The 129,436-nt window shown below is 41.8% G+C and overlaps 10 protein-coding genes across 15 annotated transcripts; 6 read left to right on the plus strand and 4 right to left on the minus strand.

Annotated features, from left to right (window-relative positions):
- Window positions 1-4,117: 4,117 nt before the first annotated feature.
- Window positions 4,118-16,032, minus strand: LOC308136835 (zinc finger homeobox protein 3-like; the record flags this gene model as incomplete). The annotated part of the gene is made up of 10 exons (XM_080505365.1): window positions 4,118-4,234; window positions 4,544-5,209; window positions 5,297-10,020; window positions 10,183-10,342; window positions 11,992-12,102; window positions 12,328-12,464; window positions 12,617-12,724; window positions 13,378-13,591; window positions 13,733-14,271; window positions 14,361-16,032. The coding sequence occupies 10 exons, from the start codon at window positions 16,030-16,032 to the stop codon at window positions 4,118-4,120; spliced, it is 8,448 nt and encodes a 2,815-aa protein (XP_080361491.1).
- An 8,487-nt stretch (window positions 16,033-24,519) lies between these two features.
- gtf3c6 (general transcription factor IIIC, polypeptide 6, alpha) lies at window positions 24,520-26,790 on the plus strand. Of its 2 annotated transcripts, none has more exons than XM_080505233.1 (6): window positions 24,520-24,656; window positions 24,914-24,994; window positions 25,106-25,169; window positions 25,391-25,435; window positions 25,525-25,632; window positions 26,018-26,790. In XM_080505233.1, exons 1-6 carry the CDS (start codon window positions 24,633-24,635, stop codon window positions 26,143-26,145), a joined length of 450 nt encoding a protein of 149 aa, XP_080361359.1. In that variant the 5' UTR covers window positions 24,520-24,632; the 3' UTR covers window positions 26,146-26,790. The 2 variants fall into 2 exon arrangements, with proteins under 2 accessions (XP_080361359.1, XP_080361358.1); XM_080505232.1 differs by having other exon boundaries at window positions 26,025-26,790.
- A 394-nt stretch (window positions 26,791-27,184) lies between these two features.
- Window positions 27,185-31,462, plus strand: calub (calumenin b). Its single transcript, XM_080504389.1, has 7 exons — window positions 27,185-27,244; window positions 28,414-28,656; window positions 28,863-29,056; window positions 29,161-29,327; window positions 29,414-29,474; window positions 29,692-29,891; window positions 30,140-31,462. The coding sequence occupies exons 2-7, from the start codon at window positions 28,436-28,438 to the stop codon at window positions 30,242-30,244; spliced, it is 948 nt and encodes a 315-aa protein (XP_080360515.1). The 5' UTR covers window positions 27,185-27,244; window positions 28,414-28,435; the 3' UTR covers window positions 30,245-31,462.
- Window positions 31,463-32,484: 1,022 nt separating this feature from the next.
- Window positions 32,485-38,302, minus strand: LOC308136384 (uncharacterized protein; the record flags this gene model as incomplete). The annotated part of the gene is made up of 15 exons (XM_080504722.1): window positions 32,485-33,486; window positions 33,921-33,941; window positions 34,036-34,226; window positions 34,318-34,396; window positions 34,990-35,121; window positions 35,235-35,435; window positions 35,510-35,616; window positions 35,698-35,788; window positions 35,975-36,145; window positions 36,347-36,457; window positions 36,542-36,628; window positions 36,735-36,827; window positions 36,928-36,984; window positions 37,918-38,132; window positions 38,227-38,302. 15 exons carry the CDS (start codon window positions 38,300-38,302, stop codon window positions 32,485-32,487), a joined length of 2,634 nt encoding a protein of 877 aa, XP_080360848.1.
- A 3,753-nt stretch (window positions 38,303-42,055) lies between these two features.
- kcp (kielin cysteine rich BMP regulator) lies at window positions 42,056-63,759 on the plus strand (the record flags this gene model as incomplete). The annotated part of the gene is made up of 41 exons (XM_080504723.1): window positions 42,056-42,164; window positions 42,791-43,314; window positions 43,819-43,891; window positions 44,438-44,730; window positions 44,826-45,000; window positions 51,171-51,241; window positions 51,354-51,516; window positions 52,090-52,172; window positions 52,257-52,350; window positions 52,433-52,512; window positions 52,587-52,672; window positions 52,815-52,905; window positions 53,103-53,202; window positions 53,296-53,381; window positions 53,926-54,019; window positions 54,393-54,475; window positions 54,569-54,662; window positions 54,882-55,064; window positions 55,499-55,669; window positions 55,776-55,949; window positions 56,054-56,136; window positions 56,280-56,370; window positions 56,446-56,528; window positions 56,606-56,779; window positions 56,907-57,171; window positions 58,305-58,387; window positions 58,466-58,559; window positions 59,145-59,318; window positions 59,425-59,507; window positions 59,835-59,955; window positions 60,047-60,129; window positions 60,291-60,390; window positions 60,478-60,566; window positions 60,764-60,866; window positions 61,126-61,268; window positions 61,576-61,748; window positions 61,875-61,986; window positions 62,065-62,166; window positions 62,251-62,415; window positions 62,500-62,800; window positions 63,340-63,759. The coding sequence occupies 41 exons, from the start codon at window positions 42,056-42,058 to the stop codon at window positions 63,555-63,557; spliced, it is 5,667 nt and encodes a 1,888-aa protein (XP_080360849.1). The 3' UTR covers window positions 63,558-63,759.
- Window positions 63,760-71,810: 8,051 nt separating this feature from the next.
- On the minus strand, window positions 71,811-78,081 carry dnaja2b (DnaJ heat shock protein family (Hsp40) member A2b). The gene is made up of 9 exons (XM_080504378.1): window positions 77,953-78,081; window positions 76,129-76,188; window positions 75,527-75,753; window positions 75,363-75,443; window positions 74,810-74,943; window positions 74,520-74,716; window positions 74,230-74,374; window positions 73,628-73,755; window positions 71,811-73,527 (listed from the first exon to the last, which is right to left on the minus strand). Exons 1-9 carry the CDS (start codon window positions 78,028-78,030, stop codon window positions 73,339-73,341), a joined length of 1,239 nt encoding a protein of 412 aa, XP_080360504.1. The 5' UTR covers window positions 78,031-78,081; the 3' UTR covers window positions 71,811-73,338.
- A 2,246-nt stretch (window positions 78,082-80,327) lies between these two features.
- On the plus strand, window positions 80,328-95,079 carry ppp6r2b (protein phosphatase 6, regulatory subunit 2b). 4 transcript variants are annotated; one of them, XM_080504503.1, is made up of 26 exons: window positions 80,328-80,471; window positions 81,918-82,054; window positions 82,194-82,349; window positions 82,470-82,568; window positions 82,884-83,070; window positions 83,672-83,809; window positions 83,904-83,969; window positions 84,082-84,194; window positions 84,280-84,393; window positions 84,663-84,783; window positions 85,044-85,205; window positions 85,286-85,501; window positions 85,598-85,662; window positions 85,749-85,864; window positions 85,968-86,053; window positions 86,145-86,222; window positions 86,301-86,398; window positions 86,484-86,541; window positions 86,972-87,096; window positions 87,228-87,400; window positions 87,484-87,640; window positions 88,045-88,124; window positions 88,592-88,802; window positions 89,002-89,025; window positions 90,245-90,391; window positions 91,030-95,079. In XM_080504503.1, exons 3-26 carry the CDS (start codon window positions 82,222-82,224, stop codon window positions 91,061-91,063), a joined length of 2,796 nt encoding a protein of 931 aa, XP_080360629.1. In that variant the 5' UTR covers window positions 80,328-80,471; window positions 81,918-82,054; window positions 82,194-82,221; the 3' UTR covers window positions 91,064-95,079. The 4 variants fall into 4 exon arrangements, with proteins under 4 accessions (XP_080360629.1, XP_080360632.1, XP_080360630.1 ...); XM_080504506.1 differs by having other exon boundaries at window positions 85,749-85,828; XM_080504504.1 differs by having other exon boundaries at window positions 85,286-85,492.
- Window positions 95,080-95,756: 677 nt separating this feature from the next.
- Window positions 95,757-100,855, plus strand: LOC308136247 (MOB kinase activator 2). Of its 2 annotated transcripts, XM_080504508.1 has the most exons (6): window positions 95,757-96,156; window positions 98,807-98,946; window positions 99,065-99,161; window positions 100,092-100,216; window positions 100,308-100,348; window positions 100,475-100,855. In XM_080504508.1, the coding sequence occupies exons 1-6, from the start codon at window positions 96,077-96,079 to the stop codon at window positions 100,544-100,546; spliced, it is 555 nt and encodes a 184-aa protein (XP_080360634.1). In that variant the 5' UTR covers window positions 95,757-96,076; the 3' UTR covers window positions 100,547-100,855. The 2 variants fall into 2 exon arrangements, with proteins under 2 accessions (XP_080360634.1, XP_080360633.1); XM_080504507.1 differs by having other exon boundaries at window positions 100,308-100,855.
- Window positions 100,856-115,464: 14,609 nt separating this feature from the next.
- On the plus strand, window positions 115,465-120,367 carry miox (myo-inositol oxygenase; the record flags this gene model as incomplete). The annotated part of the gene is made up of 12 exons (XM_080504724.1): window positions 115,465-115,568; window positions 116,059-116,278; window positions 116,394-116,462; window positions 117,624-117,704; window positions 118,059-118,139; window positions 118,667-118,829; window positions 118,900-118,967; window positions 119,056-119,165; window positions 119,470-119,537; window positions 119,660-119,709; window positions 119,857-119,969; window positions 120,259-120,367. 12 exons carry the CDS (start codon window positions 115,465-115,467, stop codon window positions 120,365-120,367), a joined length of 1,236 nt encoding a protein of 411 aa, XP_080360850.1.
- A 419-nt stretch (window positions 120,368-120,786) lies between these two features.
- Window positions 120,787-128,703, minus strand: lmf2a (lipase maturation factor 2a). The gene is made up of 14 exons (XM_080504198.1): window positions 128,549-128,703; window positions 127,011-127,264; window positions 126,902-126,930; window positions 126,461-126,654; window positions 126,199-126,377; window positions 125,927-126,071; window positions 125,399-125,527; window positions 125,197-125,302; window positions 124,874-124,970; window positions 124,594-124,776; window positions 123,130-123,298; window positions 122,759-122,870; window positions 122,396-122,504; window positions 120,787-121,505 (listed from the first exon to the last, which is right to left on the minus strand). The coding sequence occupies exons 1-14, from the start codon at window positions 128,640-128,642 to the stop codon at window positions 121,119-121,121; spliced, it is 2,187 nt and encodes a 728-aa protein (XP_080360324.1). The 5' UTR covers window positions 128,643-128,703; the 3' UTR covers window positions 120,787-121,118.
- Between the last annotated feature and the right edge of the window lie 733 nt (window positions 128,704-129,436).

A 129,436-nucleotide genomic window follows, 5' to 3' on the forward strand; every position in this document is an offset into this window, starting at 1 on the left:
ACCCCCAGCGACACATATACACCAGCAGGCAATAATTTCACGCCATCCCTCAAAGCCCCCCACCCAACCTACTCTCCACACACACACTCGTACCCCTTTTTTGCCGCAACCCCACCAGCTGCACAGTGCTCATTTGATTAAGAGGGGGAGGACAGGGAGAAGGAGAAATGGTGGGGGATCACTTTATCAGGATGACTTTCTAAGATGGCTATCATCAGCTACAAAGCCATCACTGGCCCTCTTCAGTGTTTACTTTGCTATTGTTCTCTATGTGTATCTGTTTGCCTCTTTTCCACTATGGCTGTGAGGACTTAACAGTTTCACACTTATATTTTCTATTGTCGCATTTCTGTGTAATGGCTAAACCAACAATTTGATGTGAGACAACAAGGCGCATATACCACACTGTGCTTTACTTTATGTCTGACGCTGAATGAACAACACATTCCTGTGTTCATTTAAGTTTTTCTCCTTAGACAAGTTATCTTACTAACCATTAAAAATATAATAATAGCGATGAGAAAATAATAAAATCTCTTCCCACATAAGCAAACTGTGGTCTTTGAAATGTTGCATATGAAAATTTGTGTCCTAAATGTGCTGTAGTGTGCAATTTTCCTCCCCTCTCTCCCAGAGTCGTAAAACACATTATCATCATCAGCAGCAGCAGCAGGAGCAGCAATGTAATTCATCTGAGGTCGTTAATATTCATCATATCATTTAGTCACAAAGGAAACTCATCTGGCTGAATGTCACAGATGTAATTAATGAAGTGACCCCAGAGGTCATGGCTCCATTCACCAAACGCCTTCCACACACTGCTGTGTTATACACACAGACACACAGACACACACACACACACACACACACACACACACACACACACACACACACACACACACACACACACACACACACACACACACACACACACACACACACACACACACACATACATACACAGTTGCACATCAAAAACCTTCCAGCCAGACGCACACCGCTACTGAACATACAACCTGGAATATGAAACACATTTATAATAGGCAGACACCCACACATACCACAACATTCACAAAATGGCTTCTCTTGGTGAGACCAAAGGTATGAGACTGGAGCGTGCACCAAAGCAGACTTTATTTAGCTCAGTGGAGTATGGGGAGGGAAAGAGAGAGAAACACACACCAGCAGGGGAGAACTGGGGAAAGGTGAGAATAGAGACACACTAAACCACTGGAGCAGGACATAAGGACAGGTGCACATCACAGGTATCTTTTTGGTCATCACTATGGCAACAACATATTCGGAAAAAAAAGAAAAGAACCGTTTTACCTACAGTAAGGATAACAGAGTCTCTTCACCGTAGAGGACTCCAATATGTACATCTTACAGTCACTAAGATCAAGAGAATACGAGAGAAATTAAATCTGAAATCATCAGTATACAAAAAAACTGCCTTTGTGGTATTTGGAATGCACATTTCTGTACAGAAGAAAGCTCATTGGTATTGTCGTAAACATTGGTTAGTTTAAGAACAAAACATGACAGAGTTAAGTTAGTCCACATCCTTTGGAAAGTTGGTGATGTCATTCTGAGTTCAACAAAGCTGTGTTAGCTTGACAAATAGACTAGAGACATTGCAACACAGAAAGACACCACAAGTGGAAGGCTTGGGGCTTAACTCCTTCAAATAACTATGCAGTATCACCTAAAGCATCAAGAAGTTAATGCCCCAAGAGGGATTTTCTGAAACTGGAAGCTTGGGGGAAAAAAAAGAATCATTTAGTACTAAAGCCATTTCTGTTTTCTGAGTGAAGGTAATCGATAAGATACTGAAAATCAAACTTGATGGAATTGAGCCCCACATATCCATTTGTTTCTAACAGATAACAGCGGAGCAGTTTATCAACAGCATCACAGGTATCATTACAGTTTGTAGTCATTAAAGCCTAGTGGTAAAGCGATCAGAGCATGCATCTTTCTACAGTATCGTTAGAAACTACAGTACATAGCAGCAAACTGGACATCCTTAAGGGCTGAAGTTCAACACTATGGTATATAAAAAAAAAAAATTAAAAAAAACTGCAACATTTCTCAAGAGAAGTAAAACTCTTCAACCGCTATATTACAGACTGCCATGGCTCTAGTTTGGGGTTTTGGTTACAGTCTCCAGTGTGCTTATGAGAGGCAGAAAACAGTAGCTTAGATACAGGGACTCCTTCCTTCTTTAAAAACAGCAATACATCATCAAGTAAACAGTAGCGCTTATTTTTGTAGGTCATATGGTTAAAGTATTATCACGTCTTTGGATTTTTGTCTTAAAGCATTAATTATTGTTTAGCTATTATTGTTATATTATCATTATTACAGATAGAATAAGGACTGGTTGCAAATGAACTGAGGAAGAAAGGTAAGGAGAAAAAGCGGTAACTAGGTAGGGAGGGAGAAAGAGGGAAAATAAATTAAGTGTACAAAAATAACATCAATAACATCCAAAGTTTTTCTCAGCTTTGCGCAGTAGCTCCTTATCTGTAAATGGAAAAGAGAGCTGTCTCAAACATCCAATGAAGTCTCGAGTCAACCATACAAAAGCTAAATACTGTACATTTACCCCTCACACTATTAAACACTTTAGTTTCAATAAGGTTTTTTTTTTTTGTAACAATCTATTACTCAGAGGTGAAAAGCTCAAATCTTTGAAATACAGATGTTTTAGTAGATTTTTTTTTAATACTTAGTCCGAGGTTAAACCCGGCCTCAGCTGTTTTAAAAACAGACAGGTAGAGTATTAGGATCCCATTTGAAGCAGAGCCATGTTGAGCTGTTGACCTGAGCATAGAAAGCTTTACATTAATCACATAACATTGGTAAGCCATTGGTATATTCAAACAGAACGGAAAGGCAGTAAGTCACCTCGCCTGAACATATCAAAGCTGTCATAATTTTTTCTCAATCATGACACTGTTATATCGAAGCAAGACAGTTCATCTCAATCCATAAGATTTATATTAAGAAACTATTACTAAACACACACAATGTAAATTTGAGTTTGGTTAAAGTTTTCATATACAGTATAATGGTTGAGTGCTATAAAAAAATAGTTTGCCCTTCCTAGGACAAACTGGCCTTTACGTTCTGTGCTATTTGGGCTGTTATCCACTAAAGGAACATAGAAGGAATACATGTACAACAGAAGACTCATCATTGGCTTTTGGAGGGTGAAGCTGCAATCTAGCACCACATCAGTCTATTGGTACTCAATTTACCTTTGCTAGCTGCAGATCGAACTCCTTCACCATACAGACGTCAGCTCTGCAGTTTGTTATTGAAAACAAACATGTTCAAACGAAATCCACAGACATGTAAAATTTTGGTTATGAGCTTTGGAATCTGAGTCAGTCTTTACAAAAGCTCTATGCAAACACCCCTGTGTTTTTCAAGGGTATTATTCAGTTTTTTTTCCCTCTTCTACTTCCTCTTCTTCTTCTTCTTCTTCTTCTTCTTCTTCTTCTTCTTCTTCCACTGTTAACTGCTTTGTTTTTCTTCAAGTTTATTTTTTGGAGCTCTCTATTTACACTAAAATCTCTTTGACATTTTCTTTTTACCAGCCTTGTACAGACTGGCACTACATGCTACACAGCTAGTCATCTAGCACTGTCTGGTGGAGGGCCCACTGTGAGTCTGTCGTGCAGACTGAGAGGTAGACTGCAGGTCTAGCTGGGCAGTGAGGTCACATGCTTGGAGAATGCTCTTTGGCCTCTGTGGCATCTGGTTGTTTTTGTTTTTTGTTTTTTGTTTTTTGTCAAGGTGGTGTTTGGTTATTGTAAGGTGTCGGACGGAAAAGGGAGAGGAGCTCTTTTCAAAAAGAAGCTAAAGACCAGAAAAGTGTTGAGGAACAGTATGAAATGAAAAAAAGCTGTGGTAGAGAGGACTCGGTTTTGAATCTCCCCTACTTTTAGTTGAGAGAGTTGCTCTTTGGGCCACTGCGGCTCCACATCTTTGGAGTGTTCAGGGTACCGGGTTTGGCAGCAAGTGGAAATTGGATATGTTTATAGGTTGACAGCAGTTGGAGGAGGGTTTTTTTTGTAGAGAGCACAGCCAAAAGAAGCAGTTAGCTTCTCTAAGCTCTATCCCTCTCTCCTGCTCCTGCTGACAGCTCAGCTTGCTCCCTCTCTGCAGAGTCAGAGCTCAGGCTTCTGGCCCTTTTCTCCTTAGCTCTGGCATTCTGGAACCAAACCTGCAAAAGCATTGAAATGAAGAGGTATTAGCTATTGACGGAATTATTACAATAGGCCTTAAATCGGAGGTCTCCAACTCTGGTCCTTGAGAGCTGTCCTGTTCTGCATGTTTTTGCTCTCTCTTCGCTCCAATACACCTGAATCTAATGATTTAATAATCATGTCATCACCAAGCATCTAACAAACCAAAGTAATAAGCTTGATTGCATTTAAGTATTCCACCACAGGGAAAGACCTACACCATGAAGGACAGGCGCTCTCCAGGACCAGAGTTGGAGACCTCTCTCTTAAATATCTAAAACAGGTACCTGAACCACTCGGTGAGGCAGTCCTAACTCCTGACCCAGTGTCTCACACTCATGCCGGTTTGGTGTGCGGTGGTTCCGGTAGAAGTCTTTGAGTTGAAGTATCTGGAAGTGGCTCATCTGTGTCCTTTGGCGCTGCTGCTGATGGTGGTGTGGCTGCACAGTTTGTGTCTCACCCCAATCCGAGCTTGTACCACCAGATCCTTCAGGACTAGGAGACCCTTGGTCAGCCATGCCAGAACTCTCCTCACATGGGTACTCCTCATCATCTTCCTCATAGTCATCATCCTCCTCTGGGTCATTAATATTAGTAGTTGAAGAAAAAGAAGTCCCAGTTGGCTTCATAGTTAACTCTTTGTTGCTGATAACAAAGCCAGGGTTATGGATGTGGTTAGAAGAGATAGATGGGCCTGGTCGATCCATGATTGATGACATAAGCTGTCCAGCTTGCATGTTGGATCCATTGTTAATTGATAGGTTGAAACCTGCTCTTTCAGCTTCTGCCCAGTGGCGTGATCTCATATGGGCATCCAGAGCGCTCTTAACCTTGAAGAGAGCCCTGCAGAATGGGCAGCGCAGATGGTTCAAGCCCAAGCTGAAACTGGATCCTGGACCCATTGACCGGAACTGTCCTTTCCTTTCCCGAGCCCGTGTATTCTGAAACCACACCTGTAGGAGACACAAAGGCAACTGTTTTAAAATAAGAAAAAGTGACAATATAGATTTTTGTACTCTGACCTCTTATCTATACAGTACCTGAACCACACGTCTTGTTAGCCCAACATCTCGCGCAATGCTCTCAAGGACTCCTCTGGTGGGGTTGGAGTCCAAGCTGTAGCGCTGATACAACACTTCAAGCTGTTCTGGTGTAATTGTGGTTCTCTGGCGTTTATCCCTTCTGTGCTCCTCCTCAACCTCTCGACTGCCCCTTTGGACTTCAAAGCTGGTGTCCGATATATGTTTTGTACTCTGCTTCATGGGTGTCAGGGAATTAGCAAGGGCATTGCTTGAGTGATCAGAAAGAGTGTTCTTCATTTGTAAACTGTTTAAATGTGAAAGCATGGGATGTGTGGGATTAGGGTGTATTTGGGACATAGCCCCTGAAAGCATTTGGCTAGCCATTAAAGAATGGTTTGGGTGTAGCATCATATAAGGCATGGTTCTATCTGTGAAGCCAGAGTGCAGGAGTTGCACCTGTGACTGAGCTGCCAGGAGGTGTCTGGTCTGATGTTCCTGCCACAGTTGGAATGATGGCAAAGCTATTGGGCAGAGAGTGCACTGGAACTGAGGCTGGGTAGGGAGCTTAGATGGTGGCTGAGTTTCAGTGGCGAGACAAGCTGTAGCATCAGGCATCACAGTGTGGTTCTTTTCAGTCTCTGTGGCAGAGGGGAGGCAAGGTGATGCCTCAGCTGTTTTTTCACAAGCTTGATCAGAGGTAATACTTTGTGACTGGCTCTGGTCCAAATGAGACATAGACAACATGGTGGACATTTTTTGTGAAGAGCAGGCAGTAGCAGAATCTGGGGCAGAATCTGGGGCAGAATCTGGCGGCGGCTTGTTTTCAGGTTGTGGGCAAGTTTTGATTTCCTTGTCCTGAAGGTCTGTGTGTAAAACTTCGTTCTGAGCTTCAACAGAAGTGCAGCTATTGTTAGCTTGAGGGAGATTTATTTTATCTTTTTGTTTACTCATGGAAAGTGTTGGTTCTCCATTGTCTGTTTTTTGGTCACTGTCTGAGTACTGGGTGGTGGAATCAAGGGCAGGGGAGTCAGGGTTGGCATAATATTCATAAGTCAGATCCAAGGAGTTTTCATTATGAGTGTCACCTAGTCTGTCATCCTCACAGGTGTTATATCGGTTATCATCATCATTCTTGTAAGTGCCGCTTCTCTGTCCATGTACACGGTCAAGCAGGTTTTTGCTTTCTAATCCGTCATCTGTTCCCCTGTCTTGATTCTTGCGGGCTCTCTGCCTGGCATTTTGGAACCATACAACAATGATTCTGTTAGGAAGAGACAACAGAGCAGATAACCTGTCATATTCTTCCTCCCTGGGGTAGGGAGTGGCTTCAAACACCGCCTGCAGGGTCTCCAGCTGTTGCTCTGTGAAGCGGGTACGAGAAGATCGTCTGCCTCTATGGGGCTCCCCTCTATACAAGTCTGTTGACTGTGTTTGTGGACAGGTGTTTACAGGGAGGCCTGGTGACAGCGAACAAGGTGAAAGTGTCAGAGGTTGGCTTTGTGCAATATCCTCTTTCGACTCCTCGAGAGCTGTTGTTGGAGGGTTATTAAAATTATAAGGGGAATCCTTGTCTCGCTGGCGTTCTTTGAATAGGGTGTTACGGAACCAGTGTTTGATGACTTTGTGAGGCAGTCCTGACAAGGTTGACATCTTATTGATCTCATCATCACTGGGGAGACTATTAATATCAAAGTGTTTCCTTAGAACAGTTAATTGTTCTTCAGAAATTCGAGTACGAGTCCTCTTACCCTGCTGCTCAAGAATTGTTGAGCTGGTTTGGTTTTGTGGCCCTGTTTGAACAGGGGTCGACTGAGAAGGTTGACCCAGCAAGGGGGGAGTGGTCTGTTGGGACTGACCTAACAAAGCTGGGCTGAGTTGTGGTTGCTGAGCTAACAAAGCAGGACTAAGCTGTGGTTGCTGTCCTAGCAGTGCAGTGTTAAGTTGTGACTGGTAGAGCTTTGCCAGTTCAGGGTTCACACTTGAGTCTAACCAAGATTGGGGCTGCAGAGCTACTGACTGCATCAAAACTGGAGGAATAAGTGGTAGCTCCATGTGGAAAGGTATTGGTGGAAGGGGAAGCTTCGATAAAGATAGAGGGGGTATAGGAAGTTGAGGCAAGGATAAAGGAAGCATCGGTATTTTAGGTAAGGCAAGGGGGATGGAGGATGTTGTAGATGTCAAAGATGAGCTTGGAATGGGTGCTTCTTGTTGTCTACACTCTTGAATTTGAGAAGTTGAAGATGTAGATGGTGGTGCAGGAGCAGTTGGAGTTAGATCTGCAACTGGAGCATCTACTTTGCCTGGGGAATTTGAGTCTGATGACATGGCTGTAGGTTCAGGGGTTTTATCTGGTGACTTAGCCGATTCTGGTGCTGGTTCTGATTCTGAAGAAGTGGCGGGAGGTTGCGCTGCAGTCTGAATACCGGTTGTGGAATTATCCCCAGATTTAGTCTGTGTGAGTGGGTACATCTGGTCATATTGCAGTCGGTATTCTCTGGAAAACCTCTCCAGCATAGCAGTGGGAAACAGCGTTCTATGAATATACTCCTGATGACTTTTTAAAATCAAGGCATCTGAAAAATGCTTGCCACAGTCTCGACACTTTTCTCCTTTAGCACAGCATTTCTTCTCATTCTTTGTTGATTCCTCATCTTTGCTCTCCTTTGTCTCTGTTGGTAACTCTTCCATCTTTAAAGTCTCTTCTATGCCATTCTTGTCCTGACAGTCTTCCACTTTACAATTCAGTAGTTTACTGAATTCATAATTTTCCTCCTCCGAACATACTTTAATTTTGTTCATATTAAAGCATTCTTGCTTATCGGGTATTATTTGAGTTGCCATTTGCTGCTGGTGTCGGTGTCTATTTTGTATGTATTGCATGGCTAACTCATAGCCATAACTCTGCAGCAGAGCTCTAAGAGGCTCCCCATTTGCAGCAGCATAGGGCACTCTGGGAGGAGGACACTGTAATCCAACATTCAGAGAGGAAGAAACTACTTCTTTTTCAGCCTCAGTTTTACTAGAAACATGCAAATGCTCTTTTTCTTCCACAACAATAGAATCATTTGGTTCTCTATCCATTTGGGGGATGGGAGGTCCACTGCAGACTTCATCAAGCTTTGTTTCACACTGCAAATTATCTCTTGAGTGGTTAAAAGCTGAATTCGAACTATGTCTATGAGTTTGTTTTTCATCTGTTTGGCACTCTTTTTTAGTCTCTGCTTTAACCTGTTCTTTTGAACCAGGGTTGGAATAGGAGTGACTGAGTTCCGGGATTTTAGTGGTTAACTCTGGGTTGAGGTTAATGTCTCCGGACAAGTAAAAAGGGAGAAGAAGTTGTTGTTGTAAAGAGAGCAAGTTGTCCGGCGTCAGAGAGAAGTGTTGTTTTAAGAGATTCTCAGGCCCTAAGGGAAGGTGCTGCATCACTTGAGACTGAAGCAGAGCAGTGTGTTGTTGTAATTGAGCTTGGACCTGTGCCTGGGCTATTTGTTGCTGTTGTAGTAACATTAGCTGGTTTCTTGATGCGAGAAGTTCTGCCACTCTTTTTTTTGCCTGCTGGCTGTCTGTTGGGTGAGAGATAGTAGGCTGAGCCTCAACTACTAAGCCAGACCCGACTAGGGAAGCAGTTGAAGAGCTTAGTCCATCGGGCCTCTTACCAAAAGTCAAATTCTTGGAGGTATCTTCTCTGTTTGAGAGTTGGGTGTTCGGGACTGACACTGAAACACCTGCAGAAGACACTGTGCTCTGTGGAGCTGGGTTCTGGGCAGCACGGGCTCTAGTCTGATGAAGGACAGAACGAAGGTGTATGTCAAGTGTGGAGCTCTGGCTATAGCCTACGCCACACAATCGGCAGCGATAGGGTCTGGGATCTGGACCACGGAGAGCCTCTGGGGCAGCGGCACCAGTGCCAGATTCCTGCAGAGCTCGTCTTGCCCGGTGAAGATGGGACACAGAGTTATAGTGAACCAGAAGAATTGTTTTCTGGGTAAAAGATTCTGAACATATGGTGCATTTATAGGGTCTGGATGGATCTAGGTAGCGGTCCATTGTGGGGTTCAAGCTCTTTTTGACAAGAGAGATGGAATTTCTTTCTGATAAGATCTCCTCATGTGGCTCTTTCTCTAACTCTGGTAAATCCTCCTCACCTTCAATACCTTCAGAGGCCAAGTCCCTCTCTTTATTTTTAACTTCTTTTTGTTCCTCCTTTTCTTCCATTGTTAGTGCTTCTTCATCTATGTCTTCATCGTCACCTTCTCCTGCCTCTTGACCCACTTGAGGTGATAAACTAAAATCTTGTTGAACTGGATTCTTGTTATGTTCCATGTATTGCACAGAATGTGGTGACAAGAGTAAATTCTGTCCCTGCATGTTGTCCAGCTGTGAATGTGTATTCTGCATGTGTCGCTGCAGGGCCTCCTGACTGCGACATTGTCGAGAACATAGGGGGCACTCTGTTGCCGCCCTCATGGCATGGTATTGCCAGTGCAGTTGGAGTTTCTCCTGAGTAGGGAATGCCAAGCTGCACCTGCTACAACGGAACCGGTAACCATGGCGATCAGAAAGTGGAGGGGGGTCGCTGGGCGGCGATGTGGGCGGAGAAGAAGGGGGGATCTGAGTCGGGGACTGGGGAGCCACTCTACCATTGGAAGAGTGACTGGTGTTGTCTTCTAGCGGTGGAGTGAGAAGAGCTGTGACATCTTTGGGTGCGGCTACGTCTCCCTCAGTGCTCTCCTCTGAAATGCCTAAGAGATGCACAAAAATAGGAACTATAAATATTTTCATAATCAGAATGCAATGGACGAACAAAGTTTCACAATTAAATCATTATCCCATGATGAAGGAATTATTGGTTCTTGAATTTGTATCTAAATTGAGGTCCGGTTTATTCTGCACTTTACACCAACCTTTGTTTTTCTGTGAATCAGTTGAGGCAGTGGAATCAGTATGCGAATTGTTTGCATTGGTATTGTTCGTGGTTTTATTTTTCTGAATTTCATCTGTGCACAAGTCTGCCTGTAGTTCAGTTTCCAGCTGAGACTCCCATTGTTCCAAAGATAATGTAACCTGGAAGAAAGAAAACATAATTCTCTGTCAGTTTTGGTCATTCTTAGTTTTTATTGCCTCTCAGTATTGTTTTACCAATTTATAATAAAAGAAATATGGGACATTTCCATGTTTTCTTAATCCAACATGATGAATAAAACATGTTTAATTGTACAGTATAATAGCGAGCAAATACCGAGATGTATAAACAGAGTGCATGCACTCTCCATACTGATAACATAAAACATTAAAGTGTATCGTTACATCTTGCACCTGCCTGCACAGCAGTATAAGCAGCAAGGCACATCAATTTGGTAATAAGTATACATGGCTGAGATATATGGGGCTGCCCTTCAGTTCCTACGACACCCTCCAACATGCCCCAAGGGTTTAATAAAACTTTACTGAGCTGAATAATGAATTTATTTAAAATCATTCTTCATATAGAAAACCTCCATCCCCACAGCTTCAAGCAATGAGAGCAAATAGTATATCTATGTGAACAGCGAGCCACCTCAAGGAAAGGACAGACAGCCAACTATGAGATTTACATGACAAGAGTTTTTTCTGCGTAACAGCTTCATAAGAGCAAAAGAGAAGAACGGCCACGCGTGCGCGCACACACACACACACACACACACACACACACACACACACACACACACACACACACACACACTGCAGAGAAAACTGAAGGTCAGGCTTAATCTAGAGAGCGTAATTGGAAAGCAAGGTACATAATGGCCATCATCACCTCAGTCTGAATTAATGAACCTCAATTACTATCAGAGAGAGTGAGGGAGGGGCCAGAGAGAGGATGGGGGCTAAGGGGAGTAGAATATGAAAAAGAGAGCAGGGAGAGGGAGGGAGGAAGTGTGGGGCAATGAACAAAAAAAACTGCTTTGGAGAAAGACAGTGAGTAAGGGAGGGGTGACGCATAAGAAATTGAGAGAGAGCTTCGGAGAGACAGAAAGGGAGGGGCAGGGACAGAAATTGCAGAATAGGAATGATAGGAGTCACTCGAGGGGGGGAAGGAGGGACAGCAAAGGGTAGAAAGGGTGAAAAGCAGTCAGTGAAGTGGAGGGAAGAGAGCAAGAGACAAAGGCCACTTAGCATACAGGCCAGGGAGATGGAGGATGGTGATGTGGATAGATGACCGGTCATTGTTAGGTGGAGAGACACAGTAAAAAGCATGGGGGCCCCTTTTTAGCTTGACTGCACTTCTGGTAATAGAGGGCTACTTAAACATGCATTATAGAAAGACTGGCTTTTCCCTCACTCACTCAGTCAAACCCTCTCTCTTCCACTCTAAAAGATGCACACACACACACGCACGCACGCACGCACGCACGCGCGCGCGCACACACACACGCACGCACACACACACGCACACACACACACACACACACACACACACACACACACACACACACACACACACACACACACACACACACACACACACACCAAATGCACGGCTGCATCAAAGATGATAGCGGGGAGCTACTTAAACATGCATTAAAAAAAGCACTGCCTTTCTCTCTGGTGCCTTCTTAATGGAATTGTCTCCCTACATTTCACTTTCCCCCATCCCCCACACTTTGCCTTCTCATTTTCTTTTGCTTCCTGACGAATGTAAATACGACAAATACACAGTAGTGTACACTTACTGTGCTGATGAGTTTGTCTACACAGTCTTGGGCCACACTGTGCACATGTGTGAGATGCTGTCGAAGGTGTACGTATGGGATTTTAACCTGGCACAAAGGGCACTGGACAGTCTGAAAGTGAGAAAAGGTAATGGGGGGAAAAAGAAGAGTCATATAAAATTAATAAATTGTTCAATTAGCGGAAAGCAAGACAACATTGGTCTGCATGTGTGTGTGAGATTACACAAGGACGTGCCATGTCTTCTAATTTAAAACTTCAATTATTGTGTCTGTCGGTACATTTTATATTCATGTGGACCTGCTTTAATTATTAAAGAGTGTGTGTCAACTGCTCACCTGCTGGTTCTCATTTTGCTGGTGTGTTCTGGGCCGTTTGGTTGAGATGACGTTTTCCATTTCCCCGCATTCAGACGATGGACGCTTGACTGAGGACATTGACTCCCTCATTTCTGTTTCTTCCCTCCTTGACTCTTCTTGAGCTAAAAAAAAAAAAAAAAAGGATTATGGAAATTAGAAAAAAAAATGTATTCCCTGTTTATTATACTGCCATCCTACTATTTGAAGTAGGCTATATTTAATAGTTGTTAAAATAAACAAAAAAAAAACAATTCATAAGCAGCCACACCTGTTTCTTCTGAAATTTTCTTTGCCCCCACATCATATGTGTCTTTGGTTGTGTCCAAAGGAGCAGTGCTGGTCTCACAGGGAGTTTCCATATCCTCAATGGGATCTCCTGAGAGAAAGACAAGTAATTATGCTATGCAAACACAGTGTTATTATACAGTTTTCTTTTCACAAACTATCCGGCTAATTGTAGTTTATATCATTCTCCGGATAACATCCCTCAAAAAGACAAATGCCGTTGAACCACACTTCATTCTTCACACTTGCTTCCATACACTATTGATCAAGTATTGATTCTACATTAGATGCCCCTCAGAGGTGGAGTATGGGTAATATGGACTTACACCACATGAGTTCACCTCAATAAGTCTTAATCTGCATGGCACCAGATCAAGGATATATTTAATTTACAAATAAAATGATGAACTACACATATTGGATGCTATGCTGTTCACATACCCTAGATGACACAAAATTATAGTTTTCTATGTCTCTGGAAGAGGGACTACCCTCCATCTCCCACAATCTTTTTCCAGGGGATTTGTATCGGCCCATTGATTAGCAGGTGCTAGTTAGCTGTTGTCAGGGGTGATTGGGGATATAACAAGGATGTGTATCGACTAATCACTTTGTTCGATCAATATCTCAGCCACAGCCATTACTCATTTTCTCCCTCTTTTCATCTTAATCCCATCTGCTCTCTGATGTCAGCAACCACATGCCACATGAAATCAAATACACCCACGCAGTTCATATTCTCACCGAAGTTGCCATCGGGAATTTTCCTGATGGTGAAAATGGCAGCCAGCTCCTCTCCTCCCATCGGCTGCAGCTGTAGTAGCCCTTCCCTCTGCTGATGGGTCGGGGTTTGACTGTGTTTCAGTACTTGGAGTTTAGAAGAGGAGGAGTGGTTGCATAGAAGACAGTGGAACAGCCACGAACCTCCATCAACTTCACCATCATACTGCTGCAAGAACTACAAATAATGAGGTAGTGTGAGAGGAATAAAACAAATACTTGTGTTAGACAACAGTTTTTAGAAGTAATGTCATTGCAAACACATGCAATATCTGCTGTTGTTTGAAGTGCTGCTTGCAAGTTCTTCTTTTGCACTCACTCTGTAAACCCGGACGCTCGCCTCGTGGTGTGAATTAAGGGAATGCCCACGTAGCTTCTCCAAACTGCTGGTCACGTAGTCGCACAGGTTGCACCTCAGCTGGACGGCGTTGCCCTTAGCAATGAGGGCTGCCCCCTCCTGACCCCTGTCTCCACCCTCGTGGAGGTGAGCAGCAAGCTGGTAGCGGGTACGGTGTCTGTCAGTTTGGCAGTGCAGGGAGAAGTTAGCCCTCAGCGGGGTGGTGTAGCCACACAGTCTGCAGTGGCAACCACCAGCAACAAGGGTGCACCACTCTGACTGGGGCAAGGAGCGGGGAGCATTCAGGTGCTGCTCAACAGACTCTAAGCTGTCGGATGAAAAGCAGGAGCAGACAAGGCATTGGAACACACCCTGATAGAGCGGTCCAGTGGGGGAGAGTGGGGGGGCTGGAGGGGGAGAGGGAGAAGGGGAGGGAGAGGGAGTCAGTGCTGATCCAAGAGTGACTGGCGGGTCTGCGACTTGCTGGCTGGTCAGACGCATATTCAAGGAGAGCTCAGCACCTACAACACAGAGAAACCATTGATTAAAATGTTGGTATTTTTCAAGTCTTCATGTTTAAAGACAGCAAATATGCATTATAAACACTGACCTGTGTTTTGGAGGTGCTTAAGCTGTGGGGCAAGGCTTCGGCAGTGAGATAGATAGTAGCCTCTCTGTAGCCGTAGCATGTTATGGGTGTGTTTCTCACTGGTCGTGTGTATGCGTAAGTTGCGAGCAATGCTGGTCTCATAGTCACACACGTCGCACCTCCACCGCTTACCATGGGAGTGGGTGTGTGGAGGTGATGTGAGCTTGGCAGGCTGGGTAGTAGAAGGTGTGGAAACAGAAAGCGGGAGCTTGTTGTATGTCTGCTCATCCACTGCATGACCATTGGAGGAACTGCTGTTGTTGGTAACGTGAGAGGCATGGATATGACCGTTGGAGTGTCCCCCATTTTGAACGTTATTAAGGTGTTTGTCCGACTGCATGTGTATGCTGAGGTTGCCTTTTGATGAGGTAGCATAGTCACACACCTCACAGCGGTAGGGCTTGTACCCACAGGCGTAGGTTTCACCTCGGGCCAGGCGAGGATGGGGTTTGCCCGAACTGCAGTATCCACACACACCTCGTGTCGCACCTCCACACACACACTTTCCCCCAGAAGAACCGCATACACACTGGCCTCCTGTTTCCGGATGTTTCTCTTTCATGTGAACTTGGAGCGTATGTTGAGACTTGTAGTGCCAGTTACACTTAGGGCATTTCAGGGTCTTGCAGGAATTGCGTGAGTGCATTATGGTCATGTGACTCGTCAGTGAATTCGGAGAGAGGTCTTGGTTGAGGTTTTTAGGGACAGCTTCTTTCTGTTCTCCTTCTTTGTCTCTCTCTTCATCCACCTCTGTGTCGTTCTGGCTGTCATTTGGTTCTGGAGCTTTGGCACCATCTCCATTGGAAATGGAAGAGTGACGAACCCCTGCCAGTCCGTCATCCTCAGCAGGTGTGCTGGCAGGCTCTGTACCTGCCAGCGGAAGAGCCAGAGAAGACTGCTGGGATCTAAAGCTCTGAGGAAACCCAGAAATCCAGCCCTGATCTCCCTCAATGTCTTTTACCTCTGTCTCGCTCAGCAGGCCAGAAGAGGAGGACGGACAATTGAAGTGCTTTGGAGAGATGGAGAGAAAAGGGGAGGGCTTGGGAGAAGGGGAAGGAGTGGGAGAGGGCTTTGGAGAGGCGGCTATTTTGCTGTCGAGTGTGCCACTGGCCTTCGCAGTGCTGGAAGAAGAGCTGTGCTGGCTCTGTTGAGGTAATAAAGAACATTTGGATTTGGTTTGGCTTTGGTTTGAGATGGCCTCCTCCTCTTCCTTCTCCTCCTGTCTGCCTCTGCTGCTGAGGGCTGCTGGGAGGCCCCCTGGAACTGCCTCACTCACACCTTCATGCGCCTCCCCTTCTTCCTTCTTTTGCCCTGACAAAGATCCCTCCCTGAAGTCCTCTTTCATCCCCTGCTTTTGACGCACTCCATTCTCCTGTGGATGTCGGCCTCCTTCTGGCTGCTCACCTCCCTGGGTCTCTTCTTGAGCCTGGGACCCCTCTGCGCCCTCCTTCCCCTGCTGGGGCAGGGTCATGGGCTCTTTGGCAGGGGCCACGGCTGAGGTATGAGAGGATGACCCCTGCTCAGAAATGACCGCCAGGGTCAGGAGAGGAAGAGATAAAGCCTGGGGGCTGAGGTCAGCATCTCTTTCCTCTCCCCCCCCTCCATCCCCTCCGCCTCCCTCACCACTGTCCATACCAGAGGCTACAGCTGCCACACATCATTTCCCCACCTGTATGTTTCAGATAGAGAGAAAGAGAGGAAGGGAGCAGGACAGACAGCGAGAGCAGAAAAAAGAAGCAGAAAAGAGGATAAAATGAAATACATGAGTCAGGTAAATAATATTGCATAACAGTGGAGGCATTGATCAGAGTCCCTGGATAGCATCTGTTCAATACAGGCTTCACAGTGTGCAATCCAGAGGCTGGTTACCCAGGGGTTAGCGTTAGCCCTTAATGGGAAAATCAATAGCATCAGCGCTAAACTAGGTAGAGGAATGCGGGTAAAGGCTACGCAGGAGGTCTATAATATTCCTCAGGGGATAGGATTAAATAAAGAACTGAATGCTTCTGAGCTAAAGGGCTTCCGCTAAATTGCCACACTTAGATAAAAGCAAAAAGAAAGAATACTTTACAAAGCTGGATATTGGTGCCTTCATCTTTTGCTGGTTATTAGTGGATTGATACTATACAGTGCAAAGACAAGGACTCAGTCATTTATGGAAAAAAAATATCTACCTCGCAAGACGTGAAAAGCTTTTTCAAATTTTTTTCAGAGTTTGCATTTAATTGTTAAATATAATGGAGGACATTTTGTGAAAATATGTGTGGTTCCAGGGTATGTTGTTTTTACCTCATTTACATATCAGTTGTTTATTATCCTGGATAACCTATTTACTATATGGTACATGTACCAGATACATAAACAGTGAAGTAATACAGTGTAGTTAATCCTCGCTGGGTTTTTTTGTGAGCATCTGCTGTGCATCGGGAGAAAGTTTAAAAAAGAAACATTTACCGGTATGTGCCTTTGTAAAAATCTGAAAATGTTGGCACCTGACATTAAAAAGGATTTGTTTAAATTAAACTGTGGGGTGGCTTTCTAATCATGTATAAAATTAGATGTTCAAATTTCCAAAACTTTAGTATTAGATTTCAGGCAAAAAAGATTTTAAAAAATCTGAATCACATCAGCATGAAAATGTATCGCAACAGACTTACTCAAAGAACATTAATCATAACTCTGCTCGCTCTGGCTTTTGACTGACAGATGAATGCTGGTGTGAGACAGATACATCTCTGTTAGTCTGTGTGTGTGCCAGACAATCTCATTACTGACCTTTTTTAATCAAGGAGAAGACCTTAATCTACCCTTTCACCTTCTCCCTCAGCCAACCAACCCCCTCTTCCTCCTCCTTAAACACCCCTTCTCTCTTTCTCTCCTTCTCTGCTCCAGCCACCCCCTCCCCCTCTCTCTGCAGCTTTAAGATATATGGCTCATATCGGCACTCTGATAGTGCTTTAATGTACTGTGTTTATGTCACAGGCCACAGACCCTTGCCCACTGCAGCTGTCCACTGTCCTGCCAGAGAGTGCTGAGGGGCTGAGCCAGCCTGCCAGCAGCTGAGAACAGTCTCTAATCTGATAAAGATTTTCATTTACACTGCAATCAATAACTCGGGTCTATCGGCAATGTAACTATTTATACAAGCATTCCTGGCTCTCTATTGATCACAAGTGCGGGAAACCATCGTTTAACAATATGTGTGCGTGTGTGTGTGTGTGTGTGTGTGTGTGTGTGTGTGTGTGTGTGTGTGTGTGTGTGTGTGTGTGTGTGTGTGTGTGTGTGTGTGTGTGTGTGTGTGTGTGTGTGTGTGTGTGTGTGTGTGTGTGTGTGTGTGTGTGTGTGTGTGTGTGTGTGTGTGTACATACACATGTACGTGTGTTAATGTGTGTACATCCTGTTGTGCAAATGACTCTGATGATGTCTATTTAGCATGCAGGACACCTGAAATCCAAAATGTATTGGCTTGTAAAGACCTTTTCATAATGATGTCTACAGCATGCGGGGTAGGTGTTATTTTTTGGTGGAGACCTGCTGCAGGATGCAACACAAATTACATCTGAATATCGAACACAAAGTGGATACCCTGATCTGTGTGTGTGTGTGTGTGTGTGTGTGTGTGTGTGTGTGTGTGTGTGTGTGTGTGTGTGTGTGTGTGTGTGTGTGTGTGTGTGTGTGTGTGTGTGTGTGCGCGCGCGCGCGAGTACACGCGCGTGTGTTAAGAGAGAGAAAGGACAGACAAGGGTGTGAGAGGGAGAGAGAAACAGACAGAGAAGAGTTGTGTGGCTATACTTTACTAAAACATACATTGTTTGCAATCACAGGACCTGGACACCCACCCACGCTTTGATGATGTGGAAAAATAATCTTTTCTTAACGCAGCTGCTTTGTGCGGAGATCTAGCGGAGCGCACGCGTCCACCAGTCCAAGGTAATGGCACTAAAGGTGTATTTTTGCGTCCATCGGGGAGCCCGGCAGCGAGTCTGATTTGAGGAAACTGGGCAAGCCGCGGCTTGAGTAGTTCACTCCTCGCCTCTCGTGTTGTCAACTGACCAGCCACCAGCTTCCAGACTACTTCAGCCTTTGTTTACACTGTGTGCTGCCCCACCATAGCGCGCTCTGATCCGGGTAAACCGAGAGCGATCGCCGTCCACTAACCAGTAACAGGTGACTCAATGCACAGGCAGACCAACAAAAGCTTTGATTTGTGAGAATTGGTGGCTGCACTGACCCGACATCCCCTCCTCCCCACCACCGGCTTGCTTTCCTCTCGCTCGCTTGAATATCGTAAACAAATGACAACACTTACATTTCTGCAGCGACTCCGGTACAAAGCTCCGCACGCTGAATGTGTAGTAGTCCAGAAAATAATCGTACAGAGAGCCCACTCATTCCTTATGAATGATCCTCTGCGTTTTTGCGGAGCCAGGAAGGGGAAAAAAATGGGGAGAGGGAGAGAGAGCAGCGGGGTCCAAGTTGTTACCAAACAACAGTGTAATTAAAGCTACATACAGGCTGTAGTAAACAGAAGATGGGGGACGGAGGGGTTTGTGCGAGCTCCAGAGGTAGAATGAGTTCTGATCACTGTGGGAGGAAAAACACTTGGCTCTTTATTCCTGCTAATTAGTTTCCTTCAAAAAATGGCTGAGATTACGCCTAGTGCGCATGTGCGTAATTGCGCAGACACCGCTAATTAGCCCGTTTGGATCAATAGGATTCCGCGAGAGAGCGAGAGGAGAGAGGGAGGGAGGGAAGGAGGGAGGAGAGAGGGAGGGGGTGAGGCTACGAGAGACGCATAGAAAAGACAGAAAGGGGAAAATATTAAAAGTATAAGAAATTGCATTTGAATTGCTGGATTTTCTTTTCAAATATGGCTTTGTGGTTAAATGTGCCTGATCCATTTTAGATCGACATCGAGGAAATTTCTATCTGAATAATGCACAGCCATGAAAAGAAAAAGGCAAACCTGAAAAAAAACAACCTCAAATTCCACCTAAATACATATCAAATGACTTTAAAGCGCTTTAAGGTAGAATTAAAGTGGTCAAGGACAATATCAGACGCGTTGTATGCTTCATTATAAAAGAATGTGTGACACCAAGCAATCCGCCTCAAAATGTGGCGATGCCACCGAGATTTAATATAGAGAACCAAAAACCCAACTACAAGGCCCTGGAGATTTGTTTTAGAGATCCCAAATTTACATTTTATTCCATATAAACTGTACAGGTTCAAACGTAAGGGTGTCATACTCGTACAAATATTTTATGAAATATTCACATTTCTCTGCAGATGTCACTGTCTTTATACAAGTTTAAACTTGTGAAACATTTTTTGTCACTGAGATATTTAAATTTAATATTTGAAAAACAGAAAGAAAGTAGTCGATGATTATTTTGCAGCAAAATGTGATTCATTTTCAATCTTAAGCTTTTTTTCAATGCCTTTTTTGGGCGACCAGGTTGATCAGAGGCTCCCTTGTGGGGGTTCGTATTTGTTACTTGGTTTTCTCATTCTTTGAGACCTAGAAATATCTGCTTTTATATTATTCAAAGTCAAATTGACGTGTCCATTCCTGTTTTCTATCAGACAAGACCTTTAGTGAGGTTTATTTTATTTTATTTTTGTCGGGTCCGGCCGTCCCATCCTCGCTGCTGTGCTCTATTGTTATGATAATACTATTGTGGATTTCACGCTGGATGTGCAATCTGTCGATCGTCCATATTTTAGAAGGTGAAAACTGCATTTATTTGTGTGATCAAATAGTATCTATTTCTTCTCTGTTTAGCCTTTGATGGTCAAATTTCACCTTGTCCTTTGTAACAATTCTATTGTCATTTGAGGTATGGTAAGAAAAAAAAAGGAGACTGCAGTTGTGCTTTCACACACCTTTAAGCTTTTGTATTTATATTTAACCTATTATTTCCAGAGAAGATTAGAAAATAAAGGTGATAAGATTAAATGCACTATGGATACTATGAGCTCATTGTTGCGTGAAACAACCGCACAGGGCCACGTCGCATCTAAGTCTACATGAATATTAATATATTTCCCTTATGTTGGTTTCGCGACACTGTGGTTCCGGTGCTATTTTGTTCAATTTGACGATTTTCCTGCTTTGCGCCCATAAAACAATTGAGTAATTAACCAATTAATAACGTGAGAAATGGTTTGGCCACGTTTGTGGTCCATCCAATAATTATTATATGATTTCAAAATGTTTCAAATAATAAAGGGGCATAGGGCATTATCAAAGATTACAGGTTATCAAAAACATAAATCAGTTTGCATACATGGATATTCACTTGTTATGGCTGCTGTTAAGCGTGTGACAATTTGTCATTTTATGAACAAAAGACAACATCAGTGAGTGGTGATATAATTTTAATGCTAGTCCAGAGGTGTGTGTGTGTGTGTGTGTGTGTGTGTGTGTGTGTGTGTGTGTGTGTGTGTGTGTGTGTGTGTGTGTGTGTGTGTGTGTGTGTGTGTGTGTGTGTGTGTGTGTGTGTGTGTGTGTGTGTGTGTGTGTGTGTGTGTGTGTGTGTGTGTGTGTGTGCGTGCGTGTGTGCATGGGTGGATCATTCCTTAGGTTTATAGGTTTTAAAACAATAAAACTTAACATGTTAATACAAGCCATGTTGGAAAGTGTTTGTTTGTTTTGACCCATGCAAAATGCAAAATTACTGATTTTACATATGTAGTAATTGCTTCATTCCTAAATGCAAAACAGTAACTTGTGGAAAAATAAAGATTTAAGAGACACATCTATGACTATTTCACATGTAATGTTTGGATTTTGTTATACGTAAATAGCCCTAACATAAATGTATGCTCATATTAAAATAGTGTCATTTGTGTTGCTTATCAGTTTGAATTTCCATGCATATTTGAATTGGAAGTGCATTTTTATTACATTCAAATGCAACAATATGACGCAAGTCAACACATTTGGTGTCTGTGAGGAAAAAGGTTCCATGTACCTGTGCAGCTAAACTGATACACACATAAATGTACAATCCTAAAGAAATTCACACTTCAGGTCTTTTTTTTTTTTTACCCCAATAAAATCTAAAACATTTGATTATTTTTTCCTGATTATTTTAAATGTACCCTTCGAGACAGTGAGCACAGATATGAGTAGGCACGCTGTGACTGGCATTGTGATTTTATTTCCGTAGAGATAAGCATTTAATTTAAATTTTTACCACTATTAAAGCTCATGTGCACGTACATTTACAGTTTGCACCCATTTTCTCCCACTCGTATTCAGACCCAAACATGCACAATCCATATTCTAAAATGCACAATGTTTTTCATGCCCTCAGGTATATGCCAGGGGTTTGTTGTTTTCACTGTAATATACAGTTAGCCCTTCCACCAATTTACCCTGTCAGTGCTAATGGGGCAATTAACCATTGCGATATACCCCCCAGGCAGAAAGAGAGCCAAAATCTCCCGAACTCCAAACTTGTCTTTATGACATTTATATGACAAAATATGCTGGAAGCTGGGGACCCATCTGACACCTTGGAGGGTCCTTAATGTCACCACCTCCCTTGCCCCCACCCCTTTCTGCCCCGGGGTATGGCACTGAGCAGGAAGTGTAATACATCATGTACATGTACTGGTCGAGTCCAGGAGGGAGAAAAGTTTGCACAGCATCCAAAGCTTCAATGGGACAGCTCTGATTTACACACTGTCCCATTCTGCATGATTATAAATGTAAAGCACTTCCCTTGAACACACTGTAACTTGGCCTCTCCCTTCATTTATGCCTTTTGGTGTCTGTAAGTCCTTTTGTCTGTGCTCACATTCCCCCTGTCCTTCTTGCATCCCCAAGGAGGCAATAACCTCCCTAGCAAGTGCTTCCCCTTGAGCCGTTGTCATAGTAACTTGTGGGCTGGTCGACATGACAACCCCACCATGGTCCAGAGATAGATGATAGGCCAGAAATGGGGAGGGAGAAGGCACACGGGGGTATTTGCACCCCCTTTAATTTGGTTTGCCTGATTCTGATTCAAAATGTTTTTTCTGCCTCTCTGAGGGCGAGGCGCCGCCTGAATCAACATGCTCTACATTTATACGGCTCTCCACAGCCCCCAAACACTGTCGGAACCTGAACACCTCCACCTGCTTTTAGCCTTGTACCTGCATGGAAAAGAAAAAATATTTCTCTATCTTGCACAAAGATTTGACAAACGAAAAATATTTATTAGTGGACGTGCTGATTGATGTAATACTTTTCTTTTTCTATCATCATAACACATTAAAATTTGAATTTTAGTTTTCTCTTAAAAATTAAATAATTAGAAATACTGGCTATGTCTCCACACTTGAGTTTTTTTTTTTTTTTTTTGGGGGGGGGGGCTTTGTATCCAGAGCCTGCTATTTCTTGTTGTGGCCAAATTCAGCAGAAGGAAATGTCGGTATCTGAAACCACAGAAGCAAAACGATTCCTAAATCCCCAATTTCTTGAGACTTGGTAAGATTTCCCAAATCTACTAGCGGACGTGCTGAGTGTAATACCACAAGTTAAACAGGGTCAGTGTTACTGCAGTTCACTGCATCAGATAAACCCGCTCTCTAGAGAAAAGGACTCATCTTCAAAAGCAAAATTCAGAATTGTAAAATTTTCATGGCATCTTTTGCTCATGTGTAGGGAAATAGCTGATTGTGGCTTGTTATTTTACTCACTGCCAACTGAATGGACATAGCCAACGGGAATGATTATTATCTATTATTATTGTGTTTGCATAAAACATCAATATATTTTTTTTTTAAACAAAGCAGTCCATGAGAAAAACTCTCGTCCTGAGAGGTCTCGGGTGGAAAGATGAATCCCAGCCAGCGGCGCTGAGGCTGACCCTGATCTCTGACCTCTGGGCAGAGGACAGCAAGCTAAAATAGATATTTCCTTCAAGGATCGATACATAATATTCTGAATAAGATCAACAAATATTATTTTATTTGATATGCTGGGAATGTTTTACATTTCCTAATTATTTTCTAGTTTTGCAGACGTACAAGAGAACAAATTGAAATCAGTCCAGTGAAGCATTTTGGGAACAAAAATATTGAGAAATCCAGGCGGGTTGACTGAGAAAAGCGTTTATAGAAATTTCAATACTCATACTTGATGCTTCATAATTGTTTTGGTGAAATTTTTAGAGGCAATAGACACATTTTTACACAGTGATAATCATATTGTAGATAAAAATACTTTTTTTTACCACAACGCACTTCGAGGTAGGAATGTTAGCCAACGATGAGTGTCTATCAAGAGACTGATTGCTCAAGGATCGCTTCTACAGAGACCTCCAATTCACTTCTCTTAAAACTCTGCCCCATTTAGTGTTGGATGTTCTCAAATTAGTTTGTTTTCAAGTCTTTTGATTTGTACTGAGACTGTTGTCTTTCTCATCGGGTAATCACCTCCTGCGTGCAACTGTTTGTCTGTTTGTTGTCTGTTTGTTTTGAACAGGTTTGATATCCGAGCTTCTTTTCATTTTGGTAGCCTCCTGCCTCTGACGGATGAATCTCCCCTTGGGGATCAATAAAGTGTATCGTACCATTTCATCTCATCTCATCTCATCACCATGGCTTTCTCTTTCTTCAAGAAGACATTAATAACATTAATGTTAGATGTAGACGAGTCTGTCTACAGGTAGCCAATATTTAGATTATATGATTATATCATACTCAACCATTCAACCATTAGTAGATTAGATTGGATGGATGGATGGATGGATGGATGGATGGATGGATGGATGGATGGATGGATGGACGGATAGATGGGACAGACAGACAGACAGACAGACAGACAGACAGACAGACAGACAGATAGACAGATAGACAGATAGATAGATAGATAGATAGATAGATAGATAGATAGATAGATAGATAGATAGATAGATAGATAGATAGATAGATAGATAGATAGATAGATAGATAGATAGATAGATAGATAGATAGATAGATAGATAGAGTGTCAGTAAATGGCTCCACAACGAGCATGCCAGTAAAACTGAGCAACAGCGCACCTTAACGGAGAAAATCGTAACTGTAAGCAGGCCATGCGCTCAGTAAATACCTCGAATGTCTCTTCGCGGCCACCGTAGTTTAGCAATGCTTGTCAAAGTATTGTATTGGAGACTGAGGTGCTTTGTTTACTAATTTGACTGAGCTTTACTTCGAAATTAACGTCGCTCCACTTTTCATTTCAGAGGTTTGGACATGGAGGAGGAATGGGAAGAAGAGGTAAATCATAGCATCACCGTGCCAGTGTTTGTTCAGCAGTGTTAGCCTGATGTAGCTAACACGTTAGCACACACATGCAGACACCACATTGAAGTCTGAGCTCGTTGCGACATTTTTATTAAAGTTTGCAACATTTTAACTTTTGCCATAAACAGGCCACTACTACAGAGCGTTATCAAATCTGTTTTGACTTTTTAATCTGCCACGCGTTTCTGCACATGGTTGATTTCTAACATCATGCATTGGGGCGTTTACAGGAGCAGCTCGTTGTCGTGGAGCTCTCTGGCATCATCAACAATGAACATCTGTCCAAGTGTCGCAGCACGTGCAAGATATTGGTGAGATGGTGGACAATTTCTGCGTGGTCAATTGAGAAATGTTTGATTAAAAAAAAGATCACTCCACGTCTGGCAGTGCAATTTGACTGATCGAGTCCATTTGTGTTCAAGGATATTGACAGCGAGAGGCCCATGATGCAAGTAGGACAGTATGTGTTTGCAGGGGAGTATGAAGGTGAGAATGAACTTTCTCAATAACATTCGAAAAATAATCCCAACATCTTGTGCAATTCGGGTGACCTGTGCTTGCTGGTGGAAGACAGTAACTAATCTTATATTTTCTGCCCTTTATCGACTATTAGTCCTTTTTAGTTGTAAGAAGCAGATCTAAAACTAAGAAATGAACTCTAGGATTGATTTTCATAGTGAAAACATTTTTTATTTCTCTCTTTAAAGATACTTTAGGAACCTGCGTGCTGTTTGAGGAGGCACCACAAAAAGGTAATAATCTGTTTCATCTTTTCATTGTTTATAGTGTGGATGAATTCTACAACGTCATTGTTTGTTTAATACTTCTTTTATGCCTGCAGGAAAAGGTAGTGATAGTCCCGATCTGAAGTACATGTGCCACACTGTGAAGAAACTGACAATGCAACGAATCTTTCTCACTGATAAGAAAGAGGGTGAAACGAGCACAGGTTTGTTACTATTTAACCTATTGCAAAACTTCTCGTTTATTTATTTATTTAAATCAAGTATAACTAACAAGCTTGCATATTTTGTAACTGCTTTGGTAAAATGTTTTCCTGCACGATCAAGGCTAACTTTCTTCCTACTTTCATGATTTATGGGCATGTGTGAATAATTAATGTAAGGCCAGGAACAACATCATCTTTAAATGTTTGTGACAGGAGTACAACTCTTGCAACTTGAATTTCTGAAAAAAAATAGACTGCTGTTTTGTGATAACAGTAATGTGTAACATCGAACACTGGTGTGTCTTGTTTATTTGCACTCTACTGTAGAAAGCTTTGCACAAGAATGTTGATAACTGAACTATGACTGTTTATGATATACTGGCAGGATGCAGTGACGATAGAGAACAGAGAGACTCACCCTTTATGCAAAAGGAAGAACAGAAGGAAACCCATCCAGAGGAAACAGACAACGATGTGGACAACACAGTTTTGGAAAGTTCGTCAGCCAGCTGAGATTTTCTATTAGGATCTGTTTGTTTCAGAAATGGTCACCAGACAGACTGAGAAAATTTAAAAATGATTGGAGTCATGCTGGAAATGAATCTTTGTTCATGACAAAAACCAAAGTCTCTTTCTGTAGTTTTTTTCTCTTCTGCAGGAGACACTTATACAGGTGCAGTTGTGGAATTGTGATATTCTGATTCTTATTGACAGTTTCGGTTTCCAGCAATCACATTGAATATCCCAGATAGTGAGGTGTAACTGCTTAAGCTGAGAGGTTGCAGTGTATTACATCTTTCAAACAATTGTTTGTTTTCATCTATCCATCAATCTATCCTTGACAAAACTTTATCCACATCAGTGAAGCTGATCCCAGCTGACGATATGTGAACACGGCATATGCCTTTGACTCCAGTCAATCACAGTAGACAAGACAATCTCACATACTGGTACTCGTATTCACACGTAAAGACTATTAGGTTCTTCATGTTAACCTCGCATCGTGATTTTGTACTGTGGGAGGAAACTAATGTACCAGATAACCATTTTTGTTTATCCTTTGTTTTAAGTTCTTAAAAAAATACATTTCATATTGGCGCTTTTTCAGCCTGGAGACCAGAGCTATTTTTCATACATACTTTTCAGTACATACTTTGTTAATTCACTCAACCAGTCTCAGAAATGGTTTGTTTGTTTTGTGAATGTTTTGAAGGTTGCTTGTGGGTCTTGTATTTGTTTACAAAATATTTTCTTAACGAATCAAATAAAATCCTTTATTTTTTTAACGAATTGTCATTTGATTTAATAAATAACGTTATTCATTGTGCGCGTTATCGTTGACGTTGAAACGATTCGCTCAGATCTTACCTGTCACTGTGGAGGCTCCGTTTTATGAATGAAGTGGCTCTTGTTGACTTTGAGGACGTGGCGGTTCTCGGCCAATCCAATCAACGCTGCACTCGTGGAGCAGACCAATGAGAGCGCGACATCGCACTCAGTTTCCTGGTTCCCGATTGGTCAATTGCTGGTTTAACACAGGAAGAGTAAGGGTGTGTTTCCGGAGGGGAGGGCCCGGCCACGGCTGCAACGACGAACTTAACTGAAGACACCGGTGAGTCTTCTTGGTAAATTATGGCGTAATATGAAAAAGTAACTTAATTAATTTCTCTAAAAGTGGAATGTTTGACCGATGTAACGCAGGCGGGTGTGTTCCTGCTTAGATCTGTGCAGTGAGCGAGCGAAGGAACAGGATGCGGGTTTAGCCACCCTTCCGTTATTCCCTCAGGTTAAAACGGTACCACGGATAAAAGTAAAAATAATCCAAAAATGTATTTCGTACTACGTTATTGTATTCTTTGTCTTATATCGTCCTCTCTCCTTGGAAGCAAACCTGTTATTCTCATTTTCCTCAAAGAAATGACCAGAGATTAAAAAAAATAGAAAACATTCATCATAGTTACTGAGCTATTTGTGTTCAGCAAAGTATCAAGCTTGACCTCGTTAATTCTCGGTGGAAAAAATGTGGATTATTTTGGTATCCTGTGGGTTCTGAACTGTCAAACCGGTTTCGATGTAATTCAATTTGTCACAATTTATACAATCTTTTTTTTATAAACGTGTTAATAGATATACAGTGTGATAATCGTCCCTTCAAAGACGATTACACGTCTTATTTAACCCAGTTAACCTGATTCAACCTATTTGTGGCAACTAGGGGGTGCTTTACTGGCAATGGAATAGGCAGTCTCTTTGGTTTATTGTCTGTATAACGGCACCTTTTGCATTTCTCTTCATTTAGCCTTAGATGGGTAGTAGCAAGTCTGTAGGATTGATATTTACGTTTTTTTTGTAATGTGCAAGTAACTTGGGGATTATGCTGTCAAATGGTATGCCACAAAGTGCCAGCAGTAAGATGAACAAGGAATTGCATCATATGGAAAAGTTCAGCAACAGATGGAGCATTGAATCACATACTTTTGCACTGCCATGTCCTGTCCTGACAGAATGAAACCTTGTTCCAGCCTGAGAACTCAATGATCCATTTAGTTATCAGGTTGTTCATGAAAGGCACCTGTAAAATTGAATGTGATTTTATGTCGCCACTTCATCTTTTTCCTCTATTTAGTGATACTTTTCAATTTTGAAATTCTGCAGTGCTGTCAAACAAATTTGTTATTGCCACCTTTTTGTTTCTGATTTGTGTTCACAGTACAGCATCGAACATGTCTGGGGAGTGAATACCGCTTATATGTTATCTTTTTCCTATTTTCCCTTGTTTAGACGGTGTTTGCATATTCAAAGGATGGAGCTGCGACATTTTGTCATGTGCTTTGCTCTCTGTGTGGTTTATGCGACAAGCAAACCCACGGAGAAGAAGGCCCGCGTTCATCACGACGAACCGCTCAGCAACCGAGAGCACGATGATTCCGAGAACTTCGACTACGACCATGAAGCGTTTCTGGGACAAGAGGAGGCTAAAACCTTTGACCAGCTCACACCAGAGGAGAGCAAGGAGAGGCTTGGGTACTACACTATGAAAATAACCGAGTTATTTGTGGTCTTGGACTACACCGATTTATTGAGTTTAGCCATTGTGTTGAGATATTTGATCAATAATCATGTAGTGTCACCTAAATGAGGAGCAGGGAAGTTAATCAGAGGTATCAGACAAATAAGAGAAGGCATGATTGTTTTCTGTATTAAATTTTGTATTAAATTTTTTCTTGCAGTATGTTGGTTGGACGTATAGATGAGGATAAAGACGGCTATGTGACTGTTGAGGAGATGAAGAGGTGGATCAAGCACGCACAGAAGAGGTGGATTTATGATGACGTGGATCGACAGTGGAAGAGTCACGACCTCAACGGGGATGACGTGGTTTCCTGGGAGGAGTACAAGAACGCCACATATGGATACATTCTCGGTAGCTGATTTTCACACTTTCAATGCATCGTGATGTTATTGCCTGCAAGTGCGTGCACATTCACTTTGCCCATCAAGAAAAAAATAGTCTTTTTTGACTTTCAGATGACCCAGACCCCGATGATGGCTTCAGCTATAGGCAGATGATGGCTCGGGATGAGAGGAGGTTCAATATGGCCGACCAGAACAATGACATGAGGGCCAACAAGGAGGAGTTTACAGCGTTCCTTCACCCTGAGGAGTACGACCACATGAAAGACATCGTAGTTCTCGTAAGTCACACGAGCGGATGCTAAACGATGGCGCTCGCATTGTATTTTCTACAACACCCTCATTGTCTGCCTGGGTTCTTTCATAGGAGACTATGGAGGACATAGACAAAAATGGAGACGGTTTAATCGACCTGGACGAGTACATTGGTGAGTTCCTACAGTCCATTACCATCATAAAGGTTTTCATTCTTTAACTGTAGCAAATTGGCACGTGGGGAAGGAAGAGGTGTTTGAGAAAGACTTTTGAAAAGTGTGTTTGGTAATTTTGTGGGTTATTTGTAAAGGAAACCATTGCAACATTACAAATGCTCCACACTCCTGCTCTTGTCTTTTTTTTCCCCCTTTTTTTTTGTTTGTTATCTAGGTGACATGTACAACCAGGAAGGGGATTCCAATGAACCTGAGTGGGTGAAGACGGAGAGGGAACAGTTTACTGAGTTCAGGGACAAAAACAAAGACGGCAAGATGGACAAAGAGGAGACCAGAGACTGGATCCTGCCCAGTGACTACGACCATGCTGAGGCTGAGGCCAAGCATTTGGTCTATGAGTCCGATGCAGACAAAGTATGTACAAAAAATGTAATCGGTTTCATTGCCCCTCTTCTGCTCTCGGTTAAAGGAGTTAAACTCCATGTGCTTATGTGTGTGCAGCGTGTCAACAATATATTGATTTGTTGTGGTATGGCTAGCCATGGTCACCATACAATGACCTTGACGTAGCACTTAAAAATCTGTCTTTGTGTGGACGGATCTTACTTGTACTTTGCGTTGCGATACAAGACAAGTCTTAACTTTGTGATTCCAACTCTCAGGATGGCCAATTGACCAAGGAAGAAATCGTGGACAAGTATGACCTCTTCGTCGGCAGCCAGGCAACCGACTTTGGAGAGGCTCTGACTCGACACGATGAGTTCTAAACCGCCATCTGCCTCCAAAGACTGTGCACTCATGTTGTGGACCACGGAACTCCCTTTTTTTAAAAATGTTTCTTCCAATGGAGTATTTTGAACAAGACAAGCCTGCCGAAGCCACAGACAATAATTTATTTGATTCCTTGAATGTGTCCCATTGTGCACACTAACACTCACGTGTGGCCAGTGTGTCCTCGCATTCATTGGCGCCTCAGATTGGGATTTATCACCTGCCTTTGCTTTACTTTCACACTACTTGTTTAAGGTCCTGACCAGTTAAAGGGCAGGATTCCTCAATCGGTTGTTTTGTGTTTTGTTTTTTTCTTTAGAGGACAAGTGTTTGAATTGGCTTTGCATGGTTATTTTAGTCTTTTTAAGAACGGCTAGATTCAGGGCTGCAGTTTACAATAAATTCTCTAATACATTGGATTGAAGCAAAAAGCTGAAGTCTACTCTCCATCCTTTGTAATTTGGTCTATTTGTAGTTGTTTTAAGTTATATAGTTTTTCATAAAGCAGTAATGCGTGAGTATAGGGAATTTGAAGAAAAATGAGAGAATTTGAAAATGTAATCGAGTGACAATGAAGACCATCTGGCCTAGTGCAATACATCAGTGGGACCTACGCTGTGTTTGCTGTCCTGGTCCCGAAAAACAGCCGCATTAACACGAGCTGTTAGTTGGAGGTAAAGGCAGATTGTGTTTTGTATTTAGTTGAAGGAATCAAGATGACTGGTCGATGCTGCCTCTTTTTATATTCCCATCACCTCAGTAATGTGTGCGTGTGAGCATGCGATTGTGTGTGTACATATAATATTTGTTTTCTTGAAGACTGCCTTCCTCATATGTTTTTTTTTTTTTTTTTTTTGTTACCTTCTGGGTTGTTTGATTCAGCTGAATTACTAACTGGCTTGTGCCAAGCAAAAAAAAAAAAAAAATCCTTTTTGTAAACGGTTTGGGGAAATAAATTCTAATCCCTTTTGAACATTTTCAAAAATAAATTTATGCTTGTGTTATCACTACCACCATTTATAACCACTGTTGATGATTTCTATGGTATCGTAAAATGTATATGAAAAAATGTTTTTTTTTACAGGCTCACTGCTACAAGCCTTTCACTAGTGACTTTACTGTAAATATATTGTCGGCTTGCAAACTGAGCACACTTAACAATCTAGGTTTTGTGATTGAGAAACGATGTCTCAATAAAACCAAATAAAAACGGAGCTCCTAGTGTGTTTTATTACTTTGAGCTGCTGTAATAGTTGTAAACATACCTCACGTAGCACCTGCTATTAAGCAACGATCATACTTACTACCTTAGTGTTTAAGCAGATGGCCACCCGCCTTTTACTCAAGTGTGGTTTTCGTCTCGCTACTCTGAAAACTGGGCCAATACTGCTGAGATGACAACTCTGGTAGGGTTTTCCAAAGTTTCAAAGAAGGCAATATATTTTAACTTCTGAGCAATTGTTGTTTGTTGCAGCACAGAATCTTGACCCCAGTCGAGTTCTAAATGCATTAGCAGGCAATTAAAGCAAACAAGATGCACCTTAATGTTGTTTGGAGTGTCTCAGTCTGACTACTTTTTTCATTAAGTCATTATAGAGCTTTAAACTACTGGGAGCTTTTTTTTTTTCTAACTTAAACCCTAAAAACATGTCACTCACTGTGCATGTGCCCATAACAACGGAATAACACGTGTTTTAAACTCAATAAATACTCTCAAATCCTTGAGTCAAATATTACCATTACTGAAAGAAAAACAACACTAAGAGCATATATAACACACACTGCAGCTAGCAAAAGCTAAATCTCGAAAGACTCCGACATGGATTCCCCGCATAACTTTTTTAAATAATAATTTTTAAAAATGACAAAAAGAAATAGTGTAAAACATTTATTCATTTATTAAAGCACAAATCATCAGGACTTTAAAAATCCCTGTATTACACAACATACATTTGTTGGAGTGTGCTTTTTTATTACTGCTTTGCAATACTGCCATCTAAATCAATTACGATGTGAATGGAGTGCCGTTATGCCTAATTATATTTATGACAAAAGTGTCCTTTTCTTTCTTTGTCTTTCATGTCCCAAAAGTTCCTTCACTACAGCAAAATTAGACTGTGGCTTTTCCTTCTTGCTTGATGCTGTGTCTTCTATCAAGTCTTCCTTCTTCACCTCTCCTGCCTCAGCCTCTGCAGTCTGCCACGTCACCCTCCGTGCCTGTAATATCATAGTGATATCACTTGCTAAATGTGATGAAAACAGGATTACAACGAGCCAACACTCTCAGCAACTCTTCCTCGTCTGGCTCTAACTCATCCTCGTCCTCACCCTCACTGTTCTTGTCTGCATCTTCATCTCCCAGAAACCCATCATCGTCCTCATCGCCCACCACACGGCCATCTTGGGTGTTTGCTGAGATTGATGAGAGTCTTCGGCCTTGAGATGGACTATCAGCGTCGGCTGTCCCTTCTGGTGCAACAGGCTCGTCTGTTTGGTCTAAAGAGGTTGAAGGCTGGTCCTCCGTGTTCAGAGTCGCTGATATTTGTTCTGGCGTCTCTGGGGGTGAGTCAGGGGGAGTTGTGTCTATATGTACCAACGTGGCTTTTAAAGGAGTGTGGTCCGAGGTGGGTGGTGGCGAGCTTGTCTGCCTGGGGAAGGGTGAGCTCAGTAAAGGTGAATATGGAGGTGTCTTGACACGAGGTTTGCGGAAGGGTTTATCAATTTCTGCTGAAGCAATTCGAGTAAGGCTGCATGGGACACTGCACTGAGAGGAGGGGCTGGTAACAGGGTCAACAAAGTCATCAGTGGTGGTGGCTTGCGAATTAGAACGGTCTAAAGATGGAGTTAAATTGGCATCGTGGTCTGCAGGACAAGGGGTTGTGTTCGGCTGTGTCTCACTTGGACTCGGGGTTGCATTAGATGATGAGCCATGGTTTTCTTTGACTGATGCAGCATCTTGAGCCGTATGTGTGGGGTTTACATCCACAGTTGCTGGGCTACAGGTGGGTGAACTTGAGGAACTTTTGGAAGCACTTGCATTGAAGATCACAGAACTGCACACAGTGTCAGTGGCAATGAGGCCTGTTTGGGTTGGAGTAGTTCCTATGCTGGTTGGGTGGTCTCGATGGGTGTAGGCATCTTGTTTTTCTGGGAAACTGAATGAAGGATTGCAAGTACCATATTCCTCCCTTGTGTAAGGTACCTCATCCATGTGGGGCATGGCACCTCCATGACTCCCCTGAGGAGCAATGAAAGAAAACCACTCTTGCATTACAGATCTGGGAAAAGTACATCACTCTGGTATAGTTTGACCGAGAGTCTGCCAGGTCTTACAAATATATATAATAAAAGGAAAGGTATCTTATTTAATGACAATTTGATGAATATATTTTACAGACACTGTACATGTTCAGATTTCTTAGCTGATTTCAAATATATTGTGGATCTCAGAAACAGGAGATTCATAAAACAAAAGAGTCCACAACAATGTCCAGTTCATGTGATGTCTGTTAATCTTTTGATTACAGCCAATGCTTGTCAGTGATGTGATTCATTTGGTATAGTTATTAGCATGTAAACAAATGATGGAAATTATCAGGATGTGAAAGGACAATAGTAGCCATACAGGACAATAATGAATCATCAGCAGTCATTAGAAAACAGAGAACTCACCAGTTGAAACCATCGTAGGCTCTGAGGGAGAAGATTAAAATAAATATTTAAAAAACTGAAATACCTAAAAAGGAGCGCATTAAAGCTATTATTGTCATATATTGTATGATCTTACCACATTGGGGTGTTTGCCCTGGGCTACACAGCCTCTCTCCAGTGGGTTCCTTTTAACTTTGTGCTTCCTTTTGAGCCACATTATTAACCACACAATGCATCCAATTATAGTCATAAACACCATGCTCAGAAAAAATGCTTTTCCCACAGTGCAGCCTGTCAGGCGTCCATCTCCCAAAGCACTATGAGGGACTGCAGGATAAAGAGACACATTTTTTACAGATTTCAGGTTCAGTCAGCTCATCCACAATCAATACGGTCTATAGATGGTGAACTTTCTTACTTAATTGCCCTTCGGATAACACCTCAACCACCACCGTAGCAAAGGTGGCATCACCCGACTCCTGGTCTACTGCCATTACCTGCAAAGTATCGTGATTTTTATAATCACAGTATAACTACGACACTGTGACAAAACACAAGGGGTATTGCAAAATCATTTTTATCAAAATAAACATAATCTTCTCCTTGACTATTTGGATATTCTAGTTGTATTTTAACCAGTCAGCTTAAAAGGACAAACATTAGAGCATAAAATCGAGTTGCTCTTTTTTCTTTTTTGTTCATAGTTCTTTCTTTGCACATTGCAGCCCATGTTACAGTTCCAGTTTGATAAAAATCCCTTAACATAAATACAACTATTCTTTTGTCACTTTTATGATCCAAGGTGCATTAGCATCCAATAGCTGACACTGGAAGACAGACTACACCCTGGACTTTCAACCACAAGACAAGAGACAGAGAGACAGATAATGAGCTACACCCACTTTCCCACCCATATGGCCAAATTGCTTCATTGGAATGTGAGAGAAGACAAAAAAATAAGCATCCAAACTCCTCGTATGATGTTGAAAATGTGAGGTGACAGTGCAACCACTGGTGTGCCATGTCACTCCATTTACACAGGCAGAGTAATCCATCCATCCATCAAGATTGTATTTTCCTAAAGGCTCACCTCGAGAACATGTTTCTGTTTTGGCTTGAGTTGACTTGGCCTGGCAATCAGGAGTCCTTCATGTGTGACTTGATATATGTCGGTGTGGTTGGACGTAGGACTGAAGGCAAAGCAGATCATTGGATTGAGGCCCTGTTCGTGTTTGGAGAAAACAGAGACAATAGGTAACACATTCAAATACATAATTGGGTAGATTATTTTTAACAGCCTGGTTGTGCTGTACTTGTGCATGTAAGACTACATACGTCGCTAAAGTCTTGGTCCTGCACATGTAAGACCAAAGCTTTGCTCCCATAGGTGTTGACCAGAGAGGCAGGGCTCTTTCCTGCAGTTACAAAGCCGTGATATTCAGGCACATCAAACTGTGGAGGAAATTGGTTCACTGCCAGGACTCGGACCACTGCTGTAGCAAGAGAATACTTCCTGGGGTCGTTGTCTTGGTATGCCTGAGAGAATGCAACACCAATAAGGATAACAGATAAAATACCTTTCACGCCAACTACTTCTATGTGGATCCTACCATGATTTGAAGATGCAGAGCTGGTGTTGTGAGCCTGTCTGTCACCCCCCGAGTCAGTCTCAGCTCCCCTGTACCTTTGTCCATCCTGAAATACCCTTCATCGTCTCCTAGCAGGAGCACAGCCACTATTACAGATGTACATATGTGAAAAAAAAAAGACATTCTTGATAATGACTTGTGTATTATACCTGAGAGAATGGCATAGCTGACTGGAGAACTAAGTCCTTTGTCTCCATCCACCGCATGAATGGGACCGGGAGAAAAGTCCAACACAATGTCCTGCAACATCATCACAAAGTTCAAATGATATCTTTGTGAAATCGTATAAAGTAGTACAGAGTAAAAATAAATGTATCATGTATTCATTATTTTTGGTTGTTTCACAAGATTTCATTAGCAAAAAATCAAGTTACAGACATAAATACTGTGGCATATTAGTACTATATGCACTGTTTTTTGACTGACCTCTTCCCCTTCTGTGACGTTGACTGTGTACATGGGGCTGGTGCAGATTCGATTGGTCTCATCCTCGAAAAGCAACATGCAGGGCTCAAAATATGGGTACTGGTCATCTCCATCTACGACAGTAATGGTGATGTTGATGCTGGTGTTGAAGTGCTCAGCAGTGTTCATTTCCTGAGGTAATGACAGGTCAAAAATATTGAATGAAAGATCTTAGAAAGTATGAGTTAGCCTCTTCAACGGTAACCATCATCAGTTAGTGAGATATTAACTTCCGTTTCCAGGGAAGGATCATGCAAAATATATATTTAAAAAAAGATGCATTTGTTTTAATATTGTGATATGAGACAATATAGGAGCCTGTAATGTGCATACCGAGGCATAGATGGTGACAGCAATCTGAGTTTTTGTCTCGTAATCCAAAGGTTTGGCCAGGATCACTTCTCCGCTGTTTGGTAGAACAACTTTGAAGTACTCTGCATCAGGCTAGAGAAGTCATGTAAACACATTAACAATAATGAAGGCGTTATTGGTTAATAAAGTTTACTTGAGTTGAATAGCAGAACTTACTGAGGCTGGGTCAATTAAGTAAATGATTTTATTATTGTCTGCATCTGTGGCTTGGAGAGTAAATATCACTGTATTCACTGGAGTCAGCTGGAAAGGACACAGAACCACAAGCAATTCAAATGGTCGCAGTAGGAGTTCAACATTCGATCTGTCTGTACACAGATTACTGCACGTGTCTCAGAAAGCTTCGTACCTCACTGACAGTGAGGGACTGGACAGTGTTTTCCGCAAACACAGGTGAATTATCATTCTCATTGATAATCTCCACCAGGATTCGGTACATACTCTAGAACAGCAAAAAAAAAAAAAAAAGCACATATGTAAGTGGGAATCTGGTATAGCTCACTTTAGGATTCTTGCAAATAGGATGAGGAGAAAAGATGTACCTGAAGTACGTCGTCCTCATGACACACTAACTGTGCCATCAGGACAGGACCTAAGGTCTAACAGAAAGAAAGGCAGAGAGAGCATAGACATAATAAAAGCACACAAAAACTTGATGTGATAAAATAGTGTGACACGGATAGTGCAATCACATGAAAGAGTCGTTATCTAAATCATGATAATCAAAACAATAGCTCTGTGAACAGGGTCCAAGATGTTTTCAAAAGACTTGGAAAACCAGATAAGACTTCATGACCCAATTGAACTCAATTTATGGTTCACAGCCATGAAATAAAGATGATTAACTATTCAACTTTAACCCACAACCTTTTAACGTTTTACAAATCAACTGCATGAGTGGAGCAAATGCTTTTAAAAGCCACAGTTTACAATGAAAAAGGAAAATACTGCCTCTTCTTTTTTTTGGCCCCATAAATAACATAAGATACCCAAATATTTTATTAAGCGTCCCTCGAATATAGCAATTGCTTTAGATGTGAACCAAAACTCTCTAAATGCAGGTTCTCAATCAGAATGTGTCAAACAAACTGTATCCTACTTTTTAATCCTCATTGTAAAAACCAATAAGTTCATTCCAGACTTGTACTAAATGTATTTTCCAAACTTCCTTTCAAGAACTGTTTGATGGAAGTAGATAGACTAGAAGCCCGGGGGAGAAACTGAGACACAGCTAATCTGGTTTGACCCTTTAACAGCTGCCATGATGTAAGACAGCTGGCAGGGAGGAGGATGACGGTAGGAGAGATTGTGTTTGGTCCAAGGAGGTTGTGAAGTTCAATCTCTGATTGCCTGTTCCAAATTTAGGAGCAGCCTTCCAACTGTGACCCCACACTTGTACAAACAGACACAACATAATCCCACTGCATGCATTACATTTAAAATCACTGGATCATTCCTCGTAATTATTCGTAACACGATTGCTATAAAATGCCGTGGTGACTTTTTGGGGGGAAAATTTCCGGAGTCATTACCTCTCGGTCAAGAATCTTGTCGGCTGACGTGTTCAGCCGGATGCTTCTTTCGTCCAAGAAGAACCAATCAGCATCCTTTCCTTCCAGGGTCCAGTGAACTCCTTCTATTGTTGTGTCAGTCATGAGCTCAGCAACAACTTCCCCTGAAAGACTATTCTCTTTAATAGATGCAAACACATCCTGGCCATCCAAACATCCAGCCCAGCCTGACATCCCTGTGTCAAATGCAAACACGTACAGAGAGGGTTAGAGATGAACTCATTCTGACATGAATCTTAACCTCTGGATGAATGACTGTGGTGGATGTACCAGAAACTTTGTGCAGACATAACAACACGAGCAGCGAGCATGCCAGAGCCCAGGGGTTGAGTTCAGAGAAGGCCATTCTGGAGTTTACATTCAGCGGTCAGGAAATACGTCTGAATGAAAAACAAAAGACAAAAAGAGAGACAGAAATGAGTGAATGTGTGAGATTTACTGAACATTACATTCCACGATGTAAATCTATTTTAAGAAATCTTATTTTTGTTGGGTTTTTCTCTTTTCTCTGTTAAAAGCACCTCCTGATGATTGTGTTGTATTTGGTGCTATAGAAATAAAGTTGAATTGAATTGAATTGAATTGAATTGAATTGAATTGAATTGAATTGAATTGAATTGTTTACAAGCATGCACTTTTTTTCAATCCCTTTCGAGTGGGTTTCAACAGTTTTTTTTGCCCAGAAGAGTGATAGTCTGCCATTCCCTTTCTCTACATTTTTCTCTGAGCTGATTCCCAGCTTTCTCTGCCCATACCTGCAGACAGGCTTTGTTATGACTGTACACTCACCTGTGAAGCTGTTGAAATGGATGACACTCACATACCTTCTGTGAATATGGTATATAATAATGACTATTACAGTAAACAAAAGTTGCATGATCATTCATGTAGTGTTTCTCTTTTGCTGAGAAATCTGACCCCATCTCTCATACCACAATAAAATGTATGATTGTGTGTTTATAATTTTCCAGGCCTTGGCTCAGATCCTACAGAAACATCTCTATAAGACAAATAACCACACGTAAGCAGACTGCTCCACTCTCAAGTGACCCCAGTCTATATTATCACCAGTGACAACTGACTGATCATCAACACTGAGTGCTATACTTCAGCTGACCGACCTGTTGCTGTCAAATCCTCTGCGGGTTGTCTGTCAGTCTCCATTTCCTCCTCACATGTGACAGACGAGGCATCTCTGATTCCCAAAACCCAGAAAAGCCACTGAACACCATTCAGAGAGAAAGGCCGATGCTGTCAGCTCCAAGCAAACACAACAGGAACCACACACACACACACACTCACACACTCACACACACACACACACACACACACACACACACACACAAACACGCTGGCAGGCACCCCCCACCACAAACTCCACATACATTAAAGAGCAGACAGCAGCTTATGGTTTGTGTCCGAGGATAAACGTCAGCTCAGAGGCTAAAGCCTGAAGGGCGGGGCGTACCTGGTCAGGACAAAGACTTGGATGAGATTAGAGGTGCCAAGAACCTCACAGTGAGGCTAGACACGGCGATCACAAGTGAATTTAGAAGATTTGTCTGGTGCAGACACTTGACCTTCATTGACAGGTTGTCGTGCAAATTCAAAAGTCAGAGTGAACCCAGTACAGCCTCGCCGTCTGCGCTGCACCATAAAGACTCACAAGAAATGCAATCTGTTTTTGTAAATAGGTCTTGAAAGCTTGGAAATCATTGGGGGACGTGTGTTGTTTATTTCAATGTTAGAGCCTGTTTAAAAGGGTCTGAGAATTTACTTTGTCCAGAAAGCTTGTGCCTATTGGATTTGCACAATTAGCAATGTGTGACACATAATGGGGCCTGACAAGGGATTACCTATCAAACCTCAGCTGCTTGTCTTCTAAAGATTAACCCACATCCTTTCACACACTTGTCCCAGCATGTAAAGGCACAGACACAAAGACGCAGGTAGAGTAAAGATAGACGTCTGCACATAACTTTAGGGCTTCTGTGATGAAAGCATATCGTCTGGCTCCATCAGCAATGTTTTGGGTTGCCTTGTGTGAGGTTTCTATTGTCGGAGGGGAAGGTTTTAGTGTCTAAAATATGCCCCAGGGGCCAACTGAGCAAAACACAAGACTGAACGCTGTGTCGGTGGTACACTGCAGGCAAGCATAATAGTCTAGGGTAAATGTCAGTAAACTGTCACTGTTATTTTGTCATAATAAGTCACAGTGAAAAATATGTAGTTATTCTCATCATGGGACTCAGGAAATAGGACATTCATATCTGCTGTGATTGAACATGGCCACTGGATGTCAGCAGAGATTTAGTGAAAAAGATGGGCAATGGCAGACAGACAACAATTGACTTTGACAAAGACATCTGTTTCTCCAGATAGAGAGTTTCTAGTAAGAGTATTACTTGAAATCAGAGTCAGGAAACTGAGCTGATATGATTAAGCCGTGTCGATCCCTGAAAAAATGTACATCCATCCATTAACAAAAAAAATTACTCAGTGTGTGATAGGCTTCCAATGTAATGTTACAAATAATCTGTTTGCAAAGAGCTCATAAATGCAGGAATGATTTACTAATTGTGCATATCATAAATTGATTGAGAAAATGTGATGTCATATCCAATTGACATTGTAGGAATTTCTTTTATTTACCAACAGTTTTGAACTGACCATCCCGGCTCAGCAGTGCTTTCCCTCCAGAGAGCTTTTGTGTATGTTGGGAAGCATATCCAGAGCCAAAAGAGGAAGTCCTGTGGGGAAAACTCTTAATTGGGATTATTACAGCCTAGCTGACATGAGTCATGGCCAAGGTTTAGTTTGGTATGTGGCCAGAGGGTGGGAAGATCTTTAAGATCATCCTTGGATGTTTAGCATGGCTCTGCTTGTGATGGATAAGATGTTGTTTTTGTTTTGTTTTTTGCAACTCCCTCTGCTCCATGGAATATGTTATCCCATCAAAATACTTCATGAAGTGATGGGGGCATACGTCTAGCTTTCTGTGCAGAATGTCTCAGAGATAGTGGGTGTGAGGGCGCAATGCAAGAATACTACATGAACAAACTGTGTGTGTGTGTGTGTGTGTGTGTGTGTGTGTGTGTGTGTGTGTGTGTGTGTGTGTGTGTGTGTGTGTGTGTGTGTGTGTGTGTGTGTGTGTGTGTGTGTGTGTGTGTGTGTGTGTGTGTGTGTGTGTGTGTGTGTGTGTTGGGGTGGGATGGGGAGGCTGCACACCCTGGGACTGTTTCCAAAGCAATGAAACATGACTACTCGTGTTTACCCCCACTTCCTCCTCCCTTTCTCCCCCATCACACACACACACACACACACACACACACACACACACACACACACACACACACACACACACACACACACACACACACACACACACACACACACACACACACTCACACGCACACACACACACACACACACACACACACACACACACACGCACACACACACTCACACGCACACACACACACACACACACACACACACACACTTTTTTTTTTCTTTTTTTTTGCCCGTTTCAGTATGGCTCCCATCCAGTCTCCATACCGGGTTTTAGCTGATTACCACGACCAGGGTCTTTGGGATTCAACACTACAGAACAGTACTGGGTGGAGAAGCGTTTTTTTTTCCTTTACAAAAAAGGAAATATAGGAAGAACGACTTCACTCACTCACAGACATCCTTGTGTGCCAGGCGGGGAAGAGACAGGAGCCAGTGACCTCATGCGCTCTGCACACCTGAACTTTTTGTATTTTATTGTACATGCATGCCCTCTCTTTTTGACAACCTGGCAATTAATACCCGGTCTCTTTAGTGATCATTGAGTGAAAGTCTGGTGCCCGGCCCCGGGGGTGAATGTGAGTGTGTGACTGCAGAGAAGTGACGCCCCGCCAGCAGCATCCAGATGTTCCGCGTTTCCCCCTGTGCGTCCTAAGAAGTCTGCTCGCTGAGGACAGGGAGGAAGAAACCTTCAGCGCACAATCCACGAAATCGGTATTTTAAAGGACGACGCGAAGAATGGGTTTCGTGTGAGGTGTTTGGAATGAGGTTTTGCAGTTTGTTATCATTGTTTTTCCCCGGTGGAGGAATGGAGCGCGGCGCGCTGAGGACGCTCGCTCTGCTGGAGATCACTCTGCTGTGGCTCTTTGCGCGGATTGTGACGGTGCGCGGACAGTCCGGTCCAAACCAAGACAATGGTGAGAAGAACACGCAATTCTTTTACTGTTTTGATCTGTTATATTCTGGTTTTGTTTGTTTTTTGTCCATATAAATTCTAGAATAATCTGGAAGAAGAAAAATATGAAGATAGAACTGTTTTAAATGTCATTCAATTCGAATTTGACACTTAAAAATCGCACATGATAAAAAATATTCTCAATAAAGTCTTTCTCATCATATCGATTTTTTTATGGATTAAATTGTGATTGGTGGGATATATAAACCATAAGATATTATGCAACAACAATTTCAAACAGAATGTTATTGGAAATATGGAGTATGCTTGGAGTATAGGTTACTAAAATTCTTGACATGTGCCTCATTTACACTTGTGGAAAACTACACTGACGACAAACACATTCTAAATATGTCAATTCCCAGCTGTAAAGAATCTACCACATTTAAAGAGTGTAAGATTTATTGCTTTACACGAGAGGCATGATTCCTGCTGGGTGGTTTGAGGTCATTGGGGCAGCGGTGTGTTACCCATACCCACTGATGAGAGGCTTCACTCTAATATCCTCACACACAGAATCACAGTCATCATAACCGAGAAACCACAGTGCCACCCGCCTGATCTGACAGTCTCTGTTCTCTTTTCCAGTGATAGACCTCCTGGCTGCCCTGAACATGACCCATCCAAGAAGCGGTGTGACCAGAGTGCAAAGCTCCAACACTGTCATGTATAAAATACGTCCTCGAGCCCCCCACTTAACCCTCCCACAGGAATATTCCCACTTTCTGTACTCCAACCTTCAGGGTAGCATTGGTGTGCATGTGGTTGGCCACCAGGCATCAGGATCCAACGCTACAGTTTTTTCTCTGTCGTCTGCATCCTTGCCCATTCTCCAAATCGTCTCCTCCACTGTCAGCAAGACTCTGCGTGTCGACTACCAGACTGGAGGAAGAGCTCAAGGCCTTTCCAGTTTTCAGTTTCCGAGGAGAAATCCTTTCTCCCAGGAGGAATCAGTCCAGTTGGCAGTGAGCCTGGAGCCTGATAAACTGACATTTTTCGTCAACTGTGAAGAACCTGCAGTCTTACCAATATCAAGCTCAAGCCTGGAGCTGCCCCAAGATGTTGTCATCACACTTGCCAGCATGGCAGGAAAGAAAGAAACCAAATTTAATGTAAGTTTTTTTGTTTGTTTTTTAATTGGTCTTATCAACCCACCCCCCCAAAAACAAAATAATGAATTGCTTTCAAAGGGTCAAACTCATTTGAATTTACATTGTATGCAATCAGTAAATGAGTGATTTCTAACAATAATGACCTTTATATAATGCCTTTCTCAAATTGTTACATAGCTCAACAAAATTGTTGAAACTGAATAAAGTAAACAAAATAAAAGAAAAAAAGCAACGGTATTAGCAATTCCAAATAGACGTGAAATACAGTAAGCCTCAAATATACACTCAATCAAAAAGTTGGGAAATTTTTATTTCAGTACCATGATCAACACAACTAAACGTGTGTGCTGTACAACAAAATACATATATTAACAAACCAGCTCCTCCTCTACACACTGGTCACTAGCTTAGTGACCAGCACATTTCCAAACTTTTTTTTTTTCAGGCTTTGTCTGCATTATACGTGTTGCACCGTTTTGAACATGGGTGTGCTTTTTGATGCAGGGATATTTGAAGAAAGCTGAAATTTCACTGAAAGCATACCAGCAGCGCCCATGGAATTGTGGCAATGGTACAGGTAAAGAAAAGATGTCCTTCTCCAACTGGGTTTTCTCATTCTCCATTGTAACCACAGTCTGCAACATTATGGTTCTAGTTTGCTCGCTACATAATGTGCTGTAGGTTGAGCGAAACGTGCCTGTACATGTAAATATCTCGTTATCATATTATGCTGCAGGGCTTTCCATGTGATTACACTGTTACAGTTTGACGGGAGACTGGGCTAAAATTCCCCTTTTGTTTATTTTACCATTATGTTTCTCCCTTTGGTTTAATGCATTGCATTTCGAGTTACATGATAACAACAAGGCCATCCTGTCATTCCAACCGAGAGTTAAAGTTCAGTAGTGGGACCTCTGTGATTGCATTAAATCATAAGGGCCTCGAGCTGAAAGACTCCTCAACAGTTTGTTTATTATTCATCCGTTAGCCTTAATTTCGAGAGCATTTTCCAGGATGTTTGTTTAGTCTCCAAAGTTGTTTTTATACATTCAGACATTTTTTTTTTCTGCAATCTCTTGCTACCATCTCCTAACATTAAACTGCATGTCTCCGCTGTCTTCAGATACTCTATCTTCATCTCAGGGCACAGAGGCACGTAGTCCTGATTCCCAGACTGATAAAAGTAAGGATGCTTCATTCACCAAACTTCAAACAAACCACAGGAATAAGAAAGAAATCAACCATCGTGTCCGGGACATTCAGAGCGATCAACACTACAGAGGTTCGGTGTATGGGCCTCCTGGAACTCCTCAAGGGCCAAAACCCTCTGCTCAGGCACAGAGAGAGGACAAGATGAGGAAGCTGGAGAAAAGACTGGAGGAGATGGCTCGAATGCTGGACATAGTCAGAACTCAGGTAACAATTGCGTTTTCAAAATTTGAAATGTATGACTTTTCAAAAACCATTATGGAACCTATTTCACTTTCTTTCTTTCTTTTTTCAATTGACAGAATGCAGACCTGCAGTCACGTGTAAGACACCTGGAAGGATGTGAATGTGTGAGGGGGCGATGTGTGTGGGAAGGACGTGAAATGCAGGAGGGTCAGACCTGGCAGACTGATGTCAACACTGTCTGTTCCTGCATATCTGCAAGGGTGTCATGTCGACCTGTCATCAACAAAGGAGGTGATTCAATTACATCTACCGGTACATGACAAATCTGTCTCTATTTTCATGTTGTTTCTCTACATCCTTTTCTTTGTCTCGCTCTCTCTCTCTCTCTCACACACACACACACACACACACACACACACACACACACACACACACACACACACACACACACACACACACACACACACACACGCACACACACACAAACAGTATCTGTCTTTATCTTGGTGTTTTGTACATAATTTATTTAATACAGACAAACGGTCTTGAGTAGCTAGTTTGCAGATGGGAGTTCCTCTTCCAGACCCCTGTCTGTCTAACCCCTGTCAAAATGGAAGCACATGTCTCGCCTTGACCTCTGACCCCGGTGGCTTTCACTGCTCCTGTCCCTCCAACCACAGAGGACCAGTGTGTCACAGACAGCAGAGACAGGTATTTGTAAGGCCATGTTGAAGTAGTGGACTGCAGTAGATTCCCACCATTTCTATCAAAAGAAAACATATCTGTCTTTTCTGCTTTTGAACATTTGTGATGCATGTGGCGCATGCCTGCATCTGGGCTGAAGTAGATCTGCACAGATCAGCTCATCTTAGTGTGTTGAGTCATGGGTGTTCATGTGCATCCTGTCAGTGTCTTTAAGTTTGTCACTGATTTCGAACTTGTTCTTATTGTACGTTTGATTACATGGCAGGTCTCCAGGGCTTTTCAAATGATTGAGGTGGGTCACAGTTACAAATGAGAAATGTTGCGTTGCAGTAATTCTTGTTGGTGTTTCTCATATTATATAGAACAGTGGTTTTCAAAGTGTGGATCGGACTCTTCTTTTTAATTTCAAACTAAATGCATTAACTCGCACTGGAGAAGTCATGCTTTATATTGCAAACAAATTCTAGCAGGCATTTGCAATAACATCTTATAATGAGAAAATCTTTGGGGAGTCCAACTCCTGCACTTTGGAAATTGGTGGAATAGAACATTTTCTTTAGTGGTCATTTCTATTTGTCACACCTTTTGTTCTGTTATAATATGATTTATATTAGTAGTAATGTAGGAATCTGGCATTGTGGGAAATATGTTTGCAAAAAGTCACCCCAATAAAGCAGGAGTTTATCAGGATCAATTTCTTCCCAGTGCAAAGGCTAATATGTCTTTCCTGCTTAGCTTTTAACAGACTGGACAAAATGATGAATTGGTGTATTTCTCACAATGTCATACTGTTCCTTTAATATGACTGTTTTAGTCAGTTTGTTCACTAATGTTATTGCCTGGTGTTTTTGGTTGCACCACTGTAAAGCGTTGCCTGGTCTGCTTCATTGGGCGAGCCCAATAGCAGTGCCTGTCTTAGTTTTGTCTTTTGTCAGTGTGGTTGTGGGTATTGCAACTGGGTCTAAGGCTGGGTAAGAGGCCCTGTGTCCCCCTCCTTAATTTGCAGACCTGTTCGGTGTCCAAACCAGAGAACAACTGTGAAGGAGTGCAGTCGTTTCACGTCCGATGGGGCTTTAATCCTACATCTGGGCTCTGTGAGGACTTCCTTGACTGCATGGGAAATGGAAGCAATAGTTTCCCCTCCTTTAATGCCTGTCGAAATCAGTGCATGTTGGGGGCATGCTGCCTCCGCAAACCCAGGCAGAGGTATCCCAGTGAGCCATGGCATTACAGCCAGGATGAATACAACATCACATCCGTGAACAGGACTCTCTTGGGCGATGACAACCTTATAATGGAGGATGACGTTTTGTACAGCAATGCTGGGTTACCTCATAAGGAACTTCAAGATATTAAAGAAAGCCCCAAACAAACTAACTGCACTGCTGATCTGGATTTTACTTTTACATGTGACTACCTGACTCACACACAGTGTCAAGCTTTGGTGAATCACCAACCTGAACAAACACAGGTGGTGAGCTTCTCTCCTGGAATGAGGTGCTCTGATGTGGCCTGTGGTGGAGGTTGTGGTTGCTTCTCCCAACAAAAACTCTGGAGATCCAATCAAAGTTACAGGCAAAGCCGTGAAGACTGCACATGCACAGAAAGTGGCAAAGTGGACTGTGTGTGCAGACACTTCATCCAACGTAAAGAGATACGAGATCTGACTTTGAGAGAGAGGCGGCTATATCAACGGGCAATCAAGAAACTCTATGCCCAGCCAGGTAAGACTGTGAGATTGTGAATGTCATTTTTCTTACCTTTAAAAACACATATCTGTTTGTTTTTATGAAAATGTTATTATGTTTATTTGTCTTTTTTCTCTGTTTATCCATACCTTTGAATTTAGCTGTGTGGAAGGAATTTGCACTCCTGCGAGCTGAATTTGCCCCCCAGGCAGGACATCACACCTTCTTCCTCCCCTGGCACCGCTACTTTCTACGATTAGTGGAGCATGAACTGCAATCAGTGTCATCGTGTAAAATGGCTATTCCGTATTTTGAATGGACAGTGGACTCTGGATCAATGAAGTCCTCAGCAGCGTGGCAGGCTGGACTATTTGGGGGAGACGGTGAACCAGAGACAGGCTGTGTGCGGCATCACCCCTCCCAGGCCTTGACTCCCGATTTTTACTGGAAGCCTTGTCTGAGACGAAGTTTCAACTCTTCGGTTTGTCATGTCGCTTTGCACGTGTTTGATTGAAAATGCATCTTCCATACTACAACTGTCTTTAATGATATTCTGCTACTCCCTAGGTGTGGCTGCCAGATGCAGTGACCCTGCATAAGACTATAAACCAGGCAGATTTCCAAGTATTCTCCCAGTCACTGCAAACCTTTTCTGGGCTGTTCAGGCTTTGGGTCGGGGGTCACATGGCTTCTCCTCTGGCTGCTTATGATCCTTTATACCTGTCACACATAGCATTCCTGGACAAGCTGTGGGAGCAGTGGCAAGAAAAACACCAACCTGCATCAAGAAGGGAAGCATCTAGTTATCACCAAGTTGCTCATCAATGGCATATGAAGATGAAGCCTTTTGATGTTAACTCTAATGATGTGGTTTTCTCCCAGCAGCAGGCTTGCATTGTGTATGTGCCCATTACCATTGGTGCACCTTGTAATATTACATCTTTTCAAACACACCCTCAAGGTAATCCGAAATATCAGCGACACAGCATTAACAAGTCGATGTCCCATGACAGTGGTAGTTTCGACCAATATGGATATGATCGTGATGGGTACGACCGAAGTGGTTGGGACAGGTGGGGCTTCACTAAAGACGGCTTCAACCCCGACTCCATTGACAGGGAAGGATACGACATGTCTGGTTTCAATCGCTATGGGTTCAACCGTTCAAATGTCACTTGGTTTGGCATACACAGGGATACTGTGTTTGAGAAGAAATGGATGAAGGAGCATGATGAAGAAGAGCAGGATGTAATGACACACAAAGACAAAACGATATTGGAGATATTTAGAGACAATGGCTATAACATTCATGGGTTTGACCCATTTGGCTTGGATCGCAATGGGTTTGATGCATTTGGATTTCAAACAGATGGCTATGATAAAGACGGCTGTAATTGGTTTTTCAATGGGCCGCACTACCTTCGTATCTACTTCCACGTACAGCAACAGTTATCGTCCTCCAGTGATGAAGTTCTAGCCCATATCACCCGTACCTGTCCTCCCATCACCTCTTTGCCCCAACACTGGGCCACATGGGACTGGATGACTTTTTTGCCAGGCAAATGCCGCAATGTAAACTGCCAACTGGATCAGAACTGGGTGGGTTCAAATACCTCGAAAAGTGATAACATGGCAGAGACTCAAAATAGGAGCAAGATATGGCTTCCAGTCACCCCAGATCGCAGGTAGCTGCACCACACGAATGAGCGGACTAAAGCCTTGCACAGCCAATTCCAAGCTCAGCTTAGTGAGTAATTGCAGGTTGAACAATTGATCAAACAGGTCCACAGTCTATACTCGCACTGTGGATTGATAGCTACAGTCCAGTAAATTTCACAGTCAGTTTTGTAGCCATGATTATATTGAAGAAGTTGAGATTTTTTTTAAATAATGACTTTTTGATAGCAGAGCCATGCAGCTTGCTCCTGGTGCATCGCATAGGCGGAATGTCAGCTGGCTTTGGAGGGCTACTACATCATTAGCTACATCATGTGTGATAAAACAAATAATTCTCAAAACAGTTGGTATTTCATTCCGAGTTATGATCCACTTTTCTTTAAAACACTCTTCTTAGGTTTTGTTTCAAGCTTCACTGGTACAGCGGCTGTCCCCTTGGCTCTGCACCAATCACCTGCCCCGACCTCTGCCATGATGCCCGTTGCCCAGGTTACCCACAGGCTGTCTGCAACATGCGCAATTGTGGTTCCTGTTTCATAGAGTGGCGTGACCCAACTACTGGAAACCACCTGATATGCCATGACTGGTAAAAAAAAAAAAAAAAAGACACTTGATTGCGGAGAAGAAAAAAAGGAATAAGGAACATGTCACAGAAGAAAGAAGCAGGATGACATGAACTTTTTCACAATTGTACTTACAAAGTTTGTTCTGAGCTGACGGAAACAGACAAGATTTAAAGAGAAAAATAACAGTTAAAATGATGGATACAACAAATGAAATGTATCAGAACAACAAAAAACAAAATATTTCACCTGTGGTCAAATTTAGAGTGGATATATTAAGGCATAACATGAAGGTTGTGAGTCGTGTACAACATTCCCCTCGGATCTATGTTTGTAAATTTTTGTGAGCCTCGTTTTGGCTTTAGGTCAGCGGTGTCCAAACTACAACAGCTAAAGGGTCAACAGCTCTACCCGATTAGGTAGAGAGCATTTGCATGTGACCCTTGGTGTTAAAGGTTTGCACACCCCTGCATTTTGTCCACTTTTATTTGTTTTATTTTCAAAGGGACCATGTATTCAGACGAAGAGTTCCTAAATATGATATGTGCCCTGCAGCCACAGCAACAAACATACAGCTAGAGTCAGAAAATATTTTTCAATGTAGTGTATCTTTTATGCAAAAAGCATTTTAGTCATTGGAGAACATAAGGACAGAGGATAAACTAGTAGAAGCAGTTGATTTATGAGGGGTGGTAGTTTTGCATTGCATGTAATGGTACCTGTGTATTTAACTTCATGCCATTTCTTTTATTGGTATAGTTGAAGCTTGTGATAATTTTGGAAATCCGCTTGTCATTGTGTGATGAAACAAATAGGTGGGACTGTACTTCATGTTTCTCTGTCATCTCACAAGGTCTCTCCAACTCCAACAAAGTGATGTGAACTTCATTCTTTCCTTACTATTATGTGTAATTTTGCCATGGACATTCCTAAATAGCCCAGTGTCCCTCCTCTAACCCCCTTGATGATTCCCTCTGTCATTATCTCAGCTATTTCATCTGTCTTTCCCCTAATTGCTTCTGCATGTAGGCCAAAAGACTCCGATGGCACTGAGTTGATACACACTCACAGGCTCACACTCCCTCACACTTTGATCTTGCTCACGCTTGGTTTGCTGTAGGAAATGCCTGTTGACTGCTGGCACAGTAGGCAGCCTCACTAGGCTCGCTCTCACTCTGTGATTAATGCCTCCCCACACAAACAAACACATTGTTTCGGTATTTCGCAGACTTGTCATTAAAATGATTATCTCCTATAATGTATCAGCTGAGCAAATGTAATATTTGATGGCCAAATTAAATACTTAATTAATGAGGAAAGTTTCTCTGACAATTATGGTATGAACTATGCTGGAAACATATTTTTAATACAAAATATTAATTCAGCCACAAAATTAGAGATGTTGCCATGGTTGTGACGTGATCTTGTTGTGTGTGGAATATTCTCCTGCAGTAAATTTCTTTCAGTGTTAATGGACTCCTACAACCTGACTTTGGTGGTAATTCATGTCTGGAAGTCTGAAAACACTTCTGGTTATGCTTGCAGTCCATAAAAACGTGTGTCTGAAAGCAAGCATGTATATATTACATCAGTGCCATGCTGTTCTGTTATTACTGGAAAGAGAGCAGAGCCAGATGTTCCCCGGTGACTTTACTCAAAAGGTGAAGGAATCCTGTGGAGACAAACAGGGCAAAGGGAGTGACCAGCATATTTCCACATTCCTCATCTCTCCTTTACATATCTGTAAACACTTCGATGAGTTAAAACTTCAATACACGCTTAGAAACTTAATACTCAGTGTTAATTAAAGACTTTGTGTCATTCTCAGGATGTGAGCCGGATGGGAGAGTTCATAATGTGTCGTACACACCAGCCGAAGACTGTCGGACACGACCCAATGTAAGCATTTGACACACAGCCAAAGAAAAATGTATTGATCTCGTCACCCTCCTCTCTTACTTATGTTACTCTGCTCTGGTAATAGGATTGTAACAGGGATTGCCCTCCCCAGCCATGCCCACCCAATGACTGCTCTCCTGCACCTGCCACACCACCACCCAATGACTGCTCTCCTGCGCCTGCCACGCCACCACCCAATGACTGCTCTCCTGCGCCTGCCGCGCCACCCGCACCCAATGACTGCACTCCTGCGCCTCCTCCCAATGACTGCAGAAGTAAGGAGAACAGAACCTCTCCACAGCAATAATCTGTGACATAATCCAATGCCCCACTAACACTGAACCAGTAGAGATATCAGAACACATGCAGTTTGCTGTGGCAAGGCAAGGCACATTTGTTTATAGAGCACCATTCAAATTCAAATACAGGGCAATTCACAGTGCTTTACAAAGAAATTAATGAAATACTGAAAGGCTTTACAAAGAAATATAAAATATATATTAATAAAAGAAATACATTAAAGCTTTTAAATAAATGAAAGTAATACATTACTATTATATTATCTCTAGATCTTGTTGTGTTTGGGTTTCCCACAACCACTGACCACACGGTCCACTTTGGGACCACAAAGAACAAAACTCAAAACTCCCTCAGCAAACAGCTCACCAGTTAGGTCTAGATCTAGATTAACAGAACGTTAATCTCACTTTTAGGAATCTTGCACGTTTACAATCTCTCAAAAGGGGGTGTGGAATTTAGTGGACCATTGTTCGTCCTTTTACATTTAACCACTAACACCACCTGGAAACACCTGAAAATGTTAGTTATCTGAAGTATTTGGCTTGCAGGCTGCACCCACGGCGGAGTCCGGTATGATAATGGAGCCCAGTGGAGGTCAGCAGACAATCCTTGTGACATCTGCTACTGTACGGTGAGTCTGATCAACCAGATATCGACACACTTACCCAAATTTTCTTTGTCTATATTTCAAGCGACACTTATCTCCCCTCAACAGGAAGGCAATGTCCAATGTAGACGGGAGCACTGTAACACTCCCTGTAAAAATCCTGCTCCCCCTCCATCCAATGTGTGCTGCCCAGACTGTCATGGTGGGTTTCCGCGTTGATTTTGTTTGTCCAATATGTGCTCATCAGATTGAAGAGACAGTCTTTGCCTGTGTGTATCTTTTAGCATGCATTTTCAACGGACGAGATTATCCCAAAGGAGCCGCTATTCCTACTGGAGACCGCTGTCAGGAATGTCATTGTGTGGTATGTATAGCAGTTATGAAATGTGGATTAAGTATTTAGATACATTGATTGAACTTGTGACCATTCTCTCCCAGAACGGGAATGTGGAATGTTCAGCCATTCGCTGTCCTGCAATGAAGTGTCGCAACCCTGTGCATCATCCTGGAGAGTGTTGTCCGCGGTAAGAAACCTGCCTTATGCCTCCTTTACATCACCTTTGTCATCAACCTGTGTCACATTGGAATCCTTGAAAACGTTAGGATGGTTGATTTTAAATCTACTTGTTATGAAAATATGCACAATCTGATGTTGGTGACCCTCAGGTGTGACCAGTGTGATCATGAGTCCAAAGTGTACCGGAATGGACAGAAGTTCTCTTCCAAGACAGACCCTTGTGTCCGCTGCCATTGCACTGTGAGTTTATTCAGAGGAAAAAGAGTGGCTTCTTGACTGGAGTTCAAATAACTTGGTGAAGATTTTCTGATCCGGTGGTACAAAATCTCAGGCGTCTCTGAACTGTTATATGTGAATGGACTACAGCTCATGGATTTCAAGTTTTTTTTCTGACAGCATACTCTATGAGTGTAACACGTGAACCCCTTCCCTGCTAGAAAGGCGAAGTCTTCTGTGATCGGATGGATTCATCATGTCCCCCACCAAAGTGCAGTCACCCAGTCAAGCGTAAAGGAGAGTGCTGCCCCACATGCAATGGTAGATGGAAAAAAAGTACATTTTTCATGCAGTTTTGTATTTTTCCCCCAAATTCATGCCAAAATAAGAAAAGGTGCGTGTTTGTTCCTACAGAATGTGAGTATGACAGAGGAGTCTATGCTGATGGAAAAACGTTTATCCCTGCTGGGAGTGGGCCCTGCCTGCAGTGCAGGTGTAAGGCAAGTTTGTACTCAAACTACAAACAGGTTAATGTGTGGATTTTAAGGATTGTCACTTAAGGTATATCTTGATTATTCATTTATTTTTGACAAAAAAGTGCTACATAAATACCATTGTTATTATTATTATTAATAGTAGTAGTAGTAGTAGTATTTATTAGATTCATCCTCTCTGCATCTTCCCACAACATGACTTCACACTTTCTTGACCATGTAATGAACATGCACATAATATCTTTCAAACCTATTATTTTTCAATATTGAAATCATAATGCATTGCTATCTCTCATCTACATGTGACCAAGACATAACGTGAATGTGACCCAACACTCCAAAGCTGCCATAATTTAAAAAAAATAAAGAAAGCAAACTTCACACAATGCTGTGATTCAAGTGTAATGTTCAAAGTGGGACTCGCACAAATGCCCTTCAAACTGAAAGCATCCACAATATATTACATATAATCTCCATGGATCAAACTATAAGCCCACAAATAGATTTCTTTTCTGATGTTGCTATCTGCTTGCATGATGTGTAATTTCAGGCTGGGAATGTAATGTGCCATGAAGAGAAGTGTCCATCTGTTCATTGTTCCAACCCCATCAGAGATCCACATCAGTGTTGTCCAATCTGCAGAGGTAATTGGCTTCCATTGATTTCTTTTTTTATTTAGGTCTTCACTACATAAGTAAATACATATAAATAGCAGATAGAAGTCATGTGCCAACTACAGGGAGCGTGAACAAGTACATGTAGGGAAGTTTGGAGTGAGGTGACCCAGGTACAGGTACAGGTGAAAACCATCACCATTGACAAGAAGCTATTTCCTTAAAAGAAAAAAAAAAGACCGTTTTTTTTAATGAAGCCTGAAAATATATAGGATGCATCAGCACAAATATCAAGGAGATAAAGGGAATATATTACATGTCCTAGACCATATTTGTTTGCTATGAGAAATATTTATTCATCAGAAAGATCCAAATGTTTATTATACAGTTGTTCTCTACTCAGTCTGTCGCCATGCTGGGAGAGAGTACCGTGATGGAAAAGAGTTTCCCCATCCCACGGATCCATGCAGATCTTGCACCTGCTTAGTAAGGGTCAAATCTCAAAAAATCAAATCTCAATCAAGTTTGTGTTTATTGCCTGTTGTCTATCTTTTTTACATATACACTGCTTTTTTGTAGCATGGGAACGTCCAGTGTCTAATGAGAAGGTGTCCTCCATTATCCTGCCCCAAGCCTGTCTCTGTGAGGGGAGAGTGCTGTCCCCAGTGTCCCGGTAAGGATGTGCAGCAAAGACAAGTGCACACTGGGATGAAAGAATTTCCATTTTTAAGAAAACAACCTGCTAAGAGATTCAAATATGACCTATTGCAAATGTTGAAATTTCATATTTCACCAACTGATCATATAGTTGCTACATTTCTAACTCTCTGCTACTACTATGTTGTATTAATGTGAACTGTGCGAATGATCATTTTCATGGTTGATCCTGCAGCTCCTCCATCTGGCTGTGTGTATGAGCAAAGATCGTACAGACACCTGGAGCGTTTCCAGCATCCCACGGACAACTGCCGAGCGTGCGACTGCCATGATGGGGCAGTTCATTGTCAACAGAAGCCCTGCCCCCCTGCATCATGCTCTCACCCTGTTGCACAAGAGTGCTGCCATACCTGTGATGGTATAAGTTCTTGAATTTGAAGGCTACAATATGGCGACAATCCAATTTTGAGATACAGTATCTACAGCATTTAACAACCAAGAATGCAATAATGACTAACAACATAATAGCGAGCAATCATGCAAGAATTTTGGTCTTTTTTGTGATAAAACACATAATATTTGATCCAATGTCATAATTTTATCCTATATCATAATTGTTTTTGCAGGTTTTGTACAATTTCCTTATCAAAAATAGGTATAATCAACATATTCATTCATTGAAGATACATATTCTGTAACACTCTCAATCACGGTTGCAAAAAGTGACGGCAGTCAGTGAGTGCATGTGTCTCCATGAAGCTCTTGCGCCACAGTCTGGAAACTAGCTTGGATAAAGCAAGAATACAAGAATAGGTGCTTGCATCATGAATAATCTACACATCTCTATTGTAGCCTGCCTATATGAGGGTCGACAACTAGCCAAGGGAGAGACATGTGAGGATGCATCAGACCGGTGTTCTGCATGTGTTTGCCATGAAGGCTCTGTTCGGTGTGAGAGAAAACGCTGTCCACCTGCCAACTGTAAACACCCAGTCCAACGACACTGCTGCATGTCCTGCGAGGGTGAGTAACAGTAACATGACTCTGCAGAAACAACAGACCAGTTACATCAGTACATTCAGGTTTGGATGTTTTATCAAAGATATATCTAATTGAGTCCTGCTTGCAGGCTGCATGTATCACGGTAAAGAATATCCTGAGGGCAGCGACTTTCTTAGCGACAGTGACCCCTGTAGTGTGTGTTACTGCCGCGGGGGCGAGGTCGTCTGCTCCGCGAAAGACTGTCGTACAGACTGCAGTCACCCTTACAAACAACCTGGACAATGCTGTGGGGAATGCGAACGTATGTCTGGTCAAGCTTTAATATTTGTCATCTGCCTCACTTTTATTATTTGTCTACATGACTACAAAATGATAACATACATTTTTATTTTCTTTCTCTGTTAGGCTGTTTTTATAACAATGCACTCCTCTATAATGGACAGTCTGTTGCTGACCCAAGAAACCCTTGTACTGATTGTGTCTGCCAGGTAGCATCAGTGCTTGCGCACGCACGCACGCACACACACACACACACACACACACACACACACACACACACACACACACACACACACACACACACACTTGGTCCAGCTCCTGACACTCAATGTCCCACACACTTCTGTTACAGGGTGGTTCAGTTCGATGTTTGAGGAAACAATGTCCACAAGTCCGCTGTCCTCACCCGGTCAGGGACCAGTGTGGCTGCTCCAGCTGTGACGGTATTCAGCCCGCATAAAATCACCGCTCAGGTGCTGTCGAGTAAACAAATAACTGATGCTTGGCTGTGTGTTCAGGTTGTCACTTTCAAGGTGTGACATATGCTGATGGACAGAGAGCTCGAGGAGGAGATACAGAGTGCCAGGACTGCACATGTTCAGTAAGTGGGGGAGATGCGTCGGGAAGATGCCGCACCCTCACACCTACGGTACAGCTCTTCTTTTTCTTCCCCGGTAGAGAGGAGAGGTGGTCTGCACGTCGAGAAGATGCCCTGATACATCGTGTAACCACCCAACTCGGGATAGATGTTCATGCAACGTGTGTGATGGGTGTAACTTTGAAAGGCGAGAATGCTTCAATGGAGAACGATTTCCGCACCCGGAGGACCACTGTCAGCTCTGCTCTTGTTCGGTACTTCCACACACACACATTCAGTTTGTATCAGCTTTATGCGAAGACAGTTTCAGGAGTGGATTGTTCTACATGATTTTGCTGTATATTTAATTTGTCGTATTTCATCATCTCATCCTCCAAACAGAATGGAGCGGTGAGCTGTCAGAGGAGACCGTGCCCAGTGCAGTGCGCTCACCCTGTTCCTTCAAATGACTGCTGTCCAGTCTGTGACTCCTGTCAGTATGAGGGCAGTGTCTACTCCCACGGTCAGACCTTCACATCCTCATCCAACCCCTGCCAGAGCTGCACCTGTGTCACAGGCACAGTTACCTGTTTGCCCTTCGTTTGCCCACCAACGCACTGTCTTCACCCTGTTGTCAAGCCGGGCCAGTGCTGTCCTGAGTGTCCAGGTACCCTTTCATATGTCTGGATAAATAATGTCATGCCTGTGTATTATTTTCTGAGGCTCCTTGTTTTAAAAAAATAAGCCAACAGGCAGCTTATAATTTTTCATCAGGAAGCACAAACAGTTGTGTTGTTATTATTATTATTATTATTATTACTATTATCATCATTATTATTATTATTATTATTATTATTATTATTATTATTATTATTATTATTATTATTATTATTATTATTATTATTATAACAGTAGAAACTAACTCCAGAGAAGTAAAAAGTATGTAAAGGTCTATCCATCAGAAAATGCTTTATCATTTTGTGAAGAAGCTTCATTTTGTGTGCTACTTTTCATATTTATATAAAAAATACAGACATTTCATTTCATTTTGTGATATATTTTTATAGGACATTACATACAAATATGAAAAACAAAAGTGATTTAAACATTATGTGTAATAAATCTAATATACAGAAGATCAAATTTCAACATTTTAAGTCAATTATGGAAAAAATAAACTTTTCTACTGTATTGTGATTTTTTTTTGCAACATTGTTTTTAATTTTAGTTTTAATTTGTCTTTTACTCAAAAAAACACCTTACATTACTAAGAAGACTTCATATTTAAACACATGGGGCCTGATTCACTGATTTACTCAAGGTTTCTGTTTGAGTTTATCATCGATGACCTCAATTTCATTTTCAGATTTATTTGCTGTCACGCTCTGATAAGTTTCATAACTTCCTCCACCAACACATCAAACTTCATGCTGTCATTTTATTTTGTCCTTGTGGGAGCTCAGCTCCATCTGATCACTCCGTGCCAAGCAATGCATACAAATTCACAATCCCATTTGAATAAAACATTTCAGTGCCTCATGTTACTCATGGTGTTATATTTAGTTGATCATCCACAAAATGCACACAAAGCGAAAGGGCAATCTATTTGCATGAATTTGCAATGTAGAACATTGAACAACCAATCTTAGTAAATGAGGCCCATTGTTACAAGAATTACACATGATGATACAGCAATATTTAAGACCATGCCATTCTCTACAAGCTTTTTGAAGAAAAACACATATTTTGTGTACTTCTGTTCTTGTTTTGATTTATCTCTTCTTTCTACTGTAGTTTCAGAGTGCATGATCGAGGGACAGCAGTTCAGAGATGGACAGACATGGCCACAGAAGTCAAACCCATGCTCTACGTGCATCTGCCAGGTCCGATTATCATACATCTTGTCAATCCATCTCAATTTTTCCCTTTAATAGTCTTAACGATTAGTCTTCCACTTGCAGACAGGTGAGGTGCGGTGTTCATCTCCTCAGTGTCCCAAGCTGACCTGCATGCATCAAGTGATGGATCCAGCAACCTGCTGCCCCCGCTGTCGAGGTAAATGCTCCTCTGAAAGTTTTTTTTTTTAATTATTATTATTATTATTATTATTATTATTATTATTATTATTATTATTATTATTATTATTATTATTCGTATTATTATTATTATTATTAGTGTTGTTGTTGTTGTTATTATTATTATTATTATTATTATTATTATTATTATTATTATTATTATTATTATTATTATTATTATTATTATTATTATTATTATTATTATTATTATTATTATTATTATGTTGCTTTTGACCATAGCCCCAAAAAGGTTTATGTTATCTATAAAATGTTCAGGGCTGTGAACACACCACACACACACACACACACACACACACACACACACACACACACACACACACACACACACACACACACACACACACACACACACAGTAACATTTAATAACTGCCAGATGTTGAAAGTTGATGCTATCTCTGCAAAATGAATAGAAACACCCTGTCCTTGGACTTTATGGAATTTTGCACAATCACAAAATGAACATAAATCCAGTTAATCTAGTCATAAGATGATTACAAAGACAAGAAAAGAAAAAGCATGTTTGACTAAAGTGTTCACTCTCAGGGTGCATGTATGGAGGGGAGGAGTATCCAGAGGGCAGCAGCTGGTTTGCAGACTCCACCCCCTGCATGACCTGTATGTGTGTGGATGGAGTGACTACATGCTCTGAAGTGCAATGTCTGTCTCCATGTGTCAACCACATCACTGTGCCGGGGGAGTGCTGCCCAATGTGTGCTGGTAAGAAAGTTCACACAATGTTTCGCAACTTTCTTTTCGGTAATTGATTGATTTTCGGTAATTGAACTTGTTTGTTTGGGTTCTTTTTGTCTTTTTTTCTGATTAGACTGTATATTTGAGGGCAAAGTTTATGGACCAGGGGAGAGTTTCCATCCAGCCAATGATCCCTGTCAGATCTGCACATGTGAGGTATGACACACACACAAAAAAACCACCTGTACATTAAACATGAGTGATAAATAAGTGATTTGGGGGGGAAAAAACTCTCTTGTAATTCAGTTGTTGTAGTAACTAAATGTATATTTAAATATAAACAATAAAAAAGGAAAAATTGAATAATGAATGCTGGAGATGATTACATCTCAAATAGTAACTAATGACTACTTCAGGTGTGATCAGCAACAGTGTTACAAAACGACTTTAAAGATGAGGCCTGGCCTGCAGCGGTAGCACACACACATGAATGATGAACGACAGTGATGGTACCAGTTGTAATCCAGCCTTCATGTGTTTCAGGTGACGCCAGATGGAGAGCAACACCTGCGCTGTTACCGAAAGCAGTGCCCAAGTCTCGTTGACTGTCCCAAGAACCACATTTTGTTTTCTGGACCAGACTCCTGCTGTCCTGTCTGCACACGTCAGTACCAATTTATTGTTTACACTCTGTATTCTGTCAATGCTCTCGTTGCATTATTTTTCTTGTTTGTTTCTTATCTGTGATTGTTTAGAGTCTCTCAGTAACTGCACTGCTGCACTGATCGGCAACGAGGTGCAGGCAACAGATGATCCCTGTTTTACCTGCCACTGTAAGGTAAACAGCATTGAGCCTTTCTTCTATGACCAATGACATTTTAACGCCAAGCAATATCTGAACACACCGAAAGGCAAGATCTCTGCAATACTTCAAAAATAAAGATAGTATACATTTCACATCTGGCTCTTTTATCTCTATTGCGTCTGTCTCCATCACAGGATCTGACCTGGACCTGCTTACACCAAGCCTGCCCGCCATTGGATTGCCCGCGAAGTGAACAGTTCAACTCTCCAGACTTATGTTGCCCTGTGTGTAAAAGTGAGCTGGAATTTTATCAATGGCCGGAAGTTTACCGCTGTCGTTTATTGGGATCAAAAAAATTCTGATCTGAACTGGTCGTTGCAGATTGTGTGATCGAGGGACAAAACAGACGTGTGACTAACGGCACCAGCTGGACGGACAGCGCCGATGACTGTGTTAAATGTACCTGTATTGTGAGTTGGCGAGATGTATTTGTGCTTCGTCTACGAAGGTTGTTCTTGTTTTGCAGCCTCGATGTTTTCAAAAAGAGGATGCTCTTTACGAGTGTCATTTTTTTCCCCATTGTCCTTAACAAAGTATGTGTTTGTTTTTGGATCGTGTATCTTTTCAGCCGTCTGAAGGGAAATGTTCTGTCTGTGTGCATCCTCAGCTGGGCTCTGTTGAGTGCAACATTGAAGAGTGTCCGCCTGTCATTTGCCTCACTGGTCAGAACAAAGTGAAGATTCCCGGTAAATGCTGCCATGAATGTCAAGGTATGTCCACCAAGACACAAAGGCCTGATTTACTCGGATCCGGTATAAAACGTGTTAAATGTTATGTTCATGCTAATAGATTGATCAGCTAAGAATAACACTGTCTTCAAATAAGGGTTTTGCATGCATAGGCCATGTTTACGAAAGAATCTGCTGGAGACGGTATCATTTAGTGTTTGTTTGCTTTTGTTAGTCATCGAGTTATTGGATCGGATGCTGAGTGTCCAACAGGTTTGTTTTTGTCTTTTGTGTACTGCAGATTCAGGGGCGTCGTGTTTGTACCAGGGCACCGAGTATCACTCTAATGAGCAGTGGGAGGTGGATCAGTGTACCAGCTGTACGTGTGTGTCCGGAGAAGTACACTGTCACAGTGAGCGTTGCCCTCCCCTCACCTGTGCAACAGTCAGTATACCAAACACACACACACACACACACACACACACACACACACATACATATATGGGCTTCATCATACTGTGGCATGTTCTCATTATTCCTCATTGTGCAATCCCATTCCCCTCAGTCTGCAAAAGAAAGGCAAGTATCTCAGTGGTGTGTCCCTCCGGGCTGATTTTCAGCTTCCACCGTGTCTCTGGAATTTATCATAGCTACCCATGTTGTGTAACACTGTGTATGTGTGTGTGTGTGTGTGTGTGTGTGTGTGTGTGCGTGCGTGTGCGTGTGCGTGTGCGTGTGCGTGTGCTATCAGGATGAGATGCCTGCAGTTGTCCCAGGTTTGTGCTGCCCTCATTGCATTCCTCGTCCAGCGACCTGCATTGCCTTCGGCGACCCCCATTACCGCACCTTCGATGGCCGCATGCTGCACTTCCAGGGAACATGCACTTATGTCTTCGCACAGGATTGTGAGGGGAGAGACTTCAGGTAAGAGGAACTCTGTAGTCCACCCATGTTTTTGATGAAGCAGTTTATATTTTATATTAAAAAAACACAAAAAAAAACTAAATAGAATCAAATTTGTAAAGGACAATGGCTCATCTTTCTTTGCAGTGTTCAAGTGACTAATGACGACCGTGGACGTAAAGGAGTGTCCTGGACTAAAGAGGTGACTGTGTTATTGGGGGATATCACTGTGCAGCTCCTTCAGGACTGGATTGTTAAGGTTTGTGTGTAAAATAACGGCAACTAGTTTGAAACAGTCACTTTTGAGCAAGCACTCAGCCATGTTTATTCTCTTCAGGTAAACAATGAAGTCGTGGCTTTGCCATTCCTCAAAGAGCCATTCATCTACATCGAGCGTCAAACCAACACCATTTTACTCAACACAAACATTGGGCTAAAGGTATGGTATTGCTTTCGGTATCTTGAGGTCATTGTGGTTTACCCGTACTGCAACAATCTTGAATCTCCACTGGGACACCTCTAGGTGCTGTGGAGTCTTCGCTCACACCTGGAAGTGAGTGTGCCGGGCTCCTATAAGGACCAAACCTGTGGCCTCTGTGGGAACTTCAATAACTACCACCAGGATGACCTGCGAATGCCCAGTGGACGAATCAGCTTGTCAGAGTCTGAATTTGGAAACAGCTGGAGGGTAAGAGATACACAGGAGAGGCCGAATACAATATGAATTATTATTTTGGATGCATGTAAATTGTACCACTGTTTGTCTTTTAAGGTCACAAATGGTAGCCATTCTGTCTCAGCCTGTCGTCCGGGTGAAGATGTCAACCCCTGCAAAGAAGCGGGCTACCAGACCAAGAAGGGGGCTAACACCCGCTGTAAGGTCTTGAAGTCCACTGTCTTTAGGCCCTGTCATCGCGTCGTGCCTCCTGAGCCCTGGTACGCAGCCTGCGTGTACGACCTCTGCGCCTGTGGGGCCAACAGCGATGAGTGTTTGTGCGACACGCTGGAGGCCTATGCCAGCCAATGTCGAGAGGCTGGAGTCATCCTGCAGTGGAGAAGCGCATCACTGTGTGGTGAGTAGAGCACACTATTTAACTGAAACGGTAAGTTGTGTTGGATTTACTGGCATCTAGTGGCAAGGATGTGCATTGCAACCAACCGATCCCTACGCTCACTGCCTTGCTTTTGGCTTTTGGTTTTGGTTTGTCTGGTTTGTCCTTTATGGACTTGTTAGCTTCGTATGTAGATAAGAAAGGCTCACATCACACTTTTCAGATCAAGATGATGTATACACTTATGAAAAGGCAGATTTATTGATGCTTATATCATCTTAAATCTTACATACTCGACCTTTAAAAATCCCACTCTATTGCACATTGTTGTTGTTTTGGACACTCTGAACATTTCAATGGATGCAAAATGGTAAGTAATGTGTTTTGTTTTTTGTTTTTCGTTTTTTCAAAAAACTAACTTTGGTCTTGAATCAATTCATTCCTGTGACATCTTAAATGAAGAATAGTTAAGTTAGGTTCACTAACCGAATGCTTGAATCCTTAAAGGTCACACTGTTTTCAGTGTTTCAATGTTTCTTTCTTGCTCCTGTCTTTCACAGCTGTGGGCTGTCCTGTGGAGAGGGGCTTTGTGTTCGACGAGTGTGGCCCCCCTTGTCCTGTCACCTGCTTTAATGTTGACGTGCCCCTCGGAGTGATAGAGAGTCACTGCTTCAAGCCCTGTGTCCCAGGTTGCCAGTGCCCTGCTGGTCTGGTCCTGCACAACAACTCCTGCATACAGCCAGAAAAGTGCCCCAAAATCATTCATGGCAAATCCTAAAGATGTTTGAACTAGTCCTTTACAAGTGGTCACTCACTCGTACACACACACGCATCATGTCACCATGTCAGATTCTGTACTATTACTGTATACGAAACATTAATATACAAACATTTTCAGATGAACCTGTGGATTCTATAATTTGACTCTGACAAAGTATTTATATTTTTATAAATGCTGGTATACATAGCACTGAATATTTTTACTACAGAGGTTTGTCATTTAAATTCTATTTGAAAGTTGGTGCTTATTCCATGTGTTTTGAAAAAGAAATTCACAAGGTGTTTTCCACAGTCTTTATATTGTTTTACAGTATTATTTACTATCAAAAGAGCTATATTGTACTGTATCAAATGTCTGCACTGTGCAATGTCTTACTGTATACACAGAAAGCTACGGAATCTCAGGTAATCTATTTCTTCTTTTCACTTTTGCAAATAAAAAATTCAATATTGTTTCTGGAGATTTGTTTTGTGTTCAGACTGAGTGAAAGGCGTCATTATTCATTATAACCCTGGAAAAAAAAAACTTGTTTGTTAGATTCCGATCTCAATGTTTGACTGCTTGGGAGTGTCTTGGTCAGTCAATATTCAGGTCAGATACACATGAAGAACTCCATCTGTCTTCTATATCTGTATCTTCTGGGTAAGAGTCTTTCGAAAGGTGAAGCTGACTGGTTACTCGTATAGAAAATCACATTTCTAAATTCAATTTAAAGCCCCCCCTGTAATATAACAATCGTAAGAAGAAGATGGAGTACCTGAAACAGACAATGCTAACCACTGGACCACAAGAATGTATTTGAGACAGAACTATAGTTAGAATATGCAGGTCCTGCATATAAAGGTCCTGAGCCTGGGTCTTCTTGCTGTGAGAACAGAGTACTAATCACTCCAAAACAATACTTACCTGCTCACCACTGATATCAGTTCAAAGCATATGCAGTCTCTTTTAAAACCTATACCCAAAAGCTTGTTTTCTGTGGCATGGCTCCATAAAACTACATAACAGGTAACGTGTCAGTCTGATCAATTTTGTACTCTGTTTTTTTCTTTCCAAATAATCAAATATCATGTATTACAGGCCCTTTTTTTATTTGACATTGTGCATATATATTGTGTGTACTACCACAACACACAATAAGATACTAACCTATCAACAACTAGTATTTCAAAGTTACATAAGACTTTTCACAAAAGTATAATATGTCACACATTTTTGTATCACATTTCTTTCCTCTGTCTCCCCCTGGCAGACACACTGTCACTTTTCATTCCTGGTAAACTGATCCAGCAGCTTGTCCAGAGGACAGCTGTAACCATAGGAATAGCCTGTATAATTTATCAGGCCACAGTGGAGAAAACATGGAGCAGGTAAGACAATGTGATGTTGTTTGGGCACTTGTATTTTCAGTTTGCTAGTGTAAATTGAAAATGTTTCACTTCAGGAATACATTGCTGGTCTGTACCAGTCCCTGGGCATGTCTGTTGGTGCAGAGTTATCCTCTGAGGACGTTAGTTTCCTGTACCGCAAAGTGTTTCACGTTTCCTCCAGCACCAGTGAAGCCCATGCAGCCATAAAAAAGGTAACAACTCAGATGTATGTAGGGACAAACACCTTTATTGATCTGTTGCATTTGTCAATATGAATTATTATAATGTGACTGCATGTGTTTTAGATTACCCAAAGTGACAATAGGCAGTCCTGTGCTGGTGAAAATATTATAGACGTTCTCTTAGAAATGCAACGTGAGAGAGAAAAGAAGGAATTGGTAAGTCTTTTCCTATAATTATTATTATATAGCCAAAACCTACAACTACAATAACTGGCTTTCACTGCAAAGATACTGTTTTCTTTAGCTGTACTGGGACCTCCAGCTACTGAATGCTGGAAATCTTAATCACATGATGGATTGGATGCAGCAAAGCACAAACACAGACCCTGGCACTTTGGAAATGGCTTACAACTCAGATTTGGGATCCTCACAGTCATGCACAACTGAAACAGGCAGTCCCCGGGTATGCACTGGCAGGGTATCAGATTGTACACTGCATAGGGGTTGTTGCAATGCGCATTACTGCACTTGTTTTTCTTTGACGACACAGATGATGAAAAGGAAACTTTGTGATAGAATGACAAATGTGAGGAAACTTAAGAAAGCAGCAAGGCAGTGCTGGGCCAGGTGAGCATTTTATGACAAGTTAATTTCATCATTTTCAACATTACAATCCTGCATGTGTTTTTAAAGAAATTGCACAGTGTTTGGAGTTGAAGCAAGAAAGTCAAGAAATATGGCCCAGGGACCAAAACAAGGACAACTGTGATGAGTTTTAAAATGACAAAGAGACCATTATTTATGAGTTTCACTCACATGATCACTATTTCTAATTATTACACTTAGTGGGGGTTTTTAACTGTATTTAAAACTTACTTTCTTCAAAACGTATACTTGAATTTCAACCAAGGAGAATAATTTAGAATTGTAACAATTTTTTTCAGTTTGTGTACTGCTCCAGCCCAAATGAGATCAAATTGAACTGTTTGTGGTTCCTGAACTAAAATGAGTTTGTGTTAAAGTAACAACAAAATAAAAAATTGTGAATCAACGTTGCTTATTGCAAAAAAGATGCTTAACTGTGGATCATTTACAACCAGTACAAATAAATTCTTTGAATGTACAGGTTTAATGAGACATTATATTCCTTTTTTTTTTCTTCCAGTAGTTGCCCAGGGTAACTCAAACTGAATATTACAGATGAGTACATGTTTTGCATTAATAGAAAGCAGCTGGTATAACACAGTAGACAACTGAAAATTCACCTATGTTGCATTTTGGGCATATGGGATATGAGCAACATCAGCACAAATTAATATTCTTTAAGTGGTTAAACCTGTCGTCACGGACTCAATAGTGTCTTATCTCCCAAACAATTTCTTCTTATCATTACAATTGTGTATGTTTTGTTATTTTCCCCAGATTGGTGACTGAGGGTGTGCAAAGCCTGTTGCCTTCTTTCTGTGAGGCCCAAAGAGCAGAGATAAGATGCCAGGCAGGGGGCTGCGTTTCTTTGTCAGACCTCCTTCTTTTGGTGGAGGTGAAATATGATGTGGTGACTCATCTGCTCTATACAGAGATGCTGCAGGAGCACCACAGTAAGGAAAACTTACTGTCAAAAGACTCATGGTTTAACACACACTTACAATTCTAAATCCAACTTTATGAGCGACACAGAACCAGCTCCAGATGCTTCACATTCCTGTTTTCTTTGTTTTTGTTGCTGTTTAATCTCCAGCTGAGAGTATCTGGAAGATGCTCCTTCCGTGGCAACAACACAGGGAAGAAGAGGGACTAGAGGATCTTGCAGAGGAAGCTTTGGAGTCTGATGACGTGCTCTGCATGGCTCAATTGCCGGGGGCATTCAGGATATACAAGGATATACACACACGTACCACGTTTGTAAATTCAAAATACCCTCTTCAGACGAAATGATGTTTTCCCTCATGTTTTTTCAGCTGTTTGAGCTTTGTCATGCAAGCCAAGTGATCATTGTTTAAAGATCAGTGGTCTATTTGTCACAGCGGACCCCTGACCCCAGTAAACATAGGGGCTTCCATCTGTTAGCGATTTAAAAACAACAAAAAAGCATACTTGGACTAAGAGTGGGAAAGTTTTAGTAAATGTTTTATAGACCAAATAGTAGCATGGATACCATCATCAGTTTGCAAGGAATAAACTAGTCACACCATGACCAACTGTAATTGCATCATCATGTTCTACAAATCTCATCCCTTAAACACAAATAACTAAAGTGTTGCTTTTTCAACTCACTGTGTATATATATATATATATATATAAATAAAAACAATTGTGTTATCTAAGTACATGAGTGGACATGAATAGATCTCGGCCTCAACAAAGAATCTGCTTACATAAAGAGTGTTTATTTTCCAGATTCATATTTTTGGGTTTAGTTTTGGTTTGAAGGAAATTCAAGGATTTTAATGAGGTAAGACAAAAACAATACAGATAGATAGCAATGGGCAAAGGTGATACCCTGGAAAGGTTGCCAGTTCATCACAGGAAAAAGAAAAAGAAAAATCCTATATGATTCACCGTAACTCCATGGCAGTATCTGATCTTCACTTGTCTGTAAAGCAAATAGGTTCTCCGTGTACATTTAAATAAACCTTCAAAACAAGTAATACATTTGGTTCTATGGATCTTAATTGAAACTTAATTGCAACTCCCTTGTTTACAGAGTTTCTGGCAATGGATTTGGTCAAAGTTGTCTTGAGTCTCAGTGCTGGACTGCCGTTTCTTTCCTGAATGATTTGCACAGACTTCGTCAACACGAGCGGCACACACTGACAGCCCTAAGCAAGCGGTAAATGTACACAAATTCAAAACTGTCTGACTTCATAAAGAGTTATTCGTAAATACATATTTTTTGTTGTGTTGGGGTTTGCAAATATTAACATTTAGAGAGAATGAGCTGATTCACAGTCTTTGGCCCTTCAGGCTGAATGAAGGGAGCTTCAGACTGGTGTGTCTACACATCAGGTTGGCAACTCTTCGAGCTCAGAGAGAGAAAAAGTCCTACAGTGCTCTTCTGGCAGCCCGGCAGTCCTGGGAATCATGGTGAGCCAACATCCACAAACGTCTAAAAACGTCTCTGTGATCCACATACACGCATACATCTAGTCAACATTCTCAGGTTAATTACTGTTTTTCAGGCCACACATTTACAGTCCAAGCAAAGCAGAGCAAGTTACTCTGTGGCTCTTTGGTGGCAAAGAAGAGGAAGAGGAGGAGGCAGAAGAACATACAATGACACTACAGCAGGTGACATGAGACTGATGGGATCACTGACTCTGCAAGACAGTGGATCGTTTTGTTTTTTTTTTTTTCATTTGATCAGATTCTAACTGAATTACCCGGATTTGCTTCACTCCCAGCAGGCATTGCTGCAGCTGCTGGTGCTGCTTCAGGAGCATGAGAGGAAGCATCTGCTCAGGTTGGTACATGAAGTCTCTCCTGAGGATTTGCAGGGTCCAGGTTGTACAGTGTCCTCAAAAGACTGTGAGTAATATTGGACTGCAGCATTTGATTAAATTGTTTTGGGGGTTTTTCTTTGACTCTACTTAATTCTGTATTTCCTTTGTTTCTTTCATATTCCGGAAACAGCAAGTCATATGCATGCTGCTTTAAGAAATGGTTGTAGGCAAAAGCTGAGACAAATCGATGCCTGGCTGCAGACACACAATCAGAACGAGACCCTTTTAGAGCAAACAAACCTTCAACTAAAACCCCAAATTCTGCTGGAAAATTGTGGGCTGCTTCTCTTAACCCACCTCATGGAGCTTCAGGAGGTTCAAGCTTCTGCTTTGCTGCAAGCTTTGGTAGACAATGTAAGTCGAGATGTGGGAGTGCATACAAATCTATACAGTGTTGTAAATGTAATAATGACATGTCTTGTGTGTTTATCTTAGAACGTCCACCATATCCAAGCTCTGCAGAATGAATACAGATCTGAAATCCAAGCAAAATGCTTCTCCAACCTGCTCCACCTGTTGACCTCAGACGATCCCCTCACATCAGGCTCTGTTGATCATCCACATTGCGGTGGATTCATTGAAGCTCAGATGGATATTTCACCCAAAGGAGCCAGAGTGGGAGTGAACGAAGTCCCACCTACAGACGAGCCTGACGAACAGGACCTCTGTTCAGGTGTCATAGTCATGAACATACATTTTATTTTAAAAGCAAACAAAACACCTATCTTTTTATCCTAGCTTTCAAATATAGATTTCCATCATTAGTCTGTCAATCTATCTATCATCCATCCATCCATGTACTGTCAGATAAGTTACGTATTTCTCCACTTTTTGTATGTATTAATTCTTTCAGGTTTTCTTTATTTATACTCTTTTTTATGGAAAGTACTTTGTGGAAAGTGCTGTTAAGTTTGGTTGGTTCACTGATGAAACATAAATCAAAATAGAAAACACACAGCCACAGTAAAATATGTAATTGATCATTTTCTTGTGTGAATTTCTGCAGGTTGTGGAACAGTCATGGAGGAACTGCCCTACTTGGAGATTTCATGTGTGCCTAATGCAAAAAGTGATGCTCAGGAGATTCCCCCTGCAGAGGGAAGAGCCCAGACAGAAGACAAGGGTGGTGCAACAGAGGCTCAGCAGAGCTACAAAAAACAGGGTTCTCTGATCACTCATGCCTGGAGCAAACTGCCAGACGATGGCGCAGACAATGAGGTGGAGACAGTAGCTGGAGGCACGGTACAGAATCTGAATACTGGGAGCAGTGAGAAGACCCAAATTCAACCGACACAAAGTCAGGAGAAGAGTGACGAGTGCAATTTCTCACAATGTACCTCAGCCGGTCAACAAGACGCACAGCCTGCAAACCTGCAGTTCAGCACAGTGGAGCAGGTATGACAATGAGTGTGTAGCATAAAACAACAGTCACCATCTCATGCATCTGACTTACTTCTATGTGTTTTTCTTCTTAGACGATCCTGAATGTGACACCCATTGGCGATCAACCGAAGGAAGGACAAGCCATTTCTGAATGTCACCCCCAAACACATACTCCTGAGGCAGAGAGTCTGCAGGATATTCCGCTGCCTCTCCATTCTGAAGCAAATCCACATATTGATGACCCCCGCTCTGAAACCTCCAATGACCTAGCTAACGTAGGCAAAGAAGTAACCGTAGTGGAAATGTCTCCCACTGCGGACGAGTCTGAACTTTGGGACTTGCCTGAAGCCGAGTCCTGTCACCATGACAGTCAGAAGTACCATCCCGAAGCAGCAGTAAGTATGGGATTACGTTTTGAAGTGAGCATTATTGATTGAGATTAAAGGAGCCTTTCAGCTGCAGACTTGCTCTGTTCTAGGTGGACTGCAGCGTCTCGGAGATGAAGACAGAGAAGGAACTGACGCTGACTGAAAGAGAGCGGGTGGGAGAGCCAGTGTCCGCAATGGAGAGAGAGAGAACGATGCGCAACCTGGTGGATATGCAAAGGAAGTATGAACAGAGGCAGCAGAGAGACCGGGAGAGACAACTGCTAAGGGTGAGAGATGGTGAAAGTGGCCATGAGCCAGAAGTAGAAGCTCTCTGACATTGTTTTTACATTTCAGGTTCAAGAGCGTCTGTCGATCATCCAGAACAGGAAGGCAGAAGAAGATCTGCTTGGTTTGAAACACACTGACAGGCTAAAGCACCTGACACATGATCTACTACTGGTAACTTTTTTGGTCCCCTCAGCTAATCACATCTGGCAAGTTTGGTATTATCACCATTAGTCCAGCGCTTGTGTGTTTGTTTTTTGTTTTTTTTAGGAAGACAGAAACCAGCAGAAGACTATGGTTAAAGAGCGCCTGGAGCAGCTCAGAAGAGAGCGCTCATACATCATGCAGTCCAAAAGAGATCGGTAAATGTCACTCACTCTCAACACAAACAATCTGAAAAAAACAAACAAACCCCAAAACAATGGAGACAACTTATACTTCTAAATCCTTCTCATCCTACAGGAATACTGCAGGTTTTAAAGAACTCCTGGGTCCAGTTGTCCTTCACAGCAGAGAAGCAGAGGCTGGGGCAGACTGGGACACGACAACTGTTTGAATTCTTTTCTGGACAAAATAGGAAACCAAGTCCTACATACACCAGTTGTTGTAAATGATACTCAATAAACAATGTACTGTATAATCTGGAATATTAGAATCAGCTGTGGTGTGAGCAATAACAGCACATCTGTTTTAACTGGTCGATCTTCACTCCCAACGTGCCATTTTGGGTTCACCTTGCTTCTTTATTTGGATCACTGCAGAGAGGAGACGCCCCGACCCAGTCATCAGAGCATCATAAATAGCCTCGGTCAATCTCATTCAAATGTAAAAATGTTCCTGCTTCACATTTAAGAGGGTAAAAAATGTTCACTTGATGAACAATACAAAATATAAGAATGACTTGTCTGTGATCATATTGTTATGGCTGAATGGAGGTTCTGAAGGTTAATTCTTCCCAAAAAGATACTACACAGAACACCCATGTATGGTGCATTCACCCAGGGTGTGCAATGCCTTCGCCTATAGTCTGCTGCTTTTTTCTCTATGATCACACATTGCAGAAAATGTAGTGTTACTGACCTATTCTTAAAAGGTTTTCAAACCGTGAGTTTGTTAGTGGTATTTTTATTAGTTCCTAGTTGTGGGTATGAAACAAAACAAATCTCAACAAACCTCTCGTTTATTATACAGTTTAATCATCTTGACAACCATAAGCATCGACAATAACGTAATTTACCCATGACCCCCTTCCCTCCCCTTTTATTTGTGTACACAATATCCCATATGGCCTAAATTACATACACAATGAGTCACAGAGGTGCATGTTGTAAGTCTACAGTGGTTCCATTAACTCTTTCATGTGAACATTTACATGTTGGACATTACTCACTGGTATAAGAAAACATTGTGACAAAAGGAGGGCACTGCTGTAGACTCTGACTGCACCTTTGGACTGGGACTGATCATTATTTACAGGTATACGGGGATGGAGGAGTATTGCAACATGGCTAACAACTCTACGATGCGGAGATATGTATAATACAGAGGGATTGGCGCGGACTGAGTGGTTTTTCCTGCAAGAGAAGAGGACCTTCTCTGTCCTGGTGAGGAGAGGGAAAAATGACTGTCTACATGGGAGAGATTCTCAGCAAATAAACATTCAGTATTTTTCCTCGTGAGCCGACGTCGTATGGGGTCTGTTCACACTGCAGTCCGACACAAAGCAGGAATACCTACAACCCTAAATAAGCAAGAACATTCCACAGCAGCTCCCACACGAGCCACGGCATTACACACATACAAAATACACAAGTGTCCCCACCCCCCCCCACCCCCAACTCCCATCAAAGAGTACACAACTCCAGGTTCTGTGGTCTCAAAACAAGAACATTCCCACTAACAAAGACAGAAAAGCTTAAATTCCAGACGACAAAAAAAAAAAAAAAAAAAAAAAGAGGTTCCTGTCCAGTAGGTGCTAAAACTCTGGGATTTATAATTGTATAAGCCTGAACTGGAAACGTATACGATTCTGAAAATATGAATGTCCACCTTTAAGGGATGATGTGGGTTTAATGTGCCACCCTCAGCAACCTGTGCAGAGGCCACACTTCACGGGACATAATCAGGTTTGTTCTGGCAGCACGGCACCGACAGCAGTAACACACCGAAACTGAAGCAGGCGCGCGGTGTCGGATCTCTCCGACAGGTGTCTGGACCCAGAATCTATACGGCTATGATCTTGAGCAAAAAGCAACATGCGCTTATGTGTGACTGACTAAACTACACCTTTTACAAGATAGTGGACAATATTTGCATTTCATACATTAGACTGGTGTTTCCCACAGTGAAAGGTAAAAGCTTGGGATGAAAACGAGGAGGTTCAAATCATTGAGTCAGTCATTGAACCTCTGAGAATGAGGCCGCTTTCTGGCTGGAGGCTTTTAATGAGTACTACGGTCCATAAACACAAAGTGATCGTGATACATCCAGGATCTCTCTGACTAATGGGCACCATGGAACTGAGAGGGCTGATACTTATGTGTTGCTCGCTTTTTTTTGTTGTTTTGTTTTTTTAGACAGTGTGTATGTGTGTGTGTGCGGTAAGTCTTGAACAATGTTAGCATCGAGATTTAGGGATGTTTTGAGTATTTATGCTTTTATGTGTGTGCTAGTCTATGTATGAGTCTTTTCTATTGGTGTGCACACTGCACCCCCGGGCCGTGGTGACCCCCTTCCTCATCAGAACTATCATTATAGGCCTCTCTCCTTGACCCTCCTCCTGAACCTTGACTTTTGTCGAAATTTATCAGGTCCACCTCCTCTGCGTCCGCTGCGATAACGGGATTCTCTGCACGAGCAGGCAGCAAGCACTCAAGTTCCTGAAAGAAAGGGTGATAAAAAAATTTTAAAAAACACAATTATTCTTGATCTAAGCATAATTAGCACAAAATATAAAGCAGTTTATTCTCTGAAACTCACATTCAGCTTTTCAGGGCTAATCCAATTGTTTTCAGGGAATTGGACGTCAAACTTAATGTAGAGGTCTCCCTTCTCAAATGGATTTCTGTACTGTGGCATTCCTTCTCCTTTCACCATTCGAATGCAGCCTGCACACATACAGAAAAAAGTATTTTAAAGTAAATGCAAAAAAAACCCAAAATCTTTCAATGCAGCGTGACGCTTTGAATTCAACATGTATGTTATGTATTATAATGAATAATACACAGTGTCCATCTAAACCTGAATAACTCAATTTATGCTTCCTCCTTTTTAGTGTCTCAATTAGGATAAAAAAGATTAAAACTATAATGTCAACAACATAATACAGTATTAATAAGAATGGGGTCTAGAAATTAAAATCCAAATGTCTGTCAATGTTGTATTAGAGACAAATGTAGAGGATTCATCAGGAAGATGATTGTAACCTCAAAAATGTGTCTTTTGTTAGTAACAAAGATGGATGACAAAGAGTTTGGGGGGGGGTTGCACTCAGCTCACTCAACCTAGAAAATTGACGGCATTATTTAGAGTTGCCATTGCATGAATTCTCTTCCGCTAAAGGAAAGCAAAGAAGCGTTTACCTGGCTCAATGACTTTGCCGGGTGGGTATTTAACAAGCAACTGACGTCCATCCAGGTGTGTGACAGTCATCTGGAAGCCACACAGAGCTTCGACCAGGCCAATGCGTTGGACCATGTGAAGATCGCTTCCTTCACGACGGAAATCCTGTTCAACATCAAAAAGCCAAAATTCACTACCAACACATTAAAGAATAGAAGCACCGATTTCTCATGCAACTTTTAGTTTTTTTTTTATAGGATGATCTAATGCTGATTTACTGTTGACGAGTAGAAATCAGTTTGTTTGGTACCTCATGTTCTTTCTCTTGCAGCACGAGAACGATGTCCCCGGGTTCGACTCCTGGTGCTTGATCGGCTTCTCCTGAGAATGTGATCTTTTGTCCGTGCCTCATGCCTTTGTCCACATGAACCTCGAGGAGCTTCGTCTCTTTACACACTTTGTGACCCTCACACTTTCTGCAGCGATCCTTCTCGTTTATGACCTCGCCTGCACATTCACACGAGCAAACCCATCAGATATTGTCATAAATGGTGCTGGCTTTCTTTGTCATTGTGCGTCCCCCATGTTTGTGAGCCGTACCCTCTCCATTGCAGTCTGTGCAGACGGACTGCATCTGTTGAACCATGCCCGGGGCCAGCTGTCTGATCATGATTCTCATACCTCGTCCTCTGCATGCCACACACTTCTGCACTGCTCCAGCCTTACCCCCCTGACTGAACACCACAGTTAAGAATCACAGGTATTATCATAAGTTTCAATGGTGCATAGGATTGTAAAATATTAGCAATTTGTGCTTGAAATTGAAAATTGACCAGTGGCTCGACCCCACCTGTGAATGCAAACAAACCAATAGCATTCAATAGATAAGCATTAGAGGTGGCGACATTTTTGTTGTTTTATGAGCTATTGAAGTCATTTAAGATGCAAAAAACGTCAAATGTTGTGCCGGGAGCAACATGTAACAGTAGTACAATTTATCCCGAAAGGATCAACAACAGAGTTTACTTTATCCCATTTCTAACCCCTCCCTCAAAAAAACATGGACAAAGTTAGCAACAGTAACTAAGTGGGGGTGGGGCTTAGCCAAAGGTCAATTTGATCACAATACTGAAACATTAAAAGGCAGACTCACCCATTACAGGCACCGCACAGCACATTCTTACTAAGCTGCAGTTTTGTGGTTTTTCCATTGTACAGGTCTTCAAGAGAAACTCTGTGTGACAGACGAGTTGTAAGAAAACACAATATCTGAATCATCCTTGGCAGCATCCAAATGCGTCGCCGGAAAGCACTTACTTGAGAGGGTGTACCATATCGTCTCCTCTCCTCCTGCCTCCGTTTCGTCCTCTGCCTTGTCCGCCCATGAATCCAAACAGTCCCCCACCAAAAATGTGGGAGAAGATGTCATCCATGCCGGGCCCTCCGCCGCCCCCCTCCCGAAGACCTTGTTCTCCATAACGATCGTAAAGCTCCTTCTTCTCTGGGTTTGTCAATACCTCGTATGCAAAACTGATCTCTTTGAACTGGAAAAATTAATAAAGAACAATCAGACGACCTGGCACAGTCTGGGATCTAAAAGCTTTTGATATATCCAAACAAGGAACCCCCATTACAAATTAAGAAGAAAAAAAAAAAGAATTGTAGTGTCACATTCTTGTAAAATCAATGGATTTAAGTCTCAAAGCAGTAAACATCAAATACAGGCTTTTTTTTTCCTCAAGAGGAAATCCATCTTGTACTCTGCACTCTGAGCTGTACCTAGAATTAATCTTCAAAGAGCCATGCTGTGTGATCATGACAAATCAAGTTGACATCATGTCTGCCTCCCAACTGTAGAACTGCTGCCTTCAGTACAGTTGCTAAATATATTCTGTCTGGTGTGTTTTGGTGTGTCCTACCTTGTCTCCGGCATCAGGGTTTTTGTCAGGATGGTATTCTTTGGCCAGTTTTCGGTAAGCCTGCAATCAAGTAAAACAAACAGAATACATTAACAAAAATGAACATGTTTTATTTAACCAGTCAGTGAGATTGGCCAGAGCTGAAGTGCCAGGGTTAAACAGCAGCTCGAGAGAATCAGTAAAGTGTATTAGCTGTTCTTCCAAGCCAAGGCCTTGACTTATTGGCCTGCTGTCACAAACATGAGGCCACCAGCAAGTGCGTGGCTGTCTTTGACATCTTGAAACACTTGACAAGGATCCCCACAATAGCCTGCATCTTTTTAGTTTACATCATCATCACAGCATCTCTCAACTTCCAATTCCTCCACATCACAACAGTTGACATTTTACATCATGATGTAACCTTTTGCGTTTCCCCCAAGATTGATGAAACATTGATCCATCCATTTTGTATTGTTTCTAAATCATTCAACAGTCACAATGACAAATGGCAGATTTCTACTGAAAAAAATACTTCACTGAAATCTCTAATATCATGATTAATATTCTTCACCAAACATTACAATTACTGGACAGTGTCAGTTAAATGCTATTTGAAAAATGAATTGAATGTGATCGGATATGACTCAATGTTAAAAGTTGTGAATCCTACTATAGTAACACTATAACCTACTGTACTCTTTCCAGTACTGATCATTACTCATTTTCTTCATTGAGTGGGTTGGGTATGTTTAGGCATTAGGTGTTATTAGTGAGTGTTTGAGTAAGAAAATGAGAATGAGTGCAAACAACCAGTCACAAGATGTAAATGAAGCTATTCCTCAAGGTATTGCTGGCATGTGAGCTACCAGTAAATAATCTACAGTTCTTGACCCATCAGCCTGCTTTTGTTTTGGTAGATAGACAGTTATTAATTTCCTCTTTTGAAAACTGCTGGCTTCAAAAAGAATTGTCAGGTTCCTTAAAATGCATCCACTGTCACTAGTGACATTAAGCAAAACGTACTGAAAACTGATTTTTAATAACACATATTTATGGATTTATTGGATACTCACTTCAAGTAGGAAAGGTGGCAAGATGATTCATTTGTTTTGGGGCTTTTTTATATCGCTTCCTTGCCCGTACACAAAGGGCCTCAGTCTATTTACACACCCTTTTAATTGATGGCGTCTGAAAAACAAAACTGAACCGAGATAGTATCTATCGTGTCTTGCCTTGTAATGTTGATAATAATAAACAACAACCTGATGTTTAACATGTATTGAGGGCTACTCGCACCACCCGATGGGTCTCATTGAAATTAGCCTGTGCCCATGGACACAACTTTATCCGCAGCACTGGTTTAATTTGATGAAGCCCCTACAGCAAGCTCCATCACGTGTTATTCACGGATCCAGTAAACATACGCACTAAATGATGTTCTGGGGTGGCTGGCCTGCTAAGCTAACGCTAATTGGTGCAGGCTATTTGCTGGAACGTATCACCTAGCACTCGGTAGCCGGTAAGCTATCACACTCGTGGTCCCAAAAAGGTTGTTGGAGCGGGCCAGCTCCCATCGTTTAAATGTGTATACGACTAACGAAAATCATAAAATGTGAGCGGTAATTCTTAACAAGTCGATAAGCCACCTTAAAACGCAGTACGATGACGAGAGGCTCAGTTCCGGAGCATATTTTACAGGCTTAGCTTCCAGTTTACCGACCTAGCTCGTTCGCTCGTGCCGAGGCCACATTGCACTGGTGACCTCTCCACTCGTTTTGTTTTTGTTGTTGTTTTTAACCGAAGCCCCAGGCAGATTTGGATTGGATTTCGAGAGCGACGTACCTTTTTTAGCTCATTTTCAGAGGCTGAGGGAGAAACTCCGAGGATGTCATACAGCTTAGTATCCACAACGTTCGCCATGATGCTAACCGGCTACCACAGAGAGAGAGTGCTTGTGTCTGCGGACTCGGAGGTTGGGCTGAGCCGGCCGGGACTGTGCGCGCGCGGTGCTGCCGGGTACTGCAGACATAAACACCCACTCACAGTCACACACATGCCAACAGACGGCAACTGGATTACAACAAAAAGGGCTGCACTGCGCATAGACACACGCTTTTTCAACGTGTCTGAATAATTACAATGTTCTTTGCAAAGTTTGCAATTGTCTGTGCATGTTATGCAAATTCAGTTACGCAAACTGACACGCCCATTAATTTGTTCACCAAATATTGGATTTATACCGAATTCAATCATCAAATACATATATATATTAAATTTGAAATATGTTGGGTCATTCCCTTGTCAAATCAAAACTGTTCACGTGAAAGCTTGTATGTGAAAGTATGGTTAGTTTAGTTTAGTTTTATATGTAACTGCTTGCTGTGTTTGTTTGTTTGTTTGACCCTCCAACTGCACCAGTTAAGGCCTGAACTTTAGTCGGTAAACCCCAGGAAAGCTCCTGGCCCTGATGGTATCCCAGGAAAGGTGCTAGTGGCATGTGCACATGAACTTTCAGCGATCCTCACCAGGTTATTTAACCTGTCCCTGAACCTCAGCCACCGTCCCTGCCTGTCTTAAATCAGCCACCATTGTTCCTTGTCCCCAAGACTCCCTCAAACAGCAGTGTGAGCAACTTCAGGCCCATCGGGCTCACATCACTGGTGACAAAGTGCTTCAAGAGGCTGATTTCTCATGACATCAAGGACTGCTTCTCCTCAGAGCTCGATCCTCATCAGTTTGCCTACTACAGGGCAAACCGATCCACCGAGGACGCCATCACCCTCGCCCTCCAGTCCAGCTGATTATCGATCATGGATAAAGAACTTCCTCACTGAAAGACCACAGACAGTGAGGCTGGGCTCCCACCTGTCCTCCACCAACCCTCTCTTATATACTCTGTACACACATGACTGTGTATCTTCCCACCCGTCTACCTGGATATTCAAGTTTGCGGACCAATTGCCCCTGGTGGGGCTCATCACTGGAGGGGACGAAACTGCCTACAGAGAGGAGGTATAACATCTGTCCATGTGGTGTGCAAACAATAACCGACTGCTGAACACCACAAAAACAAAAGAGGTCATCATAGACTTCCGCAGGACCAAGGTGGACCACGCCCTACTTCACATCTATGGGGACCTGGTGGAGATGGTGCCCTCCTTCATTCAGATTCCTGATTCTTTCCTAATATACACTAGATGTGCCTAAAACATTAAACAACTAGAACGGGCACTCGATAGAGCGCATACCTTCGCCAACACCGTATTTGTTTACGGAACCTAGTTAGCATCACGAGCATGATAGCATGTCAACTCGGTAAGTCAGGTAGCAACATCACTGTGTGAAACATTGAGCAGGGGACATCGCCATGGCAACAGACAGTTTTTTGCGAAAAGATGGTTGAATACATACATACATACATACATACATACATACATACATACATACATACATACATACATACATACCAACCAATATATAAATACACATTATTTTCTGTGTCTGGTTTTCGTAGGCAAAGGTTATGAGAACACTGATTAATCGAACCTCGCTCTTTGAAGAGTAATAAAGATTGGAAATGATTTAAAGAAAGCAGCTTGGACATTTTGATTTGCAGAGCGTCCCAGGCAGAGGGGGAAGAGAAACTCAAAGCTTGTTTTCTCAGTTCAGTCCAAACACAAGGAACATGCAATTATTGCTGTAAAGCTTCACAGTTGCAAAGTAAGTTGAACAGTAGATCTATTTTACTGAAATATTTTGTTATAATGTTTGCCAATGACTGCAAGCAATTTTTTTTTTACAGTTTGCTTCATGGTTTGGTGCCCGGTTTGGGAGACTGGCCTCATGTTTGACACAAACTTGACTTTAAATTGAATTTTGTCAATCTTTCACTTAAGATTACTTTTATGATACTCGGGGTTGACTTACTTAAAATCCAGCCCCTTGGTTATATTATTGCAGGGACATGAGATCCATCAAATGAGTTCTTTTCATACAGTTGATAGGCAGTATGAACTTTTGACTGCGTTTCAGGTCGTCGCCATTTTGGTAAGCAAATCTGACACATTTATTAGTATTTTTTTCTTTTTTTTGTTGTGACTGATTGCTGCACCGTGTCCCCACGGGGCCCCCCCCCCGGGCGGCCCCTCAGCCTGCGGGCGGCCGCTGCCTCCGTGTGACGGCTCCTGGAAGTGACATTGCATTGAGGCGGAGGATCGTTAAGCTAACAGCGCAATCATGAGTGGGCTGCTGCTGCTGCCGCTGCTGCTGCTGCGGGCCTCCTCCGGATGACCTGACAGTCAAAGTCGTCGACTCGCAGTGTGGCGTTTGGAGATGATACTCGTGAAATGATTAAATATGAGGTAAGACCCGCTCGTCTCGAAACGGGAGAAATCGCCGAACGCAAGGAATGCGCGAGCCGCGCCGCGCCGTCATGTGGCCGGGGGATGATAACTGAGCGCCCGATCTGAATCAGGACGTCGTCCCACCACCACCAGCTGCCCGGAGCCCCGATAAAAAAAACCCCCGCCCACCCGACCCTGGCGAAGCTTTTTACAAGCCTTGCAGCTCTTCGGTGAACCGTGTGGAAATAGTTTTCTGTAACGTTAGCAGCGTGTGGCTTTGCTAGCGGGTCGCTGTGAGGTTTTCGCGTGAAAAGGTAAAAGGAAAGACGCCGAAAAATGAAATGCGTGAACGCGAAGTTCATGTTTCGTACGAGCTAACCACCGAGGCCAATTCCACCGGCAGCTCCCGTTATCACCCGGTAATAGCTAGCGGTAACCCCGTAACAAGCCAATGTCAGCGCGCCTGACAGGCCTGTGTCAAACCTGGACGTGGCTGTTGCTGTTTAACGGGAAATATGCGTCCAGCTTCGGGGACAATACTTCAATTAGCACATCATGTGGACACCTGTTTAGCTCGTTTGGTCTAAAGATGTGTAATACGCAGAGTCAAATGTTTCTCGTCTTTCAAGTCTGATTTTATGCTGTAAATTTTATACATTTCCCCATTTGATCTGTGTATATTGTGACTTTGCTATGTATACCAACTACATCATCTTATCATGAATAACAGAATGGAACACTTGTATTAATATACAGTAATGTGCAAATGTTTTAGTGTGAGAGAAATGTTCCTGTTACATCTTGAAGTAAACTTCTGGCTGGTTCCAGGTTTACTCCAGATTCAGCCAATGTCATTAAGTACTATTTTAGAGTATGAGGACGAATCAGGAGCGTTAATCTCAACTTCGTGGAGTCAGTTTGGGATTACATGAAAACGTTGATAAAATCTGAGCAAGAGCTGGGAGGTGTTTTAAACAAAGTACCTGTAAAATCTCATGCAAAACAGTTTGCGTGTTGTTTCTGGTATCAGTCATGCTGTTACTAAATATACAGATGATGCAAGTGATCTATTAACTCTGCACAGTTCGGCTGATCCTGCATTGTATTTGTGGTTTGATTTGGTTTCACTTCTGAGAAAGCGTGTAGTTTTCTGGTGTTATCAACACAATATCAGGCAATCAGAAGCATAGTATTTTGTATGTTGTCTGTAGATCTGTGTGAACTGTTATGTTTATTCTTATTATCCTAATCATTGAAACTGTAAATGTGAGGCCGCCATCACAGCAGGCTGGGTGTATAGTGGCAACAAATGACAAGCACTAACTAGGTTAGTCATGTATCGATTCCTGCTTTTCACAGAGTGCAAGTGTAGTCTCTGCATTTATATGGAATTTAACTCTTGTTTAGTAGAAGATGTTGAAATGAATGATCTTTTAAGATTTGCTTTGTTTTCTTGTTTCCCAGGCCGAAGGCAGTTTCTTCCGTGTTTGGGCATGCTGTGTGTAATTAATGATGCTGACTGATGTACTGGCCAGGCAGTATCAATAAGGACAGTTTCTGTTTTGCAACATCCAACTGAGGATACGAGTTCATGTCCAAGTGTAAGTATCAACATACAGGCTGTGTATTGTATCTAAATGGTAATTGCACCACACACAGTCAAAACGAGTGTTACTACGCCCATGCCTGTCACACAGTTATGACGCTAACTCCCATTCTTTATCTTTTTCTGGCCGACAGTTAAGTGTATGCTTTGGTGACGGCAACCATGTTTTGGAAGTTTGATTTACACACATCTTCCCATCTGGAGGCGTTGTTGGACAAGGAAGATGTCACACTCACAGAGCTCATGGACGAGGAAGATGTGCTCCAGGAGTGCAAGGCCCAGAACAGGAGGTCTGCTTGTTACTTGCCTTGCTGTAGCTGCCGCAGTGCCACAGACTTATAATGGATTTTTGATTTTCGAACATCTACTAACTGACTTTCTTTTTCTCATCATCACCTTGGGATTTGTAGACTTCTCCTGTTCTTGTGTCAGGACCAGTGTATGCAGGAGCTGGTCCGTTTGATTACCACAGAGCCCCCTGCAGGCGGAGAGGAGACCAAACGCTTCAAGTACGTGATGTCGTGTAAAAAAAAATGCTGATGATGTCGTATACTGTATCCAGGAAAATAATTTGTTTTGCAATGTGCAGTACATCACATCGCTCCCCTGCTTATCCTGTGATACACTGGATCTTAGGGAAAAAAACAGATTGAAAGAAATGGCATAACTGCATAGTTTTTGCTTTATAATTGTTTGATGGGCTGGGATACGGTTTTTTTTTCTACTTTGAATTTAGCATATTAACTAACACAAGTTGAACAATTAGGTAAAGATTTTACCACAGCATCATTATAAATAACTTATGTTGTCTCTATTTGTTACAGGTATCCAAATATAGCATGTGAGCTGCTGACATGTGATGTGGGAGTGATCAATGATAAGCTGGGTAATGAGGAACCTCTGCTGGAGACTCTTTATGCCTTCCTGGAGCAGCCATCCCCGCTTAACCCCCTCCTGGCATCTTTTTTCAGCAAGACAATTGGGAACCTCATCACACGAAAGACCGAACAGGTAATGCACACTTACACGACATAAATCCAAGGGTAGAGTACGGAAATGCTGATGGATGCGTTTTATGTTCTGATTAATTTCACAGAGATTGAAGGTGAAATTGTCAATTGAATGGCTGCAAACATAAATACATTGGCTACTCCAGAGATGTCTTTCTTTTGAAATGCCAACCTACAGCCATGCTATCCAAATAGTTTAGGTTGAACCTGAAGCAGGACATTTTTAAGACTTGTTGATATATTTATTATAAATATTCTCAAAATGTTGTCGTGCTCCATTTACTATTCTCGCCATTTTGGACTGAGATAACTTAACTTAAATTCTAACGGCCAGACTGACTTTTTAACTAGCTGTGTTTAAACAGCTTAAAAGACATTCATCTTACCAGAGGCAGTGACTCCATTCTTACGTGTATCCAAGAAGAATAGTTCACACTATCTGTTCACAGATGAATGAAATCCCTAGTAATTAATTTATTGCCGCTTATTTTTGACGTCAAGTCTCTGAAAGCTGAACTCAAAGAGTGTATTGAATATTTTAGTTTCATTAAAATAAATTCAAGAAGTTCCCCAGTGTTCCTTCTGCTGACTTATTTGTTCAGGTGATCAGTTTCCTGCGAAGGAAAGAGGAATTCCTTTCCTTGGTCCTGAAGCATATCGATACATCGGCCATGATGGATGTGCTTCTCCGTCTTATCAGCTGTGTGGAGCCACCCCCCCTCCGACTGGAGACTCTTATTGTAAGAGACAAATGAAAATACATTCAAAGGTTTTGGCCCACATTTCTGTGCAGTTCTGTGGAGTTATAATGTCAGATTTTTTTTCCCCCCACAGTGGCTAAATGAACAGAAACTGGCCCAGAGACTAATAGAGCTCATTCACCCAGAGCGAGATGAAGAGGTAGGATAGACCCCTGTTCCATTTATAATGATAAGTAGTTTATTTTGTGATTAAGATATTAAGATTTACAGACTGACTGTATATGGTTGTCTTGTGTTTTCTTCTCTCACAGAGACAATCCAATGCATCTCAGACTTTGTGTGATATCATTCGACTAAGCAGAGACCAGGCCAGTCAGCTTCAAGAGATTTCACAGCCGGACCCTTTGCTGACTGTGCTGGAATCGTAAGTTAGAGAGAAACACACAAAAGTTCACAGTCTCTTGACAGGATGGAGAGAGTGTGAGGAACTATGGATTGTGTTTCTCCAGGCAGGAGTGTGTGGAGCAGCTTTTGCAGAACATGTTCTCAGGAGACAGGACTGAGAGCTGTATTGTTAATGGGATTCAAGTTCTTCTCACCTTGCTGGAAATCAGGAGGCCTGTGTGAGTGCAAGAGACTTTGTTGATATTTTGTACTTCAATGAGATATTAAATGGTTAATAAGGGTTGTGTTGATAATCAGGATATTCATCTTGCCTCTATTCTCTTCTTGGCAGGTTTTTTAAATACACTCCATAAGACTGTCTTGTTTTTATTCTATTTAAAGATCAATATGTGCATTTTCTACGTTAGCGATGAATTTAACATCCAGTAGTGTTTATGCTTCATTGTATTGGTACAATGGATGTGTTCTCTGCTTGTGTTTGTGATAGGGTGGACGGCATAATGGATGCTCAGGGATTTGAGAGAAGCTACACTGTTAACAGCAGTATTTTGTTGGCCATCCAGCCACATCTGACACACTTCCACCAACTACTTCTGGAGCCACCCAAGGTACATAAGAAAAATGTGAAATTGTACGTCGGTCCTTTTGTTTGGTTCCATTTGGTTTTGATATGATAACATAGATAAATACATGTAATTAATAAATGAAATGCATTAAAAATTTTCATTATTCATTATGTAGTTTAGATTCTCTGTTTATAAGGTTCATTTGCTTGCAAGTAGTTGCAGTTGTAACACAAACCTCACCTGCGTGGCCATGTTACAAATTCTCGAAATTCCTTTGTGCTGTTTTAACTATGCATTTATAGCGAGATCCAATGCTGACGTCTCTGGGCGTGTGGGAGGAACCATTGGGAAATACCCGTCTGCATGTAGCCAGACTAGTGGCATCTCTGCTTTATACGAGCTCCTCAAGCCATGCAGTCGTAGCACAGGAACTCTGCAGACTCAATACAATGGATGTTCTTCTGGTGAGTGAAGCAAACATGCTGCATTTCTATTCCATTGTGCAATGCTCAAAAAGTGACATGAATGTATGCCTACTATTTAGGACTTGTTCTTCAAATATACATGGAACAACTTCCTGCATCTTCAAGTGGAGCTTTGTGTTGCTGCTATCATACGGCCCTGTGCTCATGAAATGAGACTTCAGGAAAAGGTCAATCCTCTAGAAGAAGCATCACAAGAGCAGGATGTGACTGAGACCCCGGCGTCTGAACCTCCAGTGACCTCTGAAGACACTGCACATAATCTTATGGTGACTAATGTAGGTGTTTCTGAGTTGTGTGACTTTAAAGCCAACAGTAGTTGGCTAGTGTTGGTCCTTGTGAATTAAAGAATAATCAATGATTTCTGTTCTCAGTTGTTTCAACACTGCCACCTTGTCCAGAGGATTCTGGAGGCTTGGGAGGAGAATGACAAAATGCAGTGAGGAACTTTGCATTTATACCATGATTGATGATCAGATGGTGTAAAGATGAGAATTTCAATCAGCATGGTACTTACTTGTTTAGGTCAGAAGGTGGTATGAGAAGAGGGTACATGGGACATCTTACCAGGATCGCCAACACAGTTGTCCACAACCTGGAAAAAGGTCCAGTTCACACCCAAATTAGTAGCCTCATCACAGGTGTGCTGACAGAAGAGCTTGTTCTTGTGGGTGGCAAATGATTAATGTCCAGAATGCAAAAATCACATTGGTGACATGGATTGTTTTGTGTGTTTTGATGTAGATCTGCCAGAGGACTATAGAGGGCGCTGGGAAACTTTTGTGGACCAAACACTGTCTGAGACCAATATGAAGAACACCATCGACCTGGTAAACCCCGTACGCGGTGACATCTCATGGCTGGTTGACTTGTCTCGTACAGACATTCAAACTGCTTTTCTGTTTGTGTCTCCATATTAAGGTGGGCAGTGGAAACCCTCGCCCCTCCTCCGAGGATGATATGGAAAGCCCCTTCCCTAAAGAACTTACAATACAGCAGGTAAACACAGGCATACACACAAAATATTGGCGACATCGGCTTGTTTCCCTGCTGCTAATGATCATTATGGGTTTGTAGGCCTTTTCAGACTATCAGATCCAGCAGATGACTGCTAACTTTGTGGATCAGTTTGGTTTCAATGACGAAGAGTTTACTGATCACGATGACAGCATCGGGTAAACTACAATGCCATTTGTCTCTGTGGGCCAGTGGAGTGTTTTATTCGGTGTGCTTTTTAAGTCGGTTCTTCACCTTTCGTAGGGCAACATTTGACCGCATTGCAGAGATCAATATCAACATTGACGCAGGCCAGGACAGTGTGAGTTCACTTAAAAGTTTTCTTCCAGTTATTGAAAGTGTATTGTTTTGTGGTATTTCTCACGCTTCGATGTTTTAAATGATTTTGAAGTATAAAAACATGACAACTCGATTATTAAAGTAATTAAGGAAAAAGAATTGCTAAAACGTAAACGGACTACAATAAAGTCGTTAAAGCTATATTATATCATAAAATGATTATTGCTGTGACAAAAAGTTGCAGCCAACAGGACAATCCTCAGCTTTGTGGAAGAATTCATAGTTGAAATTGTCTTGCAGTTCTGTGAGAGCTTGCTCCAAATATTTGATCTAGTAGCCACTAAGCGGCAGAAAAAAATGTCACAGCTCACTGACAAAGTGTTGACTGGTGGAACAGGGAGTGCTGCAGAGGTGCCATTGAAATAATTGTGTTTGTTTGTTTTTTTTTTAAGGCCAACACAGCTGCGTTTGATGCTTGCTCCAAAGAGAGAATACAACCCTTTGATGATGATGACGATGAAGATATCTGGGAGGAAAAAGAGATAAACTATGCAACTCAAACCAAGTCCCGGAACAGGTAGAGATACCTACACCTTATTAGTGAAGCTCTCAACATGGAGGGTTTTATCACAAGCTGTTGCGGTTTATTTTTTCTGTTAGCGAATTGCCACTACATTCTCCATAAAACAGATACTCATTTATTTCAAGGTTTGGTGGGTCACAGCCATCTCAAAGCCAAGTAACCAGTAAGAGCTGCGAGCGGACTGCGTCTTCTGGCACTGAGGTCGCTGACACAGCAGACTCAGACTCTGAAGAAGGAGAAGACCCTAAAGATGACCTGGATCCTTTCTCGAGTCTGGACCAGGCTGACACAACGAAGAGTGAGACGCTCTCACGTTGTTTACCAAAACGGCTCGTGAGAAAAGTCGGTGACATTGACGGGGCTCGTCCTCTTTGTTCGTAGCTTCCGGTTGGGTGGCAGACTTTGGAGAGGTGAACTCCAAGGCTCCAGCAGCAGGCGTGGGCTTTGCAGCCTGGGACGCTCCAACATCTCAGCCAGCTGCAACAGAGGCTGAGGAGAAGGGGTGGGCCAAGTTCACTGACTTCCAGCCTTTCTGCTGGTGAGCGTGTGCACGCCTTAAATATAAACCTTGAATTCCTCCACAGCGTCACAGATATCAGGGCTTCGTTTCTCTAAAGTTATTGTGAAAGCACGAGAATATGCTGTCCAGTAATGATCAAATGTTGATAGTCATAAATAAAGTTTCTGATAATCAAATCCATTCTTTATATTTTGATATAAAGCTTCACAGCATAATATTTCCATTAGTATTTTGTTTTATTCATTGTCTGATGTCCAGTCAGTGATCCAGTTTATACTCCCTTTTCACTGGTTATTTTGCCTTCAAAAGGCATAAAGCTGAAAAAAAGTTTCCTCCAAGTTTAAATTCCTGCACATACATAGTTTATCAGCTGTGTTGTACTCTCTTTGACTTTTCTTATCAGTGTGATTTCTGTCCACCAGCTCTGAAACAGGTCCCAGATGTAGCTCTCCTGTGGACTCCGATCTCAGTGGATCAGACAACAACAAACCAAACCAGAACCGTAAGCGCAAGTTCAACTGTGCATTATGCAACAACAAAAATATGTGTAACAATGTATGCGACAAAAATAACATCATGGATTGAAAGGAGTGCATCTCAAACTTTTGATTTGCCCCTCGGGGATGAATAGTTGTATGACTTGACTTAAAAAATGTTTGAGAAAACATGTTTAGATTTTCTCAACAGTTGCACATAATATTGAATAGCTGTAAATCAGTCGGATTTTATTTACTCTCAGGATTTGGTCAATTTTAGTAAAAAAAAAAGTAATAACAGAAAATGAGACCATTTTTGGTAGCTTTGAAAAGTCATTATTTTTTCAGGAAAACCACTTGATGTTGTAGTTCGTAAAGCTTTGAGCCGAACACAAAGCAGTGTGCCAGTGGGAGAGTCTCAAGTCAGCGAGATGGCTTTTATTCCTTTCCTCGATAACAAAGACCGAGCATTTCTTGTCCCTGACTTGAACAGCGTGTGTGTGGAGCGTGTGCGTGGCGAGGAAAGCGCCACTCGTGGCCTCAGACACTTCGTCCTCCAGTAGCTCGGACAGCGACGAAGAAGAAGCCAAGACCGAGTCCACGTCCAGTGAGACGGTCACCACGGAAACCATCACCACAGGCGCTGGCAAGGAGACCATCCGGCTTACCATGGATGCCAAAAACGAGAGGGCAGTTTTCACAAGGTGTAACTTCTACACACTCAAACACACCCTTCTGTGTTCCCCTTCGTTTTGAGTATAATTGAAGAGCTATTATAGACGCCACCTTTCTCTGTCCTCTCCGAACTGTTTTGTGTGAAATATTACGTCCCTCCTGTGTCTTTCCTCTGATGTCATCGTCCTCGTGTCTGTTCCCTTCTTTCTCATCTCCCCTTGACTCCAGAATATTCAGACCTGCAGTCAGACGGTATGTTGTGCTTGAGGTCCTCTTCTCTGAAGTTTGGAATGCTTTCCGAAAGTTATATGAAGGACTTTGTGAAGTGTCACGTTTTTGGTTTGCCCGTTACAATTAACAGGGTTGATAATTCAGGTCCATGCTAATTCATGAAAAAGAAAAATCACTAACACTTCAACAGTGCCCTGTAGAGGAAATGCAGAACTGCTTTTGTTCCTATGCTGGACCAATCTCACGTTCATAAAATGACTTTCTGTAGCCAATTCATGTGCTCGAAAACCAAAGACAGATGTGGATTTTAACTTTAAAAAGTACATACTTTTCCCTTTATACTACAATTTGGTGCAGTTGTTTGTCTGCATTTAAAAGATTTAGTTTTTCTCTTTGCGTTTAGGGAAATACTTGCAGGAACCGTAATACAATCAATGTGCCAGTGTCCTCTTTCATGAAGTCTGGCGTCTCGGAGAGTGACATATTTATACGTAAATCAACTTCACCTTAAAGAAACATCTACTTTGTGTTACTGGTACATGCAGATTTGGCATGCTCGCAGTGCGTGCAGTCCACATGCTCATACGTTCTGGACTGCTCGCAAACATTGGCAGAGGGGTTCATGTGGCCTCGGGCAGATGACAAAATTTGGATCACACGCACCCTCGTGACATGAATGTGGAAAGTATGAATTGGCCTCAATCCTCAAACATCCTGAAACAGCTCACTTTCATTTTAGAGATCAAATGATAGTTGAATGGTTTGTATCTGACTCATTCAGTTTCACCACAGAGTTGGTAGTGGTTGAATAATGACTGCAGTTTTGTGATTAGATAATGCTTTTCTCAATTATAACCTTGCAAAGGCCAAATATACACGATTAACCACTAACAGTGTGTCTGATAGCATGGTGCAAACACGTGCAACCAGTTAAATAATTCAACATCCTAACAACCCAATACATTAGCAAGTTACTAACAGTGCACTGACAAGCATGCTACACTTAAAACATCCCACTTTGGACAATCAAACTGCAGTGTGAACCTCAGTGCAGCCCCGTCTGACTTTGGTTGACAGAACAATGGGTGTAAATGACCATTATGAACAGATCAGACAACTGGAGGGAAATAGCAGCTGCAACAATATTTGCTTTGCTCTTCGCTACATAGAAACATTTAACAGGCTCCTGTCAATTTATCTCTTTGATAAAATTCTGTGTATGTTGTTTTGTCTTTTTCAGTGAAGCAGACAAGGTGCCAGTTGACAAAATGTCCATGAAAGACAAAGGGACAGGCAATGAAAAAGAAATGGAAAAGGGAAAAAAACATGGAAACTGTTCCAGCCCAATCACCACCAGTCCAACTAACCAGTCGGCTGCTGCCTCACAGTAAGTCTGTGTGCGTGTGTGTGCGTGTTAATACAGGAGGAGTGAGATCATCAAACATAAAAATCAGTGATTCATCCCAGTTTAAGCGCCTCTTGTGTAAGAGTCCTTGGCCGGGGCGCCTGATGACCCGCAGATTTTTGTGCGCCTGCAGACACAGATGTGACCTGCGTTTTCAAAATTGTCTGAATTTAATAGGTGAGCGGGCCTCGTGCAGGCAGGCTCGCCAGGATCAGAGACTATACTACACTTATGAGTATTAAAGTTTGGCTGATTCGGACAAATGAACTAATTCACATTAGTTGAAGTGGTGGTTCTTACAGTGTGGGAAGTCTGTTATTCAATACAAAAAGCACAGCTTGGTGAGAGACAAAGCAAATATGCATTCGTTCCAGTGATTGTTTTACATCAGGTTCAGTTTGCAGAAGCAGATTATTGGTATGAAGATATCTCACAATGATGACCTTCACTCGTTTTTATAATGGCAGTTGATGCCATAAACCCAACAGAATTTACCTAGACTATAATTGTTAGGACGGCTTCCCAACATATTCAGACGTGTGTATTCAGTGGATGTCGTAAAATGTTACTGGTGACACAACCCCTTTTTTTTCTTTCTTTCTTCTCTTTTTGTTTCGCAGAGACATGCAGTCCTCCGCTAATGGTCCGGCCTAACGACGTGATTTCAGGCGCATACACGTCATACCTGTTCATTAACATACAGCCTTGCCACTTTTGCTTCGTGTTAGCAGCCCCCCCCCCCCCCCCCCCCCCCCCCCAAAAGCCCCCTCTGTGTCCGAAGACAAGTAAGTGAATGGGAGCTCCTCAGTACTGACGTTCTGAACAGTATTTGTGTTGGACACCAGAAGTCTACCCAGGGGTACGTGTGATGTCTCTAATGCACCTTCATCGAATAATAACTGAACTGTTTTCAAAGAGTTTTACACAGAATCTCATTGTGCCAGATACCCCGAAGCCAAATTGTTACAACTGTGTAACTAAGCCATTCCCCCCCCCCCCCCCATGAAATTTACAAAACAAAACATTCATACATGTTGTGATGAATATTGTGTTTGAGTGCGAGCTGCACTTTAGTCTCTACAAAACTTTTAAGTCGGAAGTTTCAACTTTTCTTAAATTCTGAATCAGTTTCATTACATTTGAGCCTCTTTGCAGTCTGGGTGAGCACACACACGCACGCACACACACACACACACACACACACACACACACACACACACACACACACACACACACACACACACACACACACACACACACAGCCCACTGAGTTTTTCTAGCAAAGCATTTGACTGTTTACACTTTAGTAAGAAGAGCTAGATTCACAAAATGAGCCAATATTAAAAAAGCCACGATTCTTGTAAATCTCGCCCACCTCGACTTTATCTGCTGAATTTCAGTGCACACTCAGCCGAGCAGGCACTTTATTAGTGCAAATGTTCCAGTTATAAAAATGGACTTTATTTTCCCCACACATAGTCTTGGATTCATTTTTCACTCAAGCAAAATTTGATTTGTTCCGATCACACTGAACGGACACACTTTGTGTTCAGTATCTCGGAGGTGTGTGTGTGTGTGTGTGTGTGTGTGTGTGTGTGTGTGTGTGTGTGTGTGTGTGTGTGTGTGTGTGTGTGTGTGTGTGCGTGCGTGCGTGTGCGTGTGCGTGTGAGCGTGTGTGTGAGCTCTGTGGTACAGAGTACATTCTCAGGTCAATGGAGCAGTATGCCGATACAAAGAAAGCACACCTGTGTAACACACGCGCGCACACACACACTCAGTGCCATACACACACAGACATATTTACAAACACATGCAACGGAGGGAAAAAAAAGCATAAAAAAATTAAACAAAAATGACCCGGTGATGTGCACATACCAATTCATACCACTCTCAGAGCTGTTTAAATGTAATATTGTGAAATTTGAACCTGTATTAGGTTGTGGCTATTCCCAGTAATATGTAAACGTAATATAAATGTAAACAGTATATAAAAACATTATATCTATTTTTGGTATCAATCCAATGTATGGGAAGGCAGTTGTTTTGCAGATTGCACCGTGTGTATCGTATGTGTGTTGTACTTTTGAAATGAGGCAATAACAACGTGTGTGTTTTGGTTAATGGGCCAGCATCAGTTCCTGTTCCTTTGGTACATGCTTCCTGCGTGGGAGATTTGGAGAGCACCCGTTGTGAATGTTGAACCAGTTGTCTGCAGTATGTCTTCCCTAATGTTTACTTAAAGGATAATAACAGTTTATTATAACTTGGGTGTCATTTTAATTCATCATTATTAATATAATTATTGGTTTAATTGCATGAAGCCTGACAAGAGTACAAAGGTGAACAATATAATAACATTGACACATCTGGTTTTAAACATATCACTCTTTAGGGAGACACTTTTTATAGAAATTACTTTTTTTTTTTTTTTATCATATAAGTGAGAACATACCTTTCCCATGTGAGAAGGGATTAGGTTTTCAAAAAAAAAATACCACACCTTGCCTTATTCCAGTAATTCTGCTTGGAGCTTTATCTACTGCTGATCTTTATGTCCTGACTAAGTTCGACAGAACTAGTTATTTCATGGCAGACATGCCCAGAATTATCACATTTGCTGTTAATTCACTGGGTTCATTTCTGATCAATAAACTGGCTGTGCTTTCTGTGCTCAAAATTGGATTCAAATCAAGACATTTTAAATTGACACATTCTTCCTGGCATATGTTTAAGAAATAAACATAAACCCAAAGGAGAGACAGAAGATCGCAAACTTCCCAAAGAAAATTCAAACTGAAACATTTAATCTTACCTCCGAATAACAGTTTTTGAACTATCTTTCATGAGGTTTTTAATCCGAGCCTTCGATCGCCTTCTATCCCTATTATGCTGTCTCTCTCATGCCAAACATTTTGAGGGCCCCTTTTAGTCCGATTGTCCATCTTTGAGGAATTCTCTCTTTGAACAACACCAGGCTCACAGACATGAAACAGATAGTGGCTGTAATTGAACACCAGCTTGATCAACTCATACCAATCTTAGGATAGACAGTGACTTTTCTCCTCAACGGCTAACCTCTTCCTTCAGCGTTTCTGCCTTATTTTATAGAACAATCACTCATTTACATGACGGAAAATACCAAAACACAGACCAGCTCCCTTTGAATCCATAGTGCATTAGTGTGCAGTTGCATATCAACACCCACTTAGCATGTCAATCACTATGGGATCCGTCTCCCATCCTCACTGAACTTCATCCGACTTACACTAAAGTTGTTTCCTTGACTCTTTTATTGTAAGCAAAAGCAAAAAGCTAAACAACACAGCCTGAGTCGTACCGGGACAGAGTTATCCTTTAAGTAAAGATGTGTAAGACAGTCATGCTTTACTTTATCTTCCTCCTCGTCTCTCTCTTTCTCAGGGCAGGAGTCAACTTTAATTGCATTATATGCCTAACCGAATGATTTTCATAGATTGTTGTATTTATTTTTTAAAAGGCACTTTCTCAAGAAGCACTTTTGGTTTGTGTTTGGTAGTTAGAAATGCCAGCGTTGTTGTTCCCCCTTGTCAAAGACGTGGGAATGTTTGACTTTGAATGAGTGAATCACGTGGATACTCTCGACTACTTTTTCTTCGACGCTTTCTGCCAAAGTGTGTCTTCCCACCAGCGCAAATCTGGTTTCCATATCTGTTCAATAGCCTCCTCGAGTTCCACTTTTATGTTTGTCAACTGGGTGAGGGAGTTATCAGCAGTCGAGGGTGACGCCACAAGTCAAAGAAAGACTTTGAAGATTCATATTGGATAACAGCCACCTGTGTTTATGCTCTTCGCTTGTGAGTTTGATGTGAAACTGCTCGGACAGTTCGCATTTCTGTTTTGGTGTAAGAAGGGGTGGAAAATAGGGCTTTTTGTTTTGTTTTGCTTTTTTTTTATCATGGTTGTATACAGATTCCGAATATTTTACGTGTTTCTCGCCAAACCATACTTACCTTCAATATTGCGTGTGTATGGTTTTGGCCTTGTCATTCATGAAGCAATGCTTCAAATTGTTTTACATCTTATTAAAGGCAAAGGTTCTACTTATTCCAGGTCCCAGTAAGGGTCAAGGTTCGGCACACTGCGGTGATGGTTAAGGTTAGGCTCAGAGGGTAGGTAAAGCATCGTGTCTATAGTGACGCCCTGCAATAAGAGCTGCGGTTCTTTTGTGTGTCCCCTTCTCTTTGGGAGCGCTGTGTGCGCAGTCTGGTTACGGGTGTGTTGCAACGTAATACATAAAGGCACGAGGTACAACACAGTCATCTTTTAAGTGCCGTTCAGTTTGCACATTCGCCTCAGTGGGTGTTCACTGTATTAGACAGTGTGAGTCCCAACACTTTGATTGAAAGTGAAGGCAGGTTACTGACACTGAGGCCATTTCAGAAAGTTGTGTTTTGTTTGACATTAGAGCTTCATATTCCAGTCGGGTATCTTTGTGTGTGACTGTTGAAGTGGTGGGAAAGACAGTCGTGTTGTTCAATGCCTTTTTTTTTTTTTTTATAAAGCGAACTGATGCTGGTGAGGTTTTTTCTTTCTTTCTTTCTTTCTTTCTTTTTAAATTTAGAGAGTAATGTGTCTGTTACCTGTTGTCAATTTAGCTTGTACATTCATATATGAACCTAATAAATATGTCAAGGAAGAAACATGAGCCTGTTTTTTTTGTCTCACAAACAGCTTGTCGTAAAACACACGGTGTACAAACAGAGCCGCACTTTTTGGAATATGTTTACCTTTGGGGCACGGGAGCAAATGGATTATATGTCTCTCTGTAAGCTGGACTCACACCTCGCACTCTTTCCCTCTACATCTGTCTGTCACAGAGCTCTCCCTGTGCTGCAGGCAGAGCTGAAATTAGTTCACGAAACATTAGCGAAGAACCCGAAGACCCTTCCATTGTGTCCATACTCTGCTCACATTCTTGATTTCCACCCTTGCCGCCCTAACTATACATCGCTGCCCTTTTCACTTGTGGGTGTGGGGTTTCATTCCTCGGCTCAGATGTATATCATCACATTCCTCCGTAGTGTGAACGCACACCTGTAATCCCCACACCCATTACTACTTAAGTTTCCCCTCCATGTCGGCGAACTTTTCAAAAATTGGAAGTAGAAAAAGATAGCTTGTCACCTGAACCTGACTACGCATGGAGAGCGCGTACATGTAAACGGAGCTTGTGTATACATAGGGTGGGGGGAGAAAAAGGGGAAGAAGGCGGAGTTGTGTGTTTAAATGTGTTGTGGAGAAACCTGCCTGTCTGCTTGGTGCTGAGCGAGAGGAGGAGCCTGTGGGGTGTGGGAGTCCAGACAAAGGAGACATAAGCACACTGACACAGGACCGCTAGAGTAAAAAAAGAAGGAGACGGCTTCATTTGTTTTCCGCAGGAGACAAATCGTCAACTTCTGGACTTGCTTTAGGGAGAAACTTTGCAGGAAGTGGGGTTTTTTTTGTTTTTGTTTTTCTATGTGTGTGTGTCAGCTGCATGGATGTGTGTGCGTGAGCTGAGGGAGATGTGTGCGTCAGAGCAGAGGAAACCATATGTTTCCCCAAGTATGTAGGAGTGTGTGTGTTAGTGTGTTTGGGATGGAAAAGTGGGGCTGGCACTACCAACAGCTCCACTCTTAGCTTTACGCCATGGGGGGTTGCCATAGTTACCCCTCAGCTTCGGAGGCAGATGGGAAGACTCAGCCTTCTGACATCAGCAATGAGAAACAGTAAGTAGCATTCCTTCTACTTCGGGCTACCTTGTTTTGTTTATTTGCCACCGAGTCTCGTGTGATTTGGCTCTAAAGTTTATACCTGTACTGTTACATAGAGCTCACATTAAAGTGACATTCAGGTATGTGTAATGATGTTAAGAGGAAACGAAACTAGAAAGCATGCTGCCTATGGTTTACTGAGGAATGTTCTCAGATAAGAGCGCGCGTGTATGTGTGTGTGTGTGTTACATATTTGCGTGATGGCATCAGTGGCTGTGGATTCCTTTAACAGCAGGAACACATGTCGAGAAAGCAGATTTGAACCACAACACTGGAGAAACTGTGTTTCGGCCCAGTCACTATGCAAATGTTTTTGTGCGGGGTGAATCTTTTACAGCCAGCTGTTTACTTCACCGCTCACGCCAGAGGTAGAGGTGAGCAGATGGGGGAGAGCAGGGTCGCGGAGGGGTAGTGTTTACACACTAACACAACATTACAAGTATCTCCGGGTTCGTTGTGTTTGTGTGCTGACAACTGGTAGCCAAGAGGCGGTAATTGAGCGTACGCCATCGATCTGGAACGGAGCAGGATGTTAACAACACAAGTTCCTGTAGGCTTTAGGAAAGTCTTTTGTGGTGTGGCGTGGTTTTACTTGACTGTACCTTTTGGTTCGGCTCATGTTTACATTCCCGTCGGTCGCTGTTCCTCCCGCTCGCTCTATTTCTGGCTTTTACTTTGAACAAAGACCTCCTGTTTAAACCATTAAACAAATTCTCCCTGCCCAGCTCCGTCACTCTCTGACACACAAACACACACACACACACACTCACACATTTACATCAGGGGGATTGAAGCACTACAGAGAGCACAGTGTTTTCCCTTATCACAGGCAAGGCAAGGTCACACTGAGTAAACCCTCAGCTGCCGTGGGAGCGTGTGTTCATATCTAAAAACTGACAATGGCAGCTGCCCCATCCACCACACATTGAAATATTCACAGCAATTTGAAGCATGGTCTTTGAAAAAAAAAAAAAAAGTCTTTCATTTAAAGATAAGATCACTCTTTCTGCACCTCGCACTCTTGCTTTGAATAAAGTCAAATCATGCAGACCAGTTTGATTTTTCCAGGACACACTGCAGTTGGCAAGTAGCATTCATTCCTTGCTCTGGAGCCGACACAAGTTCCAGCGAATAAGATCCACTATGTGTTTTATCAAAGCAGAGACAGAAGGCAATTAAGTACAAATACACAATTACGAGACTACAGTGCAGCTTTCAGGCATTTTTATTTAATGGTATTTCCCTGGTAACTTTTTAAGTTATGCCCTCATTTTAGCACTTCCATCTTAACCACTTTAAGTCTTTAGTCTGCTTTTAAGAGGTGACTAATGCTTTCTGTATGGGACATCAAATGTTACAAAATCAAGTCAAATTGTATTACCTTTAATTCAATTCATGCACAGAAAACATTAAATCGCATATTGTACACTTGCACTTAATAGGCATTTTACAATTGAAAATTGAATTTACACATTTCCTATTGTTGAGTTGATAGAAAAAAAAATTTTTTGGTAACTTTTACAAAGCATTTTCGGGAGGTCCGTCCACCAATAGATCACTGAGAAATTTTGACTTGTAGTTTTAAACATTAATCCATTTCGTTAAATAGATTTGGATGATTTTGTAATAATAATAATGTCGTTTACATAAAATCATCATACATCATACATCTAAAAACTTGAATACAGTGGTAAATCTATCTGTTCCTCTAACTTGATAACAATTTGAAAACTTCCATATATTTTAGAATTAAGGCTGAAATACAGTATGTTGAGCCTTTTTTCTGATTTTAATTCCTATGTTATGGTGTTTCTGACAAAACAAGTCTCTTTTCAGTGACATTCATTTTCTTGAGAATACACCTGAATAGTTTTAAATGGTATCGTATCCTAAAATGACATACTTGGATCCAAACACCTTTTCCCCACCCTGCAATTTAAACCTTATAGCTCATTGTAAAGCGAGGGCAGATGCTGAATCAGCATTTCTATTTTCACCACATTTTTCTTCGCCGGGGTATCTGTGCTTTTGCTTTGTGCAGGAAAAGACAGATCTTCCTGGAGCCAGCAAGCCGCCACACTCGGCTCTCCATTATCTCGCACAACATTACTCTCAGTTATTTGCTTTTGTGGCGCTGAACACTGCAGCAGTCTGCTTCATTAACAGTAATTACTCCAGCTCTGAGTTAGCTCCCTTCATTACATTAACTGCTGGAACACTGAGTGTTCAGGTGTGTGTGTGTGTGTGTGTGTGTGTGTGTGTGTGTGTGTGTGTGTGTGTGTGTGTGTGTGTGTGTGTGTGTGTGTGTGTGTGTGTGTGTGTGTGTGTGTGTGTGTGTGTGTGTGTGTGTGTGAGTGTGTGTGTGTGTGTGTGTGTGTGTGTGTGTGTGTGTGTGTGTGTGTGTGTGTGTGTGTGTGTGTGTGTGTGTGTTGGCCCCAGAGAGTGTAAAACGTCTTATCTACAGACTGCAGCAGGTTATTAATCCACTGACCTATTGGTAGTTTTCAATAGTGATTTCTCTCTCTCTTCCCCTCTCTCTCTCTCTCTCTCTCTCTGCCTTTCTATTTGTGTCTCCACTTCATTAACTCTGCTCTGTCTTTCCAAGGGGAATTAATAACAATAATCAGGAGGAGCGTCCATATCTGCTGCAGCAGTATGTGAGTCAGCGGATCCCACACACAGACATGATTGTCCTCACAGCGCTGCCTCCAGGCGTGGACAAGGCAGAGTGGCTCGCCAGCAACAGTAAGCAGTACCCCACATCATCCCCACAAAAACACATATTGCAAAAAAAAAAAAAAAAAAACCACCAAAAAAAGCAATATTTGCAAGATGTAATGTTTTTCTTACTGGTTTCTTTCAGCGGTGTCATTTTTCAAGCATATAAACCTGTTCTCCAGTGCGTTGTCAGAGTTCTGCACTCCCAGCACCTGTCCTACTGCCTGTGGACCAGGCAACGTGTGAGTTTTTGAGCATCATGCTATAATTATTAGGTTTTTTTTTGTTGTTGTTTTGTTTGGTTTGTTTTTGCCGAACAGGAGGCCATACAAGTGAACAGTGTTTCAAGAATGCTGTCAAAGCGCACTGCTGGCACATACCGCAACAGTTTTCCTATTAATATGAACACATTCTTGTGGAATTTTTTTTTTTTTTGAATTCTTTTTGGCCAATAAGTACCTCTCCTCAGTTTTGAATGGAAAAGACTCTCAAACTACACATTAATTTATCTTCTGTACCACTTTGTCAAATTTAGGGTTGGTCCAAGTCAGAAATGTGAATAGAAAAACCCACACACACCTCTACAAGTATAACCAGTAGAAATACCTGACACACGTGTTTTTAGACTGTTGGATGAAACCAGAATATCTGCAGAAATGATACAAATACTCAGGGGGGAACATGTCAACGCCGCACACAAAGGCCACAAGCCCAGAATGAAGCAGGGAGAACTATTAATTACACTATTACTAACTCTCATGCGATGAGCAGTTCAATCATTGAGACAGATGAATAGATGATGAAGTCACTCATGTCTTTAAGTGATGATACTAGAAACCCTCAGGCCAACTGGATCGCATTCATGTCTTGGTCCAACAGATATGAACCAAAAGACTGCTCTTCTAAAAAAAAAGAAAAGAAATACTCCCAATGTTTACTTTGTGGTTTAGCTGTAGTACACACAGGAGCTCCATGAGGATGAACTGACCACATACACTTTTGTTTGGACAATTGTTTAATTGAGGTTGAGGCAGAGTTGTTTAAGAGGTTAAGATGACGTAATTCAGCTGACATGAGACGGATGTCAGAATGTTTGCTTTTTGAAAACTGCCCCGTGCCGCTTGTGTCCTGCATGACGAGTCCTCATGGAGGTGTCTGCTTCTCCCTGTCAGCGTTTATGTTTGGACTGACGACCACGGCAGGAAGCTGAAGTGCTCTGCTCCGCTTTACTTTGACTACGCCATGTCATATATTCAGGAGCTCCTCACGGATGAAGACGTGTTCCCCACCAAAGCAGGTAAACCGGAGTTACGCTTCTTCTTCGACGCCACGTCCCGGTTCACCTTTCAAGCCTTTTTATTTTCTTTCCTCCTTCCTCTGTTCCTCAGGCTCAGTATTTCCGACGGGCTTCTTCTTTCTGGTCCAGAAGGTGTTTTTGCTTTTGTTCAGGACTCTTGCCCACATTTACTGGTCTCACTACAGAGAGACTCTCGCGATGGGCCTGCATCCACATCTGAACACCCTCTTCATCCACCTCATCCTCTTCTGTCAGCAGCATGCACTGCTGGAGCCTGAAGACATTGAGCCACTGCAGGACCTGATTGCAGCTCTGGCACAGCAACGCTGAACCATCAGGCCAAAATCGAATCCTCACATTCTCATCACATATTTATTTATTACTTCTCACCACTGTGGGCTTTAAAATATACTTTCAATTGTACATTGCAGCATGGCAAAGCACATACAAACAATATGAAACTTCACTTGTCGTTCCGTGTCAGTGTGTCAAACATATCCTGCATGTCTGTATAGTTTTAAGATAAAGGCGCATTGTTTTGTTGTCGATAAGGTCATAATCTTCAAGCTCATTCTCACTAAAAGACTGCAAAAAAAAAAAAAAAAAGAAGGATCTGCTGTCCTGAGTTCTCAAAAGAAACTCACTCAGACAAACTAACCCTGTTGGTGCCATTATTGTATTTTGCAAAACCATGTTTTGATACCAATATTATATGATCTCATATGTTTAAGGGAAATAAAAAAAACATTGCTTTTTAATCTTCTTTTATGATTCAAGTAATAAACATTTGCGACATACTGTGTGTACATATGATTTAACAGGTGAGATCTGTGTTTAAGAAAATGCATCAATTAATATCGGACTCGTACAAAGTTATTGGTGCTTGTTGATGGTGTTAGTTAGAGTCTGAAATGCGTCCTTCAGAAGACCATGAGCTCGTTTTTCCTTTGAAAGCAGCGCCACCTGCTGCCAGCAGAAGAATACGGCAGGTATGCTGCTTATTTTAGTCACTTTTACATTCGATTGAAACTCTGCAGCAAAACACTGCAACATAGTCCCTATGAATAAATGTGTGAATTCAAAAATTCAACCATCAATCATTAGAAATACATTTGATGCATGTTTTCTTCCATTTCTTCTTGCTAAAAGCCTCAATCGGGTGTATTGGCTGAGAGAAGGGCATATCATTATGGGCAATACAAAGCAGAGTTTCCTATATTGTCAGAATATTTACAAATTCCATAAACCTGTCACAAGCAACCTCCATCTTTATATCAATCACAGCCATTAATCCACGTATTGACTGTCATTCAGTTTGAAAGAAACAGAGAAAACATTCGGATATTAGCCAACCGTAAGTTATTCATATAGGTTAAATTGAATCATGTCAATACTTTCATCATGATTTCTTTTGAATTCATGTTATTTCAGGGAAGCTAAAAGTCATCTAATGTAGAATCACAGTTGGGGACTCAACAATGTGCATAAGCTCATTAGAGTATCTGTCACAGATTCGGCTATTTGTTTTCTGGTCAGCAAATTCAGAGAGCTCCGAACTGCACCGTGTTTGTAATTCAATGTAACAATGACTATTTTTTAGAGCTACCGTTTCTACTGTATATCATATTTTACCTTCCTGCTGTGTTTCTAGCAAATCAAGATGCTTTAAATGTTTCTATTTGACCACACTTTGGTTTAAACAAGTCTAAATCTGGACTTAAACAATTCAGTCAAGCAGTAATGATAAAACTCAGTCCTCAGATCCCAGGTTGAATACAGATTATATTCCATCTTATGACTCTGTAGTTACTGTTGTTGCCAATTCATGAGCTCAATCAGGGTTTTGGAATCTCTCTCCGACTTACAGTGGGAAGTTGTAAGTCACTCTCATGCATGAGAGCGACTGAGTAAATGCCTTTGTGGACATGAAAACTTCCCCACTTACTCAATATACAATAGAAACACATTTATTTCTGACAAATCCATTGTTTATATTATCAAAGAAGTTACATCCAGCCCTGGTGTGGATGTTGAACTGCGGGTCACAAAAGACGCTTTGGCTTTCTCTGACCAGCTCACCAGAGTTTAAAAACAAATAAAACTTTATCACAGAGAACATAGGGGGAAATACAAGAATTGGATGGAAGCAGAGAAGCTCATCAAAACTAAATTATAATATTGAAAAGAACTGAGTTGAAGTTATGACCCAGCTCTCGACACTGCATACCTCTGATGTTTACTGTCCATTAAACTCACCATGAAGTTCACAATGATAAAGATGTTAATTTAGCTTATCTGTATACACTGTCATTCTGCAGTCCCACTATTTGCCACACGGTGGCGCTGCAAACCGCCTCATTGTAGTGGAAATAAAGGCGCACTCCTGAAATGAAGTATGTATAGGATCGCCCTATGAAATTAATTAAGAGCTCTGAAATATTTCATATTACATTATATTTCAGATGGTTTATTCACAAACACATCACCAATTAACTAATTTGTTATTATTGTGCTGTTGTGATTTTAGTGTCTCTGTCAAGCCAATTTACTGTATAGCCAATTTACATGCTACAAAATGACCAGACTATAGAAAAGACAAAGCAAATATTTTTTTAAAAACCTAAAACCTCTTACTCATTAGATTTTGTTATGTCATTGAGTATAATTATCCATCCATTTGTCACTCAATCTTTTCTTTACTTGCATTTGGGAAAAGTGAAAGCAAATTGTCAATTTGGAATTATTAAGATGGCCCAAACAGAAATCATTGCAGCTTTTGTTTATGTAATCACACGTATCAGATTCAACATCAACTTTTGTGTCTTTTTCAAGTTCTGCTTTCCTTTTTTCCATGACTTCTGGTTTAGAGAAAATGAAGATAAAACCTATGAATCACTTTCTTTATGTTCAGTTTTTTTTTTTTTTTGCTTGCAGATTATGAACATCTTCAGTTGATATTTAAGTTCCTGCCAGACTTCACCCAGAGTTGTGGGGCAGGCACAAAATCTAACACTGAAACTTCACCATGAGAGCCAAAGCATCTTTTCTTTCTCGGGGCTCAGAGCGGGAGAGGATAAGTGTTGATGTGGCAGGCTGCTGTCTCAGACTGAGAGGTTTGTTCTTCGTGACAGGAGATGTCTTAATGCACACGCTGGACTCCGATGTGGCTCAGAGAGTTGGAAACTGAGCTTAGGAGGTAATACTGCAACCTGCTGAGTCACACATGCAGGGTCCTTTAATTAAGACCTGAAGTCGCCTCCACATACAGAGCATTCATTTAATCAGGTTCAGACTCTGAGCTTCTCATCTGTGTCACCCTCAACCCCCCCCCCCCCCCCCCCCCCCCCCCCCCAAAAAAAAAAAAAATTTTTTTAATTTAAAAAATACATACAATGAAAGAGAGAAAAGATGTTCTTTCACAAGTAAATGAAGTGAGAATAGGATCACTCCAACTCATGCTGAAGTATTTCAAGCTCAAAACTATGAACTGGATCTTCTTCAGAAGTGCATGTTTCTCCAAAATTACTGAAAGCGTCCAAACTTTTATGGCAGGTTGCAATTTTAAAAGCATTAACAGCAGACCCATATATATATACTATATAATATTGTGGTGATTTTTTTTTTTTTTTTTTTAACAAAACGCACTGCTGCACTCAGGTTTAAAATGCTTTAATAATACATTGTGAAAGAAAGTTGTCCAGAGAATAAAGTGGATGAAATACCAAGAAGTCATCCTCTTTTTTTATTTCAAGGTTTATAGAGACTGAATGATCTTCAGCTTGAAGGACAAATGTACCTTTCTTTGGGGCTGTCAACCTTATAAATATCACAGGAACCTGTCAAACACAGAATCTAAACTGTCATGTGGAAATAAACCTAATAAATCGACACCAACAAAGCTTTTAGTCTCCACTCGTGACTGATAATGGAAACGCACCATGTGATTTCTCAGACTGTCCGTGTTTTTAATATCAATGGTCTCCTAAGGAAAACTTTTCTGTCAACTCTTATCAGTTCATGGATAATTTGGATATATATATATGATATATAATTATTATTATATTAATTAATATTAATTATATTATTAATATTATACAATTAATTATTCACATTAATTTTGAAATGTCAAAACACAGGCTTTCATTTTAAAGCCTCATATGCAGTTATATTGCTCTGCTTTTAATATGCCTTCTAGTTAGAGCTGTATTGTCAACACAAACCTCGCCATGATTTTGACATCTAAGATATGGATTAACAAAATACAAGGCAACAAATGAGCAAAATATACAAAAGAAAGAATAACTGTGGAGAATTACTGGTCAGCTTTCACTTAAGCTTCATCTTAATAAAGCTACTTTTGGTTTCTTTTTCCTAAAAATGGTTATAAATCCAGAAATTACTTCAAGGAACATCATCACTGCCAGATGTCTTCTTCTTCTTCTTCTTCTTCCTCTTCTTCTTCTGTATTTACATGTAAAAGTGCTTCTTTTTTTCTTTCTTTTTTTTTTAACTCTGCTTATATAAATCAGGCCTTTTTGATTTGACCTCCTTGTAAATGGTGGATTCAGTGGTTTATTTCTAAGTGGGTCAAGCTCCTGCTGGCCACCAATAAGTTCTCTGTTTAAAAGAGACTTAATCCAATAAAAACACCTGTAAGGTTACAACTATATAAATAAACGATCCGAAATACCTGCTACACCTCCTGTGTTTTACCTTTATTACCAAAACTGAAAAAGCCCGAGGCCCTAGAGATTTAATTAGGTTGTGAGTTTCATTAGAGGAAGGAGCAGGGCAGACAATAAGCCTCCAACTCCTCCTCCTACTTCTTCTCCTCCTTCTTCTCCTCCTCCAATCAGGCTTTATAAAGCACTGCGGTCGCTCCCGATGTGCGCTCCGGTGAGTTTGTGAGTTTTCTCTGTGGATGACAGCTTCCAGAGGATGGGGATGATGATGATGATGATGATGACGACGATGCCTTCACTGTCACTCACATGCACGGAGCGTTCTGCTTTTTAACTCGCACTACGACAAGCCTTCAAGATTATTTTATGCGGTTACTTTTCTTAGGCTTTTTTTTTTTTTTTTTTTTTTTTTTATAAATCTTTGACAACTTGCTCTTCTTGGTTTCTCCCGGACGGCGCGTCTCCATCACACCGCCATGTGCGCCCTCCTGCCGGCGTGGCTGTGCCTGCTGCTCGGCCTGCTGCCGGTGGAGATCCAGTCCCGGGCTCTGTCTGTGCACAGAGCTCACAGATACAGGTAACACTGCCCGCCTGTACATCTGTATGCAAAACTTTATTGATGCAAAACTTTATTGAGAAGTTTAGAAATGTTTGTTTTTTTTTTTTTGCATGATGTTTTGATTAAGTGGGATTTATTCTTGTTTGTTCCAACTTTTCTTTACCAATAAACCATTTAATGGTATGTTGTGTCTAATGAGCGGCATTGGACACACTTATTCTTGTGCAACAGAATCGGGTAGAAATATCAATTCATCATTTAATATATCCTGTGTTTAATGACCAGTGACTCGATGATTAATCGATTGATTGTAGTCAGTGGTTGCTCTGTTTTCTGCAAGCGTGTCTGCTAATTGCTTAATGGCTTCATCTCTCTGTGAAGCAAGAGTGGAATGTCTTTGTTTATTCCTGCCTTTTCAGGTGTGAAGATTTCATTGCTTTTATTTGTTGTATGCATTCTTTTCATAGTTTTATCCATATTTGACATGATTTTGGACTGCGGGTTGCACAAAAGGTGTTTTCGAGACATTTTAGAATACAATACAATACAATACAATACAATAGAACTATTTTATTAATCCCAGAGGGAAATTTACACTATCAAGAAAATAACAAATACACATTGACAGTGCCTGCAGTGCAAGGCAACAGAAAACTACAGGTTTGTCATTTCCTTTGGCAGTCATTGATGTGAGAAAAAGGTCCTGCAGCAGAATGAGGTAATTCCTCTCAGCAGCAGGAGGTGAGACAGAGGTGAGGGTGATTTAGTGGGATTTAGGACAAGTATACATTTGCATACCGAGGGGCTAAGCGTCAAACAAGCAATGTGAATGAGGTACAACACAGCGGGACAGACCATCGCTGAGCAGCGAACAGCTTGCAGGTGGCGATAACATCGAGCTCAGACTGGAGAACATCTTGTGATGTAAGGGCACTGTGTAAAGATCAGGACCTTCACAACTTACCTCACCACTTTTTCTCCTGTACACCTCTCATTCACACGCACACACACACACACACACACACACACACACACACACACACACACACACACACACACACACACACACACACACACACACACACACACACACACACACACACACACACACACACACACACACACACACACACACAGTGATTTCTTGCCGTTATTTAGCTCTATGGTTTGTGTTTGAGTGCCAGAAAGAAAAGGAGAGTGCAGTCTTTCAACCTAAGTTATATAAGAGGGATTTCTTTCTTATTTATAGGTTTTTATAACACTTTAATCCATTATTCCTCTGACTGCTTATTCTATTTTTTCAGGAAGGAATTGAAGATATGCTAATTATTATTATTTTTTTAAACTAAACAAATTAGAACAGCTTTTAATTTTTCTGTTTTTTTGTCACTTTATGATGTACTTTTTTTTCACTCTCATCAATACAGTGTCTTGCATTTCGATAGTGTAAATTAGAAAAACATCTCGACAAGGTGACGAGAACAACATGGAACCCTAAAGAGGATGGAAGGAGAGAACATCTCAGGGTGTTGCTCGCACCAAACAAAATACCTGTGAAGAATTAAAGGCGAAGAGGAAAATGAATATGTCAGCGTGCGTGTGGCGTGCATGTGTGTGTTCGGTCGCTTGGGGGAATTCGGCCCCATACTGCGCTCTGGCTTCAGCGGAATGTTGGAGAAGCTCCTCTTGGTCTGAGTGTCTCCACGGGGTCACATCCTGAACTACTCTGTCGCAGACAAGAGAATGGTCACAATAGAAAGCGCAGAACACGAAAAGAGGGACTTGAACTCAACACTTGCTGCCGTCACTCAGTGGAGATTCCTATAAAGTTATTTAACTTTCTAATTTTTTTTCCCTTTGACGGATAAAATAAGGCATCTCACGAATCTCAGTTGCGTAATAGGATAACCGCCACGTTTCGTGAGTATCGCAGGCATGTGGGTGCCGTGTGAGAGATTCATCTTTATCTGTGGGACAGCAGTAACTCGGAGACACAAGGAGACCAGTGTGCACACAACACCATTGATGAAGATAAGACAATCTGCCTCCCAGTGCGTGCTGAAGAAGAAGCAGACCTGCTGAGCACATGAGGCTGACCTCAAAGCGTATACTGCTCTCAGGATCTGATCATGCCTTACTCATTCAAGTGCTCATTCATCCAGTCATACTAGATTGTGACGATATTCTTAAGTTCCCAAGTATTTACTAAAAAGCTGTTTAGTCTGGACTAAAGAAACACGGCAGTCGACAAATAGACACTCACTTAATTGCACATTTTGAAGTGTGATTTCTTGATATACACTTAAAGAGAATAATTTTGGATGCTACTATGTTCGCAGTGTTATTACAGATGAACAAAACAATGACACACAAATTCTGCATTTATTGATACCAGAAACTAAGTATCTTTTACTCATTCCTGCCCTGCAAAGGAGGAACAAATACTTCTTACGCCCAATTTTTTTTAGCTTTACGACACTTTTTTTACTGGACGTAAATAGATTAAATAAAAGCAACAGCTTACCTGGAATGTAAAAAAACAAAAAACAAAACATGTTATTTTGTCTTATGTTGCTGTAGATAAATTGTTGTTGGATGTTGGCAGTTGTATGCACGAGAGTAAGTGAGTTGAGTAAATGTTTTTCTGCAGAGGAGAATTTATTGTTCCTGTTTGATTAAATGCCTTTTATATTACCCAAAGATATGTTCAGCCCAGACTTGGTTATTGTACTACTGAATTGAACTTCTACTCTCAAAACAAAGAAAGAAATACAAGAAGTGATGCAGAGTAAAAACATTTGCTCATAAAACCATTCTAACATGATAATATTGAAAAGACAGTAAGTAGTAGAAGTAAGTCATGAATTTATAATAGTCCAAGCTTTTCAGGAGAAAAAAAAAAATTCCAACTATATCAACAAACTAGATGTACAAAATTATTTTACATGGTAAAAGTACTGTACGTCATCATGATCATGCAGAACAAACATGACTTGGAAACTAGATGGAAACCACCCCGCCACCCATGTGCGCCTGCTGCCCCAAAATCACCAGCTGACAAACAAAACCAAATAATCACAAAAACAAACTGCAATAACTGTGCTGCTCACTGCTGTATGTTGGTGTGTATTTTAATCGTACCTGTGCTTGTTGCGTTAGAGACCGGTGGCCTACATTTCCTCTTACTGGAGGGCGTCGTTGCTGCCAAGTGCCTTTCCCTCCCGAGACAATTGCGTTTTAAACCTCACCTCAGGTGGCCCTTTCGCTCTGTTCTGTGTGGGAGCAGATGTGTGTAAAGTGTGACTGTGTGTGTAGGAAAGAGACAAAGACAAACAGCTGCAGGTCTGAGTGCCTATGCACTAAACACAGAGACCAAGAGCGTGCGCGTACTGGCTGCATGCTCTATACATGCAGGTTTTTCTGTTGAGACATCAATTTTTTTTTTTTTTTGCTGTTGCTAAGCAGTCACATGGCGCCCGCACGTGTGTGCCCGCTAATGCCCCACCAAACAACAATATGCCAGTGTGAGTGTGAGCGATTGGCTCTTTCAGCATCCATTAAAACCAATTTAAACCTCTCAAGCTCAAAGTCACTGGTATAAAACACAATAGCGGAGTGACTGTGTGAACGAGGGCAGTGAGCGCCAAAGGTGTTCAGCCAGAAAAGTGATCAGAATACCAGTCAGCATTAGTCACCGGATAAAGATCACAAGGTAATCCGACCCACTTTTCACACCACAATAAACAAATAAACCAACAACTCAAACAAACATCTTCTGTCTTTATCCTTTGTTCCTCTATCTATGAGTATTTTTTTATTCTGCAAGACAAAATTTGGAAATCACCTAAAAGAAACTGGCCAAAGAAACTAAGAAGCTATGAAGCGCGTGTGAGGCCTGAATGTGTTTTTGATGCCAGGCTGAACTCAATGTACCTTAACCTTTACAGAGCCGCAGCCATTCTTTCCAAACTAACTCGATCCCTTTTAAAGTGCTTTTCATCATCATATACGATGTAATTAAATACTGTTGTCAAGCTTATACAGAGGAAAATACCAAAGTAAGGTGTAAAAAACTCAATCATTTACTGTGTTGTTACATTTTCCCCTGCATTCATAGAGTCTTACATTCAAATACCATTAGTTAACAGTGCAACTAAACAGATTACCGTTGTGATGTGTTCCACTTTACTTATAGCGAGTATTACATAAGTTCCGGTCTGTCAAATTACCAAACACATTTTTCTCTCTTGACCCTCACTCTCTTGACCCTCGAAGAGAGTGAGAGTTAAGATGAATGAACAAAAAAAAAAAAAAAAAAGGAAAGGTATTGTGACGACGTGAGGAACAAAAAGCTGGAAAGACAGCAGGAGGTGAGAAATAAAGTTCTTAAAAGACACTTAGGAGGAGTGATGTAAGTGTAAGAGCCTTTCATGACCGTCTACTTTCTCTCACTGTTTTTTTTTTTCTTTCTGCTTTGTAGGTAGATTTGGAAGCTTGTCTTTACGTACTGTTGTTGATTAACTCACAATTTATCTTTTCCACGTGTGTTCACCACGGTGCAGAAAAGGCTTTCGTCAGCTTGTTGTTAAATGAGTCGGTTTGAACCGCTTTGGGCCTGCCGTGTGCAGAACGTCGGGATGTTTTCACCCTTTTGTCTGAAATTCTAATTATTGACCCTCGACGCATGCGACATCAACAAATCCTCACTCTTTAGTGGTGTTTTGAAGGTCCATGTGTGGAACTAGTGCTCATCAGTGGTGTGAATCAGCAGCAGATATAGTCCAACCGCCTTGCCGCTCGGGTCTATCAACGAATTCAAGGGCAATATTAGAAATGTGCTGAATAAGGAATACTGCTGCTATCATGTATCTGAATATATATTCCATTTTATTGTTGTATTAAGATATATATGTTTAATAGGTTTTACTTTGAAACTATGATTGAAACTGTGGCGGAGGTCTTTGACTGTTATAGTGAAGATCAAGTCGTCTTAATAGAAGTCTTGAGAGGTAGTTTTCACAGAAAATGCACCACTTGATCAACAACTAATGAGAGTTTGTCATTTTTTTCTCTAAAGATCATCAGATTAAACATATTTTGGGATTCATTTTACAATCTTTCTTAAAAAAAATCTTCTTTTTCTCTGTTTTCCAGATTGAATTTACCAAGAACCTCCAAATACCCAAAGTCGTTTCCTGGCGCCATCATGCCCGCCATGTCTGACGTCCCTGTTGAGTTCGATAATACGATCACCCAGGAAGACCGACACATCATCTGGAGGGCCCTGATGCACAAAGAGCCCCCACAAAAGCCGTCAGACCTGCTGCTTGACAGGGGCTACAATGTGCTCCCGGAGGCGCCGATTTGGCCGCGAGGGTCAAGGGGTCGTCGCCATGCCAACAGCGGTGGCGGGAGAGGCTACGGCCACCTGATGAGGGTGGGCTGTGTCCTTGGCACCTGTCAGGTTCAAAACCTCAGTCACCGTCTCTACCAGCTGATTGGACAGAGCGGGAGGGAGGACTCGTCACCCATTAACCCCCGCAGCCCTCACAGCTATGGCTAATCCCCCCCCCCCCCCTCCCAACACACACACACACAGGACTTCATTCATCTCACAAATTCCCGCATCAGTGACAGAATCCCGGACAAGCAGAGTTCATCAATTTCAATCTTGAAAAAGATATAGATATATAGTTTTTTTTAATTTTTTTTTTATTACAACTTTGGTCTAATTTTGAAGGTTTCAATGCTTCCCATCAAGCACTATTTTCCTCCTGAATAAATCTGTGGGGGGAAAAGCTGATAGAGCTGTCGGATGAACAGATTTTGAAGAGACATCTTAATCAAAAATGGGGAACTAAAGGGCAAATGTAAAAAAAAATAAAATGGGAGGAGATAAGAAATATTTAGTAACTTTTTCTAGCGTCACGTGGGATCTGCTGGGTTTGAGGATTTTTCTACCGACTATTGAACCACATCAGTTTGTTCTGATGTGACGTGACGTGGTCGACACTGAGGAAGACAAAAAGAGGACAAGAAGAGTGATTGTGGGATGAAATTCAAAGAATTAGCCATGAAACCAGACTCTGGTTTGGAGCAGAGGGACTTTTGTAATACGGATCACTTCAAGACTGATCGACCAGATTCTTCCAGTTTCCGAAAAAAAAAAGTGATGACTGAACGACATATATTGTTTATATCTGATTTTCTGTTTTGTGTGTGGTCAAGCCCTGAAGTTTGAAATTGGAGTATCACCTGAATGATTCACTTTGAAGCCTTGTTTTGGAAAGTGATTGATAGAAAGTAAGCGGATGGCGTTTAATTTATGTTATGTTTAGGGAACACCTGATGATGATGGACTTTTGTAGGCAAAACAAAGGAGTTAACATGAGTAAAATCTTTCCATTCAATTTTAGGTTGGGATTCAGTTTAGGAATACAATAATAATAAAACTGCAAACTATTTTCACCAAAGTCAGCCATAGTAAAATGATAATGAATACTCCAAATTATAATTTCATTTTTCTCTCATCTGTAATTGTGGTTTGTTCTTTCTCTCTAGATTGTCCTATGATGTGATGAATCTATACAGGTGATAGTTTGAGCTGAAACAGGTTACAGGGCTAGTAATATAAAATCAACACAGCTATAAAGGAGTACAAGTCTGTTTGATGTGGTGATCTCATTGGACATTTTGTTAGTGAATACTTTTAACAACTGAAAAAGCACTCTATTCACTGCTGGTAAAAGTGTCCTCATTAGTAAAAAAATTGAGATTGGTTTCTAAAGATATAAATGTCATTCTGGTATATTCTGGAGCAACGCGCCACTGCGGGAGTCAGAAGTTAACAGGCTAATGGATTAACTCGATCACCGTACTGACAGGGCAGGTGGCCCGGTCAAACACCATGACCCTGGCTCTGATGGCTGATTTGGCTCCGCTCAGTGTCCAGGCCAACTTCCTGCTTCAACTCATTATCACCAAACATTTCAATTGTGCCTGAATTTGGTTTTAACATCAGTTTGTGAGCATCTGTCTAACCTCTGGGTCCAACTGGATGATCAAACCGGGTAACCGCGTCAAACACAAATCTTTAAAATGACCCCAGTGACTACAGTGTGTCTGTGGAGATGAAAGTCATTTTGGTTGTTTTTTGTTTTAAATCTGTATGAGTTGCAGAGTTATGAGTTGTTAAACTAGATTGTTACCTTCTAGTACAGTCGCAGCAATTAGGACACTATATTTGTAGATGAGGAACACTGCCAGCGTAAGCTACGAACACCTACTACCGTCATCAATGGTGATCCCGCTGATCTAACTGTACTTGAGCTCAGCACTAATCCACCCTGTGTCTCAGCAGTTCATTCATCTGCCTCTGCAACCAAAGTAGCTTTACCTCAGTGTGGACAGAAACCATAAATAACCTCCAATCAAACCCAGTTAACCCTTCACCCAAAACCCACACACAGTGCGCACACAAGCAGCCAAAATAACCACTAACCCTAATCCATGGGCTGTCTGCGCACTTCTTAACAGAGGCCCTGTAGCTTGTCCTGACTGTTAAATCAGAGGGAGGACAGCCACACTGCCAGTGCTTTTTTACTGTATTTTTGCCAAGGAGGGTTTTTTTTTTTTTTTTTAAAGCCTTAATTGTTTTTCTGTGTAATCATTTCTAAGGCCTTAAAAGTATTACTGCCTTGCATAGAATTCACACATCCCAGTACATATAGACTATCAACGTTTCCATTTAAAGCTCTATAGATGTTTGTTGTTTTTCTTTGTCTTTTGACTTCAGCATAACTCCAGTTTCACTAGTCCTCATGTGTCAGGTGTTAATAGGAATGCATGTGCACTTTATCCATTATGTGTTCAGTATGTCTTGAATTTTAAAAATGCTATTTAACCTTAAATTAATGAGTCACTTTATTGCTGTACATATTCCACTTTGACTAAATTTTCCGTACGCAAGTGTCCTTATCTTATCAGCCATGTTTTGCTGCTTTTATCTCATACTTTGGTTTTATAATAGGAGCGCTTTGAAATAAAACCTGTCAACAACAATTCTATGTGTCTTTTCTTCTTTGTTATGCATATATATGTATATATATATATATATATATATATATATATATAGAGAGAGAGAGAGAGAGAGAGAGAGAGAGAGATATGCAGATATATGCTATATCTGCCTCAAAGTATAGTCTGATTACCAGGGTTTGTCAAGTCAACAGAAGTCAGTTCATCATTTTGTTTTACAGCCAGTTTAGATGAGAATTTATATTTTTCATTTGGGGGACTACTACATAAATTGTAAACTGTATGTACATCAGTGTCAAGCAGTGATAACATGAAGCAATTCAAACAACCATGACAAATGATGGAAAGAGTGGTGTGGTGGATCAAATAACCTTGTAATCCATTGGTTTCCATGGTGACAAATGTGAGGTTGTTGAAGATGTGTGCTCTACCGAGTGTCCATTCTAGTATAAGACTCCTTTACACCATATAAAACCACTTATATCATCTTACCCACCATAATGAAAAAAACGAAACTTTTCTACAGTGGGGGAATTCTATGTGTTTTAAAATGAAATTTTTACCTCAAATTCTAGCCAGCCAACATATAATAAATGAATAAGTTCTATATATTTCCCAGATGTTTGGTACAGACCTCTTCTAGCTTCTTCTGGTGCTACAAAAGCCTTTCATGTGTGCATTCGTACTCCCCAGGATCAGCCCAGCAACTTTACCTCCATTTCAGGTTAAAAATGTGATGGCGTGTTGTTGTTCCATCATTTTGGGGTGGCTTCTGCAGCAGCCAATCAGACTTCAGTGTTTGTCCACACTTTCACCCCCCCCCCCCAACACACCCCTGACTTAAACAAAAGTAAAACTGGTTGAGATCTTCAGATCTTTGATCTGTTGAAAGCAACTGCAAAGTCCAGCTATTCTGTAAATGGGTCATTCTGTTCATCTTTGTTTTTTTATACGTTATGCCAAAGCGTTACCCACAGTATACCCATTAAATTCAAATATTTATTGTAGCATTTGGACTTCTGTGTCTCTTTTGGTGGTGACTCGGTAAAGAGAACGCAAAGGCTGTGAGCCAAAAGCCTAATCAATATCTGTTGAGCATCTTTGGCTCCACAAATATATGGTGGAGAGGAAATTGTCCTTTTTAGTAGAAACGAACCTCCAGCAGATACAGAATCAGAGGGGGCTGCTTTGTCCACCACAGATTTTGTTCAGGTGTTCACAGTCCTCATATAAATGAATGTTGTTTTAATACATAAATAGTATTGAAGGTACATTTTACTTAAAAAAACAAAACAAATAAACAAACTAAGCAAGACAACAATACAGAAATGTGAACCTGTGTTCAAATAATCAATGTATCTTACATTAAAATTGAGCTGTCCTCCAACTGGACCCGACTGGGCATTCTCTCTTCCTGGTCTGACGCTCAGCGGCTGCCCCGCTGGGTTCGGGTGGTTCGGCAGTTATGGAGAAAAAGATTTCTTCAGAAGCCACATTTTTTTTCAATCTTTCTCAGCTTGCAACTTTTGAGAAAATCACTCAACTATGTTGTTCTTGTGTAGAAATAGCAGTGGGACTGTGGGGTCTTTCTGCCTGAATGTAATGAGAATAAAACAGAAAAATAAAAAATAAATACCAACTTGTGGTGGGTCGGGGCCCCACACACACACACACACACACACAACTTTTAAAACCACTTTTTACACATAGAAAGGTTTCACTGTGTCTGACCTCCTCTCACACCGTTGTCCTCAGAATATCTCGACAGAGTGATGAAGTTCAACAGATCCTCCATCCATCAATAAATTAGTTAATCAGTAACATTGAAAGATTGTCAAACTTGTTTTAAGAAGCAGTTAACTTCACAAATGACACACAAATATAAGCGAAAGCTTTCTTATGCAATGTAAATGTTTTAACTGCCCGGGAGCTGCTGAGTTAAAGGAAACATATATCCTCAGGGTTTGTACATGATCCGCTTTCATTCCTTCTACCCGTGGCACTCCCATGAGGACTACCTGCACCTGTGCAACGAAAAAGACCTGAAGATGCTGCCCTGGGTCAAAGAGTTCAAGTGAGTCTCTTTCATCGAGGCTCCGACAGTCCTGCATGTTTCCCTGCACTGGACTTCCAATCAGTAACTCTGTCACAACTGCAGATTTTAAACTTCAGCGTATTCAGGCGTTTTGAAGCAAAGGAGGCACCTGAAAGCCCTGTGGGATCACAATACCACAATATTTTTCTAGTCTGGAGGTCTTCGAAACCTAAATAACACTATGCCCGCTCAATATATCACACTTCACACTGTTGGGTCTCTTTTTAGTTGAAGGCCAGACCTCATGTTTTTCACATTATGACCCTATTAAAATTGGTAAAAGCACACCTCTCTGTACTACCAAGCTCTGATTGACAAGTACTGTCCAGGCGTCCTGCTGTGGTGAAAACAGGACAGTCCTCAAGAATTAGCCGACAGACTTTTCACAAACCCAGAATTACGTCATGATTTGCTACTTCATCCAAACACATTATCTTGCTCATGCTGACAATGAATCCGAGTGTCCAAGATACGTGGCCAAGAGATCAGATGACACGACCACAAAGTCTGTCATTGAGCTCCGGCCGATCAATAGGGTGTCCTGGTGCCACGTGCACTTATGGACATCCCTGTACTCGAACATGGTGTTCGTTATGGACCAAGTCCAATACCAGATCACCGCTCGGGTTCAGATCGGGGAGGCCGTTCTTCCCAATCACCCCTTTCCAAGTCTCACTGGCGTTGCCCATGTGAGCGCTGAAGTCCCCCAGTAGAACAATGGAATCCCCAGTTGGAGCACTATCCAGCACCCCTCTCAGGGACTCCGAGAAGGCCAGATACTCTGAACTGTTGTTCGGTCCATAGGGTGAGACAACAGTCAGAGACCTGTCTCCTACCCGACGGCGTAAGGATGAGACCCTCTCGTTCACCGGGGTGAACTCCAACACACGGCAGCTGAGCTGTGGGGCAATAGCCCGCCGCCTCTCACCACGGGCAACTCCAGAAAAGTGGAGAGTCCAGCCCTTGTCAGGCTGGTTGTGCATGGAGGTGAGCCCGACTATATCTCCACAGTATCTCTCAACCTCCTGCACAAGCTCGGGCTCCTTCCCCCCCCAACGAGGTCACGTTCCATGTCTCAAAAGCCAGATTATGCATCCGAGGATTGGGTCGTCGCGGGCACTGCCATTTACTGCCACCCAATCTACACTGCACCCGACCCCTAGAGTAGCTTCTGTGGGCGTTGGGCTCACAGGAGGAAGAGGAGGATCCCGCATAATCCCTTGACTGAGCCCAGCCAGACCCCGCGGGCAAAGTCCCGGCCACCAGGCACTCGCATAGTAGAACATTTGTATTGGGAATTATGGGACAATATGAATCTCCATAAACTATGTAACATGAATAAAACGTTGAAAAAGTTGGAACCACAGAGCTGAGGTGTTCTATGAAAATGTTTCAATAATGTTGCATCTGGTTTGTTTTTGTCCGTTTGTTGTTGTTGTTTTTAAGTGAGCCACTGTGATAAACGTGTTTCATAAACTTGTTTGGTTTGAAGAACTACTGAGTCATTCTACATAAGACCAAACAGCCAATCTGCTGATCACTGAAAAACTCTTCCTGGGATGGACACACACACACACACAAACACACACACACACACACACACACACACACACACACACACACACACACACACACACACACACACACACACACACACACACACACACACACACACACACACACACACACACACACACACACACAAGGCCAACGTTCAACCCAGGCCACTCCGGCTAGTGAGGAGTGGTTAAAGAGTGACTGGACACTGGTGTGAACTTCATACTTTCACTTTACGTCAAAAGCACCATGTTTTTCACGAGGAGGATATAAATGGGCAGGGAAGCAGCTCCAGAACTACAACACACCACAACATCTGCAGTGACTTCAACCGTCAGCCATGAAGGTCATCGATATTGTGAGTATCACCTTTAAAGTTTTTGTATGCATTTCTTATTGTGTGTTTGGAGTTTCTTTTAAATGTATTTAAATTTTTTTTGTAAAATCACCCTTTCTGTGCTGCTGTTTGAATGACAGGGTCCTGATCCATCTCTGGCATATCGGCCAAACTTGGAAAAGAATGAAACCAAAGAGAAGGAAGACTACAGGAACTTTGAGGTTGAACTCATGAACACGAGGACATGGATATATTCAGAATGAGAAAATGTTAAGCTGTGGAAATTCATCGTTAATGTGTGTGTGCTTTTTTTTTTTAAACACAGCATAAGATTAGATTAGATTAGATTACATTAGATTCAACTTTATTGTCATTACAAATGCCGTAAAGATAGAATTGAAACATGTGCAAATTATGTAAAAACTTTGTCAAAAACGTAAACACTGAGATTTCATGAAGTCTTGGTAATCAGAACCAGGTGGCTGTAAGCCACAAAAGCCGTCCCCAGATGTCACTCCTGCATTTGTAAACTGCACTATAGTCATACTGATAAGCAATGATTGCTTGTTTTTCAGAGCGGAAGCCTGTTTGACCGAGTCTTCAAAACATACAGTCTGATGCACACCAGCCAAACACTGGAGTTTGTGAAGCAGAAGGTGAGAAAATCAGGCAGAAAAATAGGGAAAAGGCAATGCCTCGTGTTTTCCCGCATTGTGTTACATATATCATTGATCCTATTTCATGTTATCTTTAATTCATGTTGAACGTCCACATGCTTGTTTTTCTGTAGATAACCAAGCAAATAAATGAGGTTGAGTAAACAGATGTTTTCTGAGAAAAAAAAAAGAGCAACTGGTTGTTCCGTCCGAGCTAAACTTTGTTTGATCAACCTCACTTTCTGTTCACGCAAAGGTCACTTGGAGGCATTCAGTTTAAATTGATCAATGACCTGGAGAAATGACCTGAAGAAAAACAGGCTGAGGTCACTTTCGCCAAACCACAATTCAAAAAACAGTCAATACATTCAATACCTGCCCTCTGAAAATGTAGAATTACTCACAAAATGAAGAAAATTTTAATAAATGTAAAGTAATAACTTGACTATTACTAAATGTGGCTATTTCATAAGATTTTTCAGGGCGTTCAGGGGCTTTCCTCATTAATTTGTCTTATTTTTCTGCAGAACACTGAGTGGACCAGCTGCAGTCACACTAAGATGAGCATGATGGAGGCCATCATGTCTCTGGACCAGGTGGTGGACGAGTCTGATCCTGACGTGGACTTCCCCAACTCCTTCCACGCCTTTCAGACCGCTGAAGGCATCCGCCAAGTTCACCCAGACAAAGGTAGACCGTACAGGGAGAGACACAGAAACAGCTTCTTAAAACTTGATTATGACATGTTGTTCTCTCGTAGACTGGTTTCAGCTGGTGGGTTTGATCCACGACGTCGGGAAGATCATGGCTCTCTGGAACGAACCTCAGGTAAAAGTTACAGACCGACCCTACTGTCTTTACTCACTGCTAGAACACGAGATCTCATGCCCAATGTGTGTGTGTGTGTGGTTTGCAGTGGGCTGTGGTGGGTGACACTTTCCCCGTGGGCTGCAAATTTCAAAAGTCAATTGTGTTCAGAGAAAATACCTTTGAGAACAACCCAGATGACAAAAACCCCAGATACAAGTTGGTATTTCTTTTTTTCTGTTTTCTTCTCATTACATTCAGGCAGGCAGACAGTCCCACTTCTATTTCTACACAAGAACAGCAGAGTTGGATGATTTTCTCAAAAGTTGCAAGACGAGAAAGATTGGTGGGAAAAAAAAAAAAAGTTGTTCCTTAAGTTTGTTACAGTATCAAGTGAAATCTCTCTCTCCATGACTGCGTTCCATAAGAAGCATGAGTGGGGAAAAAATGATAAGGTCTTACCTGATCCAACACTCTTTCCATCTCATTGATTCACTGACGTCATAATTTTTCCTGTTTTCAGCTCTGACTATGGGATCTATGAACCAAAGTGTGGTCTTGACAAGGTCTTCATGTCCTGGGGTCATGATGGTGAGCTCAGCGCAAACCCAAACATGCCCACACACACGTACGCACACGCAGCTTTTAAAACCACTTTTTACTCAGAAAAAGGTTTCACTGTGTCTGACCTCCTGTCACACCGTTGTCCTCAGAATATCTCTACAGAGTAATGAAGTTCAACAAATGCTCCATCCCGGAGGAGGTGAGTTAATCAGCAAGATTAACAGGTTATCAAACTTGAAGCAGTTAAATTCACAAATGACACAAATAAAAGCGAAAGCTTTCTTATGCAATGTAAATGTTTTAACTGCCCGGGAGCTGCTGAGTTAAAGGAAACGTATATCCTCAGGGTTTGTACATGATCCGCTTTCATTCCTTCTACCCGTGGCACTCCCATGAGGACTACCTGCACCTGTGCAACGAAAAAGACCTGAAGATGCTGCCCTGGGTCAAAGAGTTCAAGTGAGTCTCTTTCATCGAGGCTCCGACAGTCCTGCATGTTTCCTGTGCTCGTTGGAGATGATTGAATTTCAAATATCTGAGGACTTCCGTTAACTTGGATGTAAACACATTGGTAATAAATTATGTTGTCATTCGAATTAATCTAAAAAATTTGCTTTCAATAAGATAAAGAAAAATAGGACTTTTTCTTACAAAGAAAATAAAGGCATTTCCACCGATTTCCCCATCGCCGCTGTATTTCACACGCCTCTTTAAATCAAACCCTGACCTTCTCCTCTCTCTTTCACAGCAAATTTGACCTTTACACCAAGACCACCGACCTGCCGGACGTGGAGAAGCTGAAGCCGTACTACCAGACTCTGATTGACAAGTACTGTCCAGGCGTCCTGCTGTGGTGAAAACAGGACAGTCGTCAAGAATTAGCCGACAGACTTTTCACAAATGCAGAATTACGTCATGATTTGCTGCTTCATCCAAACGTATTATCCTGCTCATGCTGACAATTATTAGATACTGTTACTGGAGCTGCTGTGGCTCGGGTTGGTCAAGAGGTAGAGGTTTGATTCCCCATATTCACCCGTCAAAAGTGTTCTTGAGCAAGACACCAGCATTGCTCCCACTGGATGGACAGAGCGCCTCCATTGGTGTGTGAATGTGTGAATGTGATTTTGTGCGAAGTGAAACCCATTCACCATTTAATCCAACAGAAACTTAGACGTCGCTCACAAGCATTAACCATTGTGCATGACACGCCGACAAATATTTGTATTTTTATTGTAAATTATATTAAACAATTTCAAAAAGTGATTCTTGTGTTTTCATTCTGTACATACAAGATGAAGCAACCACTTGTTTATGTATTTTAAAAAAAGCAAAGTCATAAAGTAACATGAGCACATTTTCTCTTTTTGTTAAGCTTGATGGACGTTTTATGTGAGACTCTGCATTTCTTTCTGGTTTTATTTGGTATTTTCAGTGCATAAAATGCCTTTGAAATTGCTCCAATGTGATCGAGTGGTCATGATAAAAAACAAAAAAAACAAAAACAACAACTGACTAACGGGCTGGAAAACACACAAAAATAAGTTTCTTTGGTCCTTTAGAACTTTTATGAAGGCAGCAGGTGAGAACAGTCAGAGAGCAGGTCACCTACATCTTCTTCAAAATTCCCTTTTTTTCAAGTATCTCCTCCTTTTCCATTTCATCCTCTTCCTCCTCCTCCTCCTCCTCCTCCTCAGCTACATCCCCCTCTTCATCATCCTCCTCCTCCTCCTCAGACATCCCACAAGTGCCCAAAGCTTCATCCTCTCCACTTTCCGCACCACCGTCTTCAGTCTCAGCGACCTCTGGAGTCAGTGAGGTCCTCTGTGCGAGTCTCTTCCTGTTGAACACTCCCTGGAGCAGGCAGAAGGTGGCGCTGCAGGCCAGGAAGGTCCAGACTACAGCGTGGGCAGAGAAACCGTCGACCTGAGAGCGTGCCCACCTGACGGCCCGAGATACGGAGCTGTTGGACAGACGGCGCGGCGGCGACTTGTCCTACAATGGAATTAACAGATTAGTCAATCCTGGATTTACTGAATGACAGACGATTTAAAAATAAATAAATAAATAAAAATTAAGAATTATGAAAACGTGAAACTTTAATTTTGATAGTTAATAAGAACGTCAATTCTGAAGCATCTTTTATACATAAAATGCAGCTGAAAGAGCTTTGTAATTTAAAAAGGAGATTTAATGACATCGGTTCATCAAAAGGGAAGAAACTTTAAAAGTCGACTAAAACTAATGAAATTATAAAACGGACCAGTATACAGTGTGCAGGAGGGAAAAACATCACAATTTAAAATAAAGATCAAAGCTAAATATGAACAGTGAACCCAGGAATATTGTCCCAATGTGATTTTACTTTTCTGCAAGTTAAGAGTAAAACTACCAATCCTCTTCTCAAAACATATTCTACAGACTAAAAAGGTATTGTAAAGTGTTATAAAGACAATTTGAACATCAAATAAGCTTCACTCAACTCAATATTTCGAGAAGACTTCAAAACAATGTGCAGAAGCACATACATAACATAATGAGCAATAAGGAAGGTTTAAAAACCGTAAAGGAGAATAGTTACGACAGAAAACTATAATCTGACAGATGCTACTCTTGGCCTCATATTTCACCATGTAATAAGTATACATGACATTCTAATGCTCAGACATAAATTGATTTATTTTTTTCCAATTTCGAGTTTCAGTTCAACGGGGTCAGTGAATCTTAAATGTTATCCTCAGAAATAGTTGTCAGTCTGAACTAATATTCCATCTTAATTCATCAACTATGTTCAAATACAAAAAAACTAACTTGCTAATCATAAAAAGTGATACTTGCGGTCCTAAACACCAATGAAAGAGCTTCAAAAGAAAAATCAGATTTACCTTTAATCCGTGCTGAGTGAGCATGCTGTCCAGGTAAGTGTTGCCCAGATGCACTGTGGGATAGAATTCCTCAACATAGACTCTCCTCCACCAGCGCTCCGGGTACGAGCTGCAAACCAGGAGAATATTCCGTTTGTTTGATGAGAAAATACACTTTATTGATGTATAAAATCAACATTTAATCCATTATGTATTTTCTGACGTCTGTGACGCAACACAGCCCCGAAAGCACAAGCGTCCGTCTTAATTCTCTCAACTTACATGGTTTTAAAAAGAGTGGGGGAAAAAACCCAAACTGAAACTGTAATCAATCACAGAGACCCGAGCCCGAATGTGGCGGCGGCGGCGGCGTGGATCACTGACCCGTCAGCCTTCGGTTCAGTGAACCAGTATCTGTAGCGGTGAGCTCGGAGGTAGGCGGGAGGCTGCTGGTGAAATGGATACCGGGATACGTCCGTCTGGATCAACTTGATGACTGCAGAGCGCAACGCAGAACTTTAGAAAGAGCCATTTGTTCTCAATCTCACACCAGCTTTTTTTTTTTTTTTTTTAAAGAAGTAAAAGGAACTCAGATGTGGTTCATTCTGCTTGAAAAGTGGTTAGTCCGTTATACACTTTTTTTTTTTTAATTACTCAATAAAGACAGCAACGTTTTGAACGCTATAAGTTCGTCAGTTGATTAGACTCGAGTTCCGAAGCGATGTCAAATTAACTTAAACAACTTGACGACGCACCGTCTTCTTTGCCTTGCAGCAGCCGGTACATCAGGCTGGTGAACCAGGGAGCCTGTGCATGAGACCCCAGAGCAGCAAACCACATCTGCCAGTCCAGCCGGGGCTGATGTGGCGTCACCACAGGAGGAGGAGCACTCAGGTTCCCGGGTTTGTACATGAACTCAATCTCCTGGGAGGGGAGAGAAAAAGAAAGCATATGGATACGAAAAAAAAAATTAAAAAAAATTGCTACAGAACTCAAATATTGTGAATGAAAAGATATTACTGCTCCAATTCTTTTGGCAGTAGTGAGTAAAGTAATTTATTAGTTCCATTCTTGTTTTGGCCTTGTGAAGTTAAACCTGCCTCAAAACAAACCGACTCGTCACAACTGTATCAACAGCTTTGTTGCCATTTCACTTAACTCCTGTTTACCATCGGAGACCGTACTGGCTGCAACATGAAAGAAACATTACGATACACGGTATCCAAATAAAACCCACGTTTCTCTTTGTACTGCATGTCCGCGTGTTTGTCGGCAGATTCCTCACTTTTTCATCCGTTCATAAAGACAATCTTCCTTACTTAACAAAACTTTTTTTTCAGAAATAGAAATGCAATCGGCCTCGGTGTTTCCCTCTGTTGTGATAAAAGTGGCACACGTCCTTGGCTGCATGTTTTCACCCCCTCGCCTTCATGGCATTCCGGCCTCTGCCGCTTTACTAGAAATAAGGTCAGCCAGCACTTGTGCCGCTTTTTGAAAGGCATTGCTGCCACCTCCTGTTGACTTCTGGATCGTTGAGTAATGTCTATTAATAGAAGGGTTGTTCAAAATAATTTTGTGAAATTGAGTGGATCCTGTGTCGGGCCACTTTTAAAACAGAAGAACCAACGTTCACATGTGGATGATTAAAGAATACGACTAAGATTTCTTCGTCACTCTTTTTTTAAGTATCAGGTAAAATAATGCTAAAATTGTGTTGTTTTTTTTACTTGCACCACACAACATAGCTGTGGGACAATGTCTTGATTATAAGTTGAAGTATTAACCCTTTAACATCTGTTTTATCAACACAATGCAAACACTGATATTATTATTATTATTTTTTTCTTACAAACAAGATTTGCAGAAATAGAAATACGAACATTTAACATCCTCTTTATAGTCAATCAAATGAGATTTCCTATTGTGCTATATTTATATCATATATAATTTTCCTAGAATTAAAAACCAAGTGCTTCAAAACACATAATTTAACAACTGCAGTCAGAAAAAAACATTGTTTCTTTGCCATTTTCTGGAATTAAATACAAGGTCCCCTTTTTAAAAAAAAACAAAAACATCACATATAGTTTTGAAAGGTACTTTGCAAACATCGACTGGCCTAATTAAGTAGATTTTAATTAAAAAAACAGTCACTTAAGGGTTAATCCGATCTGATTTTGACTCCAACTGCAACCTGACGGCTTTTTCCCTCTCCTCACCGTCCAGCTGATCCCGTCATAGCTTCCCTCAATGACGACCTCGGGGCGACCACCCACGCCGGTCATCCTTCTAAACAGGCCGTAGGAGTTGACCAGCTGGTAGCGATCCACCACATCATGAGCCCGACGCACCGCCGGCCACAACCGGGCATGAGAGTCATACTCGATGTAAGAGAAAGGCACCTGAGAGAGAGAGAGAGAGAGATGAAATAAGCTTCGAGACATCTTGCATATTAAAGACATGACAGAGTTTACGGTGTATTTCTAAAACGTCGCTCACCAGACTGACGGTGAACATGGAAACGGTAGCAACAGCAAACGCACTCAACTGGATCGTCCCCCAAAACCTCCTCAGGAAGCCGGACACACAGGCACACCTGGAAACACACCTTTACTGTTACTCCTGTATGACTACGTCATACTCATTCTTATTATGTTTTTATCCTTCTGCCATTAATGGTGTGAAGCACTTTGTGGTGTTTACCTTTGAAAAGCTGCTATATCAATACTTTCACATTTTCTAAACTGTAAATCAAAACAAAAAAGAAGAGTGGAACGGAGCCCATAATCAAGCAGCTGCATGGGAACAGAGCACAGTGTTACCTGAAGAGAGACGTGACCAGCTCCCAGGTCAGAGAGAGGACGCCAATCCAGATGCAGGGAATAACGGCTGTTTTTAAAAACTCGTTGAAATGGTGAAATGTGAATGCTGTAAAAAAATATATATATATATTTTTAAAAAGCATTAAGAAAAATGTAAATTGCATTAGTTTTTTTTTTTCTATATATAAACATATAAACACACCTGTCCGGGATGAGATGCCGCTCTTAACTTGATCCACTTTCAAGTCGAAGCTGACGATTGCCCCAAAGACCATGAGAGACCAGACTGTGATCTCCAGCAGGTAACACAGCCACGACCACAACTTCCAGTCTGAATGGAACAAAAGACAAAACTGTAATAAAAACAATGCAGCCCTGTGTGTGTGTGTGTGTGTGTGTGTGTGTGTGTGTGTGTGTGTGTGTGTAACTCTGCATACACACTAAACTGTTCACAATACCAAGTGGAATCAATGTAGCAGACTGTAGCGCTCCAAAGATGAGACAGCAGGTATAATTTTCTGAAGCAGAAAACACTCTCAAAAAGGTGGTTTAGAAAAATGTGAGATTTAAAGAAAAAAAAAAAAAACGACCTGTTATTCTGTTACATGTCCACATGTGAGTCACCCGTGTCGACCAGACGTACGTTGAACAACTTCCAAACTCTTCAAATTCAAACCAATATTTGCCAACATAATGAGGATTAAAGATACTTTCATTCACTGCATCACACCTTTGTTGGTCTCGCCGTTTGTATCGGACTTGCGGAGCCAGAAGCGAACGTGTTGATCGTCCAGGAGGGAGAGGCAGAGAGTCAGAGTCAGCAGGTTGAAGAAGTTGTAATTTCCTGACAAAATGATGAGCAGCTGAAGCAGCACCTGTTTGAGAGGGAAATTATATATTTAAAAAAATGCAAATCAGGTTTGATGCCGATGACTCAAAATGTATCACGCGCATGCATTTGTCAATTAATTAAAGTGACATCGAAGAGCAACGCGAACCCACCTGCAAGTAAAAAGCACCGAGTCGCAGCCGGCGCAAAGGACTGAAGAAGAGGAAAGGTACGGCGATCTCTATGACGACGGTTCCCACCACACTCAGCTTCTGCCACCACACTGGCAGCTGGTGGGCAAACCAGGCCAGCGAGGTGGGGATACACTGAGTCTCATAGTGGTACGTCAGCGCTGTGCAACACGGAGTGAAAACTGTTTACTTCACAAGCATTTGCACTTATTCCTCGCAAAATACTTTCCTACTCCACACACACCTGTGAGGCCCCACCATGTGGGACAGCGCGAGGTGAGTTTCACCACTCCAGAGGCAAACATCAGTCTGAAGAGCAGCCAGCGGATCAGCCAGAAGGTCACACGGTCGTGCTCTCTGACCCCGCGTGATCCCCGGATTAAGGTCACGGGAGCCACAAGGATGCAGAGGAACCCCGTCTCCAGGAGCAAGTTGTCCCTGAAGAGAAAAAGAACAAGGGAAAAAAAAAAAAAAAGCCACATGGAGCAATGAAATGCACCTCAAAGCGAGATCTACAGAGTGGTTGCACAGCAGCAAATACACAACGTCACTGTGATGGACTGACAATGAGGTAACCCTTCACGGTGAACTGCCAAAGTCACGGCGGCTTTCCTTCAGCCAACTGTTGTCCGTAGCAGAAATGTGTGAATGAAAAGTAGCCGGCCGTCCCGCCGTTAACACTCACCACTGGAAGTAGAGGAACACCTGGCCCACCTGCGACAGACAGCGGCCGTTTAGTGGGGAATCAAAGCAACTGGAGCGAAGGCGTGGCGGGAGGTAGACCACAGACTCACATGGTACAAGGACAGGTACAAGGCCCAGAGGCAGAAGAACACCACGCTGTCCTGCAGAGCCTCCACCAGCGTGGCGGCGAGGCTCAGCGCCGCCCCCAGGAGACACAGCACCTCCATGGCCGTGTGCGTGTCCAGTCCCACCTGCGGTCCCAGCCACAGGAGGGTGGGGGAGGACAGCAGCTGCTCCATCAGGGGCTTCCCACTGTAACGCAGCTGCCAGCGAGCGGGAAGCAGCCCGTCGTTACCATAGAGACCTGGACACGCACGAGGAAGTCACCCATTGTCAATCACACCAAACCAACAGAGATTTGATGAGGCGATGTTAAACACTCAAAGGATAGAGAGAGCATACACACTCACCAACAAGCAATACAAAGTTGTTTTTTTGTTTTAGAGTGTTAAATTAAATCAATGCACCCCCCCCCCCCCCTCATTGGAAACCTCCATCACAGGATGACACACAACACTACTGTGCAACTTGCCCCATGGATGAGTCAGAAAATCAGCATGAGGATGTAGGAAGGAGGTCTTAAGGAACAGTGTCGCTTTTTCCTTTTTATATTTAAAAAGAAACCCCACAAAAAGTTTAATAAAAAAAAAATCAAGTCCAATTTATTCTGCGTGTCTCATTAAATCAACACTGCATTGATGTTAAAAGTTCCAAAATGCTGCAGCAAAACTGCCAACTTGCAACAATAAAAAGGTCCACCGTCACTCCTAGTTTATTATTCTCTTCATTTAGTTCGCATTACATTTATATCAAATTCAAGAAACTTGTTAAATCAGGATGTTCAAGAGAGACCGTCATCTCGCTTGTGATTATACCCACACACCTTTGTATTTGTGAAGAAGCTTTATTATAAAGAGGAAGAACATTGAGGCGCAGCACAGAAAAAGCCTTTCAGCCTATATTTATAACCCAACGTTAATAATCACTGCTTTATGAAGCAGCTTACATTAGTTCACACCAATGCAGACTAAAATCAAACACCTCCTCTACTAGATAATAATATATATCTTTCCAGTCACTAGTTTGATGACTAGTTTCCCCAAGTGTTTGAAGCCAGGATGAGTGGCTTCAGGCCACAAGGATTCCTTTTGTTTATCCTCCAGGGGAGCGTCTCTAGTTATTCGTGCCACAGTGCGGGGCCAGACCTGCACCAAATACCAGACATTCAAAGAAAGAACTGCTGAGCTTTTAATGGACGGTGACTTTCAACGTGGGAATCAAACGGGGGATTAATGGGATCAAGCTTGTATTCTGCAATTTAAAGTGAATAAACACTGTGAAGTCCGGTTGTACGTGACAGCATGCAACAATAAACTTATAAAAGTTGCAAAGAAGTGCAAATTTCATGGCCTGAAAAATGAATGAAACTGGAAAACCAAGCAGTGAAATGCGATGCTGCCATTTGCTGTATCAAAAAGACACGTTTCGAGGACTTTTGCAGCTTTTGAGAGTCGCAGCTCAGAGAGGCAGAAACTTCCAGCGGGACGAAAAGGCAGCTAACATGCTAACGACACGCAGCGAGTCTCACCTGGAATCTGCACGTACAGCGATACGAAGGCGGACATGTAGATGGCCGCCATGCACCAGAGGAACATGCGCCGTGGCAGGGTGATGTCCCCCATGTCTGACCCGGGCTGTGCCGCCGTTCTCCGCCGCCGACGCCTGCTCCTGCGAGTCCAGAGGAAGCGGTGAGCGGAATTTACCACAGTCCCGGAGGAGCGGCGAAGAGCAGTTCACCCGAGGGGCCGCTAGATGTCAGTGCTGCGCCGGAGAGCGTCGCGCTGCATTCAATGTGCGTGGGACAATACAGTGCTCACTTTATGAGCGTGGCCCACGGAATAGATACATGGGTATGTTTAAAATAAAAATAAAAGTTGTCTTTCCTGTGGCAAAAAAAACATGTTTTTCATTCTATTATAACATAGTAGGATATTTTCTATCCGATCATCGGAGGGAAAAAGCTTTAACGGGTAAATCTAAAAAGCTAATATTTTTATTTTTATATAAACAAGAAACTTTCAAACGTTTCAGATATTATTTTTGTATTATTGAAACATTCCTAAATATTTTAATTTTTCTTCCTTCCCATGTCTCATCAGGTATTATGGAAATTACATTAAAATACTCCGAATATTTTTGTTATTTTTTTAACAACCTAAAATATACCCACATTTCTTTTAAATGTTAGCATTTCCATATAATTCTTATTTTTGTTTTGCACTTGTAAGTAAAAAAAATAGTCCTCTCCAATCTCAGAGTACACAAAAATGTCTTGTTTTTTTTCTCCGTGTCTTGACATTTGTACAAAAATGTCCCAAATTTAATCTATATAGCTCACAGAAAGGACAGAGGCATTGCCCAACATATTGCCTGTTCTAAAGTTGTCAAAGTCAGATTTGCCATGTCAAAGAAAACT

The sequence above is a fragment of the Blennius ocellaris genome, assembly GCF_963422515.1.
Source record: "Blennius ocellaris genome assembly, chromosome: 11".
NCBI lineage: Eukaryota > Metazoa > Chordata > Actinopteri > Blenniiformes > Blenniidae > Blennius > Blennius ocellaris.

Excerpts from the sequence above, each read along its gene's own strand:
- gtf3c6 (XM_080505232.1), top strand. The coding sequence starts at position 24,633 with ATGGAGGAGGAATGGGAAGAAGAG. Across the intron at positions 24,995-25,105 it reads GCAGCACGTGCAAGATATTG|GATATTGACAGCGAGAGGCC; the intron begins GTGAGATGGTGG and ends TTTGTGTTCAAG. Across the intron at positions 25,436-25,524 it reads TGAGGAGGCACCACAAAAAG|GAAAAGGTAGTGATAGTCCC; the intron begins GTAATAATCTGT and ends TTATGCCTGCAG.
- calub (XM_080504389.1), top strand. The coding sequence starts at position 28,436 with ATGGAGCTGCGACATTTTGTCATGTGCTTTGCTCTCTGTGTGGTTTAT. Across the intron at positions 29,057-29,160 it reads CACATATGGATACATTCTCG|ATGACCCAGACCCCGATGAT; the intron begins GTAGCTGATTTT and ends TTTGACTTTCAG. Across the intron at positions 29,475-29,691 it reads CGACCTGGACGAGTACATTG|GTGACATGTACAACCAGGAA; the intron begins GTGAGTTCCTAC and ends TTTGTTATCTAG.
- dnaja2b (XM_080504378.1), bottom strand. The coding sequence starts at position 78,030 with ATGGCGAACGTTGTGGATACTAAGCTGTATGACATCCTCGGAGTTTCT. Across the intron at positions 74,944-75,362 it reads CTGTGCGGTGCCTGTAATGG|TCAGGGGGGTAAGGCTGGAG; the intron begins GTGAGTCTGCCT and ends TGTGGTGTTCAG. Across the intron at positions 73,528-73,627 it reads TTAGCCCTGAAAAGCTGAAT|GAACTTGAGTGCTTGCTGCC; the intron begins GTGAGTTTCAGA and ends CCTTTCTTTCAG.
- ppp6r2b (XM_080504503.1), top strand. The coding sequence starts at position 82,222 with ATGTTTTGGAAGTTTGATTTACACACATCTTCCCATCTGGAGGCGTTG. Across the intron at positions 87,401-87,483 it reads CCAGGCTGACACAACGAAGA|CTTCCGGTTGGGTGGCAGAC; the intron begins GTGAGACGCTCT and ends CTTTGTTCGTAG. Across the intron at positions 87,641-88,044 it reads GACTTCCAGCCTTTCTGCTG|CTCTGAAACAGGTCCCAGAT; the intron begins GTGAGCGTGTGC and ends TCTGTCCACCAG.
- LOC308136247 (XM_080504507.1), top strand. The coding sequence starts at position 96,077 with ATGGGGGGTTGCCATAGTTACCCCTCAGCTTCGGAGGCAGATGGGAAG. Across the intron at positions 98,947-99,064 it reads AGAGTGGCTCGCCAGCAACA|CGGTGTCATTTTTCAAGCAT; the intron begins GTAAGCAGTACC and ends GGTTTCTTTCAG. Across the intron at positions 99,162-100,091 it reads GCCTGTGGACCAGGCAACGT|CGTTTATGTTTGGACTGACG; the intron begins GTGAGTTTTTGA and ends TCTCCCTGTCAG.
- lmf2a (XM_080504198.1), bottom strand. The coding sequence starts at position 128,642 with ATGGGGGACATCACCCTGCCACGGCGCATGTTCCTCTGGTGCATGGCG. Across the intron at positions 124,777-124,873 it reads CCATGTTCACCGTCAGTCTG|GTGCCTTTCTCTTACATCGA; the intron begins GTGAGCGACGTT and ends TCTCTCTCTCAG. Across the intron at positions 121,506-122,395 it reads TCACTCAGCACGGATTAAAG|GACAAGTCGCCGCCGCGCCG; the intron begins GTAAATCTGATT and ends ATTCCATTGTAG.